Source organism: Cygnus olor, chromosome 4, assembly GCF_009769625.2.
Source record: "Cygnus olor isolate bCygOlo1 chromosome 4, bCygOlo1.pri.v2, whole genome shotgun sequence".
Classification (NCBI taxonomy): Eukaryota; Metazoa; Chordata; class Aves; order Anseriformes; family Anatidae; genus Cygnus; species Cygnus olor.
This window is the reverse complement of record NC_049172.1, coordinates 18,399,315-18,543,493: the sequence shown is the minus strand read 5'-3', so window position 1 is coordinate 18,543,493 and position 144,179 is coordinate 18,399,315. Positions and strand designations below refer to the sequence as shown.

The window sequence follows — 144,179 nt, the reverse complement described above, 5'->3', positions numbered from 1 at the left end:
GAGACATAGAGTTTGGTGGCTTAGAGAGGACTTTAATGGGGGAGGAGTGGAAGCTGGCCAATTTGTTGTGTTTCTGTCTTTTAAGATTAAAGGGAAAAATACACAACACTAACCACGATGGTGTGACCCCAAATTGTAGGTCATGACCCAGAGATCTCTCAGCACTTTAAAAGGATTTAATGCCAAAAGCTCCTCTGTTTATTTCCATGAATTTACTCAAAAGCATAAGGAGAAAAGGTGTTAGTGACTAGTTGGAAAGCAAATCCTAAATATTAATAATCTTGAAACAGAAAGCTTAAAATATGTGACTGTATCAGCTCTCTGCTAGATGCTACCTCTCTGTAAAGTGGAAACAGTCTAGACTGATAGCAAATTCCAGAAGAGAAAAGTTTGATGGGTCAGATTTACTAGTTCCTATAGAAACCTTTTATTAGCACAGCCATGGAAGCAAATTATAAGAAATCTGTGTTTGAGTTTATTCACAATAGATTATGTCTTCTGCCTGCTCCAAATATAATATAAATGCAACCAAACATTAACTGCATACCATCTGCTAATCAATGGTATAAATATTGATAATATGCATAAACAAAAGACCATATTTCCCTGGAACAACATCTTACAACATGACAGTTGCAGAGTTTAGCTTGAAAACTTTGGCCCTTATTCTCATTGCACATCAACATAAACTAGGATAATGATGATCAAATAGATACACTTGTTTTTATAATATTGGAAACAAAAAGGAAACTAAGCCAAACAAAGTATGTCAGGATGGGAGCATACACCGCATTTCACACCAGCTGCCCTGACACTCAGCTGTTCCCTGGAAAGACTCCTTGAATGTAGCGCTGTCACAGAGGAGGTGTGCAAGGAGTTACCATGAGGCACTTGAAGATTTTATTTCCCTTACCACACTGAGATTCACTTGTGCCCATAACTTCAGATGCAGCCCGGGCTATACGGTCTCTTGAAATTGGGATACATTTAAGGGCCATGTCTAACAACCATTTGCAGCTCGAGTACACTTCTCCTTTCCAGGGACATAGGATTTTAGCCCTTGCAGAACATGACAGAAGATATTGTTTTAAAACATAGAAAATTTGCATGAAGAAATATCTCTAACACTTAACAACTACTGTAATGAGTCAGATCTAAAAGGAGATGCAGAATGCCTCATGTTAAATATTCAGATCCTTGTTTAATCTCAGTAATTTCAGGATGCCTGCATGAACCTAAGCAAGGTCAAACTTTGCTCCCTGTTTCTATATATACACACAAAAACAAATATCAAAACTCTAAACTTTTCCATTTAGATCATAATAGAATTCTGAATTGTTCTGTCCCTACATCTATTTTTATTATTATCTCCTTTAAGAAAATAGCTACAAATTTTCGTACTATAAAAATAACCTATAATGCTACACTAGAGACGTATTACACAACTTAGTGGCAATGGAAAAACTTTTCAAACAGAAAACCAATAATAGTAACACCTGATGCTGCATACACTCATGAAAACCCAGACTGATCATACCTATATTTAAAAAAAAAATGTAGAATTGATCTCACTGTATACATAGGACTATTGTAGACTGGATTTCCAGGTTTACATTGTTAGAGGACAGAAAATTTTCTTCAGTATACATTAGCTAACTCATTGAGCCAAGTGACTTTTTGAACAAATCTTCAAAAGATTACCTTAACATTTATACGTTAATTTATCCCCCAGTAGACCTTGGGATGGACGCTATCCCAAATTACTGGAAGGCCATACCAATTGCCCAGCATGAGTAATTGTTCACAAGAGCTAGGTGACTTGTTCCCAAAAGAACTAATCAGAAATACTCTCTATGCAACTTCCTTGCCTGTTGCACTTGTTGCATGCTGTCTTTAACCAGCCTGTAAATTATGTAAAGCCAATCTCATAACATTTTACACTTTGCATAATCTTTAACAAAATAGGAGCCAGATCTAGGCTGGGGCATCTGGTGTCCATCATAGTAAAAATATTAAAAATATTAAAAATTATAACATTTGTAAAATATATGAAGACATACATATCTCCATCTTGTTTCCTAAGGTGTCAACACCACAGTCTTTTTCAGAAAGACTACAGACCTGATCTGCTCCTTTAGGAGAACCTCAGCATCACTCCGCTGTTCCCTCTCTGCCTGGGAATGGAGTGGCCTCCCTCCCAAGCTCTGCATCAGCATTTTCCACCTCGCTCTCAGGCACCCCTCCTAATACCCGCTGCTCCAAAGACATCTGGCAAGAGGACAGGCAAGTCAGAATACCAAAGATTTTTGTACTTCAGGGCTTCCCCATGCAAAAGAGGTCGTGTATTAGGCAGTCATTAAGTAGGGTTCGAATTTAGAAAATATGAAGAGTGTGTTTATAGAAGTGTTTTCTCCCGCAGTGCGAATAAATTGCTGTTTCCTAACAGAAGTTTTGTGAAACATCCAGCAAATGCTTTACAGGCTAGAAAAAGCGCTCAAGTTTCCCTAGGCTGTCCTATTCCTAACAAAACTGCCTGGCCAATGCATTAATAGATCATATACCATTCAGTTGCTTTCATCTTCTAATCCTGAAATCTGAATATTAATTTGCAAGCAAACTCAAAGCAGACATAACATATTTTGAAATTCCGTCTCCAAGAAGGATGTTGCCCCGCTAATCTCAAAGGATTGGCATAGCAATTTTACCACATTTTCTAAAAAATCCATACAGATTTAAGGTCGAGTTCTGGATTTAATTGAAGTAACCTTTTGTACAATCTAGCTTTAATGAAGTGCAATGAAGTTAAACTCCATAGGGGCCATTAATCTGAAACACTCCATTAAGACAACTACAAGGGGAGTTTTTAATAAACAGTGTGAACTAATGCCCATGTGGAAAGGTAATTGAGAGGGAACTGGTGTCTGGGCCAGATTGTTATTAAATCCTTATCACAGGTAAAGCTGAAACCCCAAATGGCAAGCTGCCATGTGATTTATAGTGCCCTTCTCTTCCCGGCCTTAAAGAAAAGGCTATGTTTAATAATAAAAAAATCCTGTGACTAAGCTATAAAATAACCGAGCAATTACTTAGAATAATTTATACAGTGCAATACACTGACCTTGCTCTAAGTATAAAATCTACAAAATAACTTCTGTAATAAAACTGTGAACTACTAAAAGGACTAAAGGTTTAGCCGTTTTTATCGTGCAGAACCTGAGGGTGCTATAAATACACACTGCTCTCCTAATAGGAGAGCTTACAAAAATTCATAATTTTTTAATCTTAAATAAAGCTGCTCTGAAGTCTGATAGGGCTTTGCCACATCCTGGGAATGGCTACTGGCATATTTTAAAACTTAGCAGGGCGTTGAAGGCCACTTTCTAACACAGCGCACACTTAGCAAATCACTGACCTGATTTGCAAGCCTGGTCTTCTAGGAAACAATGCAAAAAGAGACCGAAGTCTGCATCAGTCCTGCATCACTTTGGTTCATGGCGGGATGGTGCTTTGAAGAGCCAAGAAAATACTGCTGTTAAGCTCTTGAAAGGTACATAAAGAACAGATACTCACTCTGAGTTTTTAAAGCAGTCTTTGCCCTAACATCTCTAAGCAAACTTGTCTAGATGCAGAAAAGTGTAATAAAATCTAAGTATCTATTATTGTAAAAGTCTTTTTCCCAAAGGAATCAAAGCTTAACTAGCAAACTAAAAGTAATGAAAAGGACAGTGATACCAGGAAAAAAATAGTTAAATTCCAAAAAGAAAAAAAAAACTTTAAGAGATTTTCAAAAGTTGTTCAGACCACACTATTTGATTTTTAATTTTGCGTGTATCTTATCCTTTCACATCTTTAACTTTTGCTTCATTTTATTAATTAGTTCTCTATATTGTTGTTTGACATTTCTTGTTTTGGTTTCTCTGTATTTCAATTGACTGGGAAAGTAAGAATAATTTGGATCAAATATAAGAACATTGGTAGGACTTAAAGCTTACCCCAACAAGACCTGAGCAGGCAAAGGAATTAGAAAGGCAGTCTGATACTTCTGGCTAAAAGGAGAAGAAGCAGAGGTTACTTCGTGCACAGGATGTTCTTTCACCTAATGAGGCAGTATTAAAAGATATGGAAACCCTTAGAAATACATCACACCAAAGGGAGCATGGAGGGGCAAAAAAAGGATGAAAGAACAGTGTTTGGACTGTTACAAGAGAGGACGCTTCTAGATGAAAACTGCAAAAATATATTTAACAGCATTTCAAAATAATTTTCTGTAAAAATAATGAATGGAGATTTCTTCACATCAAAATGATGAAAAGCATGGCATTGTACAGAGACCGGTAAGTGCATCTAGTACGTCCCTGACTGTCCATATGCTTTTTATCTATGCTTCAAATAGGTGCATTTTCTGTCCAACTGACAGAATTGGGATGTGTTTTGTGACGAGGCATACAGTAAGCGTAAGATTACTACAATGAAAGTTTGATGGAGTCGAGTATAATCAAGAGCAGATTATTTCAGCCAGAAAGAAAAGTAACTGCCTTTATTTTCAGTCTGGCACTAATCCAGGTTACAGCAGATGCCATCCAGGAGGATATAGGCTGTGCACAGCAGAACTGAAGGACAGAAATTGTCAACAGGTTCGCATCGCTCGGGACAAAAAGTTGTTATCTTGAGTAATTGGATGTGGATCAGCTTGGCAATGCGCCCAGGATTACACTCAGCTACAGGCTGGCCGTGTTTCCACCATCACCACCGCCAGGCACCCCTTCCCCACGCAGCGCTACCTGTTATGAAGGAGAAACACCGAGGCGGCCACCTGGAACATCCAGGTTAAACCACTCAGAAAACATCTGCCCGTCAACTCATTCAGAGGAACCACTCCATTTCCAGCGGCTTGACATGTGCTATCTTTTCCGACTTTTCACCAAAACACATTTTAACACTCCATCATGGGAAGAAAGATCATTCTTTCACACAAGTTTGACTCATTACAAGGGTGCATGTGTATGTTATAAACACCATATGCAAATCCTCACTTGTTTCTGTTTGTTGGCACCTGAAATGTACAGCCAATAAATACAGTACGTGGAAACTTTGGGTCAGGAAGAAATTATTCCAGTGTTATTCTGTGCTTCCTCAAAAGAGGGTGAGAGGTTCCTATGTCTTTATACTTTATTTTAAAATAGAAATATCATTCAGTTAGGTCTTGGCAGGTGGACAACTCAGTCATTTTAATATGGGTACAAGTGAAAGCTCAGTTTAAAAGCCATGGAAAGCAATGGACTTCAGCATGTGACTGAAGTTAAACACATTACTTAACTACGTTATTAAATAAGGATGAACTGAAGTGTATGGCTAAATGTTTCGCTGAACTTGGCCTACAAGGGAATAGTTCAGCTCCTGCCTTATGATTTATCCAATGCTAAACCTGAAGTATGATGAAGCCATTGCAAACAATTGAATGTTCTTAACAGTGCTGGTCTCCTTCCACTGCCAGCTGATGCTTATATTTCAGTGGAGCCCCTCCACAGCTCATACCAGCTCAGTACCTGCCTCAGCACCTGATCAGGAAGATTCTTACTTAGTAAAGGCTAGGGGAAAAAAAAAAATCTGTTGGTGTCTTTGAACATGACTGAGCTACATTTCATAGAGAAATACCCTACAGGATAGGGAGCTTTGGTCAAAAAATCATATTAGTGAAAATGCTGTCTCTGCCAAAATCAATTTTTTTTCTTGTAATTTCAGAAAATAGATTTTAAATTTAAATATATATATATATATGTTTTAAGAGACTGACAGAAACAAAAACTAGTTCAATTCTCTTAGACTAAAGGATTTCAGTGTTGAATTTTAAGCCTGTATTTTGAAATGGAAAATCAGAATTCTCTGCCAAGGAGGAAACTCATTCATTTCTCAGTTCTAAGTACTGTCCCCTCACCATGTATCATCCTCCCTAACTTCTCCACTGTGACTCCACAGAGCCTCTCCAGCACTGCCACAACTCTGCTCAGTAATGGCCAGGCTACCAGCCAGTCCTTGTTCTGCTGTCTAGAGAAGGTCTCTGAGGAAAATCCGAGCTGTTACTTTCCCTTGGGTGGTGCAAGACTTGTTTGGGATACTGTCACAAAACATTAAGAATCCTGCACCTCTCATCCCTAATACTGGTGTCGTGTTGGTTTACTACTGGAACATCATCCACTTCAGCACCATTTTCTTGAGTAATAGCTATCAACCAAATCAGCATCTTCTGCCAGCTGTCATCTTCAAAAGGAAAAACCAAGCTACAAATAATCTTCCAGCATTGCCCAAACTTCTCAAGACACTTCCTAGAGAGTGTAAGTAGTATACTCTATCTGCATGGATATATATGCACACAGCCCCACTACATCTATACATACAAAACATCTTTAAAAATATTTCATAATGGTGTCCATGTGTGTACGTGTGTGTATCCGTACAAACAAAACAAGCAGGCACATGCGTTTCTTTCAGCTTTAGAAAGGTGTGTTATCTCCTGAGCTTAAAGCAAACAGCAAGCTCCAGAGGAATAACATAACACCTAGTCAGAAATGAACACACTGAATATTCAGAACTATTGATATCTGTTCTGCAATTGCAGTTCCCCTGATACACACATAATTTTTTAACACATAAAATTCCCTGCCCCTTAACACAAGGAAAAATACCCAAGCTTCCACTTAAGCCTAGCTGTCAGGGACCTCTCATGACAGATGAATGGAAAAAGTATAAAACTCCGTTCCTCTTATAAAATCCTATTGGTCTATTTCTGCAGAGAGCTTGGCCTCTCTGAAATGGTTAAGACAAAATATGAAAATAGCATTTCACTTTTTGGCAATCTATCTGCAAAATTATTCTTTTAACCCACTTGCAGAACTCAAATGCTGTTTTGTTCTAGCGGGATAACCCAGCTGAAGCAAGACTGGCTCATGCAATTCATTATCTGCAAGCTACTTTACATGAGTGATGGATGTCTTCCACTTTTGCACTGTCATGTGAAGGAGTTAGATCCTCAGATAAATCCCAACGAAGGATTTCATTGACCTTACAGTATATTTTATGCAGCATAGCTCCAGAAATGTGTAAAGGCTGTGAACATGCACTGGCCAGTAATGCATTTTCAGAATACAATGTACAGCAGTGAAAAGGTAAGAAAAATAAAGCTTTATCTTTACTGCCCTCTTCAGGCTGTATTAACTTTGGGTTTGCTAAACCACATATTCGCCAATGCAGCAGCTCCTTAGAGTCTTATTGAAATAATTTATCTGTGCATCTTGACTAAAAGAAGCTGTTATTTAGGCTACTAATGGAGTGAGGACCTATGGAAGTATGAAATTCAAAAAACTTTTTGATGGCATCGTTAGGAAAATCACTGTATGAAGCTGTCACAGTTGCAAGTAATTGAGTGATCCTTAGCAAACGAGCTCATGAGCTTTTTCAGAATAGCAGCAACTTGGTAGCATTCATATCAAACAGCTGTAATTTAGAAGTGTTTCTAAGGGACAGAAAGCTAGAATCAAGCATTTAGTAAATGTATCACTTTTCAACTCTTACAAAGTTTGCTTTTCATATTATTTTTAACCACATAGCATAATTTCCTTTTCCAGAGAAAAACTTCCATATACTATCTTTTTCTATAGCCTGAGTCCCTTTACTTCTTTATTCTAGGTCCCATCTAATCAATACTCATAACTTTTTCCAAATGAAGATCATCTTATACTTCTCAAAGTATTGCTTGTTCTCTGATCCAGTAGCTTGATACAGATGGTAAACTAATGTTTATTTTGAACTAATATCTGAAGCATCCATTCACCCAGTTTCATAAAGAATAGATGTTTCATGATTTGTAATATTTTAAATGCCATGACTAGTCTTATTATCTTCTTGAAAACCATTAGAACTTTCACTTTTCTGTGGTATTTCAAAGTTTGATATTCCAATCCCAACACTAGCCATATAAAAATGTAACAGCAAACTATACCTTGTGCATAAAACCTTTGTCTGTATCTTATATATAAAAGGTACAGTAAATTTCCATGAGGTTTGCCCATTGAATTCAACGTGACCAGCCTCTACGTTTCTTCTGCCAACACAGCCACACCTTCTGAGGGTTCATCAACACTCCAGGCACGTTATCCCAATGTTCTGGCACCAGAGTTTAGATTTTGAGCAACGATGTCCTATCTTTTCTATTCATCTTTCCTTAATTGAGCTGACATTTATTCTGGCTTTTTGCCAGTATTTTGGACTCACGGCTTTAGTTTCCTTTATGATTGACTTTTCTTTCCACCTTACTTTATCTAAACCTCTTACGACATTTCCATCTTCATTTTTTTCCCCTACCCCTCTGTCATCATCCTATTCATTATCCTTCTCTATTTGTTAAATGTATATGTGTATGAGTCTGCTACTTCTGAAGTGATCTGGGCAGGACTCAGGCTGTGTTAAAGTAGCCTTGCTCCCTTGAATTTTTTTTGAGTATGAGGTATGAAAATCCTAAGTAAAATATCATATACTATCAAATTGCTTCTTAATATGTACATAATATGTAAATAGTACACATAACAGCTTCTCTAATGATCATAAATATAATTACAATTGATATAAACTCTGTTGTGTATTTGCTTATAAGTAGTAAGGCTACAGGTGTGGCAAAGATTTTACTTGTGTTCCTACATAAGCTTGGGGCTTTGCTTATGGCATATTCTAATGAAATTATATTTTTGGTCACTTTTTGGAGGAGAAAAGGGTTAAAAGGTCATAGTGAGGGGAAAACTACAGAAAGCAAGAAGTCCCTTCATTGCTTTGTTGTTCGTGTTTTCCACCATTTCTGGCTGCATAAACTAGTTTCCTTAGACCATGACCTGTAAAGCACTTAACTTTAAGCATATAAAGCAGGATTAATCACATGCTTAAAATTAACATGTTTTGGTTCCTTACTGAACCAAGGCCTATGACCCTCTGATTGACTACACTGGATTAAAATATAATTTAATTTCATATTTCCAAAGATAGGTTGTGCAAATCAGGCTCCTCAAATTGCATTTTCTGATACTTGTTTTTTTAGCATGTTTGTCACTTTAAATACAGTGACTGAGGAAGGAAATTAGCAGATGAGGCTGAATCAGTTAAAAAGAAACACAGTACGGGTTTATTACCTTTACTAGCTTATCATGAAGCTACTTGTAGAAAAGAATTTCTCATCCACAATGTATACTACCACATATGCATGTGTTTATACATATTTTATAGTCACTGAATTTCTCTTGTGCTGTTTTAATTCAGTTTTCAAGACATGCAAGACAAACAGATACAAACAAGACATTGTTTGTAGAATGGAAAGTTTGATTGCTTTCCAAAGTTTTCTAACAGTTGACCTGAAATGTGTCAAAGCAACTTCCATTCCTTTTGTTTCTATCCAGCTGTCCCAATTTCCTAATTTCACGGGGTCCCCCAGTTGCCATATCTTTAAAGTTTATTTGTTCTTTGTGATTTTTTTCCTTTCCAGTGATTAATCTAGCACTCAAACTGAGAATGATTTTGCATTTGGCTGTAATTTATTCTAGCTAAGAATTTACATGCTCAGGAAGGAACATCATATTGTACAATTGAAGCATGTGGAGATCAATATGATCACATCTTTGGCATTGTGTACTGCAGCAGATAACTAATCACCATACTGCTCGATGCTCCTGCAGTGTAACTAACTGTAATGGGAACATGTTGTACACTGAATAGTGCGAGACCTTATGTAACAAAAAGATTTTGTAGTCCAGATTTTGAAATCTTGAAGATTTTAAATGTTACACATCCTTTCTAACAAATACAGTGTAATTTACCATTGTTATTTTTTCCATACAATCACAAGAAACCAAGTGATGGTTATACCAAGTATCAAGCCAAAAGTCATTCACTTTTATTCCTTTTCATCTTTTTACAGTCATCAGCTTTGGCTTAAGGCAGTGTCATTGTAATAAACATTGCTAAATGTCTTTTCAAAAATCTGGATTGATCTTAGAATTTTTTTATTTTTTTTAAATGAAGGGGAATGGGTGATGGAGAAGTGGTAAAGAATATGTGCATCAGCCACCAGGTGTTTTTTTTTACATCAAAACTCAGGCTTTGATACATCTCCTTTTGAGGCATTTTGTTTATTTACAAGCCTAAGTAGGACACTAACAGGCAAACCCTTTTCTTCACAGCAATCTTCAGGCTTGGCACATGGATGACAAGGCAAATGTTCCCCAGGAACAGAACTTGCATTCAGCCCAATTCACAAGCTACAATAGCAAGTCTCAGGGCTGCGGGACAGCTGCCAGAACAGGGGGCTCTGAAATGGCCAATGCACTCAAGCAGTGCCTTGCTGTTACATCCCCCTCTCTACTGAATCTAAAGGGCTGCTGAAGAGCCACACTTTCTGACACATAACTTTTGAGATCCTGTCCAACCACATGAGGCCCCAGAAAGTTTTTCTTCCTGGCACTTGGAGCTATGCTAATCAGGAAATTTGGCACAGGGAGAGGAGCCGAAGGAGTCCCACTTCATAAAACAAACTAAGTGAACACCAGGGAAAACTTCCTAAGCGGGAAAGTCTCCGACTTGCAAAGAAAAGTTTAGATTTTTTTTAAGCAGGTAATACAGGAAAAGAGAGAAAAAAATGCTATGTATCAGTTCAAAACTCTGTGAAATATTCAGCCAGTATTTTGATGAGCACCATGTCGAAAAGGAGACTGTCACGTTCTTCACTGTGTGATAGCAGCGGCACATGTGGCTATCCTATTACCTTGGTCATCTGATGCAGAATTCAAAGCTATTAATCTATCTTTAATAACTCCATAAAGGTTATTGACATTAGTGATTCACTACACGACCGATACCAGCACATTTAATGAAGAAGAGGAATTGTTTTAAGAAACAGACAGACAGACTTTCATGATGGCTCATAACTCCTGTTTGACGTAGACATAAACATGCCACAAGCTCTAAGCTTTAAATTTTAAGACTTTCTTGTTTCTAAGGCCATGTCTACAGAGTGATATGTAGAGATACCTGATCTAGCTTCAAATACAGTTATTAGACAGCTTGACAAGACAAAAGTTCAAAGCCTAAATTCTTTGGTGGATCCTAAATCTTGAGGACAAGTAGTTGTTTTCTGTTTGGTTGTTTGCATCTCTGTCATTTCTGGAAACCTAGATGGCAATATTTACAACTGAAATCACAAGTTCAACAGAAGCAAATATTGTAAGCACAGAATTTTTTCGAGCATAAATTACCCTTTAGTGTCAACAAACTTTCCATTATTCAACTGTAAGCTATGTGATTTATTCTTTTCGGACCTCATATGCAGACCAAAGCATAAAATACAGTGTCCTTAATGTGAAGAAGAAAGAACTTCCCCCGCTCTGGTAGCAATGACGTTGTTTGTGAGCTTTTCAGCAACAATCATTGCACTATTGGTCATGCGCCTTGAAAAGAAAGAAAGATTAGTGTTTGTCTTTGCCTTCTGAACACCCTTAAAAGCCAGTTTGGCACATATGCAGCTAATATCTACTGTCTTTCATTTCTACAACATTTTGTTTTAATATCATGAACCACCACTGTGGAATCATCATTGCAACACATTCTTTACCATCTTTATAAGTCAAAACTGTTTTGTGCAAAAGGTTAAGCTTGACACTTGTAGACACCTTATTTGTAAGAAGGGAAAACACACTGAAGACATTACCACCTCCTCTAATCCACTGACATTCCTGGGCCCCTCTCCTGTATCCCCTTTCTTTTTCACACTCCTCTTTCTTCTTTTTCAGTTCAGCTTTTGGAGAGAATAAAAAAGAAAATTTTCCGTACTTGGACATTAACAAATCCTTCTTAACACCTCACACCTCTTCACTTTCCACTGCTGCTTTTTCCACCTAAGCTAAATGTCAGTGGGAACTCCTCCCTCTCCTTACTGGATATGACTGCACTCTCACCAGATATGCACTCTTACAGATATGCCTCACTGCACTCTTTTCTGATTGCTTTAAGAATAGTCCTTGGCTCAAATATGACTGATTGCCAAGCTCTTTGAAATAATCAGTCATCATTCCTGCCAAGCACTGTCTTCTCAGGGCCATTGTATTTCTTTGATCAAATGGTCACTCTAACCATCCGATTCTTTCTGCAGCCTTTCCTTATGGCTCCACTAACAAGGTGAACTGCACAGCAACTCCCAGAGCTATCTCTGTAACCTCACATAGTCTGCATTCCAGTTTCTTCATCTGACTTCAAGAAATCTCTTTCTTTAATCCTAGCTAGCTCCTAGCTGACAAATGAGCCTGATAAGCAAGCACATTGACAGACAGACTTTTTTCACAGTTTGATTTGCATTTGGGGAAGAGAAAAACTAATCTATTTTTGTCAAAGACCGCGTTTTCATTAAAGAAGTTTTCCAAGTCATCATACAGGGAGACAGTCTATTGGTGCATGTCTACATATATGACACTCCAAAGGACAGAAAATAGAATAATACTTACTGCTTTTGTTACCTCTAATATATTTTGAGCCTCTGGAAAATGCGAAGCTATACTCTAAAATAAAGCAGGGGATATAGCGCATATAGTCTAGGAAATGATTCAGACCCAAGAGCAGAGACTGGGCAGGAAGTGATCTAACATGCTCACATTTTAATTGACCTGGCCATTCCAGTCACCCAACCTGCCAGTCTAATATCGCACAGGACGTCCTGCTACTTCCTAACACCCTAAGACAGAAATGTCTGTTCTTTTGCTGGTGTCAGATTCCCTTTTGCTGGTCCCTTCTGCTGCTATAACTGACATTTCTGACAAGTGCTGTTCTAGACCAATCTCTTGCGAAATCCATCTGTCTTTTCCCCAAAGAACACTAAGTGCTTCCTGCTGCCACTCAGGGGAAAACACGGGAAGAACAATTTCTTCTCTCCTCCTCAGCTACATCAGTGCTAAAATGATTGAAACTCTGTTTCTACTCATATATGCTTTAAGTTTCCTGCGTATCTGGGTAGATATTAAAAATCACAATACTCCCAACTCTTTCTTGTCTTTCGATTCATCTTTGTCTTGCTGTTTACATTAAATTTAGGTACTCAGGCATCTTTAGACTCAAATAAAAGGAAAACCTTTATTAATATCTAAGTCAACCATACGTCTTAACTAATTTGGTCTTTGAACTTCTTTGGAGGAGGGATTCTTCCCTGAGTTTCCTAAAGTGTTTTGGAATGCCAACTGATGTCAGTAATTGGAAAACAAATAACTTCTTTGCTACGTTACTGTTATTTCCGTGGGGGTACCAGGAGGTTTGTGTTCAGTAGGGAAAGAGCCACATCCTTTTAGCACAAGCGAAATCCAGAAGCTGGACTACTAACTGCATCACCTGCCTTTTAAATCAATTTCCTCTATGATTTTAGAGAGAGCATATTGCTCTTCAAATACAATGCTAGCCCTCCCATTACCTTTCACTCAGAGTAAAAGTAAACTGTTTCTTGACACCTGACTACTGTGAAGATGCACTACTAACAGAGCTTGCTACACTGCACACCAGCTTCCTGCTCTGCAGCACACAGAGCCATGCTCTGTTACATATTGTTTCATACTTAGAAACCCAGTAGAAAGATAACCCACTGAAATGTATGTGTGTGCAATATAGCCAAAGAAGTTAAATGTAAACATGGATAGACAGAAATATTAAGCATCCTGAAAAGGCTGAGGTAAGATTCCCAAACCACACAGGACATTTTATTCATTTAAATAATTTATTATTACTATTTATGACATACAAATTCCCATTGGTATCTGTAAAACTGATTTCATACAGAGTTTCTAGCTGTGGATCTGATTCCTAAAACATCAGCAGAGAAGGAAGCAACAACAATTTAATGAGCTTTGGCACATCTGTGCCCTTCCTTTTTTTTTTTCCTAACAAAGAAGTAGAAGGTCATTCTTGCTTGAATAAGGAATGTAGAATAGCTCCAACTGCACCAAGACAGCATAAAAATGACCATCAGAAAACACTCAAGAGATACATCTGAAAACTACAGTCATCTCAGCAGAACATTCTCCATCTATTAAAACATACTTTATTGCCCCACTTTTGAAGCTACTATACTACAGAGCATTGAGAGGTAGCTTTGTTTCTATACTGAAAAAAATATACACTTCCTGTTGCCCTGTTTACCATTATTTCCTCATACAGACCTCCATGGTGCCTACAAGAAGAACATTTTAAAATATACAGTAGGTCAATTCATGGAATAGTTGATGGCTGGCTTCTGTTATGACCTTAGTTTTCTCTTGTGATCTATCACTCAGGAAACAAAAGGTCCTAATAGGCCTCAAACATTAGGTATTCTATTGCCCTCTTGGAACAGCTGTATTCAGATACAGATCAGCGACATGAATTGGGTCATCTTCATGTGTTCACCCATTGCATTGCTCTACATGTGTAAAAATGCCAAACGTCAGCTGACATGTTCAGCTTGTCCTGCCCTGTGCCATGTTTTTGTACATTCCTACTGACAATCAGAGCATGCAAACAAAATGGCTCCCAAAAGATTTTTTTAAACTAATCTTTGTCTGACAGCAATGAGACTGGTTCAATGAATGAAGTACAAGGATGGCAGCAGCTTTACCAAAGATGAACAGATGTGTGCAATAATCACACTGCTATGAAGGGGGTTGTGTGAGCTGAAAAATGCTTAGGCTTGCATTTGTTCCCCTTTTGAGTTCATTTTTTAGTTTTGATGTACAAATTAGCATAAAAACTCTAAGTAAAGCCCTCTAGAAAACCTAGCTATCACAATGCTCGACAAACCTTGGCTGTGACATAGTACAGTCTATGCAAGCAGAGCAAAGCCCAGAATCATCTAAAAGTTACTTATTCCAGGGTCTCCTCAGAAACAGAGCTGTACTGTACCAGTGAAGACTAATTTCCATAAGAAGCATAGGTGAGATGAGTACTTTAAAGTGGTCCTTTTTCACAAGATGTCAGCTTGTGCCCAACAGTGCACAACAAAAATTTTGTCCTGCAAAAGACATGAACAGAGGGAGCTTGGCTGCATCCTCAAAAGCTCCTCCAATAGCCTGTAATAAAGAAGATACTCAGTTACAGAACAAAACATGTCTGTCCTAAAATGACTCCACTTTTGATTCCTTGGTGAACAGCTCTGAGCTTGAAATGTATGCTAATGAAATATGTAAAGGTATCATGGATGTCCCATTATCCAAAGAAGTGCAAAATAAATGAATGCATGTTCTCAAAAGATGGGGCCAGTGCTTTTGGGCAGTCATACTTTGAGCAAGTGCCCGTCAGGGGGCATTTGCAATTTCATATTTGATGATACCCTGCAGCGTTTCATTAGTTCTGTTCACTTAATTATGTCTTGTCTAAATGATAGTTTTAATTTTTTATAGAACCAGATTGTGTTCAAAGAAGGCAGTCATGCAATACTAGAGGCATACGGCTTTATAGCTCCAAGCAGCCGTTAAAAGGAGTGGAATCCCCCCAGACCTCAGGAGAGATTTCAGTGGGCACAAGCGCAATGACATGTTATCAATTTTGCATTACTTTTATGCAGAACAGGTGTCACATTGTAAAATACTCCTACAGGTGCTGAAAGGAGATAAACCATAGAGACAACTACTTCATTTTGGAGCAATTTTATTAGGCAGTATAGACACAGCTTTGCCTCAGCTTGTAGGTTTTTGTTTCTTTAGTTTTTTCCCCCTCCCCTCAGTGTTACAGTGTTACTGGTAATTCCCTGGAGGAAAAAAAAAAAAAGATATATATATTTTAGGGTTAACTCTTTCCCTATTTATTTATCTGGGTCTGTTATCTGTCAGTAAAGGTCCACAATTACAAACCATAACCCAACCAGAAGATACGGCTTAAAGAAATAGGGCTTTGTGATCATACTCTTCAAATGCTCTCTATATCATTTTTTCCTCAATTGAAAACAGTTGGGTTGGGTTGGGAGTGTCAAGTTTTTACTATGTGCTCAAACAAAAACGAAGGTCTCTCTGGTGGTTCACAAAACATTTTTCCCCCATAAGAGGATGAAGATTAAAATCTGAAGAGCCCAGATGCACAAGTCAAAATTCCAGTCCCACTAGATGATCATTTTTTAACACTGATTTCAGAGAAGACAAAGTTTTACATGGAATTTATAAAGCTCCAGCTTGTCCACCTTCCTCCATAACGCTTGCCATGGAACTTCTCAGAGGAATTCTTGCCATGATCATCATTCAGTCAAGTACCCATGGATTGCAAGGGCAAAGAAAGAAAATGGATGTTCAGTGAACCTCCATGGGGTACACAATTCAAACATTAATAAGCACAGGAGCGCTGAAAACACCACCAGACCTCCACCATCCTCAACAACTAGTGCTCTCTCTATGGACTGCAGCCACTCTTCCTGTACCATTTGCCAGGAATGGGAGAACTGGTCTCTTCCAGTGCTCCAGTGGGAAAGGAGCATTTGACCAAAAACAGTGCCTGTCCTGGAGCTCTCTCAGGAAACCTCCCAACCCAAAGACAAGCATAGGCATGAAAAACTGTTCAGCCTGGAAGACAAGTGTTTTTTTCACTTTGTCTCAATCAAGTGCTCCACTAATGGAACTCTGACCAAGAAATTCAATAGGATAAGGCTGTCCTTTCAAAGGAACTCATATGCTTCAAGGCTTAAATCCAAACTGTAACAGTTGTTAACATTAATTTGGGTATGGCAGTAACCAGTCCAACAGAATACTTGCCCAGAAATTGGATTATCTCTATCTACATATTTCCTTCACAACTTTTTTGGGGGGGAATTCATATTCTATAATTTTTGCACTTTTTTCCTCTTTTTTAAGGAAAAAACACTTCCTCTTAATTTTAAAATAAATACTATGCATTTTGTAGCTTTCTACTTTAATGCTTTTTGCTCCTGAGATGGACTTTAAAAGTCATTTGTATTCAGTTGCTTTTTGTAATGAGCATGCACAGTACGGTTAGCTTATTGCTATAACACCAAGTAATGGTATTTAACAAATGTCATCCTCTCTCTCTCTGCACTGTACGTATCAGAATTTCCTAAGCTCACCTTTTCCTATTGGGACAGGGCATGAAGGACCTCTTGATTAAAATAAACAAACAAAAATCTCTGGGTTTTGTTATTTTAAGTAAAAGGCTGTGGGTGGGCAGAATTATTTGCATGTGGGTGTTGTTTGTTTGTTTTGTTTTTTATAAGGTTTTGACATAAAACCTTCTTTCAGCTGGGAAAATCTAAGCTGGGGAATCTCTCAAAACGAGCAAAAAATGAGTACTGAAGTGCTCTAGTGTCTAAATAATATTGCCCCTAAATCTCCACTCCTCTGTTCAGACTCCTCTGCAAATAACCTTCTGTGTGTGCCTGCAATAAGTGAAAAGGTTGGTACACTGCAGAAACGCTACTTGTGAAGAACAGCTGTCATAGCCTTGCTCTTAAGTCATCCCTGGTTGCTTGACTTTCAGAAAGCATTACAAAAATCTTAGAACCAGCTTCAAAAGTGCAGTCACTGCACTGCACAGCTGACAATTCCTGCTCTGGCTCTTTTTTTACACTAAAGAACCAGAATAAAAAAGTGTTGTGGTTGAAAGAAAGGAAAAAAAACCCCACTGACACTTAGGTAGTTACATTTAGCAGCTTTTCAAGGCTTTGATAACCTGTCACCTGCCTGATTTATGGTTAAACACTCCCAGCCAAAAGCAGGCCCTGGGAAGATATTATCCCTGCATGAACAGCAAGGGGGATTGATCATAATGCAGTATCTCGACCTGTACCTCCGAAACTTCAAATAGTCTTCCTTAATACACTGAGAACCATAAAAATCTGTCCTGATTGTTTCTAAAGACTTTTAGCCAACTCAGATTTTTGTTTTACTAGGATTGCCAAGATTTGGATATGCAGTGAGATAAAAAGAATTACAAGTAAATACTAGAAAAAGCATTAGAAAAAAAGTTAAGCATGTTATTACAAGCAGCTACAAAGATATAGAGCTACTAAAACTTGATGGAAAATGATCTTAAGACTTAATTTTCAGGGCAGCAAGGGGTCAAACTAACGCAGATAAAAGGGAAAAAAACCTGATCCAAAAGTACGCTGGTGTCAATGGAAAGATTGATCAAGTTCCAAGGGCAAAGATGAGACTACTGCACAAGTCAGGGAATAGAGAAAGAGACAAATTGCTGAAATGTCAGCTAAAGCATGAATTGGGATCTCATCAGCTATTCTGCAATAACTGCCCCAGTGAAAAGTTTTTGTTCCCCGTAGCAATTGTAAAACAACTTGCCTGTCCTTCAACAAGGAGCAATTTACTTACATTTGCTACAGGCATATAAGAAAGGCATACAGACAGCTGCCACGATACAACTGATATGCTGCCAATTCACACCTGGTCTACCATATAATAATCTATTTAAATAGCCACAGCCTTCCTTTGCAATATATTGTTCATCTTCACTATCACAAGCAAAGCAGAAAATTCTAACACAAATGTTTCAGTAGTTTGGAGCAAAATACATTGTTTGAGAATAGAGTAAGATTTTTTACGCAGTCAGTTCTGACTCTCATTTACCTTCCTACTGCTATCTGAAAGTCTTTTTCCCCTTTCCTCACTGATAACCTGGCTTGGAATATTCAGCATGCTCCAGCCAACCAGCAGGGAAGAGTGGCCGGCCAGGGGCTGGAGAAGAACGTCACTCTCCTTCTTGGACAGCTTTGCACAGGGTCCTGCCATGGATTCAGCTGTAGCTGGGCCAGTAGCATTCAGAAATTCCTTTAGCAAGTACCATGTTATTTTTCTTCTTGTTTTTTTTTTTTCACACAAAGAGTGTCACAGATATGGCTCCCAGTAGAATTGAGCTTGAGGCATCAGAAGCACCCCTCACAATGTATTTGTTCCCAAACTGCTTAGGAATAAAAGTACCTAAACTACGCTCTCATAAGTATACAGTGCCACTCTCAACCCCTGAAAATCAGGGAAAGTTCCCAAATATCCTCTATGTAGTGATAAGGCTAAGTGGCTATATTTTATATAATCAATTGATCACGTCAGTGACAGGAGAAATCTGGAATCTTACTTTAATTGTAACTCATGAAAGTGATGTAAGTCACGTACAGGGAATAATAAACAGATTTTAAGGTTCGGATCAATATGCCATGCTAGTCCTGGACACTCAGCAGATTACTCCAATTCACCAGATAGTTTTAACCAAGAGAAAAAGGAAAGTTCAAATTAAATTCTCAAAACTGATAGAGAAGAAGTAATTCTCTCTTGACCCCCAATATGAACATCTGTGGTATCAGCACTAGCACTTACCAATAAAATAGCGAACTCGGATCAGCAAAAGTCTAGTACCCTTCCTGTGCAGATGCTGCTATTCCAGAAGTTATTTCCCTGGACTATGGGATGAAAAAATAAATAAGGAAATGTGACCACTCTTACAGAGAACCACAGCTCCCCCCCCCCCCCCCCCCCCGCGCAATGCTAAAAGACTCTTCATCACAGCAAATTCTCATGTCACACTTTTTTTTTTTTGAAGATATTTCAATATTTCTGCATTTGAATTATATATATATGCAATCCCACCAAACTATTGGATTACTAAAAATCAATTTACTATGGGATTACTTATACACCATACTATGTATCCAGTGACTGACTGCGCATAGTGTGTGTGATGTCCTGACTTGAGTGAGCTCAGCTCAAAAGGCACCTGCACAAAGCTTTTCAAAGCAACTGCAATAAATTTTACTGGATGTGGCAAACCTTATAAAAATTAAATAATGTCATGCTTTATAAGCATTTCATTCAATGTGACTAAACACATGGATAGCATTGAGGATGATATTTAACTTTTTCCATGTGCAGATTTAATACCACACAAAAATTTGAGTCCCCTATTGCTAATTTTCCACCATGTGGTAACTATTTAGCTGGTTTTTAAAAGTTACTGAATTACAGAGTTGAATTACAGAGCACAGCAACTACCAGTGGGCGTTGGGTGTAAGCATGTCCCTCTGGCTTAGCACGGGGTCACATATACTGGCATTAAATCACAACAGTATTCCTATGGCTGTACTGGTTAGGTTCACACAGGAATGAATGTGCTGGTTTTCAAAATCATGTGCTTATGTACTTCTAAAAATAGAAAATAATAATGTCAGATTTGATTGATATGACTCCATCAGGTTCTTGTCATTTCAGCACACCTGTAACAATGACATACTGTACAAACATACATACGGTGCTGGTGGAAAGCCTCGTTAGCCTACATACCTCAATTAAATCAAGTTAGACTCATTTATACAGCTGTGCAGGTCCAGATGTAAACTGAGAAGTGTCCACAAAAGTTGCGGTTAGAAGCATTCACAACATTGAAATCATGGAAAAAGTATGTTTTTCAGCTTCTCTCACAGGTTAGTTTAAAACCTTAATCTCTCATTTTGGAGAAAGAAGCACTTCTACAGACACACTGCAAGCCACCAGAGGATAAAGAAAAGCAATGATTACAAACACCAACACTTTATTCCTTCACCAGCAGTGGCAATGATCACTTCTAATGAGTGAGTTCAAGATGATAAACATCTTTTGCCAAGTACAAAATCTTTTAAGATTTTTTTCTCTAGATTATGTACTAATGTACCATTTGAATATGTTCCTCATGAAAGCAACAAGAGATCCACCAAAGCTTATGCACCCCAAAATTGTCTACAAGTATACTGCATTACTACAAGCTTCACAGAGCATTATAGCAACTCTCGTAAACTAATTTAGGGAAAAGGAATTTACAGGGTTTATTGCTTTACTTAGTGTATCACTTGTGTAGTTTGAGATAACATTCCCCAAAACACAACAGATCATAATAGTAGTAGTACTGGTAAGAATGAACCAAACAAAGCCAAATTCCTAGCCTATTCCTAGAGGATATTCTTTCCAGATGAGTCAGTGGTAACTAATGCAGCCTTAGCCAGGTTTCATTAATTCTCTGGTACTCGTCTCGCAGTATTGAGGGAAGACAAAGTTGCTCTCACAATTTCTCCTTACCAATGTTTGTAAAACACACACATAGTAGAAGACTGAGTAAAGGGCTAAGAATCCATCACAATTATCTGCCATCGTTCTCTCTCTGCACGTGCCACAGAATCACTGCACATACAGCAAAACCTACATAAGGTGGTTCCAACATTTCTGTCAAAACTCCCTGTATGATTAGTAGGAATAGCACAAGACAGGAATGGAAAGAAGCAGATCCTCCTAGAGAAAATGACAACCAAGATGAAAGATGGTAGAATTTAAAAGAAGAAATGAAGAAATTAGGTATGGGGGGATACCCTGTGTCCTAAGGTGGTACTCTGACCCTTGAACCATGTCTCTGGCCTTGTATCAGTAACTCCCCATGCTCATTTTGTCAGGGAACATTATGTATATTAACAGACATTTGGCATGCTTTTCCCAAACATCTTGAGTTTTTATTGCACTTACATTTAATTGTATTTTAGCATAGCATTTTTTTTCACAAAAGAAACCTTGTAACAATCAAATTGTATGTAAACTATCAGAAGATTCAGACAGCATCAGTCCGGTCTTCCTCCTTTTCTGTGTTTGATATCAGACAAGCTGTACTTTCCCAGGCTAATCATTTTTTGGCATGAGGCAAATCCAAGACCGTAGCATTTTTTAAATATTAATTAGATGTTACAACTAAAACTGTGTCGACAATCAGCAGTCCTTACTCTTCTTTTGTTAATAATGCCAAGCTCTCAGGGGCTCATTAACAATCCTCATCTAGACAATCATTTAAGCATCATGCCTGATGAACGGGACATGGGTCAGTGAATTAGCAAGCAGTCTTTCACTAAGACATCAATCCACAGCTACAGCATGGCTTGTCAGGCCAAATCCAAAATGAACGTACACGGAATCTCCAATTGCCTCTTGCTCAAAAAGCAAGTGCTTTCATCTGTTGTTTCCACTATGGGCACTAGATCCTCTGCTCTGCTCCTGCCTCTAGTGTTTCAAAATTTCACAAAATACAGAAAGCAGATTACATATTGTGCATGTAGTAAGAAGTAGTTTCTGTAGAGAAAGGCTTATTTTTCAACACGCACATAAGATTGTTTGTATTAGGTCTTATATGATGAGAAAGGTTGAAAACCTTAAAATAGCTATTACAAAAGCAGAAAACTTCTGTATGTTACTTGCATTATAATATGAAAGCAGTTCATTAGTACCTAAAGAATGACATCTCCACAGGAGGTTAATACCATTCTCATTCTGCTGTTGGCATAATAATCTTTCCCAGGACATCAAAGCTCCTCCCAGCATCCTATGGAGGACAAAGCTTGTAGGTGAAGGGAACTGAGTGTTTCTACACCACTCTGCCATTTCCTTTGTTTGGGCATATAAAAAATATTGCTGTAGAAAGCTACATAATAAATCTATCATTAGTTATACTATATTCTATATAGAATATCTCTTTCATTGGGTAGAGACCAAGAGGCCAGAAGTACAGATTTGTGTGCACCCATCACCTCAGAACGACAGCAAAAACCATCGTGTATTATTGTGTATTTCCTATGGAAAAGACCATTGTAATTTGGTAAAAACAACAAGAACCTGTGCTCATCTCGGAGATCAGATTAGACTGCAGACATCATGGCACCTAACCCAGAGAAACTAATGTCTCTCCTGCAACTTTATGAAGATGTCTTGTTTTCTGCATCCTGTATGTAAATACTTGCCAGTTCAATTCATACTGTAAAGTTGTTTTCTTCATAACTGAGAAGGCAGGCGCCTATTCTGCATCTCAATTGCTGTCTCTTACAGAACATATCGATGGCAAGGGGGTTAGAGATTTTGAGCTCCAGTAGATATAACTTACAGGAACTGCAATGAGACTATAAGACACTGAAGAAATGCTGAAGGAGCCAACTTATCTCTGTGTGAGAATAGCTCTTCTGTCTCTCCATGCACATTACACCACCAGGAGCAATATTTATTCCTGGGAGAAGGAGGAGGCAGAAGCAGGAGCACCTGCGATCAGGTGTAGCGCAGACAACAGATGCTTGCAAGCTACAAAAGATCGCTATGATGCGGCAGGAGCAGCCAGCCAGGGCCTTTGGTACCCTTGCCATCTAATACTGAGCCAAATGTCCAACCATGCTGAGGAAAACATTCACTGGAACCAAAATCAGACAGAGCCAGTGCAAAGGTGAAAAGATGGTGCAGCATCTTCACAGTGCCACTGTGCTACTTACACTCCTGTGGTTTCATTTCATCTGGTTGAGCTGTTATTTTCCTCACCAAACATCTGTTTGTCATCTCTGCCTCTGCTTATGGATTCGCACTGGTATAGTGATGATATGGGAGCACTCAGAGTGAAATTAGATACTCAGCTCCTGAACATCCTTCTTAAATCATTTCCTGGCATTACTGGATGAGCTGCCTACAATACAGATCTAATGGCAAAAGCAGCTACTGCTTTCTGTTTTATGTTGCTCTGATACTTGTCAGGGAAGAGAGCTAGCAGACACTCATAGCTGCTGGTAACTACGTTAAAAAACCTGCTGCAGAAAAAAAGATTAACCACAGTTATCAAAAGTACAATGACAAGAACCCCATATCTATGTGCATGCACATCAATACACAGAATGGAAGTTTTACCTAAATCTGAAACTTTCTTCACTTTCTCTTCAGTCTTAGAATCCATTTTAGCTTTTGCAATTTTTTTTTCCACGGGGATGATTCCAAAAATAAATCTGCCCCCAATGCCCAACAAAATAGCCTTGCTCTAGAGAAAGCTACAGCCCATCTGGCCAGGCACAGGGTGGAGGATAATCTCTGCAGCTCTGCTACTGAGCTTGTTAGCAAAAATAACACTGAGCCCATTTCTATTAGCTCCCATCCAAATGCAAACCTTAATCTTCAGCAGAATTTTTTCCACAGAAAGGAAAAATACTCCATTCTATGTATACTCCCAGACCTATCTGTGGTTGGAGACAAACAAAAGAGAAAAGTAGGGGATAGGGAAAAGTACAGTAAAAGGGAAGGAGGCAGCACAGAAGGAAAAAAAATGAAAACAAGGAGAGATTATAACTATGGGAACAATTGGTCTTGTTAACAACGGTTGACAGATAACAGCTTTGGACTTGTTTAAAGTGTCAGAGATGAGAAATCTGGATGTTTGCATTGTTTTGGGAGAGAAAAAAACAGTACAGAGAAGTGTTTAAATGTCCCTGACATATAAAACTAAACTCTGCAGTTTAAAGACAGATTGCTTTGATTCCTAGTGGCATTACCCTGCCACTTCTAAAGATCAGAGGGGCTTGTGAAGCTGTGCGATTGCTGGCATATTCACTACACATGAAAACTGACTATAAAACAAAAATAAATATGAACATCGAATTTCTGACTCTAACAGGCATACTGCCTCTGTCCCTTTTCAGATGGACTAAAGCCTCAGAACAGGAAAATATCAATAAAAAGCTGAGCTCTCTCATAATTCTTATGATTTTTTTCCCTACACACTGCTGCATTGCTCCTCTGTCACCCTCTCATGTATTGTCAATCCTTACGCACCCATAAAGTAGTGGGAATAAACAAGTGAGAAGAATAACAAAATACAGGACACAGCACAAATCAGCCAGGAAGAAGCCAAGAAGCCAAGGGTGAAAATTGCTTTGAAAACTATAAATACTACAGGGAAATAGAAGTAGTTCATGGATTTTTTTTCCCTTCTGCAATATCCTATTACCCTCTCCATTGAAAATGGATCCTATGTAACATTTTTATCTACCATATCACTGCAGTTTTACCAGAAAATTTCTCTATTTATAACATATATTGCTCACAGAGTAGATTACCATTATTCAGACATGGGCCCCATACAGAGCAAACTAAAATGGATTCCGGTGTTTATCTTCACTTTACGGAAAAAGAAGCATCTCCAAAACGATTATGGAAGTCAGTTTCTCTACCGCACAACTAAGCAGATGGCCTCTTTAAAACTGAACAGCTTTTCAATGTTAAGAAAGATGAAGCTTTACATTATGGTCAAAGTTACAAGGTCACTGTGACATTTAAGAAGCTCTACCTCACACTGGACCCGTAAATAAACAGGTGACCTTCTCTCCCAGCGCTTTCAGTTTTCAAGTCTCATATATTGATGTAGACTCAGAAAAACAAATTTCAATGGTGAAGTGGAACTGGACAAAAAAAAAGTATAAGTATGCATACGGGTCATAAATGAATGCATCAAGAACAGAGTGTTTTGTCCATTTTGTATATGGCATTCCTAAAATTTGTAAGAATTTATTAACTTTCAAAACATTCCTAACCCAAATGAAAGAAAAAAAAAAGTAAGGTTGCTTTAACCAGCACTAGCAGGACTGAACTTTTAAGGACCTGTACAAATTATGGAAAACACCTTCACCGCCATAGCATGTCCTATTTCAGACACATCCTTCTGCTAAAACAGAACATGTTTGGCTGAGAATCCTCCTTTATCCCTGTAAGAGGTTACTCAGGAATGCAACAGTGCCACAGGAGTACATAAAACATAAGCCACCTCTCTAGTTTCTACACATCTGAATGTTGATACATACTGCGCTATAAGTACAAATATTAAAAATTACACTGCTATAGGAATAAGTGTTTAAATAATTACAGAAATATTTTTCAATCAAGTCTAACTGTATGCACACACGATACACGCGGTATTCCCTCCTTTCCTATTAGGCAGATCTTCTTCCATCTTCCTTTTAACAATTTGTGCCCTAGACATCTTCAGTCCTGTTTCAACAACAGCCTCCCAGAAGACAATTCCAAGTTGTTTGGGAATTATAAGGATAGACCTCACTTCCAATCTTTTTTTTTTAAACTGAGAATTTGTTTGAAACAATTTTTCACACACAAAAAAGAAGTTGTTTAGGTGAAGACAGTCAGGATTTTGGCGCTGTAGTATTCTTAATATTTCTAATTTCTAGCAGAAGTACTTGGACATGTTCTGAGTGCAATAAATGCTACAGATGGCTTCATCTCCTCTCTGCATGCAAGCACATCCTTATTTAAAACTATAGTTACTATTGATGTGTTCACAGAATAGAAAGCTCTCTAAGGGCTCCACTTGTATGCAGCAGTCACACCAGTCCCCCTTACAATTTCCACTTCTCTAAAAACACCCGTTAGAAGCACTGGACATTCAGTCATTATCTCCCGGTATACTTCAAGCAGTAGATCTCATCCTGCTCTTTGCCCTTTTCCATTTAGCTACGCCTTTAGCAGAGATTTTTTCTTCTCCAAGTCAAGCACAGCTTGGAAGGGAGTTAGTCACAGAAAAGGACCCTTTTGCTCTGGATACAGTAAATGAAACTGTTTCCCCCTTGGTGCTTCTCATGAGCAATCTTCAACTGGTAAAGAGTTTGTATCAAACCATCCCCTGCATACATTTCCTGGATGTGGATGTATGCATGGACTGACAGGCACATACACGCTGCTGCGCTGCACATGTAAAAGCAGAGTCTCAAGCTGAACATCACAACTTGCCTTTTGTTTTCTTCCTGAGTCAAGCAGCAAATTACGCCTAAGAAAAAAATAGCAGGGTGTAGCAGCAGGCAGCTGTGAAAATGAATGATTCGGCAGCAATTGCTACTTTAGCTCGGTTTCTCAAGTGCTGCTTTTAAGAGATCTTTTGAAAGACTTGGATAGGCCGAATAGCCTTTCTCTAATCGCAGGGGATGAAGCTCAGTCTCCTTTGCAAAACCCTCGAGCAGCAGAATTTCTTCCAGATACTAAAAGGAGGTGTGGAGCAGTTGAGATAAAGGGGAGAAGGCCTTCACAGGCACAGACAGCTAGCTGTGAGCTGGTGTTTAACCACAACACTGCCCTTTACACAGGTACTGTTCCTTCTCTGAAAGAGAAACAGATTGTGAGCAAATGATCAAATTACCACAAGGCAAACTGGTGTGCAAACAAAGTGGATGAAAAAGCTCTACAGTAACACTCCATTATTAACACGGTCATATCCCAAGGTCCAGGCTATACAGATGATGCCCTAGTGAAAAAATGAGGTTGCCTTACACAAACTACAAGGTACAATCCTAACAGCTCATCCGTGTGCCCTCTTTGTTTTCAGAGACACCCAGCTGCACAAGTACAGAGTCCACAGCCCTCCTGTGGCCTATTTCATCGCCTGTGCAGCTTCCTCAGATGGCTTAATTATGGGCCCCTGGGAGATTTTCACATCAATTAACTGAAATTGTTTTACAAAAGTAAACAATGGACAAAATCCTGTTTGTATTATTCAAACAGTTTAGAATACTTGTTACTGAACGAGCGGTGAGAGTGTATTTTGCAGGTTCTTCTGTGCCTGATTCACATCAGCCACATTCAAAGACGAGTCGATACAGGCCTCGGTCGCAGAGTTGTAGCTTGGTGATCAAGATGCAGCAATTCATGCGTTTAGCTCTGAAAAGCCTTTTTATCGATTCCTGTCTGTTGGCCCAGAGCTGATTATCAAGCATAGTGAGCAGTGTTTGGCCCACAGCATGCTCCATTTTGAAGCACACAGCTGGAATCGCCAGCATAAGCAAGTGTTGGCAATGTTTAACTCTGACAGGGCTGCTCTGCTACATATGCTATGGGACTGTCCAAATCCCTGGCAGAAAATAAAGTGCCAGTATTTAAGTAACCAAAGATTTAGAAATTCCACATTTGTTTATTTTAGAAGCTCTAACTGTACTCCCAAGGATTGCCACAGCACTAAACGAAGGTTGTTCTGAGGATAATTCATTGCCAAAAGAGAAACCCTTATCAAATAGAAAATCAACAAGAGACAATTTCTCAGATTCAGTGCAAGAATTAGCTCTAAACTGAAATATTTAGTCTTTAAACGAAATCTCATTCCTTCCAGAGGCCTGGATCACTTTTATTAAAGACTGAACCTTCCTCACTTTATCACACAAGTATCTGCTGGCACTGGTTGTAAATCAGGAACTCAGAAGAAAAGCTGAATCTTTATCATGTTTACTGTGTCTTGCTCGTCTCCATTTGTTTAAATCGCCTCCTGTAACAGATTTGCTGAAATTGGTCCAGGAGTACTGAAGTGTAGCAAATTTATGTGTATTTGACAAAGTTGGCTGCAACTAGATGAAAGTTATGAACAACAACAACAAAAAATAAATAAAACCTCTTCCTTTGTATTCATCTTTCACATGCTCACATAAACATCTGCCCTCTTTTCTGCACCTTATGACACTCTAGAATACAAGGAAGCTAAGACTGAACTAGCAGACAAATGAAAGGAACCAACATTAAAAAAGATGAAAAAAACTGAAGTAAATCTTCAAATTCTAAAGCAATACCCACAGCTTCATTTACAACGCTACTCAGAGCAATGCATCCTTTCACTCTATATTGTCTAAGTACATAGTAAGTACCTCAGAAAACTTTTTTGTGCTTTTTGCTAAAGCATTTTCTACAGTGTTGGCTTTTGACTATTAATAACAACAACCTGTAACTAATGTCTACCTGAATGCAAGTCCCCAAAATTGACTTGGAAATGTATGCTCTATTTGCTTAACTTCTGATGAGTACAAACATTCAATCTTTGAAAATGATTTATTTCGAAACACCCATTCTCCCCCATTTAATTTTCTGACAGAAATTACACGCAGGTTAACAGAAAAGCAAAGTAGCAGTAGTCAGCTGCTGAATTTGTACTGTAAATGCAATTCCAAAGACAACCTTTTGCACAAGCTCCTTTTCCATTTTTTCTAAGGCTTTCTTTTCCTTTCTTTAATTGCTTTCAGCAACATTCCAAAATAATTAATTTTTCCCCAATTTATTTTTTAAGATTTAAGCACCCACTGAGGGAAAAAACTGCAAACTATGCTCCTTGTCTAGTCCAGGACTCCTGCTCATGAAACGTTATGTGACTGTATGTAAAACTGTAAGGAAGGCGTATTTCTAGCTCATCTTGCATGGGACCAAAGCACCAAATCCTCACAAGTCATACCCCATTTTTACACTTCTCAGCTACCATAGCTTCATTTTCCAGTCTCCTCATTTCTCACTACATTTCTTCACAACTCTTAATTGATCTCTTGGTCAATCTATTCATAACAGTTATCCCTGTCTTTAATTGCTCTTGTCCCTACGTGTTTCCCTATAGGGTGCATAGCATTCTATTTGTCATGAACTACTCTCAGCTATTACATCTAAACTTGCATTAATTTATCTCCTTACCTCCAAAACTGAGGGAACTTCTGTTTTGACATTATAAGCTCTGTTTCAGCCTTCTGTCCTCCTACTGAAATCAGGAGCACAAATCCCACCACTTTTTTCCTGTTAAGTTCCACAAGGTACCTCTTAACACAAGAGGAGCCATGCTGCTTTCCCAAGAGCTTCAAGTCTTTGCCTATGACACTGTAAGCTCACTTCTTAAAAGTGAAAAGAACTATTCACTTACTAGAGATATAGTATGAAATGGCTTTCCCATCCTCTCAAGCTTGAGGATGTCAGAGTTATCACCGTTCCTGAATTAGAATGGAATTTTTAAAATTGCAAAAACTTGATCACATGAAAATCTGAAAGAGAATTGTTTCAGGCTAAATTAAATACACCGCTTTGATCAAAAGCACTTTGATTTTTTTTTTTTTTTAAGCAAAGGTAGAAAATTTTCTAATTTTAAAGACCCCAGCTTCCACACAAGCTCCTTTTCTTCTGATACTACAAAAGGGGCAGTACAGTGCCAATCACTTTCCTAGGAGTAGCAAAACTGATTAGTATATTGTTGAGTAGCTATGAGACATCTCTGCTGGCCAATGATATCTGAAGTCCACTTTTTGTGCATTTTCACTCCAATTGTGTTCTATCATCGTTAATATAATGCATCATCTGTTCCCAGAGGCACTGAATCCATCAAAAAAAAAAAAAAAGTCCCACTATCAAAATATTCTGTTTCAGCAGCCTTTACTTCTACAGAAGTCCTTTCATCTCTATCGATCTACGTTTTTAGTCAGAAGACATGGCAAATTCCTCACCTCTGAAAAGCTGTGTCCTATCTATCAGGGAGGACTGTGGTCCTCTGATATGGTCTGCAGTAGTTTCAAAATATAGAATTAAATTGGGATCAGTTCCCAGAAAAGTAGGGGAAAAAAAGCTAATATTAATTTTCCTTCCTGGGACTAGAAGTTTCACTCGAAATTAAAGCTCAGATTGTAATGACTCCTAAGGCTAGAAATTTCGGAAAAATACCAAACATGTCAGAATTAGAAATGCTGCCTCAGCCTGAAAAAACCTTTCTGCCTCACCTCATCTCCCTGAGCACATGGGTGGCCTAGGGCTGCCTGAAGAGATCAAGGGCTGACCTAGAGTGTGTGCTGACACGATCATCCTATTAGGGGCTGAAGATAAAAGTATAGTACTAGGTACTGATGACAGGATTTGCTCTAATCACTTCCACCTACCTTGATAAAAGAGCAAAGGAAATGCCTCTGTCTTAACTATTCAGCTTGGAGAAAACAGATTTCCTACGTTAAAAAAAAAAAAAAAAAACTCCAAAATAATGCTTTAAAACATCTGTTAAAAGCCTTACACATGTCTGTGTACGTCCTCAGTTCTTTCACCTGAAGGTCAGAGACGGAAGTAACCAGTGATTTCTGTTCACTTGGTACCTAAGCACAGGAAAAATGTGAAAGATAAAAATGATACTTGAACTCTGTAGTTCAGGTTCACAAATCATTCTGAAAAATAAACTGTTACCCAAACATTTCAGTTTATTCGTGTGACTGAAAAAACAGATGTGCCATAAGATAGCTGAAAGCTTAGAGAGCTTTTGGGGGTAATCCTCCTGAGAATACCAGCTATTCCCTTTAACTCAGAATTTGTGTACTTTACGCTGCTGCATGCAGAGCAATTTTTAAACAAGAGCTTACTTAAAATAGATAAGAGACCAAAGCCATGCGTTTCAAACTGTTCAGATTCATAAGCATGATAACTGATTTACTAAACAGTGTTTATCCAAATGAAGGTGTGAAATCCTCACTGTTTGCCTGTATTAGTTTTAGGTGATTTCTAATACCAACTCTCATCAAACTATGAATTTTGAGGAGGAAAATAGAACTTCTTTCAATCCACAATATGCTTGGGAAAATATGTGTTCCATACTGTGCTTGTGTGAATGCTTGCAATCATCTCAGCTTTTCCCTCATCTCAAAGGCAATTTACCAGGAGGGGTATGGAAATTCATTTTCAAACTAACAGCATTGCAATGAAGAGGATTCAAGTCCTTCATTTTAATATTATTGGTACACATTTAAGTGCCACACACACTTACAGCACCACATAGAGAGATGATCTCAGACCTGAAGAGACTACAAATTGTGAACCAATTTCTGCCAGCTTCACATAAAATAGCTCATCACCTCCTTATGTACAAGCAAGCAAACAAAACAAATTAGGAATGGATGGCAACGTGTAAGACAGCGGACCATATCAACAGCTTAATTATTTTTATTCCTGGTTTTCACATTGGTAGCACCAACAAAACTCAGAACTGTTGAAAGGATGCTTATATACTTCAGTTATCTTTATTTTGTTTTCAGGCTATTTATTATTCCTGGAACTGGACAGAGACACTTCCAGCCAGCTCCCAAACAGCCCTGCTCCTAACCAAAGCTGAGCCCATCAATGAAACTATAGAGAAGAGGGAGTGAAAGTATGGCTGGTGGGTGGTCTGGCAGCTCACCCAGGCCACCCCACCACAGGTCCTTAAGTACTTTTTACAGACTGGCTGTTTTGGGATACTTCACCATTGCAGATCTTTCTTTTCCTATTGAGTAGTAGAGATTAACACCTCAGAATGGTAAGTCCTGTATATTCCTTGGCCACACCACATTCTTCCATTTCTTAGATGCTTCTAATTGAAACACACTCATCATTTACCTCAGATTACGTCATTTGACAAATATTTTTTCCCATGCAGTTTTGCCTACGATTACACGTTACATGCAATTGCATCATCAACCATCTTTGTAACATTTACTACTTACTTTCAGGGGACAAAATATTCAGTGAGCATCTGAAATTTCATCCAAATCATTTAGTAATCGAATACAGATGATCTATGGATTTATACTACTTTTTTTCATTTGCATCAAAAAATTTAGAATGTGTTTTATTTGTACCAAATCCTCATGCCAAGCGTTTATGACTTGGTTATAACCAAGAAGCAAAACCAGAAAATCTTCTCGTTGTCTATCCAAAATGCATTATGCAGTAAGATATGCCTTTTTAAATAACAGCTACTACAGCTGAGACAATGAAAGTTTTTGCCATACCTATTTTCCACCTTTTAAATAAGTCAAATGTTATACCATATAGCCAAAATCAAAATGATAGAGTTGATTAAATTCTGAAAAGAATAAAACAAGCAAGTAGTGCCCCAAAGCCTACCTGTCTGCTTGTACTGTTTTAGAGAACAAAGTGAGGTATTTCTGTGTCAAAATTTCCATCAGAGTCATATATGTGAACACCAAAGGGACAGGGCTTTACTCTGAGTCATAAAATCCATTTTCTTACTGTTATGGTGTACCAGGTCTGCCTGGGCTGGAGTTAACTTTCCCCACAGCAGCCCATACTGTGCTATGCTCTGCACATCAGGCTAAAACAGCACTGGTGTCACACCAGTGTTTTGGCTATTGCTGAGCAGTGCTGGCACAGCATCAGAACTCCCCAAAGCCCCCTAGAGCCAGCAGGTTGGGGTGGGCAACATGCGGGGAGGGGACATCACCAGGGCAGCTGACCCTAACAAACAAAAGGGATATTCCATACCATGTGGTGTCACACTCAGTACTAAAAGGTGGGGAAAGGGAAAGAGAAGGGGGCTCTCATTATGAGAACGTCTGTCCTCCCAAACAACCACTGTATGTATTGAGGCCCTGCTTCCTGAGATGTGGCTGAACATGGCTCATTGATGGAAAGTAGAGAATAATTGTTTTTCTTCCCTTTTTGCTTCCACATGGACTTTGCTCATTTTTATTTCCCCCTTTCTTTTCTCTTTAATGAAATCATCCTTACCTCAACCCCTGAGCCTTTTTTTGTTCCAGCATACTCTTCTCGCCCTCTTCTTCTGAGGAGGGGGAGGGAGAGCACGGTTGTGGTGGAGTTTGGCTGCCTAGCAGGGCAAAACCACCACACTTGGGTGCCCAACCCAGCAATGCCTTCTAGGAACTTGTCAAGCTCCATCCTAAAAGCAGCTAGCTGTTCTAATTTCCACTTGCATTTATTTCTGCCCACTACCTATTATCACAAGCTATTCTAAAAATAACCTTACCTTACAGAATTCTTCTCTTCTGCTTACCTCCTAATATATTCATAGAAAAACTAATATTCCCTTTCAGCCTTCACCTTGCTAAGCTAAACAAGTATAAAAAAAAAAATGAAGAGACGTGACATCTTCCATCTTCCTCATTATTCTAATAGCAATCAATTCTTCGCACTTGTTCAGATTTCATTTTCTCTTTAATATGGGTGACCACACAGTACTTCAGGTAAGGCCTCTTCAGGGACCACACAGTAATATTCATCCTTCTCTCTCTTTACTAGATTTATCTTGATAGGTAGACTGGGCATTTTATATTTTAAACATTAGCAACTCTTTTCAAATTAACGATTTCCACCCCCCTTTTTCCTCCAACTTAAGCCATTATTTATTAGGTGATACTATGTCAAATGCTATAATGAAATTCCAATAGATAAGATCTGATACATCATCTTTGTTTAGCAAAACTGGTACCAGATCAAAGAAAGCAGTAATGTTAATTTTATGTAATTTATCTTTCAAAAACCACTGTAGCATTTTAATTCCATTTTACTCCATGTCTTCAAGCTGCATTTCTGTCTATAGGTTTGAAGGCAATTGTGGTCACTTTTACTGACCTGCAGTTTTCATGAGGACTTTTGCCTGCTTCTCAAATACTTCTTTATTTGTAACTCTGCTGGTCTCTGGAAGACCCTTTTGCTTTGTTTTAAATATTTCCAAGTGGAACCACAACCTTTCTGAGAATTCTGAGATGGAGATTATCTCAGAAATCATTCTCAAGTGTACTAATAATTTGAATTAATACACTTGAGTGTACTAATAACTTGAATTTCTAATCTGCTTAAAGTCATTTCAGTTTACATGCTCGCTTTCCATTATCCCTCTCACCTCAATATCACTATTTTTATCTAGAAAATATGCAGTTGGTTCTGGGGTGCTGTCCTGCTTTCAGTTAGGACAGAGTTAATTTTCCTCCTAGTAGCTGGCAGGGTGTTATGTTTTGGATTAGGATGAGAAGAGCGCTGATAACATGCTGATGTTTTAATTGTTGTAGAGCAGTGCTTACACCAAGCCAAGGACTTTTCAGCTTCTCGCTCTGTCCTGCTAGCGAGCAGGCTAGGGATGCAGCAGGAGCTGGGAGGGGACAGACCCAGGACAGCTGACCCAAACTGGCCAAAGGGGTATTCCATACCATCTGACGTCATGCTGAACAATATATAGGGGTGGCTAGCCGGGGGGGGGGGGGCCGGCTGCTCGGGGATAGGCTGGGCATCGGTCAACGGGTGGTGAGCAATTGCATTGTGCATCACTTATTTCGTACACATTATTACTATTAATACTATTATTATTATTGTTGTTGTTATTATTTTTCCTGTCTTAATAAACTGTCTTTATCTCAACTCACAGGCTTCACTTTCCCGTTTCTCTCCCCCATCCCGGAGAGGGAGAGGGGAGGGTGAGCGAACAGCTGTGTGGTGTTTGGCTGCCAGCCGGGCTAAACCACAACAGTCCATTTGGCGCCCAACGTGGGGCTTCTTCAGCACGGACCACCTCCTCTGATGATGATATCCCAAAGTACTTGCCTTCTGGCCAGTCCATAATCACTTCCAAGATTCCTGGGCGACTGGGGTTTCCTATTCGAGCCCGCTGAGTAATCAGTGCAACCCCCTTGCTCCATGTAGCATCAGTTGCATGATGTGTAGAGGGGACCCTTCCTTTGAACATCCAACCCAGTACCGGCAGTCGGGGTGCCAGGAGGAGCTGCGCTTCAGTACCGACCACTTCCGAAGCAGATCGAACTCCCTCATATGCTGCCAATATCTCCTTTTCGGTTGGAGTATAGCGGGCCTCAGATCCTCTGTATCCCCGACTCCAAAACCCCAGGGGTCGACCTCGAGTTTCCCCAGGTTCTTTCTGCCAGAGGCTCCAGGTGGGACCATTCTCCCTGGCTGCGGTGTAGAGCACATTCTTTACATCTGGTCCTGTTCGGACTGGCCCAAGGGCTACTGCATGAACTATTTCCTGTTTAATTTGTTCAAAGGCTTGTCCTTGCTCAGGGCCCCATTCAAAAGCATTCTTCTTACGGGTTACTTGGTAGAGCGGGTTTACAATCAGACTGTAATTTGGAATATGCATTCTCCAAAACCCCACGACACCTAGGAAAGTTTGTGTTTCCTTTTTGCTAGTTGGTGGAGACATAGCTGTTATTTTGTTGATCACATCCATTGGGATTTGACGACGTCCATCTTGCCATCTTATTCCTAAAAACTGGATCTCTCGTGCAGGTCCTTTAACTTTATTTTGTTTTATGGCAAAACCGGCCTTCAGAAGGATTTGGACTATTTTCTTCCCTTTCTCGAAAACTTCCTCTGCAGTGTCACCCCACACAATGATGTCATCGATGTACTGCAGGTGTTCAGGAGCCTCCCCCTGCTCCAGCGCAGACTGGATCAGTCCATGGCAAATGGTAGGGCTATGTTTCCACCCCTGGGGCAGCCGATTCCAAGTATATTGGACTCCCCTCCAAGTGAAAGCAAACTGTGGCCTGCACTCTGCTGCTAGAGGGATGGAGAAAAATGCATTAGCAATATCAATTGTGGCATACCACTTGGCTGCCTTTGCTTCCAGTTCGTCCTGGAGTTCTAGCATGTCCGGCACTGCAGCACTCAGTGGTGGCGTGACTTCGCTCAGGCCACGATAGTCCACTGTTAATCTCCACTCACCATTAGACTTTTGCACTGGCCATATGGGACTATTAAAAGGTGAATGGGTCTTGCTGATCACTCCTTGGCTCTCCAGTTGACGAATTAGCTTATGGATGGGAATCAGGGAGTCTCGGTTGGTGCGATGATAGGGGATGTGATACACCCACTCAATACCAAGTTCTTTGGCCCAAGTGTCTATAAGGTTGTTTCGGAAATGAGTCCCATTGTCTGACTCAATTCTTTCTGGGGTGCCATGTCGCCATAGGACTGATCCAGGAGCAGGGGATCCAGGAGCAGACTGATCCAGGAGCAGGGGGAGGCTCCTGAACACCTGCAGTACATCGATGACATCATTGTGTGGTGACACTGCAGAGGAAGTTTTCGAGAAAGGGAAGAAAATAGTCCAAATCCTTCTGAAGGCCGGTTTTGCCATAAAACAAAATAAAGTTAAAGGACCTGCACGAGAGATCCAGTTTTTAGGAATAAAATGGCAAGATGGACGTTGTCAAATCCCAATGGATGTGATCAACAAAATAACAGCTATGTCTCCACCAACTAGCAAAAAGGAAACACAAACTTTCCTAGGTGTCGTGGGGTTTTGGAGAATGCATATTCCAAATTACAGTCTGATTGTAAACCCGCTCTACCAAGTAACCCGTAAGAAGAATGCTTTTGAATGGGGCCCTGAGCAAGGACAAGCCTTTGAACAAATTAAACAGGAAATAGTTCATGCAGTAGCCCTTGGGCCAGTCCGAACAGGACCAGATGTAAAGAATGTGCTCTACACCGCAGCCAGGGAGAATGGTCCCACCTGGAGCCTCTGGCAGAAAGAACCTGGGGAAACTCGAGGTCGACCCCTGGGGTTTTGGAGTCGGGGATACAGAGGATCTGAGGCCCGCTATACTCCAACCGAAAAGGAGATATTGGCAGCATATGAGGGAGTTCGATCTGCTTCGGAAGTGGTCGGTACTGAAGCGCAGCTCCTCCTGGCACCCCGACTGCCGGTACTGGGTTGGATGTTCAAAGGAAGGGTCCCCTCTACACATCATGCAACTGATGCTACATGGAGCAAGTGGGTTGCACTGATTACTCAGCGGGCTCGAATAGGAAACCCCAGTCGCCCAGGAATCTTGGAAGTGATTATGGACTGGCCAGAAGGCAAGTACTTTGGGATATCATCATCAGAGGAGGTGGTCCGTGCTGAAGAAGCCCCACGTTGGGCGCCAAATGGACTGTTGTGGTTTAGCCCGGCTGGCAGCCAAACACCACACAGCCGTTCGCTCACCCTCCCCCCTCCCTCTCCGGGATGGGGGAGAGAAACGGGAAAGTGAAGCCTGTGAGTTGAGATAAAGACAGTTTATTAAGACAGGAAAAATAATAACAACAATAATAATAATAATAGTATTAATAGTAATAATGTGTACGTAATAAGTGATGCACAATGCAATTGCTCACCACCCGTTGACCGATGCCCAGCCTATCCCCGAGCAGCCGGCCCCCCCCCACCCCAGCTAGCCACCCCTATATATTGTTCAGCATGACGTCAGATGGTATGGAATACCCCTTTGGCCAGTTTGGGTCAGCTGTCCTGGGTCTGTCCCCTCCCAGCTCCTGCTGCATCCCTAGCCTGCTCGCTAGCAGGACAGAGCGAGAAGCTGAAAAGTCCTTGGCTTGCTGTAAGCACTGCTCTACAACAATTAAAACATCAGCATGTTATCAGCGCTCTTCTCATCCTAATCCAAAACATAGCACCCTGCCAGCTACTAGGAGGAAAATTAACTCTGTCCTAACTGAAACCAGGACAGGTGCCAAACCAATAAGTATTCTTTATCTTTACATGCACAAGTCTATATTCTTCCATAATTTCTAAATCATCTCCCAGATACTTATTTATCCAGCTAAACATCCAAGTATTTCCCCTTAGTTGGGTTAAGTTTTCCCAATACATTTAGCAACTTACAAGTGTTCTCCATATTCAAGCTCCCGAGCTCTCCAGGAATTCCAGCTGTAGGAGCAGTCATAGCTAACAAAAATTCCAAGACCCTACAGAATCTCTACCCAAGCAACTACTCCACCAACAGCATAGTGCAAAGCACCTGTGCTGCTAAGTCTGTGTCTGAGGCTTTGTAAAAGCACAGTCACTGTAAGTCACACCCAAACTAACTTGAAACTAATTACAGATAGTTTAAAACTGACTTGAAACTTACTGAGCAGAGTAAGGTGCCAAAGCAGTTAAATCCTCAGCTGGTCAGCCTGTTGGAAGTTGTAGTCAAGGCAGAAAGTCTGATACAGACAAACCTGGGATGAACACAGACAAGGTAGATTTGATATCTTATTTTAATATGTATGTATCTGCTAGAGTGAGCAGAATTGATCAAACTGATGACTGCTTCTCAGTTTAGCATCACATTTGAAACCATAACTGGTTTTCAGATGTTCTTTCAAAAATACACAGGCTCCATCTACTCTTTCCTTCTCACTGTAAAGCAAGTCAGACTGACAAGTTTACAACAACATCAAAGACTGCTTTTGAGTTTTACACTAGCAGTCAAAAATCATTTGAAAACAATGATTTTTAATGTTCATGCATTAGCTCTGTAAAACTTTAAAAATAAAGCTGTTAAAAAATAATTTTCCTGTTTGAAGTAGAAGATGGTTTGTAAGTTCAACTACATGGATTTACGTGCGCAGGGACACATGCCCCCACCCCTCCAAGCCTAGCATCCTACAGAAAAATAAAAGACAATCTGGAAGGGAAAAACAAACTCTCCTGCTGCTGTGCTGGTTTTGACAGGGTTAAGTGTGCAGTCCTCATATCGCACACTTGTAGTGCCCATTCAGATAAATGGGTTTCATTTTATTGTTTACTTGTAGTTGATAAGGTTCTAGGATTGATTCTGGTGGCTCACAATGCCTCCCAGGCACAGGATGTTTTTCTTACTACTGCGTCCAATGCTTTTCACAACACGGTGGTTTTCTCTATGAAAGGCAGGCATTGTGAAACTAAAACATCAGCCAAATCAGTTTTTCCATCTTTGTAAAATGAAGAAAATTCTTAACATGAAATCATTTCTATGCCAGCACAACAACCATAACAACCATAAATATCAAGAGAGCAGGACAAAAAGGATTACTTTTTGCCTTTTTTGCCTGTGTTGGACAATACGAAGACCCTGTGGAATCCATTATTCACCTTGTTAAATCACACCTGGAAAACTACCTAAGCATGTGGTTTCAAATCACAGAAGGAAGGTACTTTTTTTTAAACTGAATTAATTAGAAATATCAGCAATTCAGGTTCCTAAAATTGGAAAAGGAAGCCTCTCTCCTCATTCATCTTCATCTCAAATAGAGTTAATATTAATGCCTGGTGAACTCCAAAAGGATCTGCATGAGTTTGCAATGGGAGATACAGTGCATCTGATTGTTTCGACAGAATGCTAAAATCAATATTGCTTGCATCAGTTCCTCACCTTGTCACTGACTTCCATAGTCTCAAAATAGTCACTGCTGTAATACCTTCATTTTTGCATCCATATGTAAAAAGATGGATAGTAACATCTAATTACCTAATAGAAACGTTAGTAACATTTTTCATTACTAGTAAACTAGTTTTAAGACTCCATTTTTTCATTAATTCAAAGAAGCTGGGTAACTGATTTATTATCTGCACAGTCTGGTGATTGCTTTGAACCTCCAACACTGGTGCCACCTCTTCGCACAGTATTTCTGCTTGTGATCTTATTAAGAAGATGCAGAGATCATTAAAATGACTCAGCCTTAGATAATATTTTCCTGCTTTCTGTGTGAATTTGAAGAATACTTTACCTATATGAGTTTGTCTGTAGACTTCAGAAGAAAGCTAGCTCTGGTGTTTATATGTATGTGCCCTAGTCAAAGCCTGCTACAACTATTTGAAACTTCCGAAGTTTCCTTGAAACTCTCCAGCTCTTTCTTCTGTGTTAGCCTGCCATAAATTGGTGCTTTGAGGCTAGCTACACAAAAGAAGTCCACACTGCAATAGCAACTGCATGACATCTGCATCTCACACGTCCTGCCTTGTCAGGGAATCCCTGCCCATGGACAGCATCCAAAGCCCAACTGAGTGAGTGGCCAACCTTGTCAGCAGTATCTGTGAGGGGCAGCCCCTTCAGCGGCCACAGCTACCTTTTCCAGAGTTTACCAATCTAGTAGCACAGGGAACAGAGCAAATCAGGTGTTATCTCCTCAGCTAACACAATTTAATAGCCAGACTGCTCACATAAAGTTATCTAGATGGCTGTGAAAGGCAATGCCATGATTCACAGCAGCTGTGAGAGCGGCAGTAGTGCAATCGCAGCAAACATGAAAAGGATCACAAATCACAGCCCTCACCAACTTCACACCAAAGACCACAGCGAGCAGGAAGTGCCAGAGAAGGTGGGGTTCAGTTCTGCCTTTCTTCAGAAGTTACATCCCTCCTGCCCCCAGAAGCACAGGCCCACTCAGAGCAGTGCTGCCGCTAGGCCTCAAGTCCTGGAACAAGGAGATGCAAATCCTACACCAGACAGAGCAGGGGAGCAAATCCCAGTCTCTGACATATTGAGTGATCACAGTAGTGGTATGATAAAAAGGTGCAGAATGTTTGGGTCAAGGGATTTAAGTCAAGTGTACTCGTTTAGAAATATTTAAAAAAAAAAAAAAAAACTCATTGGCTTACCATAGCACAATATGTTCAGCACCAACTTGGTGCCTTCAGAGCCAGTTCTCTTATACTCATGAGGAATTTCACACCTGTGTCTGCACTTTCCTTTCAAATTAGCTGCTCATCAACTCTATTACTAAACAAACATGAAGCAGCTGTAGCTCTCAGACTATGATTAAAATTAAACCCTTCAAATCCAGCCTAGCTTACAGAGCCTCTGTACAGTTGTACTCAATTGATTAACTCCAACTGGTTCACTACTAAAACTAATCTATTAATTTAACAGTCTGAAAAAGCTTCAAATAAAGCATTTCACATGAAGGGGATCCAAGCAATATTTCAAGTAAAACACAGAACGATGATGCTGCTAAAATGCTTTAAGAAAAATAAATAATTTATAGTTTTAAATTGCTTTTTTTTTTTTCCTTAGAGCAGTTAAACTTTGGGTTCTTCTATTGATTCAACATTCATTATTTTGCTTTGCACAACACTGGGAAAAAAAAATAAAAATAAAAAGAAGAAGAAGGAGAATGATGTTAGTGGTCTTTTAGCAGAGGTAAGGGAAGATCCTAGGAACTATAAACCGATCAGCCCACTAGCCACCACGCGCACACTACCTGTGGCAAAGTACTGCGTGCTTAGTAGGGGTCTGGGTTCCACCTAGGCTACAAAGCAGGTTTTCGATCTGAACTTTGCAGAATACATACCCTCTCCGTGCAGTCAGTGAAATAAAGGAAAAGACAAATGGGTCTAATCGCGTTATCCTGTTAAATCATGATCTGATGCATAAAATATTATAGAACTAGTTCTATATTTTATAAAACGCTAGGTGAACCAGTGTTCCTCTGCATGAACGTTAAACACATTTCATGAAACACTTCTTTGTCTTTACAGCTTCCCTTTAAGTAAGGGAAGATGCGAGTCTGCATGAATACTTCTCTGCTGCTTGCGGCAACTCATAAATATGAGCAATACTGACCCAGTCACATACTCTCCTTTTCCTTGTTTCTATTTTAGGTTGAAAGGTTTTGTCTCAAGATCCACATTGTTTTCACTGGTACGCTGGAAGTGCTGCCAGTATCTCGCCCGCAAGATGGAGCTGGGTGTGGATTCCTTTTGACACTGTCTCCATCCCAACCTGTCCATCATATCCTATGGTACTCCCCAAAGTACACAGGCTCTCAGAAAGAAAATCATAGTACCATCTAACAGTTATAAGAAAACAGCCTGAGGCACTACATGGTCCCAGCACTAGGAATCTGTCTCTGAGCCAGATGGACACGTCATAGTCTCTAAAAACTGGCACACAATTGAGAAAACTGTCTGATTTACTTCTCAGATTGTAATATTTAAAAGCCATGCCAAATTAATGTGAAAAAGAAAAGTGGGTGGGGGAAGATATCTGTAACAAGTCTCAAAACTCTTCCATGGGACACTGGGAGAGATTAAAGGCAAAACTGCTGTGGGTAGAGTTCATTTCAGAGATGAATAAAGCCACCACACAGCATGCAGCATGCGGAGGGCACAAGGAGTCTCATTACCCTTCAGGAGGACAAAGGGAAGAAACAGAAGACCCTGAGGATCTAACCCTTCAGCCATCACCTGAGAGGATGGCTACATTGCATTTCTCATGCCAAGAGCAGGCCACAACCCCAGCAGTAGCCAAAATCATGTCACCAGCCCATCCAAAATTATTCCCTAGCCTCTCTGCAGGGACAGGCTTTGTAGAGGCATAAGGCAATATTGTGCATCCAGCCAAAACGAGCCCTCTGTCACCAACATCAAAGAGGACATTTGAAATGCCAGATGCCACCAGCTGCTCTTCCTCCTTCTGCTAGCAGGGGACTCACAGGTACCTTCAGGAAACATAAAGGTCATCTCCTAATGGCTTTCATCTAAATCAAATTCCCACACTGATGTGCCCTTCTGCAAGGGCATCACTGGCACCAAGGCTTAAAGTTAACTTACTCTGAAGCTCAGCAGCATGGCAGAGTAGAGTGAGGTGCAAAAGCTGTCAAATGCTCCAAGCCCTCAACCTGTTAGAAGTCTGATACAGAACCAGGATCAACACAGTGTCAATTTGATAGTCATTGTTAATATGCATGTATCTGCTGGAGAGAGCAGAGCTGGCCAAATGGATGACTGCTTCTCAGTCTAGCATCACATTCGAAGCCATAACTGCTTTTTAGGCATGCTTTCAAAAACACTTACCACTGGCAGCAAGGCTGGGGAGTCCTGTCATATGGCTCCATATGTACAAGAGGAAACAAGGGATGGCACCTCCAAACAGTCTGCATCTCTTACCAGCACCCACAACTTCAGAAGCAGAGAGAGAAAAGGCTTAGTGCCATCAGGTCAGGGGAGTGAAATAGTGGTACATAAAGGAAGGAAGCAGGTTCCATACAGCATCCAGGAGCCTGACGATCTCTCCATGCTCTACTTTGTCGAGTTTTCACTGTCATTTGTGGATGGATGCTCTATTTGCATACATGAGTACAGGTGATCTCGGCCTTACATTGCCACAAAGCCTTGCTTTCTTAATAACTGTGTTGCCTTAGCCTCACGTTGATTGCACGGAGCACTTAGGCTTCTCATTGCCTTCAGGAGCCAGGTCATGCTGTGTTCAGTCTTCATGTTTGCTGTCTTTCTGCGAGTCATCTGCCTCAGGCCATAACCCAAGTGTGACGCAGGAGTACAGTTAGCCTGAACCGACGCTGAAGCTTTCCAGACTGCTGCAATAAACTACTGTGAACAGCGTTTCAAACAACATTTGAAAATATTACGTGGCTGTGAACCTTGACTACTAGACGCTGCTACCAGGAAGGGCTGTCTTCACACGCTCCGTCGGCCCTCAAGAAGCCCTGACCTGCACATAAACATCCTCTCCTCTTCTCAACGTCCCAGCGCAGCAGGGGAGCACAACGACGGGTGGCCTGGCTTGCAGGCCTCACTTCTTGCCTCACACCACGAGACTACCAAAATCATTTTTAGACTAACAAAGCTGCTCGACTTAAACAACACAAGCCTATTCTCTGGATTTCACGCTACTCGTGAGGGGAAAAAAAATGAACTGCCGCTCTTTTCCTTTTTTTGCTCTAACTTCAGCCAGCTGCACTCGCCTTCCATTTGCCTCGCTCAGGACAGAGAAATGTCCCTGGCTCCAGGGGACGATGAGGTGTATGGCTATGGTGCACGTGGCCAACATGTCTGACCGTGGATTGCCCACTCCTGTCGCTGAGGCCTGGGCAGGACATTATTCCCTTTTAACTGGGCCGCTTCAGGCTTTCTGCTGGACGTTTGGGAGTTCCAGCCATGGGTCTGGCAGAGCCAGACATTTCATACCTCTGAGATACAGCAATTCTAGACACCTCAGGCAGGGATGAAACCTGAGCTAGATTTTGGTCATCTGCAAAGACAATGGCAACACAGGGCCCTACCAGTGCTAAACTATTCCCCTGGAGCACAACGCAACCGGATCTGACTGACACACATTGCACAAGAATAAGCATCCAAGGCAGGCATGGGAGAATTTCGGGTCTAGTGCTCCAGACAGGTTACAGCAGACCCTCACACACACCCCCCTAGGGACTCTAGACTCCCAAACATGTCAAGAAACAGTATGGATACAGCTCAGTGCTCCATCAAGAAGTTAATTGCATAAGTTACACCACATCTGTTTCACATGCCAGGAAACTCTGCCTGGATTACTCCCTGGGACTCCGCTCCAGCCAGACAGTACGCTGGGATGCACTGAACACCTTGGCCAGTCTCCCTGACTTCACCTTTTATGATCTAAACCAGATCACGACTTGTCACAACATAGTTTCATGAAGCTGTGACAGCAAAAGGGCTATTTTTATCTTCGGCAAATTAGGTTTGGGATTTTCAGGAGCAGGAGAGACCCCTTCAGCAAAACAAAGCTTAACTGGGAAAAAATATTTTGTGCTGCGCCTAGACTGTAAGCAAAACACTGATGTACCTGACGGTACGTTGTGGGGAAAAGAGTCTGAAGGCAGGTGATGCATGCTGAAATGTTCTCTCTCCTTTTCTCTCAGGATCACAATGTGGGAAGATCAGCAGTTTCAACTCCCACTCACTTACCTGCTGTGACAGGACACAAGCCAACAGATGTTGCCAACTCAAAGCACTCAACAATCATTAGTCAGACCAAAAAAAAAAACCTCACAGCAATGGCATATAAAAGCAGTATTTTTAAAAAACAATACATGCGGTTGTCTTTTGTTCTGCCTTTCAAAGTTTTACACTCTTACAATCAGGTTTTACGTCTTCTTCATAAACGTGAAGGACAGGAACCCTGCTTTGTGTTGTATTTTTTCGGTGGAAGTTAAAAGTCTGACATTACTCATTCACTCAAATTACCAAAGCTTAAAAAAAAAAAAAAAAAGTCAAGCTGCATTAGAATGGAGAATGCTGCCACCTCTGGCTGCCTCATTGCAAAACAGTTTCCATACGCTGTGTTATGGCTTAGAAACTTTACTTCCTAATGTAAAAAAGGAAGGATGAGTGTAAACTCAGGACCTGTTTTGTTCTGCTTGTGCTGCTTTTAGAAAGCATAACACAAAAAGCTGGGCAAACCAGACTTACGAGATATCCGTGCAAAATTAATAACAAAAGAACAGCTAGATACTGATGATGGTCCTGATTAAGGTAAATATTTCTTAAAATTTCTAAAATTGCCTTCCATCTCTTTAACTGCTTCAAAACCTAATAAATATTGTTACAATTTGGAGGCTCTTTGGATGAAAAACAAGTATGACAGTCTGAGTTAGGCTGCCACAAATATGCAGAAGTTAAGTGTATTTATTTCTCTTTTGTATTTGGCCCAAGAAGGAAAATAAAACACATTTGGAACCACTATCACTTAATCTTATACATTCACAAGGCAGTGAGTGGACAGGGAGAATGAACAGCTCAGAATTTCCCTCAGAGCAAAAAGCTTTCTCTACCTTTGCCTAGCCTGCACCTACTCTGTATGCAATAGCCTACAGGTCTCCCTCCTACCTCCACAATTGCTACATCCATACAAAAGCATTTTTAAAACACACTCACTGCCACTGCATTAATAAAATTGCCTTTTAGGGGAAGAGCATCTTCATTCATGACAAATTACACGGAATCGGGAGCTATGGAGGATAAGAGAGGAAAATCACTTAGAATAGCTCTTCAAATTCAAATGGGCAATGAAAACAATCACAGCGGGTAAATGCGCTTGTCCTTTTAGAAAAAAAAAATACAGAAAGAAATTATCTGGTAATCCTGGGGGAGAGGAAACATAATTTACAAAGAAAAAGTGTACAGTTTTACGGCCAGGGAGGACGGCAGCACTGACAACGAACACCCTGCCAAGGATTCGTTCTCCTTTTAAGCTCTGCCAATTCATATCCCCATTGAATTTATAAAGGACATCCATGTTGTCTCATAGGACACAGGGTAAGAAAAATATATGGTCCGAAGCAAAGTCACATACTCTTAAAAAAATAATAATAAATAAAAGGAACAGTTTAAAAAAAATACAAGAGCTCTGGCTGGTTGTTCCCCAATTATCTTTTGGTCTGACCAAAAGATAAGCCGTACCATCAGCAAAAGGGAACAGTGGGGAAAGGGGAAGTACACCCCCCCATAAGCCACCTCTCTGCTGATGGAAAGCTGCGAAAGTAAGTATAGCCTTACTCTTCAAACTCATGCAAAACCACCTGTTTATTTCTCATTAAGTGGCAAAAGAAATGCAAAAAGGAAGTAATCTTTTTTGAAGCACTCGATAAACACTACATAGAAATGACATTTAAATTAAATGAAATATATATAGGCTAAAAAAAAAAGAACCACAACAACAGTCCGTATACATGAAATGGCAAATATGAACTCATTCTAGACTGCCCACTTCATTTTCTTTCCCCGTGGTTCTTGGGGCTTTCCTAATGACATAAACTCAACCACAAATAACAAGGGAAAGGAAGCTCACTTGAGACAAGAACAAAACTGCATTCCAGAGAGGTAAAAGTCTGCGTAGGAACATACAGCACAAAGCAGGTAACTTGCCACAAAATCCTGTCATGTTTAATTTATATGTGAGTCTACCTGCAATACAGTACCAGTGGATTGGGGAATGGGCTTTCAACTACACTTGCATCAAGCAGGCTAGTTATTTGTCAGGAAACTTCAAAAAACATCAAATACACTCAACTTACAGAATCAAATTTCCATCCCATAAAAAACAAAATTACAGTATATAGCAATAAATTGTTTCTTAAGCACTGGAAGCAATGCAGTTTGATTTTTCACTCATTAGTGTCCCATGATTTACAAGGAGTTTTTCCTCACAGACTCTTTCCCATATGAGGGTTCTCTCCCACCTCTAATATGGGAGTTCACACTGTAGCCTGTCCATTCATCAGGGAAGTTATAGGTCTTCTTCCTAACAACTACTTCAGAACTCACCAGAGTTTATCTTCATGACTTCCATTTATCTGTTAAATTAGAACTCAACTGACCAGTTCAAAAATATTGATACGGAAACAGAGACCAATAGGCAGAGAGAGAAATGCATTCGTATACATACAACAACCTCCTTAGTAAATAAGGATAAAAATCGGAGCAACCAGTGGAAAAGAATCCCAGAATGTGTAAGAAGTAGACATGATAAGGCACTGAGGATGATATGACGGCTTGAGGCGAAGTAAATGCCATACAGAGTTGGTGCCTGTGTGAGATTACTGTACATTCAAGGTTACCTATTCATTTCTCCTTTCATTTCCCCACTGTCCAACAGAAAGGGACTTTGGAGAGTGTACTGTCCCCCACTGCCATCTGTAGAGCAGTAGTCCCAACATCTGGAGTAGACATCGGGAAGTTCTGGCTACCTGCAAAAACATAGCCACAATAATTTTACAGAGCAAGAATGGAGGAAAGTGAGGGAGAGAGGGCTCAGGCAGAGCAGCAGCTGAGAAGCTACAACCATCACAGGGGCCCTGAAAACTGGGGCTCCATCCTGCCCCTGACAGGCTCAGAACTCCCTTCCTATTTTGCAAATGCTCCAACTACTATACCATAAACGAGTAGTAGAAATGCCATTTTGAGAATATTTTGAGAATATTTACTCATCTGTGCTAAAACCTAACGCTAGCATTGCAGGTTTTAAAAAAGGTAATTTCAGGTCACATTTAAAATTGAGAAGCCATAAAAAAAGCATTTTCAGCATGCAGGATTTGAAGTGCCAAGAATCAAATTAGCTTTTTATATACATCTGTCATGTCACTGTGATATGCACCATCATGTCCTGGGGATGCATCAACACTCTCACACAACTGCTGCAGAACATTACGAGAAACCACCGCAACGTTCCTGCGTATGTACTTCGTCCCACTGGGAAAAATTAAAATGTAGTTGCTCTGGTTCTAACTCACATCAGATTTCACTCCTTCTGTAAATGAGTAAACAAAACTGGATCAATCTTCACTGTTACATCAGTCAGCAGCTTAGATATTTCACAAGGGCCCTATACTTATAAATGAAAGCAAGAAAAAGCACATAGACTATTTGTCAACTCTGCTACCAAGAGAGCTAATTCAAGTTTCTTTGCTTTGGAAAGGTATTTCTCTATCTCTTAACATAAATAAACGAGACAGAAGAAAACTCCAAAGTGCCCAAGTTTCGGTCCAGGCCTTCCTCCATGCTCTTAGGACACGAGGCTACATCCGTGGACGCTCAGTTTCAGCTCTGCACTTCCATCAATCCAGAGTGTCTATAGGAAACATTGTTTGTAATGATCCCCCTCAAACTTAAATGATGAAAGCGCACATTTTGCAAATGACACCTCAGCCAATCTGCCCCATCTGCATGAGAGATGGCAAATGATTTCACTCTTTAGGCATTCAAAATAAAATGCACATGCGGCAAATTCCAAGCTGGCAGGAAAATCCAGTCATTAAAAAAGTGATTTGTTTTCTACGTTTAGCAAACACAAAGGCTCTATTTATTTCCATTGCCATAAGGAAAATGGACTGCTCTATTTTTTAAACAGTTGTAGCCAGCACATTTTGGAAATGTTTTAATTTCAAAAATACTAACTAGCAAATTAGAGTTTAAATGGCTTTTCTAAAGTGGCACCATTTTAGATACAGTTCTCTGATTGAGGGCATTGCTTTGCCCTGCAGGAAAAGATTTCACTGTCTTCTATATATATGGTAGTGATGCCTGTTTGTTGCTGGAGTCGCTAAATTAAAAAAGAAACCTAAAATAGGTCAATTGTAAATAAAAATATATCTGTTAATAAAAAGGTATATTTCATATTTTGGGAGGCTAATTTTCATTTAAAATTAAAAATTTATGGCCTCTGTTCCTCTGCCTGTTCCTCCATCTCTTTACAACGTGGAAATTAAAACAGCAAACACAATTGATACGGCTTCATACTAAGAAAGCTTATGGACATGCTTCACTTTACACATTGAGTTGCTTAATTGAACTCACTGGGACTATTCCCAGTGCAAAAATGTAAGTATGTGTGTAATTCTTTCTGGGGTCAGGATATGTAAGGGTGATCTGTAATGAAAATAAAACTACTTTTTTTTTTTTTTTTTTTTTTTTTTAAGATTTCTTAATCTGCACTTATTTTTGTGGTTAGAGCAGCATCTGGTGGACAAGTAGCAAAGTATAAAGCTCATGCACTTCCATCATATAATCTAAACACATATTTTAAAATACAAACTGCTTTGACTTGCTTTTGTTTTTTAAAAGTTGACAAGAAAAATGACAATTGCCTTAGATAACTACTGAAAATGTTGAACTTTGAAAACTTTATACTCTTAACCATGAGTGGTCAAGACATCTTTGCTTCCTAAGATACTAAAATATTACCTTTTCCCCTCCCATCTTCCCTCCCAGGCAAGTATTTGAGATTTTTGAAGTGCTGGTAATGGTAAATCAATGTATACAGACCTGCTTTGACAAGAGTATACAAATACTCCCCATATGCTAAGGTTGCGCAGTTAAGCAGTCAAAAAGTAATATATCACAAATAAAGTTGTCAAGTTAAATAACCAGAGCTAAGAAAACAATAGGGACCCCCCTGACGATTTTCTCTCCACAGAGTCAAGGCCTAAATAAATAAATGAATAAAACCCCAGAACAACCAAAACACTTAAGAATAACTTAGCATGCAGTGTCAAAGCAGGGCGATCAACGTGCTGACAGGCATTCTTTTTGCTTCACTCTTTTCTTCTGTGCTTGTTTCTAATTCCTACACAAATTGCTCTCTTATTTTTCTTATTCACTTTACTAAAATTTACACATAGCTGTTTAGAACAAGTAAAAAAAAAAAAAAAAAGTAGTTAATGATAAAATGAGTCAAATAAAATTATATTTGCTAAAATTGCTTTGTGCTGATGCTAGCTTGATTTAGTTTCCAAAGGTCTACAGACAAGACTATGTAGTACAAAAAATGGATATACTGAAAATATGTTTTGACTGAGAACAAGCCATTTTATCTACCACCAAAACCGAGGAAGGAAACTAAGTAACAACCACTCTATTATTGGCTGTAAAACTCTAAGATGACAGTGCCAAAAGTTTTCTAGAAGTCAGGCAATAATCTCTAGAAAGGTGAAAACTGGAAACAGAATGTATGCGAGGGTGAGGTTGAAAGCAATGGATGGGTTGCTAGCAGTTTAACAAGGTATCTCAGTCTAGTAATTGGAAATACAGACATTCCCTGGCCTTTCACACATGGTAAGACACATGGGACCTTCACAGCCTGACTGGATACAAGCCTTTGCAAACACAATTCCCTGATTTTAGCTCCATTAAGAAATCAGAAGTGGTCAGCAAGGAGCCCATCATTGCCTGAAGCTTTCTGTAGCCTCTGCTTTTTCAGTTTTTACTTGAAGCCCTAATTGCAGAGATGCACGTTCCAGGGACTGGGAAGTCAATAAATCCATAAAGTCACATACATAGCAATGCCCTGCTTCAAGTTACCCACTTCCCAAATGCTGACCAAAGAGATGAGTGTCTTTCAGTAACGAACCACAGCGGGTGAAGACATGGGCAGGAAGGCAGTATGCCAGGGACACAATAAAAAAAGCATTTTGAATCTACGTGCACCAGCAGCTTGATTCAAGTACTGTTTTTACTGACAAGCCCATTCCTCTTCCCAGCCTCCTTCTCCCCAAAGCTCCAAAATGGGAGACCTGCCAAAAACTCCTGAGAGTCCATTACAGACACACTGTTGTCTTCATTTCACACGGCAGATGTAACCACTCCAACACAGCTCGCAGACAAAAATATGGGGTTACTCACGTTAGGCATATAGATAAAAATTAAAAGCATTTCTGTGAGAAATCGCAGGGTCCTGGATCCAATCAGAGTATCTGCAGAAGACATCTGCAGTCATCAACAAACGCCCGGGTCATTCACTGAGAGAAGTTACACATGTAGTTTTATCTCCCAGACATGATTTCAGCCATTGTAAAGACCTTAACATAACCGCATAAACCTCATGTATTACTTTCAGAAGGAACTTACTTATGGGAGCTTTGTAAGCATCGGCAGGTGGTGAAATGAGAGGTCAAAAGGAAGTAACACAATGCGAGCGCCTGGGTATGTGTCCGTGAGATTTGATAGAGGTGGTGTCTTTCATTTGACCAGCTGCTATAATCAGAAGCAAACAACATTTTGGGCACAAAACCCCTTCTTTTGTTGTGAAGTGGAAACAACAGACTGGGTGATAAAACATAAATTAAAAATGACTGCTGTAATTTGGAGCCTGATTACATGTGTGTTACTGAGGCCGTTCCCAAAAGGAGGACTAATAGTATCTGTTAAGAAGGTGGGACTAAAGGTAGCTGTTCTAGTGTAAGAGAAGGGTGTCTGCACCCTTCCGTAAAACCAGGGGCAACTAACTCGCTGTCGGCGCTGCTTCTTCAACTTTTCCCCTCAGACTCGGCTTCCAACCGCCGAGCGGCGCCATGGCGCCGGCAGAGGGCTGAACCCCGGGCGCATGCGCGGCCCGGCCCGCCCTGCCCTGGGTCCCGACATGGCGGAGTACTCCTGCGTTAAGTCTACCAAGCTCGTCCTCAAAGGGGCGAAGGAGAAGAGGTGAGGGGATGGCTCGTCCTGTCCCTCGGCCGCCAGCTCGGTGCTTCACCACTGGCTTCGGCGCGGAGGGTCGCTGTAAAGGGGCCGCGGGGGGCTGAAGGTTTTGGGGTGTGCTGCCTCTCGCCCCCCGGTGCCCCGCTCTTGGGGGGCTTGGGGCCGTGGCGGAGCGAGGGGCTGGGTGGGAGGCGTGTGCCCACCTCTGTGCCTCTCCTTTTGCAGCAAGAAGAAGCACAAGGAGAAGAAAAGGAAAAGGGAGGAGGATGCGGAAGAGCAGCTTGATATCGTCGGTGAGCGGCCCTGCAGGAGCCGTGTGGCAGTACGGAAGCAGTAGGGGGTAGCACAAGTTGAAGGGGTGCTTGTAGGGCTCTTAAAACTGAGTGTAGGCCCTGCACAGGTTTCTAGCTACTTGTCACAGCACACTGTTTATAAGTCACACCTTCCTGGGTGCCAGAGGGAATTTTTGGTACCAGTGGGATCGATTTTGCACATATTTATCTTTCTAGCACACTTATGAGCTTACATAATTCAAGCTCCTTATCTGCTTGTAAGTCATGTTTTTTCCCAACAGCATTTGTTTCTGGCAGAGAGACTTATATTTAGTGCTGTAACGCTATTATCTATATTTGTATGTAAATAATATATCTTGTGTTACTGTTACTTGAAAATTTACTAGATGGGGTGCCTGTACTTCCTGTTCTTATTCTGCCAGCAATTGCTTCTTGCCTGGGGTCTTTAGTTCACTCAAACCTTCAGCCCTCTTGAAAGGAAAAGTCTTGGTTTGTTTACTTGTTTCAGTTTGTCATGATTACTGTGATGTGTTCGCATTATAAACTTGCTATCAGCAGCTGAAACTGAAGACAACAAACATCAAACAGTGTCCAAATATAACAGTATTTTTTCCCGCTTTGTGGAAGAGGAGGATCAAAGTATGTATGGTCTTGAGTGGTAACTTGGCTAAGTGCTGCCTTTTGGAACTGCTGTATTCTTCATTTATCACAGTTCACAAAAACAGCTAAAGAAATAACCATAAAGCCCTGAGAGATGCAGATGCATACCATAACAGTGCATGTTACGGGATAAATATCATTTTCTATTATGTGTACACAGGCATAATCCAAAGCCGTACAAGGGGAGTTATCCCTATTTTTCTGTTAAAACAAAATATCATATATGAGAAAATGGACTATTGTATTTTACACTAAAAGAATGTCACAAAAAAGTGCTGGAAGAGATTTGGAAGTTTCATATGCTGATCTCCAAGTCATCACATTATAGGGCAAGCCTATTTGCTCTGTATGTTGTATGAAGATAGGGGAACATTATTTCTGCTCAAGACCAACTTGCTGAAAAAAAGATATCATATTCTGATTAATTTAAAATAATTATCTTAGGCAGAAAATATATCTAAGATAGTAGACCAGGAGAAAGTTTTGCTCTTTAAAAATACAAATGTCATAATTCTAATTTATACACGTGAGCCTTTAAGTTTGAATTCTGGGGGGCTAAGACATTTGAACACTGATTGTCTAGAACATCTTAAGTCTGAGGAATGCAGCTCATATGAAGTAATCTAGCAGCAAGATGAGAGAGCTTCTCCAGCACAACAGAAATCATTACACTAGTAATTTACTGTGACCACAAAACCGGAGGAAGCAGGTTGGGGGTGGGAATGGGGGAAGAAACCTTTCTTGCAAGTTGTATCTTCTACTGGATCAGCTGGATGGATCAATGTGCTCCATGGCCTAACAGCACTAAGAGGGGATGGAGCGCAGGAGCCTACAATTAGGAGCCTGTTGCTATCTATAGAGTGCCAAATCTCGGAATAGGTGCAGGATTACTATCTCTTGAACTACCATAATCAGAAGTTGTAATTATTCCATTAACTGTGATGTTTTGTATTTTAGGAAACTGGTGGGCTGTCAGTAATTTCGGTGAAATTACAGGAACTATAGCTATAGAAATGGATAAAGGAGCTTACATCCATGCCCTTGATAATGGCTTGTTTACGCTTGGAGCACCGCATAAAGGTTTGTTTCAGGAAACTGGGAAAAAAATAGTTTTAGTAATGAAAAGCATGAACATAGCATCACTTCAAGGCAAACTGTTTTACAGCTCAAGGCAGTTTATTACATGTAACGCAATAAAGTTGGCTGTAGCGTGACCAAAACCTAATGACTACCTATCAGTTTCACTTACTTAGTTTCTTGCTGTGTTATGTGTATAATAAATTGAACTGCATTGGAAAGGATCACCGTTAAAAGGCCATACAGCTTACTGAATAAAAAGCAGTATAACTTTTATTAAATTCTATAAAACTCTTCTGATGTTAATTGAAGAGTGAAACTCAAGGTAGATGAGTGTCAAGGTTTATTGCTGCATCCTCATTGTGCTGTATTTGTTTTGTTGCTGTGCAAGTGGACTACTAAGGTGGTAGAGATAATTAGCTTGTCTCTTAATTTGAATCTGGGAACCATCAGTCAGAAGAGAACTGTTCCAAAACTCTGACAGTGTGCCTCATCTCCAGAGCGAGATAAAAGCAATGATGACAGTATTACCTCACTTGGGTTTTGAGAGATGGTGAGTAGTAGCTTTTCAGATAAGAAGTTAGGTTACCACAGCTGAACCATAGTATGTTTTGGTATGGAGAAAATAATGTTATAAGGAGATTACGTTTTTTGTTTTTTGACACAAGGATTGTATTTGTATTATTTAAAGCACACCAAATACATGAATGCAAATAAGCTCCTGCATTGCTTTTTATTTTAAGAGTGTGAATGTTCAAAAGGAATTTCTAAAGAAACACAGTATTATAGCTTTCCATAGTATTTAGCAAAGGCTGTTGCATTATTTTTCAGCTTGTTTGAAACTCTGCAGTATTGACTGTTTAAATACCGTATGCATAATACTTGATGTCTAACTACTGAAAACTTCATTCCGAAGGTGATGAAGGCCCTAGTCCTCCTGAACAGTTTACAGCAGTGAAGTTGTCTGATACAAGGTAACTACTGTAACAAAATATTTCAAGTTTTCATACTTGTTTTTTTGTTTGTTTGTTTCTGGTATGAATACATGTTTTAATTTTCTCTTGAAATGCATTATATACCAAAAAAAAAAAAAAACTTGTGTTGAATATTGTGAATGGCTTTAACTCAACGTTTTTCGTTGTTTCACTTCGTTTTCCCTTTGAGAATTGCTCTGAAGTCTGGTTATGGCAAATACCTTGGTATAAATTCAGATGGACTTGTTGTCGGACGTTCAGATGCTATAGGATCGAGAGAGCAATGGGAACCTGTCTTTCAAGATGTAAGTTGCTTCAGACAATTCACCTGAGATTCCAAGCATTTAACTGTATTTTGACTTGCAGCCTATATTGACAGGCAATAAGATGTTTACTGTTGGTTGCCCTTTCACAGTCTCTTCCATATTGTAACTTCTAATGTTCTGTTTTCCCAACTACAATGTATTTACTGTATTTCTTCTTAAGTTTTTAAAGTACCTAAAGTTACTGCAGTTTGACATACAAATTAAGAACAGAGTCCACTAGCTAGCTGTTGAAGTGTCTATATGTAAAAGAACAGAACGCATTTACAGAACTTCCTGATGAATGAAATAAATGTTATGAATCAAGGTTTATATACAAAATCCTTATGCTAATGATGTGATACTGTTTTCTGCAGAAGAAGATGGCATTGCTAGCAGCAAACAGCCGTTTTATTAGATGTAATGAAGAGGGAGATATAGAAGCCAAAAGCAAAACAGCAGGGGAAGAAGAAATGATAAAGGTAATCTGTTTTCTACAGTTAAGCATCTGTATGGTACAGTTACTGTATGGTTACAATTACAAGATACTTTCCTGTTTACTGTAAGTATTTGTTTTGCTAAAGAAATGGTGGTTAAGACCTTCTATGTGATACTCCAGATAGTTCTCAACGGCTTGGTACAAGAGAGATGAAATCTGATGGAACCAGGGACAAAAAAAGGTTAGCCAGAATGATGCAGGTGTGGAGACTGTTTATGTAAGAGGATGTGGAAGGACCATCTTGCCTTCTGTTGGACATGAAAGATATGCCTCTCCAAACAGGGAAGCATGTACTAGTCAGAGCAGGAATACTGTGGAGTCAGTTTCTCTAAAAGGTATTTTAGCCCTGCTCACTCTAGAAACTGTAACGGTGCTTCTTTGAGATGAAGGCAGCTATGTCTTACAGTAGTATTAAGGACTATGTTTAATCCTTTTTCATATTTCAGGCAGCTTTTGCTGTTACTGCTGTTTTCTCTGGTTGTGAATTAACCATTTTCAAAGTTGATAACTTAAAAAAATCTGTGACTGTCACTCTGTTATGCAGGATATATTGTCTTTAACCTGCAACTTCTGTTTTTTTCTTCTCAATGACTAGATTCGAACTTGTGCTGAAAGAGAAGCTAAGAAGAAGGATGACATCCCACAAGAAGATAAAGGAAATGTTAAACAGTGTGAAATCAATTATGTGTATGTAGTTGAGAGCCTTTAACAGATTTACGTGCCTTTTTTTTTTTCCTCTTTTCTTTGGGGTTTTCTTTGGAAGGCCTAAACTCCCACCCAGTTCTTTGTTCACTTTCTCTTCCTCCTTATCAGGATGAGGACACAAAATAGGATGAGAAGGCTCACGGGTCAAAGTCAAGACAGGAGCTTGCTTGTCAGTTACTGTTGCAGTTAAAACAGACTCAACTTGTAGAAAATTAACTTATTGACTATTAAAATAAACATAAGTAGTGAGAAACATGGACCAAAAAATTAAAATGCCTGTCTTTCCCCTTACTCTCAAGCTCACTTTCACTCCAGAGTCCTCTATCTCCCTTCACTCCTGACTTGTCATGCTACTGGTTGAAGGAGCTGAAGTTCTTCACAACTTTGTAAGCACGTTGTGTTAATCATGTATGGTGTCGTTCCTATTTAGCGCCAAAAATGCCTGTGTGTGTTTCACCTAGGGAAGTCGTATAGCGCTACTTGATAGTATGATGGTTTATTGGATTTTATTAGGCCAGTTGCATAATAGGACTTAAGTTGCTCATCACAGTTGTTTTTACTGAAACACAGAACTTTAAAGAAGTTAACTTCTTACAATTTTTCCCTTACAGAAAGAAATTCCAAAGTTTTCAAGACAAAAAGCTCAAAATAAGCAAAGAAGATACGAAAGCCCTCAGAAAAGCCAGAAAAGAAGGCACTTTTCACGAAACACTGCTCGACAGGTACTCTAATGTATAAGAAATAATGCACTGATTTAAAAGCTACTGGGAGATGGAATTACAGTGAACTTAGAATACAAAAGATGGCTAGGTTTCAGGGAGTAGGTGTGGGTGTTGAGCATTTTTTCCCTGGTCGGTGTTCTGCTGCCCTTTTTTTTTTTTGTTATTCTTCTGAATTTTCACTTCCTTGGCTGAACTTCCCAGGTTGGGATTTAAGCAGAAGTGAATTCTTTTGGACATCTCTAAAGAAGTTTGCTCAGTTTGTGGAGTGCAGGGGAAGTGAGGGATGAATTTTTTAAATAACAAAAAATAAGTTTTTCACGTTTTCAGCACCTTCAGTACCAGAACATTTTGGAAAGGAGACAGATGCATTTTAAAGAGAAATAGCGTTTATTAATTAGCCTTCGCGTTATCTAATGGGAATAAATCTTTCTTTCCCTGTAAGCTGAGAATGCAGAAACTGTCTTGAACTTTTAATATTTTGTATGGTATAAATATTTGTTGAAACTTGCTTGGTTGAAATGCAGACTACTTGTGATACTGTATTATTGTGATGTGAAAACACACCGTGGCTATCACACATCGAGTGTCAGTTTCAGCGGTCGCTCAGTTTGAATTCTCTCCCTCAGTGATCTGACAAAACACAGGTGGTGATTTGAAAGGAAGACAAGGTTAACTTTACACATTGTTATAGCTGTAGCTCCTTTAAAAAAAAAAAAAAAACAAAGTAACAAATCCAGAGTATTGTTAGGCTTTTATGTGTGCTTTGAAGTAAAGTTTGAGAGAACTGCTTTCTGTGTCTGTTTAAGACTTAGAGGCAGTTAAAATGTTCAGATGTAATCACCTTTGGTTTTAGTCTAAGTCTTGTTTCATTACTCTTTCCACACAGGCGAGCAAAAGTGAAAGCGGATAGATACTGCAAGTGACAACCAGCTGGGCCGTTTTCCTCTGCATCTTTGATTATGTGGTCAAACTGAAAACACAAGTAAAATGTTTTATAATTATTTTTTATGAAAGGCATTTTGCTGATGTTTTTATTATATTATTTTTAAAGGACTGCCTGAGAGCTATAATTAGGCATTGAACTAGTGTCACCTTCTAGTAATGAATAGTGAGATAATTATTTAACAAAAGACAAATTGTTTCATCCACTGAATCTTCTGAGGTTGATGAAAGGAACCTGAACTTACAGTGATTAAAGGGCAGATTAGAATGGTGATAAAGCTCGAAAGGAAAATATTGTTAGCCCATTGAACTATTAAGAAATATGTAACTCTCTTCAACAAGCATGAAGAAATAATTGCAAATGGATGTCTTAGAATACATCGTATCAGAAACTGAGTAGGATGTCTGTGGAGCCTTTCTGCACTGTATCAGGTAGGGGCCAGAATATTCAGTCTTGTTTAAACAGTGTTCAAAACAGACCCACTGTCTGATGGATAAATGACGTAATCCATATGGTGGAAGTGTGAACAAGTCACAAGAACCCCGTTACAAATGGAAATGCGGGTGTCTCATAAGAAAAGGGAATGACTGGCTTGTGTTAGCAGGCTGCTCATTTTACGAGAGGGGAAGACATTTCAATCAAACTTGCTGGTTTCTTTAGGGTATGGACTTCAATTTAAAAAAACAAAACAGCTTTTTTTAAGGTCATAGTGTAATACATGTTCCTAGTATCTTGTATAAAATACGTTTTTCCGTGTCTGTTCTGATTACCAAGTTTTTCAATAAAAACATCTCCATAGGAACTACCTCAGATCATTTACTCTCTCCATTTCTGTAATCTGCTTCATAAAAATTACTTGGTAATAATGCTGAGGATTTTTATGGTAATAATTTGAGTTGTCTCTGTAGATACTCTCCTTGCAGTTCAAACTGACAGCTGTAGTAGTACAAAGCCATAAGCTAACGCAAGATAACGATGTCTCCAAAAAGAACGAGAACAGGCTAATAAAGTCTAGACAGTAGTGGCAATTTAAATTGGTCTTATGTCATAGACAGTTGATCTTAAGAAAAAGCATGGAGAATTTAGGTACGTTGTAATTATCTAAACCAACTTGAATTTTCAAGACTAAAACAATAGCTGGTATGGGAAGATTAGCCAAGGGATAAATAAGGAGATAACCCATACAGATATATGAAACCAAAAGGAGAAAAAGTCCATGGGCTGGGCAAATTCATAATGCAATGCAGTGATTCTTCAACTTGTGTTTCTAGAAAAGCAAATGAAACTTCAGACCTTTCTCTGAGGACTCTTTTAAACTTCCTATACCCAGCTCTATCCAGTCTGAGTAGAGAGATTTGCCACAGGGCTTTCCCCTCTAAGTCGTTGGAATTTATTCAATTTATACCTCCAATTCACATGATGCTTTTTTTTTTTTTTTACAAGAATAGGCGTATTCACTGGTTCCTTGTATGAATATCTATTTTGGAATGAGTGCCTTTTCTTCCCAATTTAACTTGAGAAATGAAAAATGTCCCCCCTGGTTTGTGCAGCTGGCATAATTGTGCAGTTAATTGTGCAGTGATAGGTATCCTTTATCTAATTATTGTATTTCAGGCCATACTGTTAGCAAAAATGTAGTGATCGGATGATCACACAGTGATCAAACACTGTACCTTTTTACCATTATCAAGTTCAATGGATTCATTTTAAAGTGTTAACGGGTTTTATTTTTAGTTTTAGTACAAAAATTTGAGCTTAATCTTTGAGCATAACATGTAACAGGAATGGCTGGAAATTATCTTTATTTCCTATTGGTTTCTATTAACTGCACGTTCTTTCAAAGCAAGCAATCACTAGGAATACCAAAGTGTTTTGTAGTGAAACTCTGCATTAGAAGGTTTGCAAAAAGAAACTGTAATTAGCAGCACGGATCTTTGATTCTAATTTTGCAGGTATCTCTAGAATTTTGTTAAAATTCTCTCGCGCATCAATAACCAAGGTATAAAAAATCTTAAATGCAAACACTGAATTTGCAGGGGGAAGGCTGAAAGCTAGAAATAAATAGATGATTACTAGCAAATGCTCCCAGACAGAGTCTAAGGAATTCTTGGGTGAAAATGCATCATAGCTGTGGGTTGTGCTATCACTGAAAAAATGTAATTAGTTTTCCCTAGCGCTCCTCAGTTTGGTCAAGCTCCAGGGATTAGGGCTCATTAAGCAGTTGTGGTTGTAGGTCCCATGTCACTGTCTGGAAATGTAAACAACCTGATGTACGACTGTTGCAACATCTTGGACCTGGAAGTGGCCTACTGCCAAAACTGTTCCCAAAAACACTGGGAAGGAGGTAGCACCACTAGGAGTGGGCTCTGCGCCAGAGTAAATGTTTATTGGGCACGTAATACAAAAAATAAAGTGGCTGTGACAGATTTTTTTGTTGGCCTTCACCATCTATTACTTTTGACTTTGAATAACCTCGGGTCTTAACTGAAGTTCATGGCAGTTTTCACTGATCAACAATCGCTATGATTCTGAAATGCATCTGAAGTGAATGCTGATGGGTGAAGTAGGCTGATGTTACAGCATCTGTTCTTCCTTTCACAAATACACAATTTAAATAAAATTTTGTCTGGCAGAACTCAAAAATGATTATTCAAATGCAGATGCAGCTTGAAGCAGAAATCTGATATACCGGTGGAAAGGGTGCTGAAAGGAGTGTTCAGAATCTGAAGAAGAGCCTTGGAATTATCTGTGGAAAGGAGTTTTCCATGTCATATTTACCAATGTAAATATGAAAATACAAGGTGTAGGCACTGTAAATAGCCGTAAGTGATAGTAAAGGAAAAATGGAACTGAGAGGCATGTTTGTATTAGAGCTAGGAAGAAGTGAAGCAAAAAGAAATCTCAGAACAAATAAAATGAAACTTTCACAAGTACAAGAAGGAACACTGGATTTAGCAATGGACTGGCAATGCTGGGGTGGGAAAGAGTATTGTCACAGAAACAGGGTTGCCCTTCCTGTTGGGACTAATGGTACATTGGGTACTTGCTGAAAAATGAAAGAAAGGCGGCCTGAGATAGTGGAGAAGCAGAGATCTGGGGGATTCACTGAAATGGTGGTGAAATCAAAGGTATGACAAAATGGTGAATATCAGTCTGTCTTAAACTCTTGCTATAAGCAGTGCATTTGTGTATTTTCCCATTGGAGGCATTCACGGATTGTTCTTGGTGATGCTGTCTTCTGGCAGAGGTCTCCTGGTAGCAGCATTAGCAGAAAGCTTTAACTGAAACACAGAGGAAAGAGAAGTAATTTGTGCAGTCTCTACTTCTAAAGAAAGGAATATATCTGGTGAGTAGATAATGGATAGACGAATAAGGGAATGTAGAAGGGTGGACTAATGGTGTCAGTAAGTGGTGTCACCAGCTGTCAGGTAGTATGGTTAATGAGTAAATCACACATCTCAAACTACTTTCTTCTGACTTAAATTGATGAAAACTGATGGAAGAAACCTAGACAACAAAATGGAGGACCTGAAGTAGCGTGGGTCCTGGAGACCAGGTGTCCTGATAGGAATCCAGCAGAATAGCCGTAGTCAGAAAAACAGGTATTCAAGTATGTTAACTGTTCCTTAAACTTCAAATTTCTTCAGTGAAAGAACTGAATCAAAAGTACAAAGAGGCTTCAAAAAAGTAAGTCATGCATGTGTAACGTGACCATGACACATTTTTTTCTTCAGAATTTGTAATTTTCCAAAGTTCTTCCTGCTTTTCTGCAGTTAAAAATGTCCAAAAGGTAAATTTCCTAAAGCATCTAAACTGTGTGCTCCAGAAACTAAATCTGAGCAAAAGGTGCTGCATGTTTAGAAAATAGCATGTCCAGTTTAATCTGGTTATTTATCACCATAGACCATAACAACATATTCATGTACCTATATAAAGTCAATATGAAATTGTCTTACAGGTATTTGTTTTCAACCAAAAAAAAAAAAGTCTGGGCCCTATATAAACTGCTTCATTTCCTATTTGTGGAAGACACTGTCATGAAAATCTCGAGTTTCTTGCATTACTCTGTAATTTTCCTCCTTTCTTAAATCCCTTGATTGGTTCTGTACCTTCTTCCACAAGCATATAATGCTTTTCTGCTTGACACCTAAAGTTTTGTGCAATTCTAAGCTTAAGTTTTGAGCTGATTTCTTCCTACACGCTGTTGCACACCCTTCATTTGCCCAAGGCTTTCACACCTTATAATGCATTTACTTTATCCTTTCCTGTTTCTGCAATGCCATGCAACCTTCCAATTAACCATCTGCCAGGGACTTACTTTATTTTTCTTGCCACTCTCTGTTTCATATAAGAATTAATCGCATAGCCAATTAAATCATGATATTAGAGAATGTATTGCTTGTTTTCTTTGTGCATAGAAAGACATAACATATAGAACCTGATTTGGGCACTGGATAAGGCACGAGATGTAAACTGAAACACAGAGGTCCTAGAGGGCTTTTAATATTTACACGGGATTTTTTTCCAGTGTCTGTTGCTAACATACTTTTAGATTATACATTCACCTGTTCACACTAATATCATACTTCTTACAAAAAAAACTGCTTGTAGTATGCATCTTATTCTGATGCTGACTTGTACTTCGTATTGGAACAAATATACCATTTATTTATAGTAGCAAATAAATAATGGGCAACATGCATAGAGTGATGGATCTAATACTCTCTGATTCTTGTATTAGAATGGCTCCCTGCTCCAGTTGCCTGTTTCCTACATCCCTAAGCAGGCAAGGCAGAAGAAACTCCTTCCTCCTGAAAAAGGTGACTGCCTTGCATCTCATTACCATAAAAACTGCCTGCTTGAAAATCTCCCAAGCACAGAGATTAATTAAACATCACAGTATATACAAAGTGGAAAACTGGTGCCACAGGTTTGGTCTTAGCGTTGCCTAAGAGACACAAATTTATTTCAGGTTTTTTTGAGCAGAACTGGTGGAGAAGTTTTCCTCAGATTACGTTTTCTCAACAGCTTCCCTTTCCCACAGCTCATGGCAGGTCCATGATGCAGCTGGCCAGTTTTGCAGCTCTTGTGCCTGGAACCCCAGGTGTTGTTTTATGGCATGTTTTATTTTTTAACACATCAGTCTTAGAACAAAAAATGGTAAACACATTACAGGGTTTTTTATTGTTGGCTTGCAAGATTCTTTTCAGCTAGTGAAGCAACTGAGGAGTACTTTACGTTACTGTATTTACTACGTTAATGAGAGATTTTCAGGTAATAAACTGCTGCTGCTAGTAGGGTATTATTTGAAAGCTAATAGGTCAGGACATCTAACACAAGGTAAGGTGCTAATGCTGTCATTACTTGAAAATGAGAGTGGAGGCTTTTGGGGAAGCACCTTATTTCCCATGGAAAGCTTTGAAGGGAGTGGATGGGGAATTAAGACCAGAAACAGGTTCTTGGTGTTTTTTTTTTAAACTCATGACTGAAAGTCAACCCTCTCCTTTACCAAAAAGAAAATAAAAGGGCGGGGGAGAGAAGGGGGGTGAGTGGGGGAGTGTTCTCCGTAGCAGAGCAGGCTCCCCAGGGCAGTAAGTAGAGTTCAGGTCGGCACACACAGGGGCAGGGGGCCAGGAGCCCACCGCTGAGGTAAGGGGGGCGCTGAGCCCCCCTCCGGGCCCCGCCTGGCGGCGTCCCGGGGCTGCCGGCGCCGCCGCCCCCTCACGGCAGGGCCGGGCCGGGCGGGGCGGGCGGCTGTCATGTGGGCCGCCGCACATGACTGGCGCTCCCAGCCGAGCCGGGAAAGGAAGCGAAGCGAAGGGAGGACGAGGAGGAGGAGGATGGCGGGCTGGGGCCGGGCGCTGCTGCCGCCCGCTGCGCTGCTCGTCCTGGCGCCGCTCGTCCTAGCGCCGGACCCGGTGAGTCCCAGGGGGCGGCCCGGCACGGCTTGGCACCGGAGAGGCGGCGCGGCCGGGCCCGCCCGAGGCCTGGCGGGGCTGCTGAGGGGACGGGCACGGGCACGGGGACGGGGCGGCGGCGCCTTCGTTTTTGCAGGTGTTGGGTCGCTGTGGTGGCAAACAGCGCTCTGACGGCGGTGGTCGCTTGTTTTGGTATTTGTTGGGCTTGTTTTACACGCTCTCTACCTGCCTTGTTGTTGCTGCGTCGTATTTCCTGTAAATAAGTTTCACAAAATACTGTAGTGTTACACCGAAACCGTCATTTTTCAAAAGGAAAATTAAAGGTTTGCTAAAAGTACATACGCTTTTGAATCTACTTAGTGCGTTTGCTGTCGTTTCATCCCAGAGAAGTTTAGAGCAGGTGGGTTTGGGTTCCCGGTTTTATTACTTTTTTTAATAGCTGAAGTATTTAACCTTCGGAGGAAGTGCGAAGTCAGGTTTGTGTTTGGATGGGGCTGGCTTCCACCTCCTCAGCACGTGAGCAGAGCCCTTCTTGTTTCCTGCTGGTTTTTATTCCCGAAGCACGCTTTCACCTCCTCAGCTTCCAAATCTCCTCCTCTTCCGCGAGGGGAAAGTGGCAGCTATCAGCAAATTCCTGCCGGCCACAGCTGGGTTTTGCATCTGATTGCGCGCAGTAAATCTTTGCACATATACATCATCGACTGGGTGTCCAAGCTGCAAATGGTGCTGCTGGGCAGCCAGACCTCAGGCTCGGGTATTTGATTTTTGCGTCAGCTGCTGGCCTGCCACAGTCACTGAGGAACGAACAACGATCCCTGTCTTCCTACCTACAGCTGCTTGGGTTCTTGTCTTTTTGTTAGCAAAGAACACGCCAGCCAAATGCCGTGAATTACATTGCAGTTCTGCAGACTTTCACTCCCTTTAGCTTTGGTTAGGTCTCTGCAGCCATACTGATGCTTTTTTGTCCAAAATGTGATTTAAATTGGCTTGGATCCCATGTCTTCAGTGCTGCGAGAGGACTTTGAACTTCCATGTTTAGAAAGGTGAACGTCACCTGGATTGCTACAGCACGGCAGGATATCGGCACTGTCCTGCAAGGGGAAAGGAGCAGAGAAGAAAATGTTCTAGACCACAGAGTTCACGGACCAAAAGATGCTGAATAGAACGGGGTATTTTGTCTATCAGAGACTGAATGTCGTGTCCTTTAACTACAGAACAGTATTTCACAGCATGAAGAGTGTTTTACAACTATTTTGAAATAAGAAGATAAGAAACAGTGAATATTAAGGACACCAGAGATGAGCATCTATGTCAAAAACATTCTTGAGGGCAATAAAGAAAGTCTTAGCGAGGGCATTGTTTAGACAGGACAAGCTACATTCAACCTATTTATATTAATGAAGTCAGGCTAGGATTTAATAACTCAGCAGTTATTAAACCATGCATTAATTTTCTTTACTACAGTGAATAATAACTGTTATTAGGTAGGTTGTTTTTTTTTTGTTGTTTTTGTTTGTTTTGTTTTTCAGGCAGTAATTCACCACGATAGTTTCTTAGCTGTTTGGTTTCTGTTCTGCTCTACTTTGTTCATAGAATAGGTCATAACAAAACTATTCTATATTATTTCCTTTCTTTTATTATTATTTCCGTCTTTCCCCATGCCACATTGTCTTTCTCCTCCACTGTCACCTTTTTCTTTTAGCATTTTGGTCTTGTGCTGCTAAGCATCCATTTTTGTATGGTTACATGCATACAAATTCTAAAGTCAGCTGTACATCAGATAACCAAAACACACAATCTACTAATGAAAAGTGACTTTAAATAATAATAATAATAATAATAAAAACAGGGATAGACATCATTTAATCACCTCTCAAAAATAATTGTATTCCTCCTGGGAGGGTTTAATGTTTGAAAAGCAATTTCATAGTGACCTCCTTGTGCTAGGGAGCTTCTGATGGCTCTTCCTGGGAGATCACCTGCAGCTTGTAAAGTCTGAAACCAAAGGTGATCCCCACCTTGATGCTAGAAGGCTACGTGTGCTTCTCTTGGCCAGTGTTTGTTGTTGCTCTTCCAGTGTCAAGCCTTTGCAGAGGGGAGGATCTCGCTGACACAGCACTAACTTCACAGCTGCTTATTTCATCCTGGTGATAGAAAGTGCCTGGTGGTTTTTCTGGTAAAGAGTCCCTCAAGCAACAAATAGTTGTTAGGTTTTAGCTAGTTTAATAGCTAGTTAGTTAAGTTTGTGCTGGAACTTAGAAAATCTAGTGCAGCAGCAGGAGCGTTTGATCTTTCTGAAGACCCAGGAAAACTGCACCAGCTCACGAATGTTTGGCTGTGACATCAGCCTCTCGAGGCAGGAAGCTCAGTTACACTAAAGTGTTTTTAAAAAGTTGCCTTTCTCTTTTTTTAACCTTGTTAAAGAGAAAAAAAATCACAAAAAGAAATCAGTTTTCTGTCCAATGGCAGAAATTTATGTAAATATATATATATATATATATATATGTATAGTTTTCTGATTGTTTTGAGATCCTTTTAAATTACTATTTGTCTGCCAGCACATAATAGTTTATGTAAAGAAATCGTTAATAATCTTGGCTTTCATCAGATGTCTCCAGCAACACTTGCAGGTTAGGAAGATGTCTAAGGGGTATTGTTTATTTAGCTTCTTTATACATAGGCAGGTAAGAAGTCAAAAATTACTGAGATATAAGGAGGGAATATTTTCTCTGTTCTCTATATCTCTCTTTTAACTCTTCCTTTGTTCCTTTCCTCACCTCTTTTGTGGCTTAGGTTGCAGAGGACTGGGAGGACAAAAATAGCATCATATACAAGATTAAAATCTCAGGGGAGATAGGAACGACATAACAATTAGTACCTGGAACATCACTCTGAAATCAGTTTGCCTGGCCACCACTGTTTGCTCTGTGTGTACATAGACTATGCTGACAGATAACTGAACTCTCACGGCAGAAGGATCCAGCGGTGTTTAGTACAAGCTCCTTGACAATGAAAACTGTCAGTAACCTTTCCAGGAAGCAGGATTTCCAAGCCGAAGTTCATTAAATACGTGACGATCTTAACCTAAACGTGTTCACGTGCAATTCATCACTTACACGAGCGTGTGTTCCTGTTAACCTTGCACCAGTCCTGTTCCCAGGACTCGTTGCCTGTCCTCCGTATTGCAGAGAGCCTACCTGCTGAGTGTGAAAGGGACCCTTTGGGATTATTTTTTGTTGTAGCCGTTACCTGTCAGGAAGCAGATTTTGACAGCAGATTTTTCCAGAAGGTCCAAATGTGTGCAATCATTGCAGCAGGATGTATATGGGACGTAGGTTTTTCTAGCTTACTTTAGTATTGACGGATGGAAAATTTCCCAAGACAATTGCTTTAATACTGTCATATGCTTGTCTTTGCATGAAGCCTCTGACTTTCGTTGCCTAATTAGTCACCTGATATCTTCTCCCACCCTCCTTGTTTTGAAACTTCCTCATTTTGAAAATTAAACGGGCTCTTGTGGCTGACCTTTTGTTCCAGCAGTGCCGAGGCTGTAACTGCAGCGCACTGAGGGCTGGGAAGGGCACAGCTGCTAGCCACATATGTGGGAAAGCCAGGCTTCACCTCGTGCTTTCTCCCAGCCCCTGGAAACCACAACAAAAATAACACGCTGTGATAATGCACAAAAATTGATGTGACTTAAAAATTCCCGTTTCCATTGTAACAAACGGTGCCAGTGTTTAAAGTTGGTGGCATTGTGTAAGACGGTGCGTTTTGTAGATCGTGGCATTGAGAACAGGCAGTGTGATTAGCCCCTGGACAATGTGGCCATTAGGGAGCTCATTGATCATGGATGCGTAGCTGCTAGAGATCCTGCCTCAGTTTTTGTTGTGGAGCGGGTTACAAGGACACATTAGTAATCTAATTGCCACAGCCAAGTTAAAATTGGAAATCAGCGAGGAAGCGGAGGAAGGATCTCTGTGTATTTGTATTTATCTTTTGTCTCCCAAACACTTGTGCTTTGGCAGCCTGTGCGTGGACTTGTAGAAAACAGCATATAAGTACGTTTCCCTTCTCCTGGGGAGATGCTGTGCTCCCAGGAGCTCGCGGATCTGCTTAAATAGCTTGGGGGATAAATGCGGTCTGTGCTCGACTGGTTTGAAGCCCAAGTGCAACTAACAGGCATTTGTTTGTATTGCAGTGGGTAAGACATGCCTTAATAATTCTGGCGTGTATATCCATGTGCGTGTATAGGTATATGCATGCTTTATGTAATTGATGGGAAAGCACCCCTGCATTTGCTTTGAGCACACCTTAGTATGGTTCTCAAACTCTCATTTTTAACTAGCCATACTTCTGGGAATGTAAGTAATTAGCTTTTAGCTATATTTCTGAAATGCGACTCTTAGAATAATTAGCACCAGCTCAGGAGCATTTTTCCACACTGTGTTAAAAAATAAACTTGCTGTATAGCTCATACCTGTGGCTGAGCAATTTGCCCACAGTTGCGCGTGCTTTCTCAGCCCCAGCTACAAAATTAAGCTTAACAGTGAACATATTTATAATGGCATTATAAAGTGAAACTGTAATTCACTACACAGAACAAACTGGCCCATACCGAGACGTAAGGATCACAGAATCACAGGTTCCTGAGTTTTTTCTGAAGAAAATGCTTTTCAAGTGCTCTTATGGTCATGTGGTTGAGTCACATTGCGTAAAAATGGGTTTGTATATTCGTTGTAAACTTGGGTTTGTCTTGGGGTACATTGGACAAGTGACCTGAAGCTCGGTCAGGTAGCATAGGGAAGTTGCAATTCATCCACTGCCTCTTTTATTCTCCTCTCCTCCTTTTCCAAAGTCCCAAGACTTTTACTTCATCTATTATTGAGTCATCATAAATCAAATCAGTTGATTAGTCTTAAAGGTCCAAATCAAAACTAAGTCTTCTAGAACAATAAAATATTGTAACAAAGAAGCTAAGCAGTAATCTTTTACTGTCTTCACAGTATGGAGAAGACTGCAAGAGTAAAATGTACCCTCCGTCAGGACCAACGTGAGTAATCTGTTTGGACCTGTCTAACAAACTGCAGAAAAGTTGTGATTTGCAAGTGTCAGCAATTCAAGTTTTGTTGAGACTTGTTCACATTACAGATACAGAAAATACCAGTTACAAGTGAAAAGCACTTGTTCTGTCAAATGTATTTTCAAACTTCCTTTAAATCTGCGCTGTCACTTTTCTTTTAGGTTCAAAGGGAATGTTCCCACATATATCATAAATCTTGATTTGCCTCCCAGCAAAAGATGGGATGAGTTGATGCGTGACAAGAAGACAGAGGTATGAAAGCAGAGCTTACCTTTAAGTGTAGCGTATATGACTGGCATGTGTCCTTTTATTATAGAAAAGGTTATAAGAAATACTGTGCTGAAATTCTATTATTTCTATTCTAGTTCGTATATAGAATAGAATATTTCTAGTTTATGTTTTACTATGGTTCTAGAATACAGTAATTGCTTGACTGAACTTTCTTCTGTTCAACACTTGAACAAGTGTAAGGGTTGGGGCACAGACAAATGAAAATGGTGCGACATAAAGCAGACTTTAATTTATAAAAGGTCTTTAGTCACAAAGTAATACAGCACGAGGCGAGGAGTATATCAAAGCAACAGCTTCAGTAAGCAGAAGTGAAACTGAGACAGCATCCCTTCTCTGCGCATCCACACTTCTCTGAAAACGTGGGGTGAGATGATGAAATGGCAGAGGGAAATGAAGAACGTCTCACCCTTTTTAGGGGTGTTAGTTGCAGAACTGGGTTTTTTACAGGGTAAATAACCTTTAAAATACTCAAGTCTATTTCAGGCTACAGCTCTTCTCCTGAAGGTTGCTGAAATTCAATTCAGTAATACTAAATCTCTATAAAAAGGCTGGGGCTGTATTGCTATTGACTGTTTTGCTATGTGCTGTATTGCTGTTGACTTTGACCTTTCAACTCTGAAAGTTAGACAAATTCTACTTATAATTTTTATTTTAAAAATCCTCAATAAAGTTTTTGTTTTAAATTTGTACAAGTGGGTTTTGGAAACTTCAGGTTAAATCTTAAATGCATCTTAAATGCTGAACGGTTTTATCTTACATTTTAGAGTTAGATCCCATAGAGTGGCACTCCATCGTTGTGGCCATTCTCATATTGCAAACAAAGCTTTTTCTGCTGTCCTTTCCTAAGGAAGTTATCTAGCCTTTTTTTATTATTATTATTTAAAAATGTCAAAGGTTAAGCAAAGAGCTCTTAATTAAATTTTTAAAGGTGGAACAGTGCAGAATATTTAAAAAGTGATCACATGAGCAGAAGACAAGAATGGCTTTTTCCTGTTTTGTTTTGTTGGTTTTTTTTTTCTGATAGAGGGATATGTAGAAGCTGATCTAGAATGTTATTTGAATAAAGCTTGGAAAGCAACTCTTAAACGGGCAGTTGGGAGTGTTTTTCTCAGCAAAATCATATTTAGCACTTTCTTTAAATATATATATTTTTTAACAAAATGTTGAAGTAAAGTATGTGAAAGAGTTTTGTTAGTATTCTAGCAACTGTTATGCTCAAGATCTTCTATTCAATAAAAGCCCTTGTTCTTTTTAGTTGAAGACCGTAGTCCAGAATATAAAAGATATAGCAAATACCTTCTTTCCTAGCGGTAAAATTGTTGACATAGTGGATCACAAAATAGTAAGTATTTTCAGCTTAATTATTTTATTACTGTGTGCTCTGACTACCAGAATTAAAATGCTACTAAATTTGGCAATAAAGACCTTTATATGTCATAATTTTTCCTCTTAGATTATTCAGAACAAAAATGTTATTTTGAAGAGTTAAATTACTCTGAAACCATCAAACCTAAAATGCTTATCTCCACCTCTTTTAATTTTTCCAAGAACTTTTCAAGTTTGAATTAGTCATACTGGGCATATACACTATTTTGACATAAAGCTAGCATATACGGGTAGTCATGTCGATATGTTAGAGATTCCTTTAAATACTGACAACCTCAGGCTCAGTTCCAGTTGAACTCTTTTGTTAAGAGTCCTATTTAACGCTGTTCCGTATATTGCTGCTAACAATAATTAGATATTGTGCTAATCTCCGTTGCTCATTGTCAATATTTTGGTAAATGGTATTTACTTTCCATTAGCATGTACTTTTCATCCAAGTACTCTGCAAACATCCTCAAGTTCTACAGACTGCAGAAGAATTAAATACTTATTTTTATAGTGCTAAGAATGGGGAGAGGTTTGTTTCAAATAACAAAATAGCCTTTACTTACACAAACAACATACAAAATTTTTCCTTTCAGTCACACCTAACCGAAACGCTTCCTTATCCTTTCAATGAAGAGCTTCAAGGGATTGCAAATTCATCTGGAGTTCCTTTGGGTAATAGTCTCCAATGTTTTGTTAACATAATGGAAAACTAGGAATCTAGACGCATTTAAAATTAGTATACTTAATCTGCTGTACATTTGTATTCAAGTTGTGACTTTAACAAATAAATTATTAATTAAGTAGAATAAAGCAATAAATTCCATCCCATACTAAATGAAAACAGTGTTTTAGAAGGGAATGGCAATGAATCACATAACGCTTTCATCAGGCTGGGCCTTCTCTGTGTAACTTCTCACCCCTGAGCTTTGGGAACTGGAGGGAGTTCTGGTTTCTGTGCACCCAGAATCTGGGGGATTCTTTGGTTCTCTTTGGTTTCCTGTTCAGCTGCGTCTGCTGTTGATGTACCAAGGCAAGGCTCGCTTTCATGCTGTGCTTTCTCTCCTTTGAGATCCCTACCACATCTTCCTGCCTGTCTTCTGCACTCCCTGCAAAAGAAATGTAATCCCAGGCAAGAAGTAGACACTGAATTCTTTCAGAATCTAGACAGAGAAAGTTCACAGACCCACTCCCACTGCTTCCTTTGAATATGAGCAATATGCCCATTTCTTGCATGGGAGAACGTGTGCATATAGCACCTTATTTCTTTAAAGTGAATTTTACAACTTGTTTTGAAGTTTCTGGAGGAGGAAGTAGCAGTGACTGTCAGCTTTCTGTATGGTAAGGCAGAAGGCCAAGAGATTTTCATCCTTCTGTTGGCCTGTCAGGAAGCTCTTGATTTGGCTGAACTGGTCATTTCAAATATCAAATGTGATTAAATAAATTCTTAAGAGAAATAGGATAGAATGCTGAACTTTGCAGTATGCTTTTTTCTATTTTTTTGGCAAAAGTTTCAAATTATTTTTTTTCTTCTTTTCTAGGGGAAATTGTTATTTTTAACATCTTTTATGAAATTTTTACTGTGTGTACATCAATAGTGGCAGAAGATAAAACAGGTAATGTATCCCAGAATGGTGCTTTTGGTTTTGTCCTATGGCAGGAAAGAGTGAAAATAAGAGCTGGTTTCATTTTCTAAATTAGTTCTGCAGCCTTTGTCTGCATCTGTTCCGATTTAGGAAACTTCTGAAGGATTCTCAGGAGGCTTAACAAAAGTCTCACTTTTAGAGAAAGCTGGAGGTATTACCGTTGGATTAAGAATTTGGAACGTATATAAGGCTGAGGTAGCGATTTTAATAGTTGATTTCAGTTATTAGGTTATTATTTTAGTTATTAGGTAAAACATTACTCTGGGTAAAACAGGAAAAAACAACCATTGTTCTGTGCTTAAAAAAGGAAAACGATGCAGTGGTATTTTCCCTGCTGATGTGTTTTGTCTTTTTTCTAAGCTGATATTTGTCTCCTTCTTCAGGAAAGTTTGTGTATATATTTACTTATTTTTTCATTTTACTGAAGGGAAGCTTTATCATGCCAGAAACTTGGATTTTGGACTCTTCCTTGGGTAAGTACATAAACTTGTACCTTTTGGGTTTAAAAAAGAAAAAGAGATTAGAAAGTCAGCTGAACTTCAGATTTCTACATGCCTTCCTTGAGCATAATTGATGAATTGAATGTTGTTAGAAACAGTGACAAGCAAGTCTGCATTGCATATTGTGGAAGAAAGGCTAAAATGAACAAAAGGATTGTTCTGTGATCACATGTCAAGCTGCCTTGCAGTTGTAAGGAATGACTTTGCAAAAACAATTGTTCATTGTTACTGAGTGCTTTCTCAGCTCCAGTTAAATCCATCTCAAACACCTCTAGCAAAGAACAGTCTGTGTAACCTTATTTCAGAGGCACAGCATACCCTGTTCATGAAGTGATGGGACAGAAGCATCAATTTTGGTGTGAAACCAAAACCCCCCAGCGAAATGGGGGTTGGGTTAGGGTGGGTTTGTTTGTTTGCTGTTTCCAAGTTATCCCCACAGTTGCTGTACTGTGCTTCACTGGCATTTTCTATCACTCATCATTTCTGCTCAGAAGTCGGTGATTTATATTCCACTGATCTGGTGTTATCACTTATTGACATACAAACTTTGATGACCAGCACGGGATTCTCTTTTAGTTCTCATTTCATACTTCGTGATTGGGTATTTCATTTTGTTTTATGAGTATATTTGTATTCCCATGTATGCTTTTATTATATTACAGTATATTTTGTAATGTCACTTACTCAGATGACTGTTAATGTTCAGATGGAATTTACAGGTTCATTAAACTTCTCAGCTGCCTGTCAAATAGTCAGATACCGTCAACTGTGACTGCACCTATCCCTTAATAGGCTTGTGTGGAACTACTCTGGTGTGCCAGAAAGACTGGGAGGAACATGCTCCCTGAAAATTAAGGCAACTTTGCAAAGCTGTTCCCAGAACTTGGATTATTTCCAGAGAATGTAATTGTCTACTAAGTATTCCTTAGTATCTCCTCACATACAGATTGCTCTGACTTACCTTACAAACTGGCATTGGGTCTTCCCATCATGTAGAACAAATCCAGTTGCACGCATTTGTTTTCTCCCTTTGAAATGAAATGAGTTTGAGGGAACTGGCTCATTCTGCTGCAGCACAAACAACATATGCTTTCAGAATACAACAGGTTTGGTGTTGTAATCAGTGTTGTAGTGGCTTCTCCCTGGCAGTAGGAATAGAATTAAATTATCATTCAGAAGTTATCATCATCATTGCCTCAAAACAAACCAGCTATACTGATAGTTCTGTTTAATACAGAGTAGTATTTGTGCTGTTGGTTCTTGGTTCTTTTCATTGGCTGCCTATGCATTTAGACTTTCTGGTTGTCCCTTGCTCATGCTGCTCAGGTAACTACTGAGCAATACTGTCGATTGGTATGAGTAAGATCAGAGCACAGGCATCACGCACAAGAAACCCGTGGTTTGTAATTAGAAGCTTTAAAAGCTACTGCGGGAGGGAAAAATTCAAATGCTGTGCCATCTTCCACAGGTGGGATGTTAAAAACAATTCCTGGACTCTAACTCGGGAACTGAAGCCTACAGTGGTAAACTTGGACTTCCAGAGAAACAACAAAACAGTATTTAGGTCTACAAATTTTGCAGGATATATCGGCATGGTGTCCGGCGTCAAACCAGTAAGTATGGTGGGGGAGGCTGTCAGGTTGTTAATAATGCTGCAAGCTTCCCTTTAAGATGTAAATCTTCCTACTTTAATCCTATGTACTGGGATGTTTTGATTAATGAGCTCTTAATCGCTTTAGTACACAGTATAGATATTCGAAGAAAGCTGAAAGGAAACAATGCTGCACTGTTCCATCTAAAAGAATTTGGGCTAAATAGAATGCATTTGGACAATCCCTAAAAATGTGTTGAATTCTGAACATGCAAATGAGAATGAATATAAAGTGCTGAAGTGGTTGTTGTTCCTTACTAGCAAATGGAAGGACAGTGCTGTGATCCCACAGGTGAAACCACATAGTTGTGCTGTTTCAGTTCTCTAATTCTTCTTGGAAAAATGCAATCCTGTTTCCTCCTTCTTCTTTTTGTCTTAAATCTGGGTTTTATCTAGACCTTAAAACCGGCAGCAGGGAACTTGAGCAGGGTCTCTGGCTTACCGCAGCTCCTCCTTTTCTACATCCTCTGCCTTTATCCTCTATTACAGTTGGCTCTTTTCATAGTAGAGCATTGGCATTGCATCAGTTTATTCTTGTCTTCTGATCTCAGTAAATTGACAAGATTATATTCTGAAAATGATTCAATATGGCTGAATTCCACTTTCCTCTGAAAGAAACACTACTGGGAGAGGTCTGGGATGTGAGTCTGAATTGTGTGTTGCAAGTAGTGCACGTTGAATTATGTGCAGCTGCATGCCCGTATGAACAGCAGCAACACGGCAGGGTTTACTTAGCATAGGCACTTAAAATTCTGCCTTCAAACTAGAACAGTATGTGGAGATCTGAGAAGAAAGTACATCAAGGGGAGGAAAATGGGTGATTCAGTCATACAACATGGAAAAAGAGAAAAACGGCCAGAGGCTTGACTTGCTTAGCAGTCCAGCAAACTACACGTACATGCTATGCTAGGTCAGGAAATCACGAATGATCATTTCTACTTCCTCAAGCAGATACTAATGAGGTTCTTCTCCACATAGGCTTGGTCTTGCAGCTCTTTACTCAGTGGGGAATAGTCTAACGGACAAGAAGCTCAATTGGCATGTAAATTGCAACATTGCCTTTTGTTTGTTACTGATACTGATGCGTTGGTGACAGATGGAGGCTGATTTGTTTAATGCTTTTCAGGATTTGTTCACTCTGACAATGAACGAGCGTTTCAGTCTGGATGGTGGCTATGTTGGTGAGTAACACTAAGTTGGTGAGTAATTCTTCCGTTGTTTCAGTACAAGTTTTCCAGACCTTGGACATAGCAGTTACCTTTAACAGTCACTCAAATAACAAAAAGATTCCAGATGAGTAGGATAAAACACAGTTCATTTTAAAGGCTGAGGAAGTTAGAATAGCACAAGTGAAACTTTTGAAAAATATATTGTAACCGGTGATATTTTTCAGGTATCTTTGAGTGGTTTCTTGGGAGAAGAGATGGTATGTGGATGGGCTTTCTTACCAGAGCAGTACTAGAGAATGCTACAAGGTATTGCTTTTTTCCACGTAAACGTTTTACTACTTTACCCTGTTTTGCTCCTGACTGGCATGAATACTGTAGATACCTGTTTAGTATCTAATGATATTGATATCTTCCTAGAAGCCTGCACATTAAATAGTTCTGGTTTTGCTGGTATTCTGGTGGTGGGGAAGGCTTCTAAAATTGTTTTCTCGGACTTTTTTTTCCCTTAATGAAGCTACTGGTGTCTGAATGTGTAACAGCATTCTGCATCAAAACACATCCAACAGGTAACAGTATGTGATAGGAAGTAAACAGAAACAAAGCTCCCATGTAGTAAATGATTTAGGTGGAATGTAACAGTACTATAGCACGTCTTCATTTTGTTCATTTTTCAAGTAGAGAATGTGCAAAGGACACCTCGCAGCAAGTATGAACTGAGTGGAGAAGCTTTACTTAAATGCGTTCCTTCACTGTGATACAGTCTCTCACCCAGTACATGAAAGGGGAAGAAAAGTGTACTCAAACTTTTCCTGAGTCTGTGAAACTTCTTCAGTACTTGAACCATTTATAGCCTTTAATAGTCCAACACCACTTTGTTATTTGCAGCTACCAGGATGCAAAAGACAAACTGGCGAAAACAAGACTGCTGGCTCCGGCTTACTTTATACTGGGTGGAAAAAATTCTGGAGAAGGCTGTGTTATAACTCGTTCCAGGACAGCTGCTCTGGATATTTGGGAGTGAGTATGCTTGACCTAATAGCTGACTTCTCTTTCCAGAAGAGGACAGATTCCACCAGTAATTGTTACATGTTTTTGTCTTGACTTTTGTTGCGTAAGAACTCAGTCCTTTAGCATCATAGAAATATATCTGTAGTGAGCCAAAAAGTCTTCCAGGTTTGTATTTAGAGTGTATAGTAAGAGAAGCAAAACACAAGTGTATACTTCTTTTCCAGCCTTGATATAAAGAAGGGCACGTGGTATGTGCTAGAAACAAACTATGATCGCTGGAAGCCTCCGCTGGTCTTGGATAATCGTAGAACACCTGCAATGAAGTGCTTGAACCAGACAACGCAAGAGGTAAACATCCTCCAAATACTTAACCTTGCTGTTGTGAAACTCTTATACTGATCTGATATCTAGGGCATTTGGAAGCACAGCTGTAATGACAGAAGTGGCTAATGGCTTTGTGACAACTTGTCTGCACTTCTGGATAGTACAATACCAGGTGACTCTTCACATGTTTGTTTTTTAGTTGCAGGCTTGCTCTTACTCTAGGTGAGTTTCCTACAAGCATTTTCTGTTGCTGCATATGCAAGGAGATAAACCAGGAGATACTTTGAGTAATATTGTTTTGTCTCTTCACTAGTTTGCTACCTGACAGTGTTTTGACTTTCACACTGACACTCAAATTTCCCATGCAGTACTGAAATCTAGTCTGCACAAGTCCTTGCAGTATTTATGTATTCTTAAAGCTTTATCCTACTAAGCAAGCAGTCAAAAACAGTACAGTTCACAGCATTTACACAGTGTTAGGTAACAGGTGAATAGCCATTAACATTAGTGTATTACTTTCTTTCAGAACATTTCCATACCAACTATTTATGATGTTCTCTCTACAAAGCCTGTCCTCAATAAGGTAATGCTTCTATTTTTGCCGAAAGGTTGGAGCAGGGGGGTGAAAGGGGCAACAGACCAGGAAGTACTGCATTTCTAAGGTGGAGGTCACAGTGGTACATTCAGTTTTCGCCACACTGACAGGTTGTGGGAGAGCTAAATTTGTACTGTAAATGAAGTTTAAGGTATTAAAAGTGAAGCTAGAATTTAAATGTTAAAAATAAACCCGGTCTACCTTCTAAAAGCCTTTAATGGCAGCCTCCCACAAGATTTCCGCTTGATAATTTCCTTTCAAAATAAGCTTGCTGAAGGTTTGCTCATCCTGAGCCCAACTAAAACTAGATGGTAAGGAGAACAGAGTAGCTCTACTGGAAGGACAGAGCAAAAAGCAGAAGGGAGAAGGGGCATGGAGTTATACAGGAAGGCTTCCTGCATGTGTATGATTCAGGTGCATTGTCCTTCACTGCGTGAGAAGGGAAGTAGGAGAATGCAACCGTTTAAGTTCAATTCTGCCTCTCCTTCCCCCTAGTATATATTCACAATGCTCAGTAGTGGATTTTGAGAGGGTGAATAGGTTGCTAGGTGAAAATACACAGGTACAAACAAAAATCCAAGTTACTTTTGAAACAACTGTTTTCCAGAGGCCCTACAGCTTTAAAACCCTGCATAGCCTGGCCCACTTCTTTATAACTGACCCTGGTTTGAGGCAGCGTTTGCACTGCAGACATCTAAAGAATCCTTCCAGTCTGAATTGTTCCATGTCGAATCTGAAGGCATATCATAGATTAAGTTAATATACCTCATCGTTTCGGCATACTACAGGCATATTCTTCTTGCAACAGAAGATGTTTTAGTTTGAATTTGAGGTTTTGGTGTTTTTTTTGTTGATGTTCTTGTGTTGTTTTTTTTTTTTAAAAGACTAAAGTGGTGAGGTGGTGATGGTTGGTTTTTTTTTTTTTGAATGACAAGTTACTATATTCAGTGGAGGCAGCATTCTTGGCTGCGAACAAGCTACTTACACTACATGTTGTTGACTTGGTGAACAGATCTCGAGATTAGACTTAGGCAATTAGTTAAATAAGATAAGCGCGCATTTTATTTGAACTGTTCGGCTAGTATCTGGTACGTTTTTTTGTTTTAAGTAATTCCTCTAATGAGGCTTTTTTTTCCCTTCTTGCCACCTGTTTATTAGCTGACGGTGTGCACAACACTGATGGAGGTGTATAATGGTCATACAGAGACTTACCTGCGGGAATGCCCAGATCCCTGTAGTCCTTGGTAGTCCTGTACCTTTCCTATGTTGGAAGCTGCTTGTCTGAAATGGAGGCCCTCCAAGGAAAAAATACTCCTGGAAAAAGATTCCTCAGCCTAACTCCTTTCTTCAGCAATCTAATGGCTCTATAGAAACGTCAATGAGCTTCTAACAGTGAAAGACCCTATCTTGCATTGGACCTTCTTGCTTTCTGCTCAGCAGTTTCGCTGGCAGGAAACATATGATAATGTATATCTGTTTTGATTTCAGCTGTTTCTGCAAAAGGAGTTCAGCAGTTAGCTCTAGATCTCTTCAGTCTTGACAGTAGTCTGGTTGGTGGGTTGTTTGGTGGTTTTGTGGTTTTTTTGTTTGTTTGTTTTAATTGAAGTACTTCTAAAGCACAAGTGAGTTAAAATGGCACCTACCAAGCTTGAAAAGAATTGTGTATTAAAAGGCCATCTGTGATGATATCGTTATGTTATTCTTTCCTAAGCACTCAGGATGAATAGATACTGTTCTGGTCCGGTATGATGGTATGTCTAAGATGCCCTGTTATGACTTCTTGGCAGGTTATTTTATATCTATTCACAGAAGCAAGCACTTGCAGAAATATCTAAAACTAGATCTGAGCCTAAAACATCTATTCATTGATTTGTAGATCTCTAGCTGAAGTTCTTTCTTGGCCTGTTAACAGATATATATTTTTAATACAAATTTCTGTTAAAAAAAATAAAATAAATACTAATACAATACATACTCTGAAGAACTTCTTTCGTAGGCCACAGTACACATGCATCAATTTCATACCTCACTGAAAGTCGTCAGGTATATTACATGTCACAGGTCCTTCAGAAACAGGGCACCTTCATATCCTAGGAAGCAGATAGTGTAGAAGGCAATACTTCTATCTATGTCAGTAGATCATTTCTGGGCCTAGTTATAAAACACAATGCCAACTCTTCTTTTATAATACACAAAGAGGAAACACCGGAGAGTAAGCATAGGGGCCTGTACAGGTGTTGGTTCATGGGTAGTACTTTAACCACCCTAGGAAAGAGATGCTATTCATATTTCACTTGATAGTAGAGCCATGAATTTAAAATTGCCACTGGCATAAGTGTTTGCTGTGTCTCTTTGGTATCTCCAGACTATCTTGCATAAGGCATTCTGCCTACCTACGGTGTTCAAGTTGATGACATCCACTCATGACTGGATTCTTGATAACCAAGATATTCAAAACAGTAAAAGTGTATTGCAGAAGTTTGGAACAGTGGATAATAGTAGCCTTCTGTTTCAAACAGTAAAGTCAAATTATTAAAGTCTAGTAATTTATATATTACTAAATATATATATATATTTAGTAATTGCAACCAACACTAAGGAGTCTACAGAAGAAGAAACAAACCGCCCATAAATTTGAGATAGAGAGTCACCTTTCATCCAAGTTGGCTGGCTAAGTTATACTTAGTATTGTTTCCTTTTCTGAAAGAAGTATTTAACTTTTAGTCATCCCTTGTTTCAGGAACCACGTTACCAGCTAACAGCAAAGTCAGTTCTAATAAGCTTTCCCTTCATCAACACTGGAAGAAGTGGAGATGAAAGTAATGCTAATTAGCCAACTAACTTTAGCATCTGCTATGTTAGGAAACATGGCTTCTTGTTCAAAAAAATGAACATCCTAGGCCTTACGAAAAATGGCTGTAGTAAAGCAAGAAGCAAATCAAAGGGATGTAAACTAGTGGCACAGTAACACCATACAGAAATCAGCATCCTACTATTTAAACTGACCTTAAAAACAAAAGGGTGACGCTAGTTGTGTATCTAATTTTTTTTTCCAGCTAACATAAGCAAGCAGAAGCATGTTAGCATGATTGTATTACCAGAGTCTATTTTCAATCTGACTCTGGAATGTTGAACCTATGCAAGGTAAAATCATATTTTAGTTAAGGAGAAGAAAACAACACATGATGTAAAATGGAGTTTCTGGGTCAGATGATTCATATAAAACATCCCAAGTCAAATGTTGCAGTCAGTACCACGAAGTCACGATACTGCTGAGTTCGCACCTTAATCTGGTAAGGGGTTGTTCAGATTTATTTGGAATTAGTTGCATAACAGGCATAATCAAATTACTTTGCCATTTAAAAATAAGCAGTAAGTTTACTTGCTTAATTAGCCCTGTCCCACTTTAGAGTATGTGGAGCAAGGCAATGTAGACTATTCACAGTCATTAACTAATGTGCTCCTGGCATGTCCCTTGTGCAAGAGAATCTACCTTTCCACACTGGAAATTGCTTTACAATTGCAGAAGTATAGCCAAATCTTGTGGAGGTCTATCCAGAGGCCCAATAAATACATCTGCTATTGACAAAAACAATCAAAGCTATTAAAAAAAAAAAGCAAGTATGTGTTGCTATGTCTGCCTTAATGTATAAAGTGATTAGTGTGATTAACTGCTTATTGGTTTAACCATCACCTGTTGATGCTGAAAGCATCAAGGATCTGTTTGTTTTTAAGTTTAAATAAGGTTCTGCTTAGAAATCATTACTTGCATTTGCTCAGTTTCCTGCTTCTCTTTCAGGAGCAGCATGCATTTCATTCAGAGTACAAGAGACTCACACAGCTTTCCTAGGTCTGATGTAAAAATCACAAGACTTCTTTTGCCAGAGAGCAGGAAACAGTCCAAGCCACTGGCCCATTATATTAGGATGTTTAGAGCAAGAGAAAAAAAGAAAAAAGAGATGATGTAAGCAACAAGACAAACTTATTTTTAACTGCTATTGTATAGTCTAGTTCTATGAAGAGTAGCTTCAGTATTTTAGCTTCCAGCAGATTTTTGTCATTATTTTAAATACAATAAAGTTAATTCAGTGCTTCATTAAATAAGGCATTACAGGAAACAAAGCATTTGTTTGGACATTGACATTTGAATACAAAAATATCAGTTTGTCAGGAAAATTTTCACCTCTAAATCTGAGAAAGCCACGCAGTGAAGATTGTGCCATCTCAGGGGAAGAAAGATGGACATCTCCCACTCAAAAAAGCAAAACATGGGCAGCAAGTGAGAGCAGGAAAATGAAGGAAAGGAATTTTCACCCAAACCAAGCCAAGGTTTTGGGACACACATGAGACTTGAGTTTGCTTTTGAGTCAGTTACAAGTTAAGGCTCTGTTCAGAAGCAAAACTCCAGAGCAGTGCCCACAGATGTCATGGAAAACACCTGCAAGGAAAGAACAAGATTAGTAGAAAACAAGTTGGAGCAAGCAGGCATGATGGGGAGGGCACTGACAGAGCAGCAGAGACCTCAACCCTAAAATCCCCCTCCTTCCCAGCACACTTGTCCCACCTTCACCCAAACAGCTCCTCAGGCTACAGGTGGAAGGAGAAAAAAAATAAATGCAAACAAAAAAGCTTGGATTTCACCTTAGTGGTAACAGCAGGCAAATGACCTGCTAATGCTGAGGCTCATCAGCTGTTCTGGTTTCGGAGGACCAGAAATGGTGGTGAGAAAGGAACGCCGAAGCTCACCAAGCAGCAAAACCTCGCATCCTTTGCACCAGAAGAACAAGATTAGCCAGAAAGAATAATGCTCCATCAAAGCAGTGGCAGAAACCACAGTTTGCCTTGAGAAGAAATCTCCAGATATTTACATATTTTATGAAAAGCTCCCTTTGACTGTCAGAATAGTCTGGAAACACAACATGCAAATTGGCCAAAGCTGTGACCAGGAAGTAAGCAGACCATGCAGTCGTTCACTCTTAAGTCTGCCTACCAGTTGTTCAGAGCACTATATCTTGCAGTATCCAAGATGTTCAAGATCCTTTTTAGCTCAGTCTGCTCCCACACTGTTACTTAAAAGAGATGAAATTAATTATAGAGGAGTTGGTTTGCTTACATACTGAGTATCAGGAGCCCTTCGCTCAGGCCATTTTCTGCACTACAGTGAACCAGTTCTGAATTATATTAATTGTATATAGGACAACCTCTCTCACTCTAATTTGTTTTGCAAAGTTTGTTCTCTTAGCTCAAGGGTTATGCGTGAGCGTAAGAAGAATCCTAGTAGTAAGACTGCCTCTGACGGGTATGCTGTGTTTAAGGTAACTCCAGTCATTAGGTTTGCTCAGGGCTTTCCACTTGCAGAGTTTTGTCTTTTTTCTGATCCTGCTAAGCTTTCTCCATTACGCAGGCACCTGATGTAGAAAAATAATAATAATAATAATTCCTATGCTTTTCCATCTTTATACTTCAATGAAAGTGGTTCTTCTTTTTGAAAAATTTAAATGAAGAAAATAAATTGCTTATAGTAAAACAATAAAGCAATCAGAAGCACCGAGTTGTGACAGGGTGCTGGAATGCCACCTTGTTTTTACAGCGGACCATCCAGTACCTGGAGGTGCTGAGGTGAGACACAGCCCTTTCTCAGGCCACACCTACCACCCGGATCACACCAGCAGTTACACATAACTACTCAAAGGTTTCATTTGCATCAATTTAGTTCCTGAAATGCTACATCTGCATTCCTGCAAGAGGTATACAGCCATGGAAGGCTGGAAACTGCTCTCCGAAGAAAGCCACATCCAGCTGCTGCAGAAGGCACACGCGTCTTCCGTACGAACCAGGTGGGAGAAAGAAGCTGCCGCTGGGATGGAGAGGGGGAGACAGAAAGAGGGAGGAGTAGGAGCCAGATGTCAGGAGATGACAGGAAAGAGAAGTAAAATGGAAGACAGGTAAGGGTGGCAGGCTATGAAGATCTAGGACCATGGTATATTTCTTTACTGACTCCACTGGTCCCAAAACTAAGAATTTTTGTGTTGTCATCTGAAACCCCAGCCAAAATGCATCTCCCCACCCCAACAGCCTGTGTGGTTAGTAACTGCTGTCACCACAGTTTTCCATGTATTTACATGCTGAGAGACAGTAGATCTAAAATTGACCCTCTAAGAAAAAACATGGAAGTTAAAAATGCGTGTTACCACAAGCAACCATTCCTCAGACTTAAGAGCAGGGTAAGCTACATGAAAAGAATACTAAGGCTGTAAGCAAGCTGTCCAGAGGTCAGCAAGCGTGGCAGCCACTCACTCCCTTTCCTTTTTGGAAGGGACACTGTCTCTTTACTTGAGCCCAAGCTTCCTGTTACAGAAATCCCTTACTTCATTCACTGCCTGGGACAGGCTGTGATGAACGAGGATAGCGGAAAGGCCCGTGCTTTGTTCCAGTTTTCAAACAGTAAATAAATAATGCTTTGCAAGATAAGGGATGGTGTTGCAGACAGACAGATGTAAGCACCTACTGAGACAGGTGGATTTTCTCCCTATTTCTGCCCCGTGCTGCAATGGCAACCCAGCAGGTTGGGAGAGTACCCGCTCTGTGACACCGAGGGCTGTGTTTGGGAAGTACCCATTGCAACTGCAGCCAAGACTGAGGGAGCTGTAGTGCAATCACACAGAGTAAATATACACAAAATACATCCTAAATCCTATCCTGCAAAATATATCCTAGATTTTTACATCCGAGCTAAAGCACTCAAAGTTCCACGAGGAACACAGGCACGATAGCTTCTGTCTTTCTGGCTATCAGGAAGGTTATAACAAACTACTCTGAGGTCTATAGCCCTCAAACAAAGTTGATTTAGTTTAACACCTGCATGCCTTCAAGGATCAGGAATTAGGTAATACGGGGAGAGCACCACAGGAAAACAGAACAGATGAGAATCATCTCAGTGCAGGCTTTGGATGGTTCACAAGACAAACAGGGCTCAGGGCCGCACAAAGCAGTGTCTGCTGTGGTGGCACAGGCAGAGGCCGCAAAAGGGGGCAGCAGAGGGGAAGAGAGATGTGATTGTGCAACCGATAGCCCTGCATGTACAGGGGAGCAGGTTACATACTTAACCCCGAAGTTTTCACATTTCATAGAGCTCGAACATATGTAGATGGTGAGCAGTTTCGTTCTGCAAACTGAGGGGGATTTGGCTATCCACTAGCATAGAGAAATAGGAGAGAGCAGAACGTAGCTTCCCTGTGCCTTTCAGGACAAAGGCAGAGGAGCACGAGTTGGAACAAAAGAGGACAAAAAAGCATCCTACAACAGCTCCCATTTGCCCAAGGTGCACATCACAACCTGCCACAAGGCCGCCAACACCCAAGTTAAACATACTGCATTTGCTCTGTAAGGATCTTGATCACACTTTTGCTCCGCACATTTAATTTTCTCCTTCAGCCCCTGACTAGGCTCCCTATTTACGTCTCCCATCTAAGACTACTCAGCTGACTCTCTGCCTCCTTTTCCTCAAGTAGCCTGCAAATGCAGCGCAGTGCCCATGCCATTCAAGCACAACCTCAGAGCCAGCCAAATGGGTTTGAAATGAAGCCAGATGACTTTGCCTAGCCCCATCTCAAGCTCCTGCTTTCAATAATGTCTTTATTGCACAACATCACAACAACTTAACAGCATGAATCCTACTTCCCACGGTCCTCACTGCCAGGGCTACATGCAGGCAGAAACACCTGCTCAAACCGCTTTTTTTTTTTTTTAATTTTACTTACAACTTTCACTTGGAGTGTTCATGCCACAGGCAGCACAGCATGAGCCCACGCAGAATAATCTCCTGGCTGCCATCCAGGCAGGCACAGGGCTGAGCAGTGCCCCTGCCACGCAGAGCTTTACCCATGCCATGAGGAGGCTAACTGTCCTTAGCCACCAGCCCTCTCCTTATCAGCCACAGCTTGCTCAGGTGCTTGTGGTTTCCTCTTTCTGAAAGCAGCGCTACCAGCCAGGCCATTGCACACCTTAATTTAAGAAGCTGTTTCATGTTTTCTTGTGATGTTTCCACACCTCCACACGCAGGCCAAGGACTGTCACATGAATAACAGCACTGAGGTTACATGGCACTTTCCCTGTAGAAAACACTCAGCGAGGAAACCCACAGGCATTATTCACTGTCAACCTTTCCCACAGACTAAAATCAAGAGGTACCAGCAAGCAGTCGTGCAACTTTGCATTTTATAATGTAGCATTGTAACAAAGGAGCATGCTCAAGAACCACTACACGGAATGAGGTACACCTGCTTAACTGTTCCACGTGAACATTTTTAATTTGCAGTTGAATATTTATGCCGATTACACTTGTATCAGCTAAATCGTTTCCCTATTTAATGGAACAAAAAAGAGTAGGAATAGGATCTTTCACAGCATAAGGCATGAAACTGACCCCTCTTATACTATTAATTGCAGGCAGGAGCAGGGCTAATCTCAGGGGTTTTTTACAGTCATCTGCTCCCCCAGTTTCTAAATTGCTGTGTCCTACAGGCTCAGACCTTTGAACTATTTTGAAATCTTAATTCTTGCTGCAGCTAATAATTTATGAGTTTTCATTTCTGGTATTGAGTATTTTTCAGAGGCACTACCTTCTGCTAGCCACATTTTTGGACTCCAGCCACACAACTTGTCCAACGGAGACAAACTCCTGCGCTTTCGGGGCTCTCCATGCACCCAGCAAGTTGGAAAATGAGAGCTCCGGCAACAAAAGTACAATACATGTTATGACACAAACCATGTACCACATGGGACCAACCCCCACTGTGCACATAAAAAAAAAAAACACATGAAAGACATAGATTTGAGGTCAAATATGATGATTACAGTTCTAAGAGAATTCACTCTTCAGGCCTGGACTGTACAGCGTCTGTCAGCCTTATTTTAGTGTTGTTTTTAACCACTGTTGTCTCACCCATAAAAGGAAATGAAAGGATCTATAATTTTATCTTCTAGAGAAATACAGTGAAAAAATTTTGTTTCTTTTGAAGACATAAACCACCTGAAAAGATGAACATGCAAAAATGTAAAAGCTAGAAAATAAAAAAATCTATTTTTTTCTGAAAATGTTCAATTTTCCAGGTTTGTTTGATTATGAAAGCTTCTACACACAGATTATATAAATTACCTATGCTACATTTTTGTTTTGCAACAATAAAAAGAGCTAATTATCGTGTTACTTTTAGTCCTCTAAAGTCATGCTAATGAAAACACTAATCAGAGATTGCAGTCACTTAAAATTTCAGCCCTGGTCTGTTGTAGGTGTATTTCATTGAGCAATAAGGTTTGTAACTTTATTATGATGCAATGTGTATGAGGCAGAATTAAATCAGTTACTAATGAAATGTGATTTAAGGACTCTTGCTCCAGGTGGGTGATAATTAGGGCTTATCACAGATAGGTCTAGGAAAAGGCTGGGAAATACTTAAGCTTGTTTTGCAGCGACTTTCAGATCTTAGGAAAGGAGTGATCTTTCTATGGCCTCAGCCAGAAGATTTCTGCATACGCAAGACTGGTAACAATAAGGTTTTAAACTCAGTTGTAAATAATATGGTTATAGTAAGCCTGACAAAAGACTGCTTTAATAAATCTTTCTAGCTTAGTGTTTTTAAAGTGTAAGCTCTGATAAAAATAGTGATATGCATAGCTTGTCGGCTCAGACAACTCAAGTAATATGTTAATTAAGCAGCTGGCTTCAGATCAGCCCTGCAGAACTTGCTCTGTATGATGTCTGTTAACTTGAAATTCTGCTTTTGATAGTTGCTTGAGAACACAATAAGCAACTCAGAGTAGGTTTCCTAAGGCAGAAGGATGGTCCAAAAGGCAGTTCTCATATTCTCTCCTAGATGAAGGTTTTAATAGCTCCATGTTAACCATTAAACAGAAGGGCTGCTCTAAATATCTAAATATCATCTAAAATAATGAGTAATACTAAAAATATCAAACCTTATGAAAAGGTAGCTGCCACCCTCATAAAAATAAGTGCTTCAAAAGCAGCTAAAAGTAGAACGTAGACCATTATTTGTAAGATATTTTGTCAATATATGCTATCAACTGAAAATAAAAAATAAAATGTCTGTATGAGCAGCAAAATACCTCTCTTAATGGAGACTGCAGCTCAGATCTGGAGCAGATTCCTGCTTAAAGCCTTTCTGTGTCTGCAGAGAGCTGCTGCTTCTTTCTTTTTCTTTCCTTGACAAGGCTGGTCTCATGTTCTTCTTAAAGGAGAACTACTGCCTGTGAACTGAAAACTACAACAGCATTTAAAAAACAGCAGTTCCCCTGAACTGCAAGACTCCAGACTGGAGTTATAAGATGGGGAAACATAGCAAAACGGACTAGAGAATATAACCTCAGATGTACCAAAACACTATAGAGAATGCTTCTTCTCCCCACACCTGTTCTGATTTTAAATAACTTTTAATACAAAATGAATACAGTTTGGGTTCTTTTGTAGCTTAAAGGAATGCTTCTTGATGGGTTTCTGTTTTCCATGCATGGTGTTTATCCCGAGCAAATTCAGCCATTTTTGTAAAAAAAAAAAAAAAAAAAAAAAAAAAAAAGGCAAACCACTTCCTTCTATATTTAATCAAAGGTTTGCATATCTAAACTTCCATTGCAAATGAACAGTGAATTTATGGATTTGTTGTTTGAAAAATAACTTTTCACTCTTCTCCAGGATATATTCACATTACTTACATTACATGTGGTTGGTGGTGGTTTTTCTGGTGTGTGTGTGCTGTTTTGTTGGTTGGTTTGTTTGGTGGGGTTTTTGTTTTTTTTGGGGGTGGTGGTGGTGTTTTTTTTCCCCTAAATACTTTATATGGCTGTAAGACTCCAGACTTGAAGAGCTTTTAACATTAAGGTGTTTGGAAGCACTTTAGTGCAATTCAGACTTTTTAGCACTTCAGAGTACTGCTTGCTTTAGAGATTCAAGTACCTAATACAAGTCTGGGATAAGGAGTCATAGGAATTCATAAGCCAGCAAACACCAAGCTTACAGCTCAGGTTTGACTTCTTCTTTAATGATGTTATCTACTTATCTGCTCCCTTTGAAGTGATTTTAATTCTATTTGATTTAGGGTAAGAAAAAACAGTCGTGAGATCTGCTCCTAAGAGAAGTCCTTTAAGTGTCATGGTTCTGCCCCACATTAGTCGAGGAGTAGATACAAACAAGGTTTTGTTCTTTTATAGTACCACAATCCAGTTGGCCTTTATTTAAAAAATAAAATCAGTAATCCATGCAGAGGGCACCTCAGTCCTTTCTGAGATGCTAGCCCAGACTCATACACCTGGGGCACTGCACGACTGGTACCGTATCCAATGAAGCTGCTGAAGCCCTTGCCTCTCTTTGGCCCTAGTTCCAGAAATACCAGATGGCTGCTTTCTGTTGGGCACCTAGTGAAGGTTACAGTGCCTCCTTTCTGTAGGGGATTAGCCAGCAACAGGCAAGGGCTCAGTGCTCTCCACAGCCTGAGGAGACTCAAAGACAGTTGAGGCTGGCCAAGGACACTCGTCTTCCTGCTGAATGTATGCCACTGCACAAAAAAAAAAAAAAAAAAAAAAAAAAAAAAAAAAAAAAAAAAAAACGTGAGGCTAGAAAGAGGGAGAGATAGGGTACTCTGTATACCCTTATCCTGACTTTAAAAGAAAGCAAGCAAGCCTACTGACCTTTAAGAGCAAAAAGCCCTTGCTGCAGCTGGGGCATGAAGATGGTAAATTGACTTGAGGATAGCTGCTGTACTCAGTAATTTGTCATTCACTAGACCTGTGTATGTTTTTATCTGCCAGAAAATATAGTGGTAGCTTGAGGTTTCCATCAAGGAAAGAGGTGGAGATAGGATTACATTTGAAGTACTTGGCTGAAGTATATCCCTGTCCCACCACCAACACATCTGCACCCAGGTACACCATATTCTTGCTAGGGCTTGACTGGCAGCAAAAACAGGATTTAGCTTCTGGGAGACTCAGTTCAACAAAAGCTCAAGGTCCTGTGCTTTCCCACCTTGAAAAGGGAGTGTTATCATGTATTCAGCTACACTTCCCTGCTAGTATGTGAGAGTCAGATACACTGGTCAGTTGAACCTTTTTGGAGGATGAGAACAAAAGAGAAGGGAAAGAATGTAAGTGGAGAGAGAAGAAAAAAATTGCTTTTCCCTTGAGGTTTTTATGAAAAATCATAAAAACATTCTTCTTGCAGTCTGTGGACTACTGGGGGAAGTGACTGACATTCCCAAAGTCTCTCTTAGTCTTTACTAAGGTTAAATTTAACTCTTTTGGAACAGAAGATGTAAGTTGGATGAGACCTCAGGATGCCATCTGGCCCAGCCCCTGCTCGTGGAACAGCTAACCTCAAAGCCAGGTCAGGTTGCTCAGGCTCTTCTCTGGGTGAAGATTCAATCTCCTCCCTGAGCAGCCTATTGCAGTGCTCCCCAACTCTTCCTGTGGGGAAATTTAGGTCAGGGTGGTGCTGTTTCCTTCTGGGTTTCTAGCCTCAGACCAGCAGGATTATATAGATTTAATGAAAAGATAGTGCATCCCCTATAATGTAAGTTTAATCATGGCTTAACTACTAGGCTACTGCAAATAGTTTTGTTTGTTTCATAACTCAGATTTCTGGTGAAGGCTACCTGGAAGCTCTGTGCAGCAACACACAATCACCTGGGCTTGAGAATGGTGCCCCTCAGCAGTGGATGCCAATGGCATCCATTTGGTAGGTTGCCAGCCACTGGCAACCTACCATGCCATAACGTGCTGTCCCACCACCCACCTACCCACCTTCTGATCCAGCAGCAGCTCTACCAGCACTGTTTGGCCACACGCTGCATGCCTCTCTGCAAAGCAGTCTCGCTAGAGGCCCTGATGTCAAAAATTACTGTAGGATTTTAATGTGCTTCAAACAAGGGAATGGGGATGTGACTTCATTGAAGCTTACCTTAATTTTTTTCTTCTCCCTCCACTCCTTACAAATAAGAAATGGTTAGGACAGTTGGACTTGAGAGATTAAAATTAGTTACGTTCTAGTTAATGGGATTAGGAATTGATTGTTGCTAGAAGCTTTGTTTCTACAGGGTAGAAGAGTACCAAGGACCTAAATGTTCTGCTACAAATGTTCCCCAATGATCGGGTATGGTGGAAAACAAGGCTCAGCCTTGGACATTGTGCTGGGTGAGGGCAGTGCCAGACAAGATGGAGCTCCAAGTACTCCAGCTTTCCTAGGCCTTCGCTTGACCATCACAGCCAACAGAAAAAAAAAAAAAAAGCGTGCTAAAAGGTGCTCAAACACCCCTTGTGGCTTTGTCACAAAAGGAGGTGTAATCACATCCATTTCACATTGTTATGAATTAAACTAAAGATTTTTTACTTGACTTGTGTCCTGAGCTGTAATTTTTATGGCATATACTGTTCACTTCAGATCTTACTTGGCTGGCTTTGAATGAAAATGGGTATGTATCTTCAGGAAGGCCTAGACATGAAGACATTGTCTTCTGTGAAGATTATTATGAAGTCTCTGTAATCTATTTTCCTAGATAGCTTTTTTTTTTTTTTTTGGCAGGTTGGTTGTTTTTACACAGGAGGACATGAATACTTCACGTGCAGTCACATGTTCCATTTAATCACCTGAATTACCTAATCTTTGATATCTATTGATACCTCCCCATCCCCAGGTGCAGGTTAAGGATTTTATATTAACCTATTCAGTGAAGACTCTTGCAGAAGAGCAGCACAGCAAATGATGGTGAACTCTGAGAAAGGTTTACTACACCTCACATCCATCTTGTTTATTGTACAACACTTCTCACTTCTGTTTCTGGCAGTGGTTCAGCTCCTGATGGAAGAGCAAAGCGTTATCACCGAAGTCCCAGCAGCCTTAAAGCGCCTGGCCAAATACATGGTGCGTGGCTTCTATGGAGTAGAGTACTCCTTGGCCCTTGATGTGCTGATCCGCTACCCCTGCGTGAAAGAGGATGACTTGTTAGAGCTGCTGAAGTACGAACGCAAACAGCTGCGTACTGTTCTCAACACGCTCAAGGCAGACAAGTTTGTGAAGCTGCGCATGCGAGTTGAGACTGGCCCTAATGGGAAGAGCACAAGGCACAACTACTATTACATCAATTACAAGGTGCTGGTGGATGTGATAAAATACAAACTGGACCACATCCGCCGGAAGATAGAAGCGGATGAGCGGGATTCGACTACCAGGTCCTCTTTTAAATGTCCGTCTTGCTCCAGCACCTACACGGACCTGGAAGTCAATCAGCTCTTTGATGTATTTACAGGTTGTTTGATTATATTGCTTATTTGTTCTTATCTTGAAGAATAACAGTGATAACATGAAATTGGCTCCTGTGGGAACTTTGCATTGAAAGTAGGTTTGTTAGGATATACTTTTTTTTGCTGGTGGGAGCAGCGCCTGGGACAGGAGAAGCTGGGAGGTGAGGGTAAGAGGAAAATCTCTCTTTGTAGAACAGGCCAAGCAAGAGGAAATAATCTTGAGTGTAAGAGGTGGGGCTGGGAATCTGATACAGGCCTCATCTTTTCTAGGAACAAGACATTTAACCTGGGTTAAAACTACTCATCCACCTTGTGAGTCCCCTTTCCTCAAATGGAAATGAAAACTGTACTCATCTTATTCTGTTCTGAGTTTGTTAGTTAATCTTTGTGTCTTCAGTCTTTCTGACGGAAGAGCTGGATAAAATGGCTAAAACAGTTTGCAGCCACCTACTGCAATAAACATAGTGCAGGTCAGCAGCAGAGGAGAGGTGTCCTATCACTGCTGTCTGTACTGGAAACAGAGAATTTCAGGCTCCTTGCAGGGCAAAATCAGGCATCCATAGAAGATAAGGCATCAGAGCTCAGGGGGTTCTCTTCTCTAAAATCAAAATAACTAGAGAGCTCTCTTTCAAAATTAGTTAAAATGGCATCATATTGCAATATATTACTCTACAGCTACAGTGCTAACATCTGGGTCACAGCATCTAGAAAGGAAGCCAGAGCCAGGGAAAATGAACAATACTTTATAATGACTAACTTGAAATTTCAAAGGTCAAGTTAGTATACAGTCAGTTAGCAAACCATTGCTTTGCTCTCAGTGCTGGGACTGTGACAAGCTACTGAAATGCAAACATTTCAGTGGTGATTATATTTTAATGGAATGCGTTACTTTAATTTTGAGACATAAATGTAGGTTTTAGCATATGTTTTGACCAAGTCTTTTTTGAACTTTAAACTTTGAACTAAAACCAACATAGGCTATTTATGCTTGCAAATGTCTTTTCCTACATTCATGCAAAAACATGAGATCAGAAAAGGAGGAAAAAAAAACTTACTGTCTATTGTTACTCCATATCTAGCCAACTTCATTTTTCCCCAATATAGCTATTTCTCTCTTGCATAGCAAGCATGTGAATAGCAGTCTTCAAAAACAAACAAAAACCTTGAACTTGAGTTCCTGTGGATGATATGAACAAATGCATAAAGTCTAGGAAGGTCAGAATATTTTGGAAACTGTCCAGGCTGTGGATTTAGCATGTTACTGCATCCTATGAATGTGATTTCCAATGTTGACAACATTGCAGAGACTTTCCGCTGCACTTACTGCAACACTGAAGTAGAGGAAGATGCTTCAGCGCTTCCTAAGAGAGATGCGCGGACCTTGCTAGCAAAATTCAATGAGCAGATTGAACCTATCTTTGCACTACTGCGTGAGACTGAAGATATTGTTCTGCCATATGACTTGCTGGAGCCTCAGCCAACAGAAATCCCAGAATTATCAGAAAGGTATAAACACAACTCTCTATCTCCTACTCAAAACAAAACCACGCAACAACTTTCCTGTTGTAAAATCTTTGAAATACCTAATCTGCAGGCTACTTTGACTTTGCTTTCTTCAGTAGCTACTGTACATGACTATAAACTGCTTGAATTATCTATGGCATTCTAAGTTATGCATTTATAGTCTTATTTTTGCTCCTTTTTTGTTTCAAGGAGTAATTTTCCAGACTTCTCCTTTGGTTAATATTGTTCATAGCCCTTCCTGTGCAGAAGTAATGCTACTCTAATAGTATGCTTCATCCAGAGATGCATTACTGAAGAAACTATACAAAAATCAATGGTTCAAAATCGCATGCCTCTGTTATGAGGCGATGGGGAATGAAAATTATTTTAAAGTAGAGTGAATTTAACGCTAGGCAGCTAACAAAACTTTTTTTTTTTTAACTGGGAATTGGGGGTCTTGCTTGTATATAATCTCTCCAAAATGGATAACACTTCGTTCAGCTTTGATCAGAAGGTATGTTCAAGTGTGCTGGAACCCTGTGGCAGACCTGAAAAATGGGCCACCAGAAGTTCCTCGTTTGGCAACATGTATACTCAAAACTTAGTTATTGATGTCCAAGATTCTGAGCCCAAGAAGAAAAAGAGAGAAAAAGCAACTAAAGAGCAACCTATCTGGATGTCACAGAGCACTGTGGAAGGAGCAACAACAGTCACCAACGATACTGCTGGTAAGCTTTGAGCATTGGCAAATAATTCAATTCAGCAGCTTTACTACAATTAAATATAGATTTCCTATAGGAAAATCTAATGAGCTTAGTTTAGAAATACAGAATAAGCCTTTAATTCTGGACCAGTGTCTATTAAAACCTAGTTTCTGAAAAATTATTCTTTAGGCTGGTTTAGATAGCGTTCCTAAAGCCACAAGTTAGCCACCCACTCTGAAATGTTCTGGCTCTAACCATGTGGTACCAGTGCTATTAACTTCTAAAGCAGAAATACCTGCACTTGAGAAAATTCTAAAGGAAGGGTTTAAAAAAAAAAGAGTAGAAAAAAATATATTTTCACAGGATGGCTGTGTGTAACTATAAAACTATTGATACCTCTAATGTATTATGTATTAGGAGTAAATGCTTCTGAAGAAACTGAAGAAAGTAATAAAGAAACTATCCCTGAGAATGAAATCATCAAGACTCTTCTGATCCATGAATCCAAGTCACTGTCTAGCACAGACTGTGCTCCTGTTGTCAAAAGCAAACCACCCGAATCAGGCAGTGACACTAGCGAGGCTGAAGATGTCAAGCACTCAAGAACAGCATTAACAGAAGTAGGAGGCAGCAACTTTGAACAAGAGGAGGAACAGGAAACTCTAAATCCTGTTTTAATGGTAGCTGGTCAGCCTTACTCGTACAGTGAAGTTAGTGAAAATCCAGAGCTTGTATCTCTCATGACAAATGAAGAGAGAGAAGCTTATATAAAGGTAGGACAAGAAATGTTCCAGTCTGTCTTTGAATAAATACTATTATACTGAATATGCAAATGCGTAGAGTAAGGAAAGATTTCTTTTTAATTAAGACAAAATTAGTTTAAGTTCTGGTCTTAAATTTACCATTAATGGGTTAAATTTTGTTTGAATTCCTTGCTGTTATGCAAGATAGCACAACTAAATGCTACCTGTAGTAGCCAACTACAGTTCAGAATACTAGCAGTCTTAATGCTTAGACTGTGTGAACGCTGTAATCAGGGGTTTTGGAGCATGAATCATTCCAGGATACAATGGAATACAATGATCTGATGAAAATAAAGTTTCAAAAGCAATGTCACAATCTCTTAAGAAATCAATTATTGCACCTTTCTCCTAAAAGTAGCAGATAGTTCTGTAGCAAATATGAAACAAATTCCACCGTGATTTGGTTTCGTTCTGTACCAGTGCATCCTATTGTTTTGTTGGGTCATTCACCATACAGATATACTGTTGTAACAAACGTTACACAGCAACTTTCCTCTAAGCAAAGAGTTGCTACTAAATTTTGTTGGCTATACAAGAGAACCAGCTCTGGTATATTAACTCTCATCTTAATTATCTGAATACTTTAGGAACAGTTCTGTGAAGCAGTAAGTACAAAGTGATGAAGAGTACAATGGAATTCAGAATCTTGAATAGTTTCAGGAAAAGGGCTGTTCCCATTTCACAGATGACTCTTTTTCTTTACTGAAGGCTGTAGAGCAGGTGTGACCTGCAAGACAGCCATTTAGTCAGTCACCCTAGCAGCTGCCTTCCCCATTTTTTTCAACATGCCTATATTGAGTGGTGTACTACATCATTAATTTTGGTCCAGCTTGATAAGCAAGCAGTTTATCAACCAGAAAGCTATGCTTAGAAGTCTTTCCATGTCTCATTCATATTCTGCCCTTATTTTAAGCAAGACCCTTTCTATGAACACTGAAAAAACATGTTCTACCAGGGAGATTTAGGTTGGAAATTGAGACATTTCTTCTCAGAAGGAGTAGTCAGGCATTGGAACGGGTTGCCCAGGGAGGTGGTGGAGTCACCGTCCCTGGGGGTGTTCAAGGAAAGGTTGGACGTGGTGCTTGGGGACATGGTTTAGTGGGTGACATTGGTGGTAGGGGCGTGGTTGGACCAGATGATCTTGGAGGTCTTTTCCAGCCTTAATGATTCTATGAACTGGACTATATAGGAGTAGAAGATGCACCTTAAATCCTTCGGTAAATCTACTCGTTTAGCAAGGAATAATGAAAACAGAATACAGGGCTACAAACTGAAGCACAATAGGTTCTGTCTGAACATCAGGAAATACTTCTTTACTATAAGGGTGACTGAGCACTGGAACAGGTGGCCCAAAAGTTGTAGAGTCTGCCAAATAGGAGATACTTGAAAGCTGTCTGGATGCGGTTCTGAGCAACTGGCTAGAGGTGGTCCTCCTTGAGCAAGGGGGTCAGACAATTTGGTCTCCAGCAGTACTTCTTAACCTCAGCCATTCCGGGATTCTGTAAAGAAATGGTGGAGAGAAATATGAACAAAAACGCTGAAAGTAAATAGATTAGCATAGAGAGAATTGACTTACACAGTGTCAGAGGCTAGGAGAATTGTGAGAGGCTTCCCTCTTCATGTGTCACTCTCATGACAGAGAAATACAACCACCATTGAAGTTTTTTCTATTAAAAACTTTGTATCTTTATCTCATTTGAAACTAGGTGATGTTGATTATCTTTCTCCTGTCTGGCATGACTCACTAAATGGGGGCTAGCTTGACATGCAGCCCAGCATCACATCACTTTGAGCAGTGAAACAAGTGCAAGAGCTATTTCAATTTTTGTTAGGCTGCTTAAAAAAAAAACAACACTCCACCACGACAGAAGACTTTACACCCTCCCCCCCAAGCTTACTAACAAAATCTAAGACAAAAATGCTGTTTCTGTAGAGAAATTTGATGTTATTTTGGAGTTGTAAAACAGTGTATTTTAGATGGACATTTTGTAACTAAGATTTCCTTAATCAATTACAGCTCACAGAACAGACACTATAATACAAGAGCCCTCTGCAATGTTATACACAAGTCGCATACATATGTAATCATTATACAATAAATATATGAACTTTTAAAGAATTTGTTACAAGTTGGCTTATTTCTTATGCTTGATTACTATTACCTCTTTCTTTCCTCAACACATCATCTTCCTGATTTCCATGGTTGTCACTGTGTTATGATGATCAGGGGGCTGCAGCACCTCTCCTGTGAAGACAGGCTGAGGGAGCTGAGGTTGTTCTACCTGGAGAAGAGAAAGCTCCAGGGAGACCTTACAGTGGCCTTCCACTGCCTAAGAGGGCCTACAGGAAAGCTTAGGAGGGACTCTGTCAGGGCATGTAGTGACAGGACAAGGAGTAATGATTTTAGACTAAGAGGGTAGATTTAGATTAGATGTAAGGAAGAAATTCATCACTGTGAGGGTGGTGAGGCACTGGCACAGGTTGCCCAGAGAAGGTGTGGATGTCCCATCCCTGGAGGTGCTCAAGGCCACCATGGATGGGGCTTTGGGCAACCTGATCTGGTGGGAGGTGTCCCTGCACATGGCAGGGGGTTGGAACTAGATGGTCTTTAAGGTCCCTTCCAACCCAAGCCCTTCTATGATTTTTAGGGTCTTTACTATTTTCAGCTTCTTCAACCACAAGGAGCATTCCTCAGTTCCATCCATGAAATTTGAAAACAGAGCATTTAATCCAGAAATTGCAACTGAAGACTTCACTTCTGTGTTATACCAAGCTTCTTTATTGTCCCTGAAGGTGCTAGAGCAAGATCCCCTGCAAAGAGCTGTCCTGAGTACAAAGACTTCTCTTTAAAAGAGTTGTTCCCTGCTACACCCACCACCTGCAGTGACATCATTTCTACTGGCATGACCACAGCTCAGTATTCAGTTCTCTAAGAGTATTGTGAGGTACAGTGCTGGTGTTGAATATATCTAGAATAAGCACTCCTTTTTCTACCTTGTCTCATTCAGAATTATATTTAATCAATACTTCAGTAAGTCTAGACTTCCTTCCTTAATTTTGACACACATTATAGTAGACAGCTGTTCCTTAAGCATAATTTTATGCTTCAACATTAACTACCGTAGCAATTTTAATCTAACACTGCCAACCACTGTCTCATTTCCAAAGTTACAATGGAGTTTAAGCATATTTCTTCAACTGTAATTTGACTCCTTGTCCAAGCAAACCCAGTTGCACACCTGCACTATCCCTCGGTCTCAGTAAGAGTTCATAATTTTTTATTTTATTTTATTTATTTATTTATTTATTTATTTTTACAGAATCCAAGCAAATACTACTGGATGACACATTTTGGTGAAAATTTCATCACCAGAGGTAGGCCAAATCCATTAAAAGGTATTATTCATACACAGCATTCTTGAATTCTTGCCCTGGAATGATTTGGGCTCATTCTGTTTCTTGAGTTTAAAGTTCGTCTAACACATTAACCAAACTTTCGTCTTAAATAGGGCACAAATCTTCTTGTTCTATCTATGTCCTCTTTCAAGTCTACTGATTCCTGTGTTAAGTTAGTGATTAAAAGCTTTCATTTTTGCTTCATTTTCATATTGTGACAACACAAACCTGTATTTCCCTTGTCCTCTGCATACAGTATCACCATGAGTTTGAAGCCTGCACAGTAAGTAGATGTTGCTGTTACAATCATACCTCTCTTCTCCAACCTGCCATTTCAAAATCCACTCTCAAAACCTGGGGAGACTCAAAACAAAAAATAACATTTAAACTATTCTATTCAAACTTCAGGCTATTTCAGGCGTATTTAGGATTATCACTAAAATGTCTCCTTTAGCATATAGCCGTATTATAGAACTAACCGAAACTGAATTTATGATTTTTTTTTTTTTTTTTTTAACTATTTTGAGAAAAGCTTTGCCCTAATTTAAGGTAAACAAGACCTCTACATTGGAACAGACACACTGAATAAGCTATATCATAAAACTAAGCTAGAAATAATGTTAGAAACTCTGATGCAAGCAGGAATATTAAAGAATAAAGTTTTTCTTCTGGTTTAGTTTTCTAATCTACTTTTCTACAATCTTAATTCTGCTTCTGCTACAAGACTTCATTAGTTGCTGACTTTACCTGTGCTTTTAACAGTAACTTCAATTGTAATTTCCTAAATTTCTTCCTTTCTACATGAAAAGCTTTCACAAGGTCAAATACTTTGGGAACAAATTCTAGAGATATTCAGCTGCAGCATTACATGCAAAAGGATACAAAAATTTTCAGCCAAGTTTATCCTCCTTCATGTTGAAAAGTGCGGAAGTGGAAATGTAGAAAAACAGATGGTTTCTACAGTTAAGTACAAAAACAGGGTATCTACTTCACCTCAGAGCACTGTGCTGAAGAAGATTAATTCCAAAGGACATGAACAGGAATATATATATATATATATATATATATATATATATATATATATATATACAATAATATATATAATATAATATAATATATAATATAATATATAAAATAATAATTTATATATAATATAATATATAACAATAATTTGTATATATTATATGTATATTATAATATATATGTTATATATGTGTGTGTATATATATATATATATATAAAATGCATACATTAAACATAAATATTTAACAGGCCAGCTATACTTAGGCTTTAAGGCGATGTAGAGATACATACTGTATCTACAAATCTTATTTGTAGATGGAGAAACTTTGTGGGATGAGGATTTCTAGTCCCAGGAACATTAGCAGTATTTCTCTGAACAGGAGTAGCAAAGTGCTACAAGCAGGCCTACACTTAAGTCAGTTATCTTCCAACAACAAACTCTGCATATCCTTTTATAAGTCAGAGGAAAATTTTTCAAAAGACAAATTTACAGACAAGTCCAAACTTTATTTAAAACTACAATTTTGAACAATTTTAAAATTACTAAACAAGTCACAATAAAAAATAAAAAAGATTAAGACAGAAAAAGAACAGTGCAGCAAAACTGAATAAAAGAGGATTCAGTTCCAGCTGTTCAAACTGCCACAGGCAGAAGTTAGCATACCTATCCCTAAAAGGCAGAGTGTCAAAAACTATTTTACATTTTTATACACTTTCAGAATTTGTTAAAGTAGTGATCTTCCATATGCATTTGTATACATGGAGTTTACATATGCAGGTATCTTCGGATCATTTTCACACACTTTGAGCTCCAAAAGTTTCTGTAAAATAAAAGCATACTCATTACTGCCTAGCAACTACTAGGCATTGAACACAGCTCTTGACCACACTTCATCTCCATCTAAGTATCCATTATTTATTATTATACCCTTGATGAAATATTTGATCCTCACTTCTCCTTCACAAGTACTTTGAGACACAGCCTACTTAAACAGCTACAGATATCCCACATACACAGACGAAGAATGTCTTAGTTGCTAGCTACCGATTTTCTGTGACGAGGCATTCTTATCCAGACCATTTCTGCACCATGCACCTGTATTCACCAGGCTGACATGACAGACTTCTGTTACCTTAGCTATGACAAACAAGAGTGATGATGGGCACTGCATGAAATGGAAGGGAAGATGTTTTTTCCACCACACTAATCTGGAAAATCTTATGCTGCCATTACAAATGCAGTAAAAAAAAAAAATGTTTTTGTCAGCTTAGAGTGTTTGAAGAACTGGGACTAGCTACACTAGCAGAAACCTCCTACCATAAGAATACTCAGTTCATGCATTTACACACGCTTTCCGTTAAAGAACTATGAGCCCAACAATGGAACAGAAGACTGATACCATAAATTGTCACAGCATCCGTATCACGTTACAAGAAAAACAATTTTGACATATATTGCCATGAAGTTTTTGGAGCTGCAGAAATAGTTTCATGAAAGCAACAATGGAAATCTTTATTACTGTCGCACACGCTAAAGAACTTTTTCTACCTCATGGCATGGTTTATATCAAAAACATTTTCTTTTCTCTTAAGAGATATTTTACTTTCCCAAAAAGTCTCTAGAGCTTCCCTATTACAAACACTGAGCAATCTGTCAGCAGATTTTATTAAGCATTCATATACTAGCAATTAAATCAGATAATAGCAATTAAAATTTAATATATTAAACTCAAGCTTATATAACAAAAAATAAAAATGCTTTTAATAAGTTTTAAAAACATGAAGTTACACTGTGCATTTTAAATGTTAATTTTTATGAGTTTTAGGCACAGAATCTAATGGAAATATACAGAAGGGACATGAAAGGCAAAACCCTTCATATCAATGCATTATTTGCCAATGCATGATAATATAAAAGGATATGCTTTCTGCACCACTGTGATTTCTTACTTCAGCCAATGATAACAAGATATGTAAATTCTAAGGCCATTTCAGAATGTTTTCCCAATATGTGGAGATGATTTAGAAAATAATCCTTACCTGGTTCTTTCAAAGTTTGAGCATCTCCTACTAATTCTTCATCTTGGGCTCTACCTCCATCCAGTAACTCGTCAGACAAACTGTTGGTTTGGGCCTCTGATGCTATTTTCTTCATTAAATCTGCCTTTGTAACGGATAAAGCAAAACTCAGAATTCTAGATAATTCTTACTGTTGTCTTGATGATAATCAAGACATTTAAAGCATGCACTTCTAAATAACAACAAAAACCAGCAAAGTACCTCTGAATAGACTGCAAGTTTAAGGGGCAAGTCTTCAACTTTCACAAAGTCATCCTCATCAGATTTTTGACTTATATTTCCAGAACCAGCTTCCTGTTAATAAAAATAGTGACATTTAGTGCCACTGTTTTATTTTCACTCCAAAACTAGAATTTTTAACATTTTAAGCAGTACATCAAAAAGAAATGCCCACATCAGATTTGCAGATGACAACTAAACGAGACTGGAAACAAGAAATAACACTGAAATAAATAAAAAAACCTAATTTTTCTTAGATGTATCCCAACTGAATTATACGTACATATTCATTCACTAATACAGGTGACTCTGTATCAGGACTGCCAGCCACGGAGCTTTCAGAACTTCCAGCAGATGACTTGTTTACTACACATGCTGTATCTAGCTTTTGAGTCTCATTTCCTGGTAACGATGAGCTTGTTTCTTCTGTTTTCACACTGGCTGTTATAAATGATTCTGGGGTGTTGACTGTTGAAGGTGGTGTGTTCTCCATGACATTGAGGTAATGAGGCAAAAGTGTAGCTGCATCTTGTTCACCTAAAACCATAAAACTTCATTTTAACTAGGTAGAAATGGTAAAAGATTGAGTGTATAAAAGACACAGATTATCTTTTTTTCCTTAAACAAATTAAGATTCAAAGCTACAAATAAGCAATGAAAGTGAATTAGTCCCTCAGACCCACACAACTTACTGAAATAAAACATGAGTTATTTGTTCTTAAAGAGTGCCATACACTACGGTATCAGCAATAATCATAGGACAGTATCTGATTTAAAAACTTCTGACTTGATAAAGCATTTTTTATTTTTTAAAACCAACTCCAGAACTGTAAGGCCTACTGTTAAATACACAATCTAGGTATAAGGAGATTCAGAACAATAAATCCCCTAACATTTTGACACATTCTTGTGTTGATGCTGAATCTATTCAAATTCTGCTTTTAGTCTAAGAAAAAAGACAAAACCCAAAACCAGTATTTGCAACAAAAGAACACAGGAAAAGCAGGAGATCACAGCTAGAAATAACATCCATACCAGTTGGCTGTGTTTTGACACAGAAAACAATTACTCAGTTCTTAATCAGTTACAACCCAGCATAAATCTTTAAAATATAAAATTATTTCGATTGCTAGTAAATGACAGTAGCAGGAAAAAAACACATACTAGACAAATCCAAACGTCAGAATCATGTAATAGACACACTATACAGCTACAATTGTCAGTGGCTGCAGCAATTACTTGAAATTCATTTAAATGTTAAACATGAAAAACTGTAACGCACCCACCTGTGTAAGATTATTTCAAGCTTCCTCTTTAAAAGATTTGCTGCATTTATATCAACACAGATGTATTAAGTCAAATGACATGGTATCATGAGAAAAAACAGCCCAATAAACTCTTGCAAGTTTGATCATCTTCCTCTTAATTACATATATCACAGACACTGCCCCAGATAATTCTCACAGTATGCAATTCATATAGAATTGTTAATCTCTCAATTCATACTGGTCTTACCTTTCACATTAGCAGATTCTTGTTTGGATGACATGGTATCGCTGCCTTTTGTTTTATTCAGTTCTTGGTTTGGAGTCTATTGGAGAAGGTAAAAATGAATTAGAACAAGTTCTACCAACCAGTTTTGTAGCTTATTGCATAATTCACTCTTCCTTGGTAATCAAAAACACATTGTACACTTGTTCAGTGTTTTTGTCTTACCTAGCATGAAATAAAAATATTAAGTTCTACTCTTGGAAATAGAATTCAATCAGTTGGTCAACCACACTTTAAGAAACTATTAATACTGATACATGTGTTTTATCTGAACTTTTTTTTTTTATTATTCTTTTGCTATAGTAGTTCCCGAATAAACCTTCTGATTCCACTGGAAAGACCTACTGTTTTAGCTTTTAAGGCACAAAATGCTCTATAAATTGCCTAAATGTTAATAGCTTTGAGTAAACCAGAGTTTCAAGAGACTCAAAACTCCATTTTGTTAATTCTTTGCATGTCAGTAAATAAGTCTCCAGAACCAGGTCACACACAACCAGGTGTTTTTAAGGAAGCTAACAATGAAATGGCAATAACAGCCAATAACATTTCACCATTGTTCTGGAAAAAATACTACATACCTTGTAAAAAGGAAAGACAAATCAAAGACATGTTAAAATACAAATGTCAATGTCTTCTGCAAATGAATGCCCAATAATTATCTTGATGTCAGCAAGCACAGAAGAAGAAGTTAACAATGTAAAACTTTTTTTTTTGATAGTTTACCTTTCCTATTGCTTACATTTTCTCTCTCCAACAGCAGACTTAAACACGTGTGTGTGTGTGTCCATCCATTCTGGGATCAACTATTCCAGTAATAAATTTAGGCAGACAATGAGTAGTAAGCTTTTTTTTTTTTTATGTAGGTTTCATTGGTTTCATTTCATCTCTTGCATTGTTTCTCTACCTTTGTCAGTATGAAGTGTGCTACAATATATTTTTCTGAAAAGTTACGCACTGACTTAGCTTTCTTGTGTTGTGTTTACAGCTTAGGTGATACCTGTTCATTTTCAGTTGCTGTTTCACTGCTCGCTTGTAGTGATGTCTGCACATCAACAGGTCCTTCCTCAAATTCTATTTCTTCATCTTCATTCTCATCTTCTCCACTGCCATAATTAGTCAGAGCTTGGGTTTCTGCTTTTGATAAGCCTAAACGTAAATCAACATAAAACCGCCTTCATATTGGATTTACATATTAATATAGCTTGCTGTATTTTCTCAGTAAGAACTCTTACTGATGCATCTGAAAGAGTAAGATGGCTGCAAAATCCAAATCCCTTGAGGGGATTTACCGCAGTCATCACTTACAACTCTAAGGTCAAAACATTCCTTTAAATTACAATCCAGTGATGACATACTTTCCAATATTCGTATGCTCCACATGAGCCATATTATCAAAAAATACTACTGTGTTAGTGTGAAATATTTCACTTATTAAACAAATTGGTGTTCAGAATGTAAGTAGGGGAAACCAAGACATGAGTTGTTGGTGTTTGACGAACAGGACAGAAATGATTAAAAAATATGCAAGATTATTAAAAATATGAAAAATAAGCATATTCAAAAATCATCATTTAACTGAAAAGTTGCATAGAATTTTAGCAGCTTTCACATTATTCAGCTCAAAGCTTGAGAAACTTCAAGTTTGAAGCAGGATAGGCAACTTAGCAAGCTATGAATATGATTCCAACATGTGCTTCTACAAGATGCAGTAATTACAAAAAGCAAAAGCTCCTCTTATTGGATTGTTTAACCCTTGACAAGGTATTAGTAAATACCGTACTGGAAAACTTTCACTGGGAAAGACCTGACTAGAAAACCTTTGAAGGAAGGTGTTACAAAGCAGCACTTCATGAAATTTCTGTTGTAAAATTAGCTAGTCAAGACCACGGTGAAAGCACTGACTAACGAGCTATAAAAAGCACTTACTTATAGCCACTGGGGCACTTTCACTTTCTTCATCTTCCTCTTGGTCAGAAGCATCAGACTTCATGCTTTCAGGAACTTCATTACCATCATACATTTCTGAGCCCTGTGCTTGTTTCACTGTTTCAGTCTCATCCTTGTCCTAGGAAAACAAAGAATATTGTGTGATTTCATGTTTGTTTATCTACAGATTAAGTTCTGGTTCCTGCAAAGAATCACCTTTTCCCCCCACCTCAAAATCAAACACCTGCAGGCTAAAAGCTAATTTTTAAGTAGGACATAAGGTTTGAAATGAATTCTGCAAAGGTATTTCAGAAACAGAGCATCAGAACCTACTAAGATAGGTCATACACCATTCAGACATAGCCATAAAGGACACCATAACTGATTATTTCATTATCTGAAAAGGTGACTTTCTAGCTTTAAGCATTTTTCCTTCAGTCAGGTACTTCGTTAACATGAGGAGGTGAGAAACACTTGCATTGTTACTGTCTAGTGGTTTCTTTTCACTCCTAAATGACTTCTAGTAGATATTAGGAATATTCCCTAATGCTTCTTTTAATTTCTTTGACAAGAGCTACTCAACAGTTCCTCTGCTAAATGATTTGCTAAATACCTTCAGTGAGAAGTTTCTGCTCAGTCTATATGAACTCAAGATAAAGCCCTGAGTTTGACTCCAAATCTAATCTTGCAGGACTCTCCTACATGAAAGCAATCGAAACAAGCAATATATAGATTCCCACTTTTACTTCCTAAGCAGTATGACAGAAGCTCTAAACCCTATAAGAAAGCACTGACTCTAGGCCTATACATATGCATATGACATCTAGGAAAGCATTCAACACTATTTTAGTGCGTCACATATATCTTATTCTTGGTTGGAAAAACCCAAACATTCCAACAAAAACCCAAAATTTTAAAAACTCCTCCTCTACCCTAGCACAATGATTTTTAGTGGTTTTCCAAACAAACTTAAAGGAAAAAAAAAGGAAGATGATTTAGCTCCTAACGTTTAGTAACTCAGAGAGCACACAAAGCAACTCCAAAGATCTGAACTATGTGCCCCAATGCAGAACATCTGTCTTCTCTTTAGGATGAAAAATAATTAATTGAATAACAAAAAAGAAAATGCCCATTACTAAAAATAGCTGAGCACCATCTCTATTTACTGCCCTCGTTACTTCATTTTTCAAGGAATGACTGCATTCTCAGTGCTTTGAGCCCCAGATCAAATCTGGTAATAAGATAACTTTGGATTTTTTTTTTTTTCCTCAAACATAGAAAACGAATATTAAAATGAAAAGAAAGTTCCTACCCTAAAGCAAATAAAGCACCACAAACTACTCCATTTCAGTCATGTAACAGTAAACATGAACTTGGTTCTTTTTAGACTCTACATAAAAGTTCACCAGTAAATAAAAATAGTATCTTTAATGCTGTCTTTGTTGATCTGACCGCACTTGTTGAAAGATAACAAGATACTGTTTTGTAAGAAATGCAGTGTTTACACTGACAATGGCTTTGCAGTAGTAAATGGAATAAAAACTAGAACGACTAAGGAACCAATATCCAAGTTATGTTACCGAAGGCATATGATAACAGAGACTTACTGATGAAGACATTTTTTTTGTACTTATTTTCCAGACTGGCAACTCAAATTATAAAAGGGAAGTTATAATTTACTTTGATAAAGTAAATCACTGGAAATAACATAGGAAAAAAAAAGCAAGATGTTTAATAAATTTATAAACACTAAGAAATGGGCAGCTTACAGCTACTGGATTTATATGATAGCAAACAGTAAGCCTAAGTCATCTGTGAAATTATCTGATGAATAAAGACAGTTCAGAAGCATAAACATACTTTGTCCTCATCGATATCTTCAGCAGATGAACAAACATCCACCTGGAGACCTTTTTTTTGCCTAGAAGAAACACAAACTGTCTTCAATTCTACACTGAAATAACTTTGAAATACTGAACCAATCTAAGGCTTCAGGGAAGGCTGCCTGAAATGCAGTCTTCCCAAGAACTGCTATCTGGCTAACTGGGGTAAGCCATGGGGAATTCTATACTTTGAGATGCTTGCACAGATGTCTTCACAATTTTAGAGTTGCAAAATATTGCGAGAAGTATGCTAGACCTTTTTCTTTTAAAAAGCATGTGTACACAAGCTATTTCTCTAGACTGTTGTTGAATCTTACTTAACCTATAGAATTAGGTATGCCACCTCTAATCAAGAAAAAGAGCTGTGTTTTTCAGCACGGAATCTAAAACCGGTTAGTTTACTTGACTCAAGACAGTCACAAAATAGAGTAAAATCAGTTGTGCCTGTATCAGGATCCTGGATCTGAAAGCTGTGAGAAGACTATATAGAGATATTTGTGTGATCTGTACAAAATATCCAGGACCTACCAGTTCTGGCTCACCTCAGGCCCCACTGAATCTGAACTTATGTCTCAGCAACAATGCAGACACTGACTTTAACCCAAATTCACTGACTTCCAGGAGATGAGAAGAAATGACAGATCTAAGTTGGCTCCATGCATTCTTATGGCATGGTATAAACCAATCCTTTACGTAAGAGGATCCAAGGACCCACTTCAGATAACACAGGAAATCTCTCTCAATTCAGATCATCTCTTAAACTGTGGAGCCGCTTATAAAGAAGCCAATTTCACACTAGCTATCGTACTGACACATCTAAGTTGAGCTTTACTGAAATTAAGTTGATGCTATGGCTAAAACCAGGAGTTCATAGTTGAGGACAGATTCACAGTATCTTCTGTTGTCATTTTAAAGTATGAATGACCTCATGGATTATTTTTTTTTTTTGGTGTTTATTTCTAAAAGAAAGCTGAAAGGACTACACAAGAAGAAACACTGAGGTAGATACACAATTAAGTTAAGAGTTATATGAACAAGACCTGTTTTAGCGTTTCTTTTGTAACCAGCTTGCATAACTAAAAAAGTTATGTTTGTAAAAACTGCAGGACTGCAATAGGAAAAAGTCACAAGACATCTTTAATACTGTAAAGGGTGACAAAAGCAACTAAAAACTGCGTTGTTAGAGCAGAATATGTAGTACATTCTCACATATTTCCAAAGATATATATACATATATATATATATATATTTTTTTTTTTTTACCCTAATTCCAGGAAGCCATACATGGTACATATGCCAACTAGCCAACTGTTTGATGAATACCTAGCTCTAATAGTGTTATAAAAAGATGGTGCCTGACTAAGCTACTGCAAGGAAAGCTGTAGGAATAGCTGAAGACATGATGAACCAGGACACCTGTATGTCAAAATACTTAATTTGACTACTTGATGGCTCCAGATATAAATACTATTTCATCACTCAACTATTCTGCCTGACGTACTCATATAGCCATTAAAATACATTTCCCATTTATAAAGTCTACACAACTAGACATCTGTAGCAGAGAATCAATAAATTATGACCACACAGAAAAACCACACCACAACCACCACCCATATATACAACATATGAAACTCAGTTAATCTAACAAGTTTAGGAAATACAGACATCTATGAAACTTAGAAAAGCTAAATTAAAAAAAATAAATAAAACTAACCTCTTTAGCATAAGACTGTATCTCTTCAGTTGTTTCTATTTTTCTTTTACACCTCTGCTTTACAGAAATACTGTTGCTGTCCAAGTCTTGCATGAGTTTAAAGAAGGCTAATTCATTAAATAACACCTCAGAAATCTCCACGAGAAGATCTTCCCCACAATCTTTTAGTTTTCTACCAGCAAATTTTGCCAGTGAATCCTACGAAGAGAAATAATACTTAAGTTTTTGAAACAAACTTTCAAACTTCAAAGACTAAGTACCTGCCATATTCTTAACTCTAAAAATTAGTTAAGTATTAAAAATAAAATTACAAACTCTTATAAACAGGTTTAGTGTTTTAAACACTTTTATGTAGAATCTCTAGTACCATAAAACAGAACTTATCAAATTACTGATTCAATCTTCATGCTTGTAGAAAAAAAAAACAAACAGTAATTACTGATTTTCAGAAAATCACAAGGGCTATCACCAGAGTTGTAAAATACTGCTTTAGGGAATCTGGTTTTAACTGTTGCTGATTATCCAAATTGCAATATAGTATTGCAAAACAATATTGAAAAGCTACTAACCTGAAGTATACTACCAAGTTGCTTATGAAAGAACTTCACGAATTCTTTACTTTCATCATTCTGTTGTGTAAGAGTCAAGACCATACGTCTTACTGATGTCAGCAATTGAGAAGAGCATACTTCATCCATGTGTTCCTAAATATGACAGGATAAGCTTAGTTACCACTAAAAAAAGTCAGCCCTCACCTCAAATATTGAAATTAATTTATTAAAAAAAATGCACTCGAGGAATCGTACTGCAGGAATAGATTGCTTAGGTTCTAGCTCCCCTCACAAACCAAACGAACACAATTATAGCAGCTACCATACTTCATTAATGACTGATCCACCATGACACACAAACTATCTCACTTATACGTCCAATACATACTAATGTACTGGATGTATGTGTCATCTTTTAACATTTGTACAATTGTATTAGTTACTGTGTTACATGTGTATGAAAGTGTACGCTAAGATACCTACTGCTGTAAGCTTCTTTAAAATTGCAAACAAAACAGAAGCCCTCATGCACTGAGGTGGTGGCATGTCAATCATACAGAGTTTTTAAAATTGCAACTAATATCAACTAAGCACCTTATTACACAAACCTAAGCTTACATACCAGACATATTATAAAAGGGAAGTTGAACTCAACGGAGATGACTTATGCATCTTACAACGTAACATTCTCTGCTCCTTAACCTTGCAAAGAATGAACTGTAATTATTTTTCCTTCTTTAAAGAATTACATTTCTCTTCTGTATAGATAGAAGTTCACAAGTTCTCAAGAACTTTAAAGATAGTTGTAAGCATGAAGAATTAATGTTAATCAACAACAGCTATTTTTCAAAAAATATCTCAAGTTACATCGTATGTAGCAGTTTGGTTAGAATTTTCAGTTTTTCTGAGCAAATACTTCAGAAATACATTTCCAAACATTTCTATATGACTGAGTCAGCTCCAAACAAAGAAATCCCTGTTCTTGAAACCAAAGTCCACCAACCTTATGCAATCTAGAAACTTTACCGTTTCTTTTTCCCATTAAAAGCTCCACAGAATCTTTCAGCGGAGCATTTAATCCTTACTTCATTCTCAGCAATATCTGCAACTTAGTACATATTGTCAGCTGTTGCTAAGATGTGAGTTACCCATTTTAAATAAAGTGGAAATTTGAAAGATATCTGATGGTAAACATATCTTAATAACAACTTAAAGTTATTTACAAACTCGTTACAAACTAAATCCATTATTTTGGATCTACTCTTCAAGTACTGAAACACATTCACACATGTTCAACAAAGTGCAAGCAAAGTAGTTTGCTTTAGAATGGTAAAAAAAGTATTACATTTGAAATCTACTTTTATTATCTTAAACACAGAAAGGCTATCACTTTTTCTATTAATTCAATATAAACAATATTCTTCTATGCAAGTGTAGAGCTTGTCATCTTATTCTCCTAATTCTTCAGATGTTTCTGAAAAGAATTCTTACCTTCAGAAAAGGAATGACCTCTTTCATAATGGCTTTAATCTGCCGGTCAAGCTGCTGAGTATCTATGCGAGGACATGGCACAGCAGAAGCTTCACTTGACTGCGGTGCAGAAAGACACTCACTGGTGCTTGGACCTTGTTAAAATAGAGTGCACGTCTAAGTCATTCAATATTACTATTTGAGAAATATCATTTTCAAAGATATACATTTTCTTCTTTTAAAGTAAATCAAGAATTTGCTTAAGTACATTAAGATTCTATGAAGCTTTGCTAAGTTTTCAATATAAACGAAGAGGAAAGCAAGTCAGCCAATTAAATTATTCTTGATATTTAGAATAATTATTTTCTAAAACTAAGCAAAATATGTACATATGTGCATACCTTCTAATTTAGCAGCAGTAGCACCCTGAAAATTACTAGAGCAGCCCTCAGAGTCAAGGGTACTTTCAGCTTCAATTTTCATACGCTCATATTCCCTCATCCTAGCCAAAGCTTGATCTAAGTGAATCACTGTGTTGCCTATATTTAGAATAAAAACACCTTTTAATCTAAATAAAGTTTTCAATGGATAGACAAGTAAACAGATATAAATTAGTTCAAAGCCATAGGTTTTAAAGTTTACACATAATTGCAGTTGTTATAATGTTTTTTTTTTACATACACTTTGATCAACTCAAAGTGTTTCAGAAGTGGCTAATTGCTCAAAGTTTTGTAATAAAAAACATGTAGTTACACACTATATCAAAAAGAAGTGCACTACATAAGAGTGCACGATTGCACGCATTTTTGGAGAGCACATGAAGGAATAATATTTGCGATGTTGTAAATCACATCATTCTTACCCAAGTCATCAGTGGCAAAGGGTTCAAAATGAGAAGATGTAGACATAGTACTCCCATTGTCTGCATCATTTGGTTCACAGTCTTGGCATGCTTCTGTAGGGAAGTTCTTGTCAAAAGTTTCCTAAAAAACATCGATCAGCTGAATACAGAGCAGAACTGCACCATACTCGCACAGACGTGAGAAGGAGTGAGCAAATATTTTCAGCCACATGCTGTGGTATTAAGGATTGTCACCAGGTTGCGTAACTGGTTTATATCCTGAAAGCAAGATTTTTGCCCCAGTCAGGTAATTCTAGCATTTTTTCTTCTTCTCCAAATAGTTAACTATAAACACATAAGAAGCTAAGCAGAGGCATCAGTAGTTTCTTAAATACAAAAATCCAAAAATTGCTTGAGAACCTTGTGATCAGTACTCACCTGACCTTATTCACAGGAGGGTGGGTATTATCTATTTTTGAGCATCAGTATCACATTTATTCCCTTCATATCCCCTTTATGTTCTTTCCTCCCTATCGTATCACTAACTTCCAGTGTAAAGAATCCTTCCATGTTTAATCACTTCTGCATGAAGCTTCTCTTGCATACCTTCATTCAGAATTTTAGAATGTTTATTAATTTTTGACAAATTCAGCCACTACTGTGATTATTTCAGTACCCAATATGCATGTAAATTGAAAATACAGGAAAAGCTGACAGTAAACTAGCTTCCAAACTTGAAGTTAAAACTTACATCATCTGTAGAAGCAAGGCTTTCACTGGGAGTGAGTTCAGAGTTAGATGCTATCCATGTTGCAGAATTCAGCGATTTTGTACATTTGTCTTTCTCATTGTTCTCAGATAAATGTCTGGTCACTATATCCTGGAAAAAGATAACTCTATACTGTATAAAAAAAGTATTTAGATTTGTTCAATTCATACATAAGATCCAAAATTTTGTGCATACCTGTAAAGCGTATAGAGCTCTTTGCCTTAGGTAATCTGTGTTTAACAGTTGTAGCTCATGGAAAAGTTCAATTAGAAAGTGGGGACGAGACTCATTTTGAGAAATAAGAGTTGCGACTTCAGAATAAATTGTGTCCCGCAAAGCTTCAAACATAGAAAGATCACTACCAGTTTCTGTAGGAGAAAAAAAAACAACTCACTAAGTACTTGACATGCATCCAATTGAAAGAAAACTGCTTGTTACATAAGCAAGTTAGACCTCAATCACTGTAGATTCCACTATATAACTGCTTTCTTAAAGCTTATTCATCTCCTGAAGGCAACAAAGATTTGAACATGCTGAAATAATTATTTACTCGATCCTTTAGGTACGAAATATAAAACATTCACATGGATCAGGTTTTGTCCTTACTATCGAATATTTTTAGAAAGAATTCCTTATTAAACACAATATTACACACAACACAACGTTGCTTTCAGAACAGGTATTCAACACTGAAAATCAACTTTTAACACATACAAAACAAGACAACCGAAAGTCCCAGGCATATATAAATATTCCCCATTTTTGCAAGAAATAATCAAGAACCTGAAGGAAACTCTAGACTGAATTCAGCCACCCCTCCCCACACAAGCATAAATCCTACATTCCCATACATTACCGAGGCTTACATAAAACCTCCTACCCTTAAGCCCAATTACATATACACAAGAAGACAATGTGATTCCTAGTAGGACTCCTAACCCTTTGAAAATTAAAGGGATTATCCTTATATTGCAACTTCTAAATTATTACACACACATTTGGACAAGTGTTGAATGGGAAAAAAAAGTATTTTGAAAAAACTCAGCTGAGTTTAACAGATGCATATTTGTTAGTATTCAAGTTAATGAAGTTATCAGTTATACAGCTATTGTTACTGCAAATAGTTTACCAGAATTTTTAAGCATAGAGGCAAGCTTTTTCAACCTGCAATAAACCTTCAGAAATTGCTTCCTTTCATCATAACTAAAATATAATAGCAGCTTTTACATATACCAAAAATGCCCACTGAAACTAGTTTTTGTTGTAGAGTCTACCTGCATATTTTCCACTCATAATTATGACTGACCAAGAACATGATCAACATTATCCACAACCACAATTTAAAGTAGTGCATGTTGTTACATATCATGCAAACTCCAAGTTCTCTTGCCTCGTTTATAAAGAAGGTGCTGCAACACACCTAGTTTTGAACATCTGCTAAACAGTCTGAGCTGTAGGATCAAAGCTAAGAGGAGGAAAAAAAAGTAAGAGGACATTGTTGAAGCTAAGCAGTGAATGCATTACCTGGCACTTCAATGCATGCATTTCTGTTAGACTGCTGCAGAATTCTCCTAGCATGTGCTGTAGGAAAGTGGGGATAGACAGTGATAAACACAAAAATGCGCACCAGAAATAAAGACAGGGTCTATACAAAACAGCAGGAGGAAAACTGCTTAGTCATCCAAATCACGTCAAAGCTGCTTATTGTGAAAACTTAACTGGTAAGAGTTTATTATATATACACACTAATAAACAGCTCTCAGTGTGGACACAGCTACATTGACAAAGCTGCACATCGTGCTACAATGACTAAAGTATCTGCATCTTTCAAACAAAACAAGGTATTGGCAGAACCTAAAAAGACACAAAAGAGAATATTTTTATGATATAGACACAAGAAAAGCAGTGCAGATGGCAAAAATGTAAGGGATTATGCGATGTTATAAGATTTAATTTGAATGATATTTGATAGAGCATGAAAGAAAACATGCATGCAGTACAGGATGTAATTAAAATGCTAAACAAAGTTGCATCTGTTGTGCAATTATCACTTTCCATAGAAATACCAGGAAATTAGTGATGTTTTTGGTTGACTAGGTTTTTGTTTTACATTAAAATAAATTAGAAACAAGCTGTAATCAAGTACCTAATCTACAGAGAACACCCAACAGTAGTCAATACCCATCTGTTAAATGCTTTTGTTTACAGAATCTTTAGAAATTAAAAAGCAAAATCCACACGCTAAAGTATATTATTGTCTTGTCATAATACTTTTAAATAATACACTAGCAACTAAGGAGACCCTTTACACAAAGTTTACATGACCATAATTATTGAAATTCAGAAAACAATACCTGAAGACATTTCTGTAGATCTACTGTATTTAATTATTTTTTCTAATTGTTCCCGATTCCTTTTGCTGAACACCTTTGCATGAACAACCTCTTCAGAGTGTTTGTTTTTATTGCTTTTGCAGGGTTCACACACACTAGAAGCGCTTGCACTTTCATAACCTTGTGGGAGGGAATGGAAAGGGAATTTAAGAAAAGCTTAGTGTTTTATCACTGTTGTAAATAGGTTCAAGGACTATCTCAAAGATGCAAAACACCAATGTTGTTTCAGGTTTTCTTCTGTTCACTGAAGTGATACAGCAGCACTAAATCCTCGATGACTGCAGCAGTACTATGCATGATAGTACTGTCCCTCTCAATCACTACATTCAACTAATTCTGCATTTCACTGAAGTACCTCTTTCATCAAGTCATTCAATTTGAACGTGAAGACCTAATGAAGAGGAAGATTCTCCAGGCCACTTATTCCATATCTTCATATATCTGTATCCACTATGCATTCAAATCATGGTTCCCAATAATTTATGCTTTTTATTTACCGAAATACTCAGAAAGCCTCGTGTAGTTATGTAAAATAAATTCTTATTTCAGTAAGATTTATTTCAAGAACTTATTACAGAAACCATTTATGGAGAGTCAATTCTCTGCAATGTTTATGTACACCATGGCAAACACAACATGGATCAAGATTACTTTACAACCTACCAGTATTTTTAATTCTGCCTTTCAGCTGAGAACTCTTCCTCTTATTCTTCGATTTGGGTGTTTTATCTTTTGATGCCAAGCTTGCTTGCGCTGATGCTTTTCTGGATTTAAATGTCTTTGTCACAGTAGTTGGGTCTACTGGATCAGGCATGCTACTAAAACTTTCCAAAGACTCTTCCTCAAAGTCTCTTCTCCTGCTCATATCAGACTGATTTTTATGACCAGAAGCAACGTTTTGTACTGAAACTGGAAAACCTGCTTTCAGGTGAGATTGATCATCTTTTTTCATTTCCTGGCTATCATTAAGCCAAGTCGATCTTTTTTCCATTTCCTCTTCGGGTTGTCTATGACTCCTTCCATCAAGAAGAAGGAAACAGCACAACATATTACAACAATCTCTCAGACATTCTCAGCATGTATTACCAAGCAAATACATAACTTGCATTATGGAGGAAACTATCTGCCCTAGCTACTTAGTCATCAATTGAACGCTATTTAAAAAAAAAGTAGCAAGAACCCTTCCAAACTAAAAACCAACATCTGAAGAAATTCACATTTCTCACTGATTTCAACCTGAATATAGTTAATGCACTTTATGTTGTATTCAAGTAGTATTATAGGACAAAACAGTCTTAAAACAACATTCACTACTATAGCATAAAAACAAAATCACTGAATTTACTCATTTCCCCTTGTTATTTCAACTGCTCATGTTCAAGACAGAGAAGTCTTCCTCCTCTTATAAAATGCATCCAAAAGCTATTCCAATGCTAAAGTCAAGCTTAAAATATTCATGAAGTGATACATTAACTAATATACAGGAAAAAAAACCAATGCAACTGAAAAAAAATGCACATAAAAACCTTGAAACTGCAAAATTAAAGCTCATCGTGTAAATCACTTGTTTTCATTAAATGTAAGTTCCCTGAAAGAATGATGAATTTCCTCAAGTCCTGTGAGGCTGGGATGGGGAGTGATGAGACCACTTAAAGGAAAGTTGCACCATTGCAATCAATACCTTTGTTTTTCTGCTCCATTAGAGGGACTACTTTCAAAAGGTTTGGGGAACGCCATATACTCAGTTTTCCCAGAAGCATTATGATCTACAGGACGTTGCTGCTGCTCACTGCTGTGTGGGGAACCATTGTGTGCACAATCTCCAAATCCAGATGGAAACACTGGACTGTAGTTAATACCTACAAAGTAAACAAGAATGTTAGAAGGTACTACATCATTTGTCTGTGCAAATCTGGGACATTTTGCAGCACCATCAAATTTTGGAACAACAAAAAAAAAAAATCGGGTAGTGAGCACTGGCACAATTTGCCCAGAGAAGCTGTGGATGTCCCATCCCTGGAGGTGCTCAAGGCCACCATGGATGGGGCCCTGCGCAACCTGGTCTGGTGGGAGGTGTCCCTGCCCATGGCAGGGGGGTGGGACTGGGTGGGCTTTAAGGTCCCTTCCTACCCAAACCATTCTATGAAAAATGTGGTGGAAAAGCAAAAAATTCTCTCACCCTGAAAATGTTGTAATAATGAGGCTTTATCTTAAGTGCAGGTTCCAAATGTCACTAGATACTACACATCCCACTACAATCCCATCAATGTACAGATAAAGGTATTTTAAGAATACTCACACCTACAAGCGAAGGTAAAAATTACAAGTTCCAAAAAACAACCCACACCAGAGTTCTGAGAATGAAGACTATCAGTTCTTCAATGACCAAACTGACATGAAAATTCCAACAGTAGAAGTATTCACAGGGTCAAAGACGACATAATACTTATTTCAACTTTAGAATCTTCAAAGCAGTAGCAAATTGAACATAACTACTCTTCTGTAGAAACTTTGTATTATTTAAAATATTCTAAAACGGAAAATAGACCTGAGACTCTGGAAGCTACCAACTATATTTATGCTCATTTTCTGAAAAAGCTAAAATGCATTATTGTTTAAGACAACTTAGGATTTGCTTTTTAAAAAGAACAGTAAAATACCTATTTTCCAATTTCAAATTCAGTGGTAAAAGATTTGGTGACGAGATTAGGAACACTGTATCCAAGTCAACACTATACATCTGATGCAAACAACAGTGAGTAACATGTTGTTATTTATAGGTATTTCAAACCATAACAAGTACTGAAATGCCAAAAAGTGAGAAACTTCTGCTCATTCAAGTACCGTTTAAGAACTTAAAGCCACAGAGTTCCAGCAAGTTCACATTAAGGTTTCAATTAAATGAGGGAACAGAAATTTTTAAAATTCACTTTTTCACACTTGCAGTAATACTCACCTGGAGCAAAGGAAGAAAAATTGGTAAATCCTGGTATATTAAACAGGTTCACAGGCTGTGGAGGAAAGCTGAACGGACAGAAAACAGGAGATGGAGGTGGTGGTGCACTACTGCCTCTCTCCTTTCTTGAAGGCTTCTCTTGACACTGTTGTTGTTCTTGCTGGCGCATAAGATCATTTAACATTTGTTTCAACCTTGAAAACAAGAAAAAATAGGCACTTGGGGAAAAAAATCTCAAAGCTTAAACAGCACAAGAAAATAATTTGATAGAAATAAATCAGTAGGATACTTGTATTATGGAATGATGACACCATACTAAAAACGCAACCTTGCTTACACAGCTCAACTATAATAATATGAAGAGCTCTTGAACTGAAATTCCTTGACCCAACAGTAACTCTAGCATTAGACAAAAGAACCACTAAGAATGGCTTTGACGGTCAGTCTAAAAGAAAATTCAATTATACTGAGTAATCTCAGAGTCTTATTATTTCACCTGCCCCATATAACCATCACTAGTTAAGATGCGTAAACTACGTTTCCAGTATGTATGTGAAGTGCTTCTCCATTTGGCTAGTCAAAAAATAACTTACTTAATCCTGAGTGACAGGCACAACTTAAAATCAACCGCTCTGTACTAGTGGTCAAGTCCACAGAAGTTAAACATCCTTGCAAGAATGACAAGAAATTCACTCAACAAAAAATAAGTAGGAAAATTAAATAGAAACAACGGAAGATGCAAAAATACTTGAAGCAACTGTCATTAAAATATTACACAAACGAAACAGTAAATACATGTCACTAATCAAATACAAAGCAAGGATAAAGATCTTGATGTTTTCTGCCATGAAGTGACATAACTATCATTTTTAAAAACATGATCATTTTTCAAAAGGTAAAAGTAGCATGTCCAAGTCAAGTGTAAGTTCGTATAAATTCTGACTGACAACCCCAAGGAAAGACAAAGTTTTCCCACCATCTTTCTATAGCCATTAAAATCCCTAATCCTGCTGGGTAGTCTAGCAAAAACTGAAGCCATAAAAGCAACATTCAAGGAAGCAATTTTATATCAAAAAGCCCGATAAAGCTATCGCAACAGGTTTTTGGTAAAGATGCCAATATTTGCATATCTTCACTGAAGATTATACAAAAAAAAAACATCTCAAAGCTGATTAGAACACTTGAAAAAAAAAGTATATAATTTCAATAGGTTGCATTGATTCAGATGCTCAATAGTCTCTTATTTAACCATTATCTCTAATCTATTATTCATGTATCTATATTCTCTGTTACTGAAGTATTTCAAATTACACAGTCAAATACTAATACAGACAAACCTCTGAACATTATTCTGCTGCCAAGTCAGCTGAGTATAAAACTGGTTTAACTGATGCATGATAAGATGTACTTGTGAAGATGTAGTATTATTGGGCATCATACTGTAAGGGCCTGTAATCAAAGTCTGTAGAAGACAGGAGAGCGCCTGTGGAAATAAAATACACGACAGGGACAGAGTTACCAAAACCAGAAGTTATTGCTGGAAAGAATTCATAAAAAAATAGAGTAAGAACAGTGAATTAACTCTTCATGCCTACCTGCTGGTCCTGCATCAAGGTCTGACAAATGCTGACACTAAATTCAAGTTGTTTCTTCAACTGATTGATCTGTTCTTGCCATCGTTCTTTTTCTTCCACATAGGAAATTTCAGACATCCACCGAAGGTTCTCCTGACGTCGCATACTGACGTTTTGCTGCTGCCTGGTTTTAGACAATGGACGGTAATTCCCATCTGCTGAAAGAGGACGGACATTCTTCCACCTATGGGAGGGATGGGGCAGAAAGGAAGAATGAGTACAGAAGCTGACATTTCAGATCTTTCCCTTTAATGACACTTGAGTTATTTGAATTATGTTGCAGTTGTATGTCAACAGCTCACTTGGCACAGGCCGTTTCAGTGTGCCAGCTAACCTTCCACGTGATTTTGTCAACCTAACACTATCCTAAAAAACAAACGAACAAACAAAAAGTAACAGCCACCACTGTCAAAAAAAAAGAACTGATAAGGATGTTTCTAGATCTTGTTTTTAGTGTTGTCCAGTATTGATTTACCATAGCTTCTCAGATGAAGATAGAATCTGTGTCTCTGGCATCTTACTGTATTATGTTGATTGCTTCTAAACAGAAGGCCTTATACATTAGTATTCATTAAAATTATTTTGTTATCAAAAAGAGGAAACCAATTGAAAGTAAATGTTACTTTTAATGTGGCATTTTCATTACAGCTCACACAGATTATTAATGAAATCAATCAGGTAAGCAAGAGTTAAAAACATTCATGTTAATTAAAAAAATAGCTAAGAAATAGTTTTCAGTGCCGCAAATGCCAAAAAATGAAAGCAAAAGTTTAAGCACTGTTTTTTAATTCTCTGAATATTTTATTTTGAAAAGACTGAACGATATCACAGCAAAAATTTTGATACAGATTATCTTCCACGATGGTGCTTAGAACAACATGGCAATGTAAGGAACTCCAATGCAACACAACCAGAGAACTGAATGGCAGACAACACTTTATATGGGTGAAAACAGAAGACAATCTAGGTTAGTCGTGCACATTGCAACTACAGAGGCTAAGACGAAAGTGCCACTGCAAACAACTCACCAGCAAGTAGAAGGAAATTCCACTTTGTTGCACTAGGGTGCTTTGCATTTAATGCAATGCTTCTTCCACCCCTCCCAAATACACCCAGACAAGCATCAGACCAACAAGTAATGCCACTCACCTATCCTTGTTTTCTTTAAGAAAATACACATTTTCTGTTATGTGGTTATTGGGATAAACAGAGAAACTATCATTCGAACTTGATGCATCTTCTTCCTCTTCCTCTGCCTGATCAAGTCCATCAGAGAGATAACCATCTTCATCTCCATCCTCTTCATCTAGTGCACACTGGGTAGAGCCTCCCCAGGTAGCCATTGTCCTACTAAATATTGGGAAAAAGAGGGCTGTTTGTGAAACCGGAGTATTTTCTCAATTTATGAAAAAAATATTAAATTAATCTCTTGCCAATTGCAAGTCTATCAATTAATCAAACTTGAAAAAAAATCATTTAAACATTATCTCACTAGCACAAATGAAGCCGGTATTCTTCCAATATTGTTGAGTAAAATAACTGGAAAATTACTACCACTACAAGTGGTGTAAAGATGAGGAAACACTGAGCATTTGGCATTTTCCACACATTCCTCTCTCCTCTCTTCTGGTGAGCAAGGGAGACTGAATATGCTGGGAAAACCCACAAGCCTGGCAAGCTGCCAACTAACAGTCACTTTAGAAATCAAGAAAATAATTTACTGCTCTATTATATCATGCTCTGACAATGCTCAGACAAAAATCAGAAATGCCTCAAGACCGAAACCTCGCTAAACAGAAGCACCTACTGACTGTTGCAAAGAGTGATTCATGTTCTTACTTTTCTGTCCTGCTTTGCTGTGGAGTATGGTGAGCTTCTGATCCCTCACTTTTAACAGAGGCAGCAACAGTAGATATTGTTTCTGCCAGCTCTCTCTTCCTCTGATGTTCAGCCATTAAAGCTTCAAGTTGCTTTCTTCTCCGTCGCAACTCCTCTCTCAGAATCTCATGTCTTCTCATCTCAGACCATAACTGTTTCCAATAAAAAGGAAGGCATTCAAGTGTAAACAAAACAAAAGAATTCGGACCTTTTTTTTTTTTTTTTTTTAACCAACATGAGACAAGTTATTCTATAATGCTCATCTGGAAGACAAGTTCTGAAATCCTCTTGAGGAATCAAAGTGCAGCTTTTTAATGACAACAGAACAGGCATTTCCCGTTCAGCCTCATCTAAGCTGTTAAAGTGGAATTTATAAGGAATGCTGATGATGTCAGAGAATGTCTCTTAAAAGAAAAAAAAGGTATTTTTCAGATAATTGTTTCTGATGTGTAGTCCCACTGGAAACAATATTCTTCACATCTTCCTCCACATCTACAAGTACTACCATAATTTTCAGATCGAAAGACAAAATAATACCCAGATCAGTAATTAAGATGAATTTTGGGGGAAGAGAGGAAAAAGTATGCAAAACATACACTAAATTTCAAATACAGCTATCATTTTCTTCACAGATGACTTGCCTGTCATATGCCCTATCAAATGCTCAAAGTATAAATTTAATATTCATTGAACTTCCCCATTAACATTCAACAACTGCTATCTTTGGGCAAAGATCTTTTGCTAGTTCAGGTCATTATTTACTTCTTTCCACACTTTATTAAACTAGCTACTACTCTACTCTCCAAACAAAGTACTCGAAAATGGGTCCGAGCTACCTAGAACTTTTTTCCTTTTTAAGCATCCCCTCTTTCTTAAGTCTAAAAATATCAAGTATGAAATACCTCATTGCCAACTGGTACAGATTCATCGAAGTCAAGTAAAGACTTGCCAGCCATGTTATACTCATTCATGGCTGGAGTTGAGGCTGCTGGTGAAGTTTGCCTATTTGCTGGGCAGTTACCCGGGCCAGCTGACAACTGAAAGAGAAAGCAAGACTAACTTTCTAAAAACTTATCCACTGTTAACACCCAAAACACTTCAGGCTTCTTGAAATAGCAGAATTAGTATTCAGTGAGAACCTTGATTTGAAAGCCCCTTAAATACTTATTTAAGGGAAAGCAACAAAAATTCTTTTTATGTAATATAGTATTACATAATGCTGTAGATGCACAGTATTGACCATTTACTGCTCACTTCATAGAAAATTATCTTTAAAGAATATGACAAACAGTACAGCACTGTGCAATTCAGTTGAATACAACTGCAACTACAAGATTTTGATCATGTTTATGAGACATAAAATTGTTTCACAATACCAGAACCTGCAAATGATTAATGACAGGATTGAAAATGCAGTGACTAGCTAGGTACAGCAGATAGACAAATTTCAGCCTAAAATAACATAGAAGGTTCTTCACTTTTGAAGACCTGAAATTAAGGCTGTGCAACTTTTGAGGACCAACAACAGCAAAACAAGAGCTTGATACAGCAATCACTGAGCAAGAGCCTGCAAAGGAACTAGATAACCAGAGCTCTTTTTTAGTTTTAGAAATCCAACTTCTTATAATATGTAATACGACTGGTACCAACTGTAAGTTTTTTAATCCAATTATTATATTAATCCAATTATTATACTTGGAAAAAAGACAGTTTGAGAAGCACGTTTCACTGCTCAACAGCTTAAGGAAGCAAAGAAATTCTACCTACTTGAAGGTCAGGACAAGCTTTCTGCAACACTTGAATTTTTTCTTGAATTTCTATCAGCTTTCTTCTTTCTTCTTGTAACTGCTTAAGTTCCTGTTGCTGCTGCTGAAGTTTAGCTTCATAGAACTTCTCCCTGTGTAATTAAGTTACACGCACTTTACTTGACAAGACATCACTTAAAGCATGATTCTACTGTCATCAGACAAAGACATACCTTGCTTTTTCATTCAGTCCTACATCCTTTTGCATCTTATTGGTACTAGCTCGGACATTATTTGGTTGTTGCTTTGTCTCTTCCATCTCACCCAAAAACAAGTCACCCATATTAGATGCATTTGCAGCTGGTGCTTGAGGTTCTGGACCGTCATCCTGAAAGGGTGTTAGAAAGGTAGTCAGACTATTTTCAAATTGATACACAAAATATAACAAGTTCAGTTTGTCAAACTAAATTATTTTATTCCAAACTGAATAGCCTATACAGTTTTAACCTCTCTGTTTATCATTTGAACTGAAGGTATCATCTTCATGTCATCCTGACTTAAAGATAACTTAAATCATCTGGTTGAGATAATTTAAATGGTAAATTATCTGGTTAAAGATAATTAAAAGTTATAAAGCTCAAACTGTTGAAACCTCCAATATAAATGCAAAATAACTTGTCTCATTCTGGGAGTCTGAGTCACTTGAATTGTATTTATGCCCATGACTGAGTGGACAGAAACACACGAGCATGTCAAGAAACAAAGTGGAAGGAAAAAAGAGGAACAGAAGAAGACTGAACAAGATGAATTAATTACTGTAGCGTTGATATAACATATTATTAACAGCTTCAAATAAAAACAAACCTACTCTCAAAAAAATCAAATATTTTGTATTTTAGAAGCAGCCTTCTGCATGGCTCTCTATTCCACTTTTTTTTTTTTGGCTAGTTTTTGCATTCTGTGCTCTCAAGTGAATCTGAAAATATAGAGCTATAACCACTGCTTCTTTTTCTTTTCCAGCATGCCACAGCCATACAAACCTACAATACTATTACTGATTGCAAAGATGGGAACTTCATAAACATCAAGGAAAGACTGAATACTTGCCATTATTTTTTTTAAACGTTGCCGTATTATCTCTAATTCTGATTTATACCACTATGCAGCTAACATCTTTGTAGGGATCATAAAGAACAAGCCTAATCCAGATGCTGAGAATCTTCTGACAGCAGTATAATCTTGAAATAGCTATATACTATCTACACTGTTGCTATTATACGACATTCTAACTCAGATCAATTTTTAGAGTTCTCACATAAAACTTTCCCCATCTCTCATACAAATCTATGCAGACATTAAATTAGATGGTGCTTAAATGTAAAGTTTCCATAGAGACATTAGATTCAAGAAAAGCTCTTTTTAATATAAATCATGAAAATTAGTGAGACATTTAAATTAAAAGTCAATTCACAGCTGGCCCTTGAGACTCTTAAAAAAATCCCCCCAATCCCACTCAAACATGCTGCAACACTTCAAATAGATCTGAAGATTTTAATCAAAAAGATTCATTTTTCCCCAAATGAAACACAACATTGCAAAACCTAGGATTCCAGAACTAAAATTGATGAATATTCATTAGAAGCTTAAAAACGTAGATCAATACTCTTTATATATATATATATATATTTATATTTATATTTATATATATATATATACACGCACACACACACACACAAGATGTTGTGGTTTATATTTTTATAATCCAGAGCTAAAGTTAACTATTAAGGCCATTCTTGCCTTAGTTTAGGGTCCCTCAGGGAAATTACAGATTTGAAATTCAGAAGCATCAACCTCAGACAAATCAGTGTCTCCTTTCCCCAGTCTAATAACGCACATTATAAATAGTAAACTAAGCAAGAGTTTCTCTCCTATTGAAACTCATATTACGTGAAATAATGAATAAAAGTTATATTTTCGTGCATGGATTTATATTCAAAAAAAATACCTGCACCATAGCAGCAAGGTTTTGTAACTGCCTGAGTTTCTGCTTTGCAGCTATGAGCCTATTAATCTTCTGCTCAAACTCAGCATCTGCAGCATCACCCAGGCTGCTTCTGTGACTAGGTATGGAATCTTCACTAGCTCTATCTTCTTCCACTTCATCATCTTCACCTTGTGGTAGGTCAGTCTCTTTGTCATCCTCCCTATTATGGCAGTCTGGAGGTGTGGAGAGGGGAGGAAACAAAACAGTACTAATGACATATTACTGAACTGCTAACTTTTTTTTAAACTACTGGACTTCAGAAAAATACCAGCCTACTGTGTGGACTCTAGAACATTTTGTTCAAACACGGTTCTCTCACAAAATGTCACGTGGATATCAAAACTAAACTGAAATTATTAAAAAATAGAACATACCTAGAGTAGAAGACATTTTTAGAGTCCTTATATTAGCAGCAGATCGGTTATTTATTTCACAGTCTGTATTAAGATGTCTTCCATCTCTGTTATTAGTTCCACACTGTACATTTGAGTTGCTATTTATTTCACTCCAGCTACTGATTCCTTGAGGGTTTCTAGGATAAAATGCATTACTTATGTTAGCTTTTTAAGAACTGGTGTTGATGGAATTTTACTTCAGCCATTTTATTAACCCGCTTTTATAAAAATGTGCCTATTTTCACGATCCTTTGTAATAAAAAAAGAAAGTCAACCCCTCCTAAAATTCCCTTCTAAAATTAGTCCTGATGTTCAGAATTTCTCCAACAGATTGTTTTTAACACAATCAGAAGCAGCTACAAATCATCTCCCTACTGCATTTACAACATCAGCTTACAAGAGGATTTCAAGGTGTACATCTTTACCAAAAGCTTTACATGATTCATAGCCAAATTAGTATTTATTTCTGCACAGTGAAGATCCTCAGTGCACACTCAAATGCATCTATACCCTGAAGGCTGTTTCTATTTTTCTAGATCCAGGCCTGTTGATCTTCTAATGGAATTTCATACACATTTGAGCACTTAAATCTAGAGTGATTACAGATTTTTTAATTCCTTATAATGATTTTCTAAATGTGCAAATTAACCTACATTTGCTGTAGTACAAGATTAGTAATAATCTGTATAAGAAAGCTACTTCAAATTAAAATTTTGGAAAAGTTAATGTAAATATTAATGTAAATAAGTTAATGTAACCACAGAATTAATTGCTTCTGGTTGATTAAAATCTTGTATTGCTTCAGGATAACTGTAACAAGTTACCTACAATGGTTTAGAACAACAAAAATTATGATAACCTAATATTTGTAACAGGCTGTGGATCCCCATGTTCAGAATCACTTTCTGACTCTTCTGTTTCCTCTTCTTCCTTAGTGTTTTCATTCACAGCATCTGTCATCATATCAGATGTTTGTTCATAGTAGTGAACTAACTCACGCAATTCATTCAGCCTCTTACGAACCTCATTTAGCTTCCTGAGGAGAAGAAAAAATGTTGTTTTGTTATATTAACTAAACCAATGAAAAATACAGACATATTTATAGTTTTTAAAATTTACTGTCATCTTCCTAGCTGTAAGCAATTTCTGCTTAAAGCTGAGCACTCATTTGCTGTCCATGACCATCTAAGTGGTCCATGATATTAAATTAGGTACATTAAAATATGAAATTTTCTTAACACAGAACTTACTATAAACAACCTAGAACTTAACACCCAAAAATCACTGAAGCAGATTATGGAAAAAATATTAAAGAACTTTTACTGAAGCTTTTCTGTTGGATTTAAATTGTCGTCCTCTTCACTCTCATTCTGAGAAGCCAGGGAATCAGGAGGATAGGGAGCAGATGGCAGACTATTTGGTTCACCATTGACAACAGTTACCACTCCTACAGGAGCAGAAGCAGCTGAGGTTGTACTTCTTTGGTCAATACTCCTCTGAGGAGACCCTGAAGCAGGAAAAACTACAGAAAAGACATATGTATCGTAAGAACAATCTGCAAAATGGCACCCACCTACCTGAATTACTTTAAAATGTAACTACAAAAAAATATTATCAACATACAAAGCGACAATTAATACCTCTCTTAAAAGAGCAAGATCTTGTGTCTTAAGTTTCATGAAAGGCAATGCCATCAGACAGTAACAGGCAGCTTCTGTAAACAAGACTTAAGCCAGCTCTCTTTAGCTATATCAAACTTCAAAGCAGAAGCTTTCATGCTGTCAGTCTGCCCTAAGACTACTTCTAATGGCTAATTTGGGGATTAATTGCTTTTGTTGAAATTTAATATTTCAGCTAGAATTTTTCTTTTTATCGTGTTTTTTTTTTTTTTTTTACTCTGTTAAACTCTTGTATCCATATGCTTTAGAACATGGCCTTGAGATCTGATGTTTGCTTTGTCCAGCTACTTTAAATGAATGTATTTGGATATGATTTTAACACATGTAGGAAGAAAGGGTTACAGCAATGTAACCATCAAACCCATCTGCCCTTCTATAGGAGCATGCTTCAAGTACTTCATTTCTTAATGTTCATCTGACTACACAATAATCATCCCTCAGCCATTTCCCGCTATGGAACAAAGCTTCACCAGGGTAAATGTGAAGGTAGAAGTAGAAAGTTGTAACAGGTACTAGGCCCACATTAAGGCTTTAAAGATAGGAAAGTCATCTACGAAACAAAACAGAAAAGTCTAGTCCATTCAGACAGCTGAGCTTCTCTGGTATGACCTGTAATCCAAGTCCCTATTGATAAGTGGATCAGAAGTTCCTTTAACAGCGGAAAAAAAATCAAACCTGATCTTGCCATAGAGCTCTTAACATCAGAAGTACAGAGTACGTAAATTCTGTACTGTGATACAGTACAGAAAGTTCAAGTTCATGTGGTATGCTCCAGGAGTCAGAAGTATCACTGACAAGCCTTGAAGAAGAAAAATCCAGTCATCACAACCTCACTAGTCAACTGTAATAATGCTACAATAAGTGCTACTAGCAAAAACACTCATTTGTGCTTGTCAGGCTCTCTCTCCATCAAGCCTGAAACTTCTACTGCATTAAAAACCAGTTTCATAACATTGCTCCATCACAGCTTGATCACCTACTATACTGACAATTCATTATCCAGTCACAAATTGAAAGACCACCTTATAAACGTATTTAATAAACTGCATTTTTGAGAAGATATAATTCTGCTTATGTTTACTTACAAGAGGAGTTATTTAGATGTTGGTCACGAAGCGTGTGAAGTTCTCCTAACAGTTTATCCATTTTTTGCTTTTTACCCTGCAACATCCGCATCTTGTTAAAAAGCTGTGCCTTCTCGTCTGACAGGTGTTCTGACACCGAAGAGTTTCGGCTTTGTGAAATCTCTCTGGTAAGTGAAAGACTTTCTGCTTGCCTTCTATTGTCTGGCACAGACTGTGTCTAAAAAGAGTAACTTCGTTTTATTCAAAGTACCATGCAAAAAAAGCCAAATAAGTTGTTAGAAACAAAAAGCCCTCTTATAGGCTTGCTAGGCTCAACAGCAGAACAAAGAACATTATAATAAAGTGAAAATGATACTGAAAACAGTCTCACGATATCCCAATTATGTATTAAATTTATATATCATTATACAGCAATATTGAAATTATTTCTTTGGACTTCCATGGAGAACTGAGAGACAGAAAGGACAGATCAGTCTTAGATAACCCTTAGGAACACAACGATGCTGAGTTTTCAGATTTGGAAGAACCCTAATTACTCCACCAGTAGATGAATACAAATACATAAGACAAGCATTTAAATTAACGTTCAAAATAATAAGAAAAACAGAAAACGGTAGAACTTAAAGCACAATGCAAGGACTGACCTGAGAATCATGCAGCTGGTTATGAAAGCGTTGAATTAAGTCATTTAATTCTTCATTCAGTTCTGATGTGAGACTTACTCCTGAAACACTACCTGTAGTCTCTGTTACAACTGGGCATGAACATAAAGGAGGAAAAATGTTAGTGCTTGTTTACAGCAAAGAAATAAAGGCCATTTGATGAAAATGCTTGGTTTAACAAGCATTACAATATTGTACCTTTTAAAACAGCATCAATTACTTTTAATGCTGTGGCCTTCCCACCAACTGTAACTTTGAAAGATTATTCCCCTTACAAGTCAACTTACAGCTCCTTCATGAAAAGGATATACAAAAAAAGACTATAAATTTGATCTCTGTTTTGCAAAAAAAGGTCAGCAAAGTGAATATAACCAAATTGCTTAGGGTTGATGGAAACATTGTTTGTAAAAAACAATTACTAATATTAAATTAATTCTCTTACCCAGTAGAGCTAAATTAAGAATATTGCATTTAATTTACTTCCTTAAAATATTAAACAGCACACCAAGTCTTCATCTTGATTTAAATTGCAACTTTTACAGTTGCAAACAGTTTCAAGGTTTCATCCTTGAAAAACCTTTACAGAAGAAAAAACAAATGTTTTCCTCCTTGAAAGCTCAGACACGAACAGTACTAAGATATGGAACTGACAGTTCAGAGGCTCAAACAACTCCTGCTTTCTCTCCAAATATAAATCAATATTTCATAAGAAAATCAAGCATAAATATTTATTTTTCCCCATAGATCATGACTTTATTATCTGCTCTGGTCACAATGAAGTTCCACTATTCTCAAATATAAAAACATTTAGCAAGTTATTTTGCCCTACACTGAATTTGAATCTTTCTATTTTCTGCCCTGGAATTCTGGTATATTTTACAACTTTAAGTCAACACAAATAGCAGTAAGAAACTTATTAAGAGTGACATCACTGGAAATACTACACAAATAAAAACAACACCAGAAAATAAAAAAGAATGAAGACCTAATTTATCGTAAGCAATCCTATTTTCTACCCACTTTGTGAGTAGAGCTTTGTGTATTTTGAGGAAAGTGGAGAGAGAAGATTCCACCACAGATCTACTGCAGTACAGCACATAAGAGAAAAATAGTTACTGGGAGCCATTTTAGAAAGAAGCAAGAAAATCCCTTTAAAGTGGCTTGCTACTTCTGCTCCTGTGGTAGCTTTCTGCAAGCTCTCTACCAGCTTCTCTGCTTCTCTTCCTACACTAAAATCTAATTTTCTTAGCTAGTTCTACACCTTCTTTCCCATAGCGTATCTAATCAAGGACAGGAAAAGAGAACAGAAAGAGGAGCTCATCAGAACACGGAAACTTGGACTTTTCATAAAATACAGATATCAATGCTTTTATTTCCTACAAATTAAGCTATATTGAATACAAAAACCAACTGTAATAAGAACTGCTATTCCACGTAGCCCTCTAATGAAGCCTAATGACAGCTTTTATGGGGAAGAGGCACAGAACAGTAACGCGGTCTGAACATGAAGTTACTCAGTGGAAAAACATCATTCCCTAGGATTCCACACAACTCTGATCTACCTCATTTCCAAGGAAAACTGAACAGGATTTGTGGAGAGGTAGAGGAAGGGTGACATATGCAAAAAAAGAAAAATCTTCATACTATAAGCTAAAAGGACTAACCTGCAACAAAGAACAACATAAGATAACTCACATGTCAATGGCGCTTACACCAAATATGACCTTTTAGAATTGAACATTTGAGAAAACAAACAACATTTCTGGCAACCTTTAAGTACGTAACAGAGAAGTCTCTGTCCTAAAGACAGCTTTTAAAAACCTGGGAGTGCATGAAGGCTGACTAGAAGAATGCTTTTCAGCTGAAGGTTGATAACATAATGGTGGTACGCTATTATGAGAGCCACCTCAAAATACACAGGGCAATGAATTTTAGAGTTCTAGTTCCGTATTTGCTTATGTACTCCTTTAGCAACTTCCTCCTTTTATTGAATAAACCCTTTGTCTATCAATGGCTATTAAACTGTCAAGCAACTACCCATTAAAAAAAAAGCAAAACAAAAACAGAAACAATAAAATAAAATAAAAACCTCAGACTGCAAACTGCCTATGGCCAAGATGCAGCAAGGGAGAACAACCTCTACATGCCCTGCTCCAATTTTCCTCAAATGCCTGGTATATTGAGTGATACAAGAGGCAGACTCCTAATCTGACCTGGTAGTCCAATTCTTAGGGAAAAACAACACGCATTTAGAATTTTACAAGTAAACCACCAAAATCAACTGCATGGTTTTTAATTGACACATCATTTTACAATATTAGTCATTTTTTTCATAAATAGAAGCCTTGCAGTAAGATTTTAAAGATTATAAAAAATGTATTCCACAATTCCAGCTTTAATGATTTCATCTGCAAGCTAACATAGCTATGACAGATACTGTCATTCCGCATACCAGAATCATCCATGACAGCAATCGCTTGCTCCGCTTTATGCTGCAAAGCAAGAAGAGCTGCCTGTCTTCCTTGAAGAGCCTTCAATTGTTCCTGCTGTTGTAGCATCCTTTTTAATAAATCATGCTGCTTCTTCAAGTTTTCCAGCTCCTCCTTAGCTTCCTGTTGAGGATCTCTGGCCTGAAAGATACAGAAGAGCACTGCCATAACGACAATGATTTATTTGGAAAGTAGCACTGCTTTCAAAAGCAGGACTTAAATAGAATCAAACAGCCTGGTGTGAATGAAATGGGCTACCTGAAAGATGAAACCTTTTCAGTCTAGGAATTTTTAACATAACAGGAAGAAAACTGTACCACCAAGATATGCCTACCACTCCTGGGGTAAAGTTTTCTTTAGAAATCCAGTCAGCCACCTAGCACATCCCAGAGACTAACCCAAGCATCCCTCCATCCTTTGGATCATAAAATTCACAGCAGAGTACGTACATTTATAAGATTACTAAAGCTAAGCAACATAAGGTATTATATGTAACTCCATGATACTATGCAAGATCTAGATTGATTTACTAACCTAAAATCCCCACATTTTCACCAGAAAATTTTGTGTATTTATTCTTCTCTAACCTATTTCCCCGCCTATGGCAGGGGGGTTGGAGTTAGATAACCTTTAAGGTCCCTTCCAACCCAAGCCAATCTGTGATTCTATTGCACACTACATTTTTGCAACAGATACTAAACCACCCCAGACTTTGGCAAACCAATTTCAAGACAAGACATGCACAAATCCCTCTCTATTTTCAGCCATATAGAAATAAACTGAAGGAATGAAAGCATGTTGTACAGTTAAAATACATTAGGAAAAAAGTTACTTTCCTCTTACTATCCTAATTAATAACTGGAAATTTGCCTCTTTTTTTTCAGGAATTATCAGCAAATTAAGTATTTCAGGAAGACATCCCACAGGTAAAGACCCTGCTCCTGTTTAAGTTTGATTATCACACTATGCAGATAAAAACATGGAAAATTTTGCCTCTTTTTTCTTAGTAATATTCTCTTCAAATATTTATGAATTCCTGTCTTAAAAGCATCATCATCTCTCCACATAGTGCTGAGTTCCTGAAATACAAAATTCTCTAAATGCTAAACAAACTCTCAGTGCTGAAAGTCAGAATAGGTATTTCATTAACAGGTTCTGGCTACCACGGAACACAACTTCCCAGCAGGTAAGGGAGAATACATCTCGAATTCTCAGCTTCTCAGAGAAGCATCACTAAAACATGCGCTGCAACCGGCACTAAACTTTCCTGCTAAGTTTTTATCTTGAGCGTACAAAGCAGAGTAGAGGCACAATGAAATCAACATGGAAAGGAATGGAGGGAAGAAAGGAAAAAACTCTGGGTCTCTTGAGTCTCACACACCTAATTAATAACCTAAGCTTTGATCTATGAAGTACCAGATTTGCCTGTGTTCATTAAAAAACAAACTTTTCAAGTTTAGGTCTACGATTAAAATGATAAGCTTGACAAAACATTTGAATGTTTGATTTATGAAAAATGCCTATTTTATTCTTTTAATCAGAAGAAAAGACAAAGCTGTAGAAAAGCTAGAAATATATCAAATTCTAGACTCCAAGACATTCTGGCCTTCAACTTCCAACCAGAGATTTTTATAAAAAGTTGTTACAAAACACATGGAACAACTGACATCTAACCGCCCAATTCATTTTTTCCCCCAAATTCCTAAAATTACTTTAACAAGTGTCTGGAAGTCCAATTTACAATATGCTTTCCTTGAAAGAGAACAGAACATTTGGAAGGGTCATCTATCACTCCGTCAGAACACCTTTTGTACAGCTGATGTAGTTAGTTAGATGTTACAGGTATTATTTTCTCTACCAGTATGGACACTTGAGAAGAGAATGCTGTCAAACATCAAAGAAAACAACTCTAAGTAAAGAAAATGAATTCAGTGAAAAGACAGCTAGATACAGATAAGCTGGGCAAATGGAAACATTCAACAATAAGTAACAAATACATTTGAAGCAGGTTAACAGGGACAAAAATAAAATCAGCATGTATAAATCATATTTCTGAGGCTAAAATAATATTTTGAGGTGTACCTTAGAAGACAATCCATGTTTTTGCCTATTAATTCTACGAGGCCAGATCTCCCTGTCATTCAGAGCAGCTCTGTCACTTTTCTCTTTAGGGCTTGCTCTAACATCAGTGTCTGTAACCTGTTCTTGTAAAGCTGAATTCCCCAGTTTGTCCTCAATGCAGGGCCAAAAGCTCAAACTAAAAGATACCTCCTTTATTAAATAATTAGTATGTTAGATTTTGTACTCCGGCTTAGCATACATTTTTAAGCTGCAAACCAACCCGCTTGTATCTTGTCATATACTGAAAACTACTACCAAATAAAATCTACTAAAGAGCAAAGATATTTTTAGTCATTCTTACAACGTGTAACAATGAAACTCCACATAGCAATCAACTTCACAAGAGCAGAAGCATTCATTCTGCATATATTTAAACTGCATATAAAGAGAAATCAGCTGCAAAATGAAGCCAAATGGAAAACTAGAACTCCTTTTGCAAAGATGAAGAAAAATGCACGTTTATATTAATACCTCTTGAAATCCGTTTTTTTTCCACTTTTTTTTTAAATTAAATTTTATAAAGTTAAAAATACTTATTCCGTGTCTGTAGTTGTACTTCTTTACGGCAACAAAAATTATTTCAGAACATAATTACAAAGATCCCTTAAGATCTTAACTGTTGTTTTACGTCTAAGCACTTCAGTTCTTACCATTTGTAGAGCACTGAGTACTAACTGGGTACAAGAGCACCAGCTATTATTTTTCCTCAGTGCATTGGAAGACATAGAACATAGGACAGCACTTTCACTTGTCTACTACAAGAACTGCTTGTGATATAGAGGTTTTATAGATAGGAAAGATGGTGGTCTGTGCATTTCAGGATTAATTCAGAAAACATTTTCTAACAGGTGCCCATCTCTCTTAAAAAAAAAAAAAAGAGAAACTTCTGTGTTTGGCCAGTATTTCTACCATGTGACTAGGAAATTGTTTGACCAATGGCCCACTCATCACTCATTTATAACCCTCTCATCCCTACCCAACACCAGTAAGTTTTCCCACCAACAGAAAAACTTAGAGGTGAAAAGTCACACAGAAAACTATTCCTTCGTACATCAGTTCCGTGCATACCTCTACCGAAATACACATTTAACCCTTCAATCTCCTTTGAACAAAGATTAAAGAAAAATTATCAAGAGATATTGTTGTGACAGAAGTGTTATTTTTTAAATTCATATTGAAGAAAGTCCCACGTGCACGTATACCTCCTGAACAGAAGGTTAGGGGATTTAATATTTTTGAATTGAACTGCAAATCATATCACTGTCACAACAATTAGGAGGAAAAAAAAAAACAAAACCCACATGAGCCTTCACTTCTAGCACTTTAATTACTAAATTACTAAAAAGCAGCTTACCATGGTATCTGAAGCCTCAGACTGCACATCAGTGTTTAGCGATGTGCTCTCACCTACAGAACCAGATCTCACAGCTGAATCTATAGTCCGAACATCCTCCTCCTCATTTTCTCTAGCCAGAAATATTTCAGTGGCATAAATCAAGAGCTATACAAATGGGGTGGTAAAAATGAATTATGGAAGGTACTACATCTCAAAAACCAACACCCCCAGTAGCACCATCAAAACAGCAACAGTCAACTCCTTATAAAAATCAAGTCTTACAGTGCAGAAACAAATATATTATGTTCTCAAACTTACAAGCATCTTTTGCAAAAATTTCAGATAGGATTTCTCCTGCTCTTTAAGGTGATCTATAAGGTGTGATAAACGCTCAACATTGGCCGATCTTTCATTTTTCTCTACAAGATCATCCCGCATGGAGCTGGCCTTAGCAATATAGTCGCGAATTTGAACTAGTCTGCTCACAATCTGTAAAGACACTGAAATTACTGAATGCATTCAGCTACAGCTGTAAGGTCTGTAATGCACAAAACATGGTGACAGCAACAGTAAAGTAGCAGCAATAGAGGGACATACTGTACTTTCAATCATTTAACCACTTACATAAATGTGCTTATAAGTCAAAAGCCTTTATAACGAGAATATATGCATGCATGAAGTGCTGAAGCACAGGGCTTCTTGTCGACATAGCCTTAACAGAATTGAGCTGATACTACTAACATATGAAAATACTGAACTACGAGACTATCTCCTGGAACTGTATAACAGAGAACCAACTTCTATGATGAAAATTAATTAATTTTTTTTAAAACTGTAATAAATGTACGGTAAGTTCTAATGGACAATACATTAAACTTGGTTTCATCTTTTCCTCAGGTTGCCTTGTAGAACAGTATTTAATAATAAGTACATCCAATAAAAGTTTAACTACAACAGTTATACTGGAAATTTAGAAAGATGCACTGAAAAGTAATAGGGTCATTAAAACCTTTTGAAGAACGCTTATTCTGTAGACCCTACAGGCTAAGCAGTACCTGGCTGCTATCCATAGCTGGTTCTCCTCTTCCATCTTCTTGAACAGAGAGTTGACAATTCTGCAAGAAATCCTTGCTTAGAGCAGCTTCAAACAACTCTTTACATTGCAACGGTATCCCGCTTTCCTTTTTTTGGGAATCTGAGGCAGGACCTTTGCTTTTGTTAGTGTTTATCTGCAGTGACAAGAAGTTGAATGGTTTTTTGTTTTCATTAAGTTGACGTTTGTTGTTAGCAGCCGTTGCCCTGCCTTGAGAATCACTTCCAATGCTTCTCTATAAACAAACAAAACAAAGAACAATTGCTTTATTTTTTCTCCAATATATTCTCAGCTCTGATTAGTTTCACTAATCAAGAGAGTGCCAGTGGTCTCTGTCATAGTTTTCAGAAAGCATCCCACCCTCCCAGAACAGCTGAGAAGCAGAAGGGCTCTGCAGTCCCACACAGAGCTTAGCTCCTCAACCTTGCTGTGGCCTCCACCTTTGCTATAGTGAATGGCATCCTACTTCTCCAGGTATTTGAGAGAATAATAAAAACAAACAAGAATAGCATAAGCTTGCAGAATATGATCTCATATTTCAGCTTTTCTTCAAAAACTTCTGAACACCAACTTGTTCCAATAACATACATTTCTGGAAGCAGCTCTGCCGGTTTTTATAGTCTAAGTCAAAACAATGAATCACATTTGAAAGATAATTTTCACAACCCAAACAAGTTAACAGCAAGCTTTAGCAACGATTAACAAGCCTCTATTCTGAAACTGTTAGCACAAATTTATCACTTCGTTGCCAGTGAGATAATCCCTCACTTCCCATTGAGTTGGGCAAGGGAAGGCTGAATATGCCAATATTCCCAAAGAAGCAGTTATGGCTCAAGAATTCACGATGCACCTTTCGCTGTACCACAGAGCAGCAGTTCTTAATGCTGCTCTTCTGCTTAATCCACAAGGATAGCAGTGGTCAGAATCACAAACTATGCCACTTGAAGAACATACTTTCAAATAATATAACAGACATTTTCAAGTGGCAGACAAGTATGATGAGTAATAAATACTGATTTAAGGACACAGGCATTTGTTAATAATTGAGACAAAGTAAAGACTGTTGGCATACCCTCAGGCATAGAAAAGCCATGGTCCTCAACTTCCCAGCTTCCTCAAGTTCAGAACTGGAACTGTGATTTGGCTCCCACAGAACATGAGATTTTTTTTTTTTAATCTAAGTTGCTTATGAGAGCTTTCTTAAGTCATTTGTTGAATTATCAAGAGATAGCTGAACAAATTTTGTAGTCACATTTACAGTGGAAGCTGGTATTCACACAAACCTGATCCAGATCACTGAAGTTTATTCTTTGTTTAAGTCTTTCTAGTTCAGCCTGCTCTGGAACAGACATCTGGGTCATGTATCGTGCATGAGGAAAACTATGAGGAGTCCTGGTCTTCCGTCGTCCCATTCCAGGTGAAGATTCTGGAGATATATCATTAGTAAGCCTCGTTTCAGTATCCCCACCAAGCTTCTTCTTGTTTTTTTCTGATGATCTGTTTGCTTTTTTCTGTTGACTTCCCCAGTCCTTAAAGCAAAGGAAATGAAAGGAAGTAGTAGTCATATTTACTTTCTGTCTGTGTGGATAGCAAATGTTTAATGCAGTGAAAGGGATTTTACTTCTCTTTTAAAAGTAAAAACAAGAGCGATACCAAAACATGCACTGCTACTAAGATTCCTAGAGCAAATGTCACATTACAAAATATCATTTTCTCCATTGCTTAAATTCAGAATAGCTTGTCTGGAAATTTTAAACTTTTATCATCTCGCTATGCATTTAATTAGCTTACAATAAAGCTAAAAATGTCTCTCTTCTTTGGCAAAGACTCTTAAGCAGTTTAGAACTTTTGAAATTGAGAAGTTTTCACTTCTAATGATAGCTAACATGCTTTTCTGCCTAGCTATTTTGTTTTACACAAAATGCTTCCCATAAACACATCTACATTTTTCACAACCTCTGAATTATACACATTGCTCACTCCTGTCTACCATACTTACTTAGATTTCACAGTTTTGTAGATACTTACCTGAAAAGCTGTACTGAAAAAACTTAGGTTTTTCCATTGTTGCCTGCGTAACAGAATCTACTTATTAATTTTAACATACAGCATAAAACGACAACCGAGAGCTAAGGTGAAGTATACCGTGTTGTTCAGCCGGTCATCAAGGCTCTCATTGCTCCAGCTGGGCAAGTCCTGATCATTCATGCCTTCTTCAAATGGACCGCCTCCTGTTGCCATGATAAGCACCCACTAAAAAGAACCTAAAAGAAATAGTTGAGAGGAACAGGCTACATTAAAATCCGTTCATATAGAATATTTTACATTGAGATCTCTAATCTGAGGTGACAACTACATATCTGTAATAAAATGAAAACACTAAGTTGTTTTAGGAAACTAAAACCCCTATAACTAAAAATGTAACAGTGAGAAGAACACAGATACTGGCATTAAAAATTAATCAAGAAGCTGTGCGAGGGGAGTGTTGGTTTTATGTGCTTGCATACATTTTGCTCAGCTTTATATTATTTTACACCCCTTTTGCTTTTCCTTTTAAATCACTGCTCTTAGGAAGTAAACAATGTTTGAGGATCTTAATATTCCTCACTTTAAAAGTACACTGCAGAGAGCTTGCAAAGACCACTCTGGGATTCATCTAGCCTGCACTTTCAGGTCCACAGTGGTGTCTATTCGATACTCGACCTCCAAAGTCACCTCCTGTATGTCGAAGTTCTCCATTTGTTTCAACATTAAGAAGCTGACAGAGCACCGAAGGCAATACATGTCGATACAATACACAGAAAATGGACATCAACAGGAAGTCTGTTATGTTCTTTACTACAGGTTAAGTTACTTAAGCTAGTAGTGCCATGCCACTGACATAATAGCGTCTAGTTAAAGAAATGGTTCTCGTAGAGCTTTGCTGTTCTCATTAAGTCTCATTCCGTACAGCATAAGCAACCTATACCTTAGGAATTCTCACATTCACTACTAATTTTGACACAAATAGTAATTTTAAAAATTGTTAAAGCTGAAAGGTCAGAAACAAAGTATTCCTTTGTAGCACAAAAATTAGATTACCCTGCTCAACAGGAGGCAGAATACATAGCTGTATGTACCATCAGGCTGCAACAAGAGCTGTGTATCCTAACTGCTGCTCACACAGGTCCACTGCTCACAGCTACAAACTTGCTCCTCATAACAGCTTTATAACACAAAGTTCTTTACAGAGGTAGAAGAGAAACCATCTTGTAAATACTTTCTCCAGGAGGGTTTAACTACAATATTAGCCCATGATCGTTGTTTTATCTTTAACTGAAAAATGCAGAAAATTGACTGTTCATTTCTAAGCATTTTTCTACATCCTATCTAGTAGGAATTTTCACACCGAGACTTCACAGCATGCAGCTGAAGAAATCACCTAAAACTCAAAATTTTAAGAAGTATCTAAGAAACATCTTTATAATCAGTTCCAGGATGGGGGGGGGAGTGGGAAGCTGACATTTAAAAGGCTGTACTAGTACACCTATGTCATTTACATATATAGTATTTCACCAAAATCACAGCGTACAGCAAACGACAGTAGGTGGAATTGCACGAAGCAGTATTTGTATGCAAACACACCTTATTACTGCTACACCATTTAGAAAACGGGATCTACAAGGTACGCTCATTCCACCACAACCACCTCTCTACTTAGCAGTGGATCAACCTCAGTCATGCTAACACACTTCAGGACTAATTCAGCTTCTGCACCCACAATCAGAATCACAATACCCATATAATTACCGCCTGCTACTTTGGAAAGTGGCAATCTGAGCCCCACTGTGCTTGCACACCCATTCATATCCCTTCTTTGTCCCAAGGCAAGCGTTCACAAGTCCAAGCAACCAGAGGGCACCACCTACAAACTAGTCCAGCCAACAAACAAACCAAACAAGCAAAAACCCCGGATGAACATTTAAGTGGATCAGTTCCCCAGTCTGGCTAGTCATATGGCTCTATAAGCTCTAGCTGTAGGCTCTGGGAAAGCAAATAAAAACCATGCCATCAGTAAGAGCAAAACCGAGACAGATCTATACAAACACACCTTCTGTGCCACTTTCATCCAGGGGAACTGTCAGATTAATTTAGAAAATAAAAACACGATGCCCTTCCACAGTGTGTTTGTTTACACACGGAAGTGCAACTATCCTACAAAAAGTTCACAGAGAAACTCCTCCACCAACTCAAGGTAAATTTGACAAGCACTCAAAGCAAAAACATAGTTATCAATTTAGCTTATTTTAGCAACAGCTGTTTTATAAAAACTTTCTCCAGTTACAAAGGCCTGTTCAGCTGTGCAGATGTGCAAGACCCGACATTTCCACTGGCACTCCAACCTGACCTACACCGCTAAGCATAACAAGTTCATCTTGACAAGCTCAGAGACCATCTGGGTTTACAGTCAAATTCAGTAAACCGTTTCCTCATAATACTCTTATATAATTCTACTGAAACTGTAGCAAAGGCGATTTTTCCTACCTTCCATGCAAAAACAAGACGTGGCAATATTTATCTACACATAATACAAATAAACGTTCACGTTTATGTCATTTAAAATTTCCACAAAAGCTATTTTCACCTACCCTTATTCTAAGAATTTCTAATCAATTGTGAAGTAAATTCACTACCACAGATGCAATATTCTGAACAGTCTTCTCAAATAAGAACCCCGGGCATATGCCAACGTATTCTACTAAATACGGCTCAAAAATAACAGTAACCCGATTACTTTCAGCAAGTGAATTTTAAGAAAAATATATTAACAGAACCGTGTCCTTCTCAGACGGCAAGTCTCTAAGCATTCATATTATTGTTCTTCAAGTTTCCAAATAAGTTATATTCGAATGGGCTTACGATCACTGAGCTACACTATTTTCTCTCTTCACCTCAGTTATAATAACATGGAAGCTCAGCCAGCGTTCTTCTTGGAAATGAAACTCGCATAAGCAGCTGTGCTTTTTATCCCTCACACTTCACTGATTTGTGGTTTGCCTTACTTTACATTTCACCAGCCAGACGAAATCCTCTTATAAAAGCTCTGGTGCCCTCCCATCATTCTATTTCTGCATCCAGCAACCCATTCGCAGTCTTAGCTCCTTGCACATTAGGGAATCTGTACAAAAGCTGCGCTTGAGCATGTGCATGCTGCTTTACAGTAATTATCAGGAACTTGAAAAAAAAAACACCTCTCAAGTACATTTACTACAGTAATAATAAGGTAACATGGAAGACCACGGTCAAAACTTTTACCTGTCAGAGCATTTACACGATTAGGATCACACACATTTTGTGCATGCTACAGCAATATAAAAATTGCTCAGAAGTATCACAAGAGATACTAATATAGTAAAGATACAAATTTAGAATTTTTATTTTTTTTTCAGTATTTTTATCTATAACAGATCTGCTGGCACGTTCTCCCAACAGCACTCATCCCAACTGCAATACCCCCGAAAAGCCCTTCATTTGGAACTTTGGAAAGAGAAAGGTTAACAGCAAAACCCAACAGTTATAAAAATCCCTCACAGGGCCACACAGACCGAAGCCGGCCGCACACCCGGCTTTAAATTTAGCTCCTCGGCGAGCCTGAGCTCACCAAACGCCCGCACAGCCCTCCAAGCTCACGGCACGGCCAAGCGGCAGCAGCCGAGGGAGAAGCCCCCCGAGCCCTCACCCGGCCCTCACCCAGCCCCGGAGCAGCGCAGCCTGCGGCAGCCCGGGGCCCGCCCCGCGGCCTCCTCCCGCCGCCGGGCAGCGCGGAGCGGGCGGCCCCCGCCTGGCCCCGCAGCCTCACCCCGCGGCGGAGGGGTAGCGGCCCGGGCCCGGTCGCTCCTCCAGCCCCGGCCGCGGGTGTCGCCTTCCAGCAGCGGGGAGGAGCGGCGGGCTCCGGAGCGCGGCGCTGCCCGCGGGCCTCACAACCCGGCCCCAACCGCCGCCGCCGCCGCCATCTTGGAGGCGCCGCCACGGTGCGGGAGGCGGGCACGGCGGATGGATATGCACCGTTGCTGTAGTAACGCGGTTGGCAGGTGCCCTTCCGCGCTGCGGGTGCACCGCCCGGGCCTGGCTACGTGACGTCAGGGCGCGGAGGACGGAGTTTCCCGCGCTTCTGCGCGCCTCTGGGAGGAGAGTCCTGCGCAGCGCGGTGGAAGGGCGGGAGGGCTGAAACTCCAAGTCCCAGCGTGCACCGCGCGAGGAGAGCGCGCCCACGCCGGGCTATCTGGCCGCAACGCCTCCTGGGAGATGTAGTTTTCCAGTCAGGACGGCACTAAGCGCGGTGGCGGGGTTAGCGGGAGCGGGCTTGGGGCTGCCTGTGAAGCGTCGGGCTCGTTTTGGTTCTAAAATAAAACATGAAAACAGTGATGAAGTCTGTAAATGATTTTTCCTAACCGGAGGAAGACTAGTAAAATCACGACGTCAAAACCATGAGCCACGGATGAGGTCCAGAGGCTTTATTTAAGGCAGTACCGACTCACACAGCGTTGTGTTCGTTTGATCTCTAGGAATTCCCAGCTAAAAATAGAGCAGGGAAAGCAGGGGAAGGTGGAGGTCATTTTAGTCTGTTTGATGTCGTTTTCTACTTTTTCTGCATTGCAACTGTACACGCTTAGCGACTTGCTTTAGGGCTTGGAGTTTACAGGTCTGGGTTCTTAGAACTTTGCTGAGGAAAAAAAAATAGGAAAAAAAAACCAGGATTTTTTACAATGGCTTTTTTTTTTTTTTTTTTGGTAGTATTCATGCCGTCATTTACTGTTACCATCTGATCACCCAGATGGCCAATAAATCTGTAGCTTCAAGTTCTCATTATCAGTCCTCCAGTGCCTGGACTTGCATAATGCAGTCCGGATTTTCCATTTCTTTTTCTGAGAAGCTGATATGATTTGTATTTCAGTCATCGTGGGCGGGAGTGTGTGTCCAATTGTCAGAACAGGAAAAATAAGCTACCATTTTCAGGATATACACTATGCTGAGCTCCAAAACAGAAACATTAAGTATCTGAGTAAAGCTCCAGGTTCATGGTGGGCTAGAGGCATTCTGCTGATACCACCTGGAAGTAGAGTTAAATTCCCAGTCATTAATACTTGTGCCGATGTTTTTTGCTCCAGCAAAAATATAGATGGCACATTAATCTCTCTCTAATTCAGAAAGGGAACGAAATCACTGGAAAAATCTGTGAAACAAAAATACTTCAATAAAAATATTTTTGTTTTCTCCAGCAAATGCCCTGGCATCAAAGAAATAGCTCTGACAGCACCAAATGTGTGTGGAAGGTGAGCATAAGCCCATCAGTCATCACAGCATTATGCTCACATTTCTACAATTGCGGCATGACTATATCCAGAAGTGAAATCACTTTAATGAGATTCTGCAACAACTTTCTGGACACTCTACATGTAAGGAATAGATATTATTCATCTGCATTGCAGCTCTGCCGCTTATTTATCAGCTTTTTGAAGTTATAATTGCAACTTATTAGTTATAATGTTAGAGTATTATAAACGTTATATATAGTATATATAATATAGTGTATATAGTATTATAAAAGTTATAACATCCTTTTATCCTGGCCTCAGGTACCATGTCTGGATATTCAGCACAGTATTGGCAATCCTGTTGGCAGGATGCTATTGTCACAGTGGCATACCTCTCACTGCCCAGCAGGTGGAAGCAGAATTTAAGAGGAAAAAAAATGCCTTAATACAATGACTACAATTGTTTTTGTCACTGTGGTTTATCCTTAAAATACAGCTCCTTCTTTGTTTCTTGAATAAAAAAAAAAAAAAAAAGTCTTACATAAAAATATAATATGCTGTTAAGGAAAACCAATAAATTAAATAGATATTAGAATGTTTTAGTAACAATGTCTTTACTGTAGTCTTCTATGTATCATAACTGTGTATTTTCTCATCCTTAATATAGGATGTCATATATTGGTAGTATGTCTCTTCTAGGAGCTTAAATTATCATCACTCTGATTCCCACTTGACATTTGGAGAATGATTTTTTTTCTTCTTTTTATTTTGCTGTCCCTCTTCTGGAATATGCTGCAAATTTGTTACTATATAAAAAATAGAAATAAAAAAATAATTAAAAAGGTGCTTCAAATAAATAAAACAGTACCAGCTCCTCAATACCATTTTTTATTGTGTGTGGTAGACTAAAAAAGGGTGCAATAAGGAACCTTAGATCTGCAAGAGGCATTATTGTAGATGGTTTTCTACTACTGTTATAAAATAACATCTCAGGATTTGGGAAAAACTGTGAGCCAAAACAATATGGCTTAAAGAATGTCATGTTA

At 38.7% G+C, this 144,179-nt stretch overlaps 4 protein-coding genes and 2 long non-coding RNA genes across 27 annotated transcripts; 3 read left to right on the top strand and 3 right to left on the bottom strand.

Annotated features, from left to right (window-relative positions):
- Positions 1 to 26,257: 26,257 nt before the first annotated feature.
- LOC121069915 lies at positions 26,258 to 38,373 on the bottom strand. The gene is made up of 3 exons (XR_005819754.1): positions 38,282 to 38,373; positions 30,643 to 30,721; positions 26,258 to 26,955 (listed from the first exon to the last, which is right to left on the bottom strand). It is a non-coding gene; the product is annotated as an uncharacterized LOC121069915 (long non-coding RNA).
- Positions 38,374 to 51,718: 13,345 nt separating this feature from the next.
- Positions 51,719 to 58,838, top strand: FRG1 (FSHD region gene 1). Its single transcript, XM_040554977.1, has 9 exons — positions 51,719 to 51,867; positions 52,087 to 52,154; positions 53,772 to 53,894; positions 54,808 to 54,865; positions 55,056 to 55,170; positions 55,545 to 55,649; positions 56,262 to 56,353; positions 56,983 to 57,093; positions 57,980 to 58,838. The coding sequence occupies exons 1-9, from the start codon at positions 51,770 to 51,772 to the stop codon at positions 58,014 to 58,016; spliced, it is 807 nt and encodes a 268-aa protein (XP_040410911.1). The 5' UTR covers positions 51,719 to 51,769; the 3' UTR covers positions 58,017 to 58,838.
- A 4,925-nt stretch (positions 58,839 to 63,763) lies between these two features.
- On the top strand, positions 63,764 to 79,557 carry ASAH1 (N-acylsphingosine amidohydrolase 1). The gene is made up of 14 exons (XM_040554974.1): positions 63,764 to 63,954; positions 68,958 to 69,004; positions 69,196 to 69,286; positions 70,581 to 70,667; positions 71,293 to 71,371; positions 72,238 to 72,312; positions 72,770 to 72,815; positions 74,311 to 74,455; positions 75,620 to 75,674; positions 75,887 to 75,968; positions 76,548 to 76,679; positions 76,895 to 77,018; positions 77,521 to 77,577; positions 78,748 to 79,557. The coding sequence occupies exons 1-14, from the start codon at positions 63,796 to 63,798 to the stop codon at positions 78,835 to 78,837; spliced, it is 1,269 nt and encodes a 422-aa protein (XP_040410908.1). The 5' UTR covers positions 63,764 to 63,795; the 3' UTR covers positions 78,838 to 79,557.
- On the bottom strand, positions 79,344 to 87,968 carry LOC121069161. Its single transcript, XR_005819302.1, has 2 exons — positions 87,715 to 87,968; positions 79,344 to 79,679 (listed from the first exon to the last, which is right to left on the bottom strand). It is a non-coding gene; the product is annotated as an uncharacterized LOC121069161 (long non-coding RNA).
- LOC121069160 (general transcription factor IIE subunit 1-like) lies at positions 85,665 to 95,205 on the top strand. The gene is made up of 5 exons (XM_040554976.1): positions 85,665 to 87,144; positions 91,437 to 91,898; positions 93,198 to 93,399; positions 93,898 to 94,124; positions 94,518 to 95,205. Exons 2-5 carry the CDS (start codon positions 91,451 to 91,453, stop codon positions 94,907 to 94,909), a joined length of 1,269 nt encoding a protein of 422 aa, XP_040410910.1. The 5' UTR covers positions 85,665 to 87,144; positions 91,437 to 91,450; the 3' UTR covers positions 94,910 to 95,205.
- Positions 95,206 to 99,764: 4,559 nt separating this feature from the next.
- On the bottom strand, positions 99,765 to 142,046 carry PCM1 (pericentriolar material 1). Of its 22 annotated transcripts, none has more exons than XM_040555259.1 (39): positions 141,884 to 142,046; positions 137,984 to 138,115; positions 137,122 to 137,367; positions 135,801 to 136,073; positions 135,064 to 135,234; positions 134,764 to 134,880; positions 131,252 to 131,429; positions 128,782 to 128,891; positions 128,138 to 128,354; positions 126,697 to 126,895; positions 126,233 to 126,409; positions 125,353 to 125,510; positions 124,940 to 125,151; positions 123,168 to 123,322; positions 122,957 to 123,086; positions 122,092 to 122,226; positions 121,151 to 121,341; positions 120,461 to 120,661; positions 119,273 to 119,495; positions 119,015 to 119,160; positions 117,678 to 117,871; positions 116,403 to 116,580; positions 115,385 to 115,737; positions 114,683 to 114,841; positions 113,853 to 113,909; positions 112,524 to 112,696; positions 112,311 to 112,439; positions 111,581 to 111,701; positions 111,120 to 111,257; positions 110,740 to 110,873; positions 109,267 to 109,401; positions 108,698 to 108,895; positions 105,098 to 105,236; positions 104,169 to 104,317; positions 103,136 to 103,211; positions 101,904 to 102,157; positions 101,603 to 101,695; positions 101,363 to 101,486; positions 99,765 to 100,143 (listed from the first exon to the last, which is right to left on the bottom strand). In XM_040555259.1, exons 2-39 carry the CDS (start codon positions 138,077 to 138,079, stop codon positions 100,118 to 100,120), a joined length of 6,165 nt encoding a protein of 2,054 aa, XP_040411193.1. In that variant the 5' UTR covers positions 138,080 to 138,115; positions 141,884 to 142,046; the 3' UTR covers positions 99,765 to 100,117. The 22 variants fall into 22 exon arrangements, 21 of the variants coding, with proteins under 21 accessions (XP_040411193.1, XP_040411195.1, XP_040411194.1 ...); XM_040555261.1 differs by having other exon boundaries at positions 137,984 to 138,102; XM_040555260.1 differs by lacking the exon at positions 141,884 to 142,046 and adding an exon at positions 141,678 to 141,871.
- Positions 142,047 to 144,179: the final 2,133 nt, after the last annotated feature.

Coding starts and splice junctions, on each gene's coding strand:
- PCM1 (XM_040555259.1), bottom strand. CDS start 138,079: ATGGCAACAGGAGGCGGTCCATTTGAAGAAGGCATGAATGATCAGGAC. Junction 111,702..112,310: donor GCCTTGCTTCTACAGATGAT/GTAAGTTTTAAC, acceptor GATGTTTTTTAG/GAAACTTTTGACAAGAACTT. Junction 102,158..103,135: donor AGAATCTGCTAATGTGAAAG/GTAAGACCAGTA, acceptor TTATGGTTTTAG/GTGAACAAGATGCAGCTACA.
- LOC121069160 (XM_040554976.1), top strand. CDS start 91,451: ATGGAAGAGCAAAGCGTTATCACCGAAGTCCCAGCAGCCTTAAAGCGC. Junction 93,400..93,897: donor ATCCCAGAATTATCAGAAAG/GTATAAACACAA, acceptor CACTTCGTTCAG/CTTTGATCAGAAGGTATGTT. Junction 94,125..94,517: donor AGTCACCAACGATACTGCTG/GTAAGCTTTGAG, acceptor ATTATGTATTAG/GAGTAAATGCTTCTGAAGAA.
- ASAH1 (XM_040554974.1), top strand. CDS start 63,796: ATGTGGGCCGCCGCACATGACTGGCGCTCCCAGCCGAGCCGGGAAAGG. Junction 75,675..75,886: donor TCTGGATGGTGGCTATGTTG/GTGAGTAACACT, acceptor GATATTTTTCAG/GTATCTTTGAGTGGTTTCTT. Junction 76,680..76,894: donor GCTGCTCTGGATATTTGGGA/GTGAGTATGCTT, acceptor CTTCTTTTCCAG/CCTTGATATAAAGAAGGGCA.
- FRG1 (XM_040554977.1), top strand. CDS start 51,770: ATGCGCGGCCCGGCCCGCCCTGCCCTGGGTCCCGACATGGCGGAGTAC. Junction 53,895..54,807: donor GCTTGGAGCACCGCATAAAG/GTTTGTTTCAGG, acceptor TTCATTCCGAAG/GTGATGAAGGCCCTAGTCCT. Junction 57,094..57,979: donor CACGAAACACTGCTCGACAG/GTACTCTAATGT, acceptor CTTTCCACACAG/GCGAGCAAAAGTGAAAGCGG.